This window comes from Gymnogyps californianus, chromosome 3 (genome assembly GCF_018139145.2).
Source record: "Gymnogyps californianus isolate 813 chromosome 3, ASM1813914v2, whole genome shotgun sequence".
In the NCBI taxonomy this organism is placed as follows: Eukaryota; Metazoa; Chordata; class Aves; order Accipitriformes; family Cathartidae; genus Gymnogyps; species Gymnogyps californianus.
Genome location: NC_059473.1, coordinates 61,118,899 through 61,263,077, shown reverse-complemented (window position 1 = coordinate 61,263,077; position 144,179 = coordinate 61,118,899). Strand labels below are relative to the sequence as shown.

The 144,179-nt window shown below is 38.8% G+C and overlaps 1 protein-coding gene across 1 annotated transcript; it reads left to right on the top strand.

Annotated features, from left to right (window-relative positions):
• Nucleotides 1–27,192: 27,192 nt before the first annotated feature.
• On the top strand, nt 27,193–142,616 carry ADGRG6 (adhesion G protein-coupled receptor G6). The gene is given in 26 exon segments (XM_050894553.1): nt 27,193–27,223; nt 33,261–33,361; nt 71,468–71,809; nt 76,531–76,941; nt 76,944–77,150; nt 83,138–83,206; nt 86,315–86,398; nt 93,578–93,663; nt 95,075–95,127; nt 95,208–95,261; nt 104,561–104,703; nt 105,418–105,532; nt 107,591–107,652; nt 109,151–109,358; nt 109,847–110,012; nt 113,264–113,404; nt 117,076–117,192; nt 118,301–118,346; nt 120,120–120,226; nt 123,029–123,156; nt 124,476–124,744; nt 126,308–126,422; nt 128,082–128,365; nt 132,261–132,362; nt 134,751–134,903; nt 139,556–142,616. Coding segments are annotated over 26 exon segments (3,744 nt in total). The 5' UTR covers nt 27,193–27,221; the 3' UTR covers nt 139,735–142,616.
• The last annotated feature ends 1,563 nt before the right edge of the window (nt 142,617–144,179 follow it).

The following is a 144,179-nucleotide window of genomic DNA, read 5'->3' as shown; positions in this document are numbered from 1 at the left end:
CATTTTTATATTGGACTTTGATTATTTACTCTATGAATGGGACTGGCACCAAAGCAAAATTAAAAAAATTTTAAAATCTAGCCTTTACTTTGATTCAGTGATGGATTTCTATTATAATGTTTAGAGTTTTAATTTTTATTTTAATTTAATAGTAAATTCTTACGAGTCTCATTCAACTAGTGGCCCTTCATCTATTAAGCATGTTTTCTATTTTCTATAGCACAAGCTCAATAAAACTGATAAATTTTAAGAAAAGTTGCTATTGAGGGGAACCAAAATCATAAAACGTTCAACAATCAAGTGCTTCTTACTTCACCTGATACAATTTATTAATCATAAAATTTATTAATGATAAAGTTCTAATATATTTTACTGTCTTCCCAAGGGAACTTGCCGTTGGTGTACAAAAGATTACATGAGTCCGTCTCCAGAAAAGAGGGCTCACCACTGTGCCTGTTCCTCGATCATCCATAAGGAACATACGTGTTGGAGGGGTTCTGACTTCCCCAGCTGATCTCTCTGCTTTTCTGCAAACATAGCTGGTGGTCAGAGTAAAAGCTATTGATAAATTTTTAAACAACAGTCCTGAAATGCACAATGAGAATGTGCTATTGCAAACAGTATTTTCAGCACAAATTCTGTTCTTCAGTGCTATGTTTCCTTAGGATCCCTCCTGGCATGATTGCTGCAGGGATGCTGCTGCAGGCATGAGAGAGGCAGTGGTTGGGGAAGAGACTGTCACATACCACTCAGACCGTTCCCTCTGTGTCTAACCAGACTTCTGGCTTTAATGGAACAAGTGCTGGAGCAAGAAACATTTGTGTTCTAATATGTATTTTGTAAAAATGCAGGACCTTTGATCCTGAAGTGTGCTAATGCAATAGTTTAGATATAAATGACGCCAGTGGCGAAGAAGGGAAACAAACTGGGAAGCAATGTATTCTGTCCAAGTAATTTGAGGGGGGGATATCTGGGTAAATTCTACTTTCCATAACCCGTCACAGGTTCTGTATCTTACAGAAGAAAATCTAAGCACTCAGCATTGTTAAGGGACTACACAGGAGACCCACAGCTGGTTCCACGCAGCACTCAAGTTATCCAAATGCTAGTAAGAGAAAATATATCATGCCTGGAATTCAACAAGTGTGGTTGTTCTAGAAAGTCTAAACCAACTGTTTCTTTTCATTAGTGCTCATACTTCCAGTTTCATACTCCAGTTCTGCCAGTGTTTGAGTTCTAGCTGTGCTTTCAGCCTGGCAATCACAACTCCTAAACTGAGAACAACTGAACAAGGTGTTATAAATTAAGGCTTGGTACTACCATGCACTGTGGAAATTATCACAATGAAAACCAGCCAAATGGTATGCAAACGAATAAATGAGTAATAGGAATGTTTGTATTGTCCAAGTGAAGTAAGGAATTTCTGAATATATCTTTTTAACTCTCCAGAGTGTCAATATTAAAATTGCATCTTTTTAACACACAAATTCTGGACAGATGCACAGAAATGTAATGTGAGAATTACCACAGGTAGTGTAACAGTTATTTTCAAACACACCAAATAAGCAGGAGTTTTAATTGCCCACCAGTTTCTCTCTTTCATGACTAAAGACTTCACTGGGGATAAGTAGCTATAGTGAAATACAAAGTGACATGTCATAAGATAGGACTGTATTAAACTTACTGCATGTACAAGAAAAGGATAAACTGTAAGGACATAGTGTGAATTCTTCTGCTGAAGGAACAGTATGGGGCTGCGTGGAATTTACTGTACATTTTTACCAATCAAGAATTAAAAGTTTCGTTTTTGTCACTGTTCCTATTTCCAGCTCTATTTTATATCCAAGTGGGCAGGGTTAATAATTTCATGTATGACCATATGATACAGTATAGAATAAAACTTTAGAATCATCATATCCCATTCTAAAATGCCCAGAGATGCAAAACCTTTGCATTTCATTGATACGTACTATTTAAAACTTCTCTGTTTTCAAAGTACCAGACAGATGCCAGTTCAGTTTAAATGAGCTATCTGCCCGGGTGGAGAGCTGTTCTAGGCAGCAACTTCCATATGCCCCGACAGTTCTCGGAACAAGGTGAGGAAGCTTCAGGTATGTGTGGTCTATGAGAACTATAGTTGTAAGCGTAGGAAATCTGGGGAAAGCGACATATTTATAAACTCTGGTATAGTTACTAATCCAACATTGTCCATTCCAAAGGCAGCCTCCTGGTTTGATACCAATATTCCTCATCTCAGTGATAGTTTTGATGACCCTGATAGCTTTCTGTAGATAAATTCTTTGCATAGTTGAAAACCAAGTGGTATTTTCTGACATCCCTCTTCAGTTGTTCTTTCACCAGAACTGTTGATGTCGTCTTGCATCATAATGTTGCGTAAGTGTGTGTGGAGTAAAATCAACGAAGTAAATGAGAACCTGATCCTTAAAGTATTTCTCTGTAGATGACTTGAAGTAGATGAATGGCTCTGTTGGTACACACAAGCACATTTCCCTGTTTAATATCTAATATAATAGCGCTACCATTTATGAAGAATGATTAGCTGAGTACCTGTCATGTGAATTTAAACCCTATTTCCTTGCTGCTTATCAGAAAGCTAGAGGCGATACGCCGTTTCTGGTGTTTTGTTCCCAGAGGAGACAGAAGTGCTATAGCTGCAGCAAATGTAAACCTGGCAGACACTGGAGACCAGGAGGGGGAAGGAAGTACGTTAAGTGCTTAAAGTTGGGTAGTGTAAATATCCTTTTCCCACTCCCCATGCCATTGAAATACCGAATATTTAGACCAACTGATAAAGCCAAAAGGGAGCTCTTTGTTTCCATGCGCAAAGCAAGGACCTATTTTTGAAGGCTGTTTAACTTCAGGTGAGGAGCGTTATTGCAGCAAACGTAGCTGTATCAAAGTTCTCTTAAATACTACTGACAGCAAAATTGTGGCAGCTTGGATTTCAGTGTTGCTGGTTATTCCTGCTGGCTTGAGGTTAGGAGTGCTAGTACAGCAGTTGAAGCTTGTGTCGGGGTGCTTTGCTGCCGTCAGTACTGTGGATGGTTGCAACAAGTGGCTTATTAAAATATTGGTCTCTGTACGTTACTGTTTAGGTAGTCAGATGATGCTTAGATCATTAAATTAGTCTGTTAAACAGGTTCCTCTGAACGGTGAAGTAACAGTGTCCTCAATTACTCCCTGGTCTGTCAAATGAAGCATTTTGGTGATGCCCTTTACTGGGGAAGAGCTTACTTTAGGAATATTATTTCTAATGCATTAAATCTGCATTTCCTACTAGTGCAGAAACGTTAGTCACTGATCATGCTCTATTTTTCCCCTCAGATCAAAATGCCTTTGAAGACCTTTTTTACTGCTATACAATAATTGTTCAATTTTGAAACTGACGTGAACTGAAACACCTTTGAAGCCATACCAAATCCAATTTAATTTGCACAAATGTTTTCTGTTTTTCGAAGGGTACATGCAAAAACCCTACTAACAAATCAGATGTAGAGAAGTATTTGGCATCAGCTATACTTCAGTAATATATCCCTTTAACAGGAATAGAATAGAATAGACTATTTCAGTTGGAAGGGACCTACAATGATCATCTAGTCCAATTGCTAATTTTCCAAATGGGAAAAGTGTTTACTTTTTATATTTAGATACTTTAAAAGTAAAGTTTTCACATTAATTGCCTACACTTCAGATAATGTACTTTTAAAAGAACTGTCTTGGAGAAAGAAGAGTCTTTATGACCTTTCATACTTTGATACCAATGCAGAACTTGAGCTAAAGAAGTAATTATAAGAAGTGTAATTTCGTTATCATATAGATACACTACAGCTAAATGCAATTTTCAAACACAATGCAGCCGAAATTCCACTCAAATTCACTGAAGCCAAGTGAGCCACTGTAGCAAAATTCGTGCAGCATATTCCCATGACAGGGTGCACTATGTTTTCCTCACTGACTTCGAGTTTGCATCTCTATATACAGGTGGAAAAGGTTATCCATCAAAGCTAACTTTGTCCTAGGGAGGTGAACTTCCCAAAACTACGTTTCTAATCTTCAGTTCCAGGTAATATGTTTCCCATCAGCTGTTAAGCTTAATTCAGAAACTTTGCTAAAGCTGTATCCAGTCTGCAGGCGGTACCTGAATACCTGTTAGATGTAGAAAGTAGTTGATTGTAGTGCAAAAGATTTTTTTTTAAGTGAGAAAAGATGAATTGTAATTATAATTTGAGTGTTACCTGAAAAAGTGAGGAAGACAGAGGATTTACCACAAAAAATCAAAGGAACTTCCTACATCTCTGCTAGGTGTTGTAGTTCTGAGCTGTACTTAGCTCACCTCCTGTTAAGGCTGCCTAAACACATGCTTTACTTTCCAGTGGAGCCTGACTTTCTTAGTTGCGCAGCGTTGCACTGTTAGCCTTTATTTACTGTGCTTTGAACTGAAGTTGAATTTAACTGGCTTTGTCTGGACTGCAGCCTGCTCTTTGTAACTAGTATATTAGTATTATTAGTTCTAGAGAAGATAAATCAGATGTCAATTTTCAAGGGACCTGTAAAAAGCAGTAAACACAAATGGTTTCATTAATGGCAGTGGTCTGACATGAAAGAATTGTAAACAGTAACTGGAAATAGTAGATTAGGCATGAAAAACAAGTCCTTCCTTAAAATTGACTATGCTGCTCCTTAAGTCCCTTCCTACTGTGGGACTGCCTGTTTGAATCTGTTTAATTAAATCTTGGTGCTGAGGGCCGTAACAATTACAACCTTGTTAATGACAGACAATAGCAAAGCTGTCTCTTTCAGTATCTTCACTTTATATACAGTTTCTCAGACTTTAATATTGGGAGGAACAGTGTATCTCTGCTGTCCTAGCTCTGGTTTTTATTGAAGAGTTGCTACATCAAACCCGGTAATTCTGTAGCTGATTTGGTAGCTAGTATTAGATATTTAGATACTATTTAGTAATACCTTTCAGTGACACCTTAGGGCTGGATCTGTATGATTTCTGTTTTGGCAGAACTATGTAGGGAGTTACATCAATAGTTTAGTCTTCCCTCCAGATGGATGTAAATTATTTCAGTATTAACAGGTCAGTGCTAGGGTATGATTGCACCAGTTGACTCAGCTGATGAAGTGCAACAATCTCTCTGTGCAAAGAAGGCCTATATCCTTTTTTATTTTTTTTTAGGGAGTGTTCTTTACCTCTGGAATTATCCTTATATTTGATCTCTCTATTTTTTTAATCAACTCTTAATGAATAATACTGTGTAGCGTTTTGAATTGGAAACCACCAAATTAATGAACAGGTATAGATTGATAGTTGCATCTAGCCAAAATAAATGTCTTTTACAACAAAGCCAAGTAGTGAATACAAAACAAGATGTGCACAGGGATCCTATGCATCCAGTGGAGTGCAATGAAATCAACAAAATAATTAAAGCATTGTGCTGTCCTCTATAAAATATTTTCCTAATGGAAGTCAGGTAGTACATGCCCATATGAAATAGAGATGCACCAGGCATTCTCAATAGTGGAAAAAACTGAAAATCACTTGCAAATTGGCGAGCAGTTTCAGTAAACAAATAAGGTCTAAAATAGTATAGCCAACTAGTGAGCACTACAGCCACCTGCAAGATCTTCCAAAGGAAATTCCAATTCTTAAAAAGAGTTCCAGCAGAAGGAGGGACAGCATGAGTCAAGATGAATTAATGAAAAGGAGTGCTGTGTTGTGCTCTCCCTGCTCCTTTCCAGCTGCTGTCAAAAACATGGTTATTTCTGCACATGCTAATTGTTAAGTTCCTTTCCTGTATCTTAAAATGTGCTCCACAAACTACTAAACCATATATAAAAATATTTTGGATTGGAAAACCTCAGCTTTGAAATTCTCATGTACAATGGGGAAAGGAACAGAGATGTCAGAAGCATTGACTTGGAGCAATTAGTAGCAAAAAAGTCAAGAAAACCTTCAAATGTGGACAGGAGAATGATAGCTACTTACAGGACAAAAGTTATATTTGGCATAGCATTTATTGAAAAATGAAATTCTGTCACCTTTAAGAACTTGTTACTTGAGTGGTGAAATGTACTTTATAAATTGTTTCATATGGCTCTGTAATGACTGTAAATGAAAAATGACCCATCACTTAGGGCCATTTTAGGGGAGAATTAAAAACTTAAATTCTAATTCTGAACACCAATGTGTTGGCAAAGAATATTTTTTTAATTTTATGAACAGAGGGGTAGATAGATTTTTTTGGAAAGGTGGCCTTTTCTAGCTGTGGACTGTAATGCAGCCAGAAAAACAAGCATTTGGTACCCCATTCACAAATGGAAATCTTAGCTTAACTGATGACTGTTCTATGTCAGATATAAATGCCAAGTGCCGCTACCAGTGATTCTCACCTTGACTTGCTCTGACAAGTTCAACATTCAGTACATATCAAGAAAAAAATCACGTTTATTCTGGCATATTCTCCCAGCATCTTTACACTTCAGTGGTAGTTACATTTCCTGCAGAGCAAACTATTTGTTTTAGAAGGTCATAGTCCTCAAAAAGGCCACAAAGACTAGTTTTATTGCAATATTCCAGTCGTTTCATTAGATGTATGTCTGTTCATGTGTCACATGCTGGTATAGCTAGCTGTGAAAGCTTAATCAAGCTGGCATGGATGACAACAGCAATGATCTAAGTAACAAGGATTTTTGGAATGTGTTAATAACACAAATGTGCACGTGTGGTCTATAAAGAGTTTGCATGTTGGTCCCACCGTCCTTCAGCTGGAACACTGACTATTCATAGGCTTCCGCTTTGCATAATGGAAACCAGAGGTATTTCTCAGATATATCATTAATTTATTTCCAATTAAAGAAAAGTTGGAGGGAGGTTTCTTGCTGATGTGGCTGGTAAAAGACAAGATAGAAATGTGCATCGATACAGCACTCAGATGTATTCTGTAGCTCCTACCAAGGCAAGGGTTGTGTTGCAGAGAGCATCCAAATAGAAGGCAGTATCTTATCTCGCAACAGAGAAAATAGGAGCATAATTTCCTACAGTGGCAGGACAAAGTCAAGTAAAATTTTCTGTTACCATGTGCTAATTTACTTGTCATTCTGACAAAATACAAAAGGACTTTGGAAGGAAGCTGCTACATCCAAAAGTTTTAGAAGTTCTCATGTGAATAAACTAGCCTGAAGTGATAGCCAAGAAAATGAATCTCAAGAGAAAGACACTACTAAAGGTTTAGCCTAGAAGGAAGGGTAACATAGACTTTCCTTCAAAAGCCATAGCTCTAATCTCTTAAACCTTATGGTGGAAGATTATATGCACATGGCTGTCATCCCATTACCTCTGAGAAGACCTGCAGAGAGTAAGGACAGTGTCACATTGTTTTCAGATCTCCTTGAAAAAAAATCATTCTAAACTGTTGGATCATACAGACGTGTGCGTATAAGAAAGGTGTTCTGATTTCCCAAGAGTGCTTAATGCTGTGTGTTTTCTTGAGGGGACTGTGGCTGGAAGGAAGAAAAGAAAGTAGCTTACCTTCTTGTCTTGTCAAGGCTGTCTCAGCCCAGAATACCCTGCAGAAGGAAATGAAGAATGCACCATTGCTAAAGGCAAGCAAGCTTAGCAAGGGAGAAGTTCACGACGCAAGAGTGAAAGACAGTGCAAACGACATACTGGGAGCACTATGAGGAAAGTAGGGACTAGGCAAATAATAAAAAGGAAGTAGTTTTCATAGACATCCAAGGGGAACAGTGCAGTGCTCAGTGCTGTGCAGAAAGCTGCTGGAAATGACTGAACTAAAAATCAGGCCTTAAGTAAAGGTCTTGCCATTCAAAGACAAGAGCAGGCCACAGAGAAAATCTCTTTTCAAAGGCTTTGATTTTTGTCTGATTTATCTAGCAGATCTAAAGACCTCTCTTTTGAGTCATTTGGTTCTAGTTTGTGTTCTGAGTATGCCAGTATAGGTAGAAGGTCTTGTTGGGGTGTTCAGTACACTCACTTCCAGGAAGAAGTGCAGGCAGATCTACCACAAAAGTTTGGGCTGTCTTGAGATCCCATCATAAAGTCCAACAGCCAAAATCTTAAAGGCCTTATGCAGCTTTCACTAAATGTGGCAGGATTGCCACATGCAGTTAAAAACCTACAACCAACATGTTACGAAGGCGCTTGGTAGAGAGAAAGATTAAACGATATGAGTTCCAACTGAAGGAGGAACTCAGATTCAGTATCAGAAGGAGAGGTAAGGTGAAGATTTAAGCCCTGTCACAGCCTCTGCCTGATGGCATTGCAGCAGCAGACATTAGCCAGGGAGGTGGATGAAATCCCATGGAGGATGGGATGGGATCTCACTTGGCATCTAGTGAGCTGGTGCTGTGCTAAGGCTAAAACAAGTCGGTATGATAACGAGAGGACAACTCAGGAAACCATTCAGATTCCTAAGAGCAGTGTGGGGAAAGGAGTCAGAATAGCCCAGTCTGGACTATGCATTACTTCTTTTAGGGAATAACCCTCCTGAAAGGCTGAGACTTCATTCACCATAAGCAATAAGCTTTGGGAGGGCAGAGGGGAAGGGAGATTGGACCAGGTGGAGAGAGCATTTGTGCCTTGAGTTCTGACACTGTGTAATGGGAAATTGAGACCAAAGGATGACTGCCAGAGCCATTGCGGAGATGGGTGTGTTATTGATTGTCTCCATAAACATATTGTTGGCTTATTGTTATACTTTCCAAAAATGAAAGCCAGATTCCTTCTCCTCTTCAGCTTTTCTTTGTTCAGATGCCAGTATCGTTCTTAAGAGAGAAAGGAAATACAGCAATTGTGTGGGGTCTGTTTCCATCCTTTGCTTGCTGTGATTGAATTAAGCTGTGGTCTATTCTCTTTTTTAGTAATTCTGTAAAGGAAAGAGTAGAAGTGGATGACAAACTAACAAATATTATAAATGGTCATGGCAACCATTACAAAAAGGTTTTCCTTCACTCATTTGATGGTCATTTGAGGAAAGTCTAGTCACTTTATTTCTATGTACACAGCATAAACCACTCTCGGCTACTGAAAGGATCTTCTGAAGAAATACTGGCAATCTTTTGACTATCAACTAAGCTGACGTGCAAAATGGGAAATCATTTTAGAATAGTTTTTTCTGGAGTAAAAGGAACTCTGTGACTCTAAGAACAAACTCTGTTGGAGTTTACCTCAGTCTCCCCTTGTAGCTGTGTAACATCGTACTCTAAGTTTTTCTTAAGTATGGTTGTGTGTATATCATAATAAGGGTGTACACATAAAACTTGTGAATCATTGGTTTACAGTCATTCTGATTAGATTAAGCCTAAAATGAGTGTTTGCACTGGGAAATTGCAGTTTCCTATCTTAAAGTTTATAACAGGATATGTCAAGAGTTATATATCAAGTTCTTTGGTATTGAATTTAATTATTCACTTCACATCTCACCATCTTATATTTGAAGTGCCATAGCAGTTAAAAATGCTTCTCATTATTTTGAGAAACAGCCAATAAACATGATATTGCCTGTTGCATAATAGGAATTTGGGTTTTTATATGTATTTATGTATGTCTATATAAATGTAACAGGCTTTTCATGAAAATAAGCCTCCGTTTACAGGGAGGAAGATTTTGCCTGTGTTGTCTCAGTATGTGAAACTCAACGTGTTTATCAATGACATGCACACAGTTAACAAAATCAGCAGTGAGTTAGCCCCTCCTGGAATTTCTATTTAATAGTGTTAGTTAAGGTCACAATTGTACCTGAAACTTTTTGAAAAACGCTTAGATTTATTTTGAAATAAGGAGGAGCATTCTTGCATGTGAGAAGTAGGTACAGCCTGCCATGACACAGTAATAACAGAGGCAGAGCCAGGATGAGAGGGAAGAAATTATTTGCAGTGGCTTATAAATACCAGAAGGGGTCTCCAAAACAGTTGCAGGCAAAACAGTGTCAAATTTCTTTTATTTATTGCTAGTTAACATAAACTTCTAATCATTGATTCAGAAAAAGAAAACATGAACAGTTAAACAAACACCAAGGGAAACACCTTTCCTCCCCCTTTCCTAGGCTCAACTTCAGCCAAATATCACTCCTCCGCTCTTCCTGGTCTCAACTCCCCTCATTCTTATCACCTGTTACACTGGGACTGTCCCAATACCTTTACAACAGGGCACTGCATGCGACTGGAGTTGGTGGGTAATGGTTACTTTCTGACACTCCTTGCTTACTCTTTTTCCTCCACTGCACTTCTTACTTGTTGTCCTCTGCCCCAGCGTGGGTCACGCACAGGCCACAGTCCTTCTGGGGTGTCCCTGCCCTGGCATGGGTCATCCATAGCCGAAGTCCCTCAAAGCCATAACTCCTTCATCGTTGAGCACCTCCTTCCAAGAGTGTGTCTCCAGCCACGTCCCAGACAATGTCCCCTTCTGCCTTCCTCCTCTGTTCCTCTTGCCCCTAGCAGCTACTGCTCTTTCTTAAATGTCTGAGCACAGGTACTAGGTGCTCCCCTGCAGTGGTGTGCAATAGGTTACCCACACAGGTTTCGGAGCCAGTGTGATGGGTTGCCCACGTGGGTTTCAGAGACAGCTGGCCCCAGCTGTAGCCACCACAGAGCAGCTCATGGCCTCCTCCTACACAGGTCCTCCCTGCTGCCACCTGTCCCCAAACCCTGCCAGTTATACCCAATACATTAGCCATGACAATTTTGAACATACCATACCTCCTCTATAGAGAAATAATATGAAATATCGTAATTGATAGGTCTGTAAGTTACAGGAGAATATATGATAGTTGACTGAATGATTCTAAAGAGTTGGTGAGATAAAAGGGAAAGGAGAACACGATGAATTTGCAGAGGAAGTATGGGACTCATCTCATTTGACATCGGTCAAGTTCGTTAGGCATCCACGGTAAGGTGATTGTCTTCACTCCTGTGGTCATTGCATCCTTCAGCAAGCAAGTTCTCCCATCTGATCATAGGTGTCCAAAAATGGCTCTTCTACATCTTTCTCCCCTAATGAATGAGGTAGCATAGATACCTACATTAGAGTATACACCTACCTTCTAGATAGCTTCATTTTTATCTGCTCAATGAATCCCACTCTATGTTTTCAGTTATCGGTTATAAAATGAATTATAAAATCCACACTGCTTCCACAGACCAAATATCCATTAGCGTTGTGAAAAAAATCTATAATTTAATGCTACAAAACTTTTCCCTTGGTGTTAGCTTATTTGTTTTTCTTCTCTGTTTCTGTTGAGAATAGCCACAGAGCTATTCTCAAAGTTTTACATACATGGATGTTTCCGTAATGGCTCAGACATCTTTCCCACTTCCACAGAGGTTAATTCAGTCTTCTCTAAGAACAGCCCACAGATTAGTTAAATTCTGCCAGTTACCTTTCTTTCATCTGGCTCATGCCAGCTTGCCTCGTTCATTTAACAGGTCTGCTTCCAGAGTCTGAGGATGCAGTGAGGCAGGCTGGGGTGGAGGGATTGTGAAGGGAAAGGGATGTAGGTAAAAGGCTGTGTTTTGGAAAAAAGATGGTACAGGAAATTATTTGCTTTATGAACGCAACAGGGAGGAAAGCAGACTGGGAAAAGGATTCAAGGTTGGTATCGTCTCGCATTACCCTGAGCACCACAAGGAACAGTGCTGAGGTTAGTTGGGATGTGATGGAGGCTGCAGGGCAGGGGTCTCCATGGCAGTGAGGGTCAGGAGAGGAGGGGCTTTTGTGAAGAGGTAGGCAGTATGTGGGTGGGAGGGAAGACCATACTGTAGGTACCAAAATTTTCCCAGGCAGCTGCTTTCTATTGTCAGAGTATCAACATCATGGGGAGCCAGTTCAGTATTTGTCAAGAAGAAGGTGATTTTGAAATTTTAGTGCATTATGGCTGTGAGAGGAATGACTAAAAGGCTGCATTTGCCATGGTTTAATCAGCTTGAAATACAAGCAGAAATACATGGATAAAGCATTAGATGAGGGAACGTTGATTTTTGGTTAGACAGTGTTACCCTCATTTGGATTCTGGATCTTAACTGTTGTCTTGGTGATTTCACTCACTGGGCTGTGCAAGACTTGTTTTTATTACATCAGTAATTTAAATGAGTAATTCTAGCATAAGCTAGAGCTAAAATAATAAACTAGAATATATTTACATCTATGTAGACACAAGTGAGTTCTTAGCTCCTTTTTAAGGTAATATTTTACTTAAGCAATACACATATTAGCAAGCTGATTGTTTTTCCATGTTATTTTCTGAATACAGCACTTTTTTCAGTGTGCATCTACGAGATCTCAGTTTCTTTCAGTCTCCATGCAAACAATAAATTAATTAGTTATTAGTTAACACACACATATATGTGTGTGTGTATGTAGGATATATATGAATGTATCTTGATCATGACACATGACATTTTCTCTGAAGAGGAAGTCTTTTGTACTAACTGCTCACACTGTCCTTTGTCCTTATGCAAAGCAAGTAGAAAAGGCATGGTGAGTTGCCAAGGAACTCTTACCTCAAGGGAAAATAAAACCAAAACCTCAGGCATTTGGATCTATTGTGCATTTAAAGTAAAAACTTATTCCATGCTAAAGAGAGCCAAGTCAGAGGACCTGCAATCTCATCAAGGCACATTCATATACCTGTTTCATCAACTAACAAAAGTAGAATATAAAATATTGCATCCAACTTGCCTGCAACAACTTTTGCATCATTAACTAAAATTGCACTGAATTAGGCCCCATGCTTTAACAATCTAATTGTCAAGATGGCTTTTTTAGGCATGTCATGGTAAGGCAACCCTAGTGTATCACTGTATTATTTTCCTGCTAAATTTGGGCTTGGGGGTGTGGTGAATGGGTTACAGTCAAGGGATTTTTTAGTTGTGCTTCCCAACTGCTTTTATGTGATTCCCACCAAAAAAAATGTTAGTGGGAAGCTTAACTTTGTATTTTCTAAAGAAGAAAGCCTCAAGGGCAACATTTTTTCAGAAGCTTAGACAAAAACGTGTAAATTGCACGTATTTGCACTGCTGACACTGGGAAAGATGAATGTACTTTCTGGCTCAGAAAAGGACAAATGCTTTCCCCTGTACTGGAAGCTCACAGTCTTTATGAACTTGCTTCCCTACAGAAGTCTTTGTTCAAACCTGGTGTTCTGGTAAAAGCTATTTATTTGTCATATCTTAAAAACACCAGTGTGCCACAATAAATTTAATACATTGCTCGCATTTGCTGATTTTGTCTGTATGTCTGCTTGAGCAGAAAGTGCTTGAAAACAAAAAAAGTGATTAATCCATTGATGATCTAAAGGAAACAATGTTTAACCACTTGCAGTGCCTAATATGACAATTTTAATACCTGTTCAGCCTATTCCATGAAAATAAATCAATGTATTTAATTCTGGTCTGGTATATAAATTATTTATTTTTCAAGTTGTTGTGTCCCATCCGTGTCGTGTGTGTCCTCCCCCCACCCCCCACCCCCCAATAATTTTTAAATCTAACGTAGTTCAGAAGGCATTAACACTTGACAAATTTACAAGCATGAAAACCAATGGAATTGGTTTATGGAATGGAACTTATAAACCAATGGAATTTATATTACTAAATATAAATTAGAATTTTTGCTATGTCCACACAAAATATATGTGTATATCCACACAAAATCAACTTTTAGAGGGATGTTTTGCTATAATCTCAATAAAAAGAGCATTCAGTAAAAGGGATATTTCTTGGCTCTTAATATTGCCAAATTCAATAAAAAGGGAAGTACTGTTATATCAAAAAGGATATCCCAATATTAATCCTCAGACTATTTCCAAACAAGCACGAAATAGATGCTGTCAAGGAATGGAATTCTCCAGTGACATTTAACCCGAAACCTTGTTTAGAAGAATTGTCCATGGGTTCTAACACCATTGACTGTTTTCCTGCACCATACCTTCCTATATTTTCGTCGTTGTCACTGTTAGGAGAGTAAAACTATTTAAAACAGATTGGTTTCTCATGAACATACTCACATTCTGTTGAAGATTTGAGAGCAAAAGAAAAATTGAGTCTTTTCTCCTGTTTCTTTCCTCCTGACCTTTTTTGGATGAGGTATAATTAGAGCTAAATAACAAAGGATAGAAAGTCTCGTCTCTTCCAGGAACGAAGCATTCTGAAATTCCGTTTCTCTTTCTGTGTTTATCTGGCAGAGCGCCAGATTCTGTAACCAGTATTTACCCTGTGCAGCTCCTTACTCACAGCTTAATCCAAAGCTTGTTGAAGTCAGTGGGAACCTTTCCCTTGACCTCAGGGGGAATCAGCTCTGCTTGTGTAGGCAGACCAGTTTCAAATTATTTCCACTGCTGATTACAGTGTAAGTACTGGTTGAAATCAGTAACCTGTCCTGAGATCCAACACTACAGCTAAGTTGATGATGTCTTAAGTTACTATTATACTCTTTCAGTTGTGCTTTAAGAAGCTTAAGTAGTAACAGCTGCCAGAAAACAACAGAAAAATGACTTTTTTCTTTTCTACTGAGAGTAAAGAAATGAAGAACAACTGTACAGCTTCTAAAGACCGTGTCATTAATAACTATCACTGGAGACATCATAATGATTCTTCTTGTCTTTTGAAATGTTTATGTCAATAATACAAGGTAATTTAGTCATTATAACTCAGGAAAAAAACTTAGTTTTTGTCTGGAGATTGTTTTTAATGGTAGAGGAAGTTCTTCTGATACAAGATAAAGGGACAAACTTTGGAGAGCAGTTTAATAGACGCTGTTCTTACTGACTTCAGTAGGAATTTGGGGTGTCTGGACCTTTCTGAATTTGAACTGGTTATTTATGGAAACTCTACAAAAAGTCAGATTTAAACCCTACTGACTATTGAACCAAGCAGCTTTGGGAGCCATTCCAGGCAGACTAGAGCAAATTCAGCTCCATTTTCCTCATTAGCTTAATGGATGTCTGCATCCAAGTTCGTAAAAAAAGGGATGGGAAATGGAGGAAGAATGTAATGATTCACGGCTTTTAATGATTTCTATTGTTCATCCTTATAATATTTAGTATAGTGGGCATTATCTCTACACATACATTCTCACATAATATGTGTGATACCTAAAAACAGTGCTCTGAAAAGTGTATTTCCAGTTAAATTGTTAAAATGTTTACAAAAATATTTGTTTGCAGTGTATGAACACCAGGTCCAAGTTTTTGCATCATCTTTTCCACACCGATTTCCTTTTGATCTAATAATTTTAATTTTAATAAACTTAATGCTTATTTCATATTTTTCAAGTTTTCCAATTTAATTTGTTGTTTTCCTTCTGTACCTCCTTCTACCTTCTTCCATTCTTTCCTCTTCTCACCACCATGACTTCTCTTGCCATTTTTTCACTCTGTAGCAGTATTTCCATTTATCTTCTCTCCATTATGTGGTCCTGTCTCTACCTCTTCAGCACCTCTTTGGTTTATCCATCCAGCCTTCTTCCACCAATCCATCTTCAACATTTCTACCATTTTCCCAGTGTCTTCCTTCTGAACTTCCCACCTGCTGAGATTCCCTGTATCTTCTTAATCACTCCACAGATGTCTGTCTTCTGCCACCTCATACGTTCATCCTTCTTCCTCACTAGCGGTTAGGGATTTACACTCCTTTGTTTGCATATGCCTTATTTCCTAAGATGATGTGTGAAATTCCAGTGCAGGGTGGATCCAGTTGCCTATTATTGAGCAAGGAGAAGGTGGAGGGGGAGTGCTACATGCCTGGGGGGCAGAGAGATGACTAGGGAGCCATTGTTGTGGTCTGTGGAAAAAGTGCTGTTTCCTTTTTCATCGTCCTCCAAAAACGCGTGAGGCAATAAGGGCAGAGAGGAGACGGGGAGGAAGCATGTTTCACAAGAGAAGAGAAAGGACAGTACCCATAAGAACAACCACTCTGAATATCTAAATGCAGCCTTTTATAGTAGGATCATTTAATGATACACGAAATAACTCTACTAATACGTTAATATTTCTAGCATACTACTTTAAATGCTCTAAGGTGGTTATTTGAAAGTAGGACTCTAGTGCTGCAGACTAACTTTTCATGGGAGGAGTTTGGGGTAGACATTGCTGCCTTCCCAGGTCATTCAGCTAACATGTCTTGTCCATAAGCTGAATGGTATATACCTACCATAAGAGAGAGGTCGGCCCTCACCACGGTTCCATTCGCTTCTCCGCTGAGACTTTAAATAAAGATCCCAAGGCAGATATTTAGAGTTATGATGTGATGATGGTAAAACCAAGTCATTGAGAACTGGACTCCAATAACTTGGGACATAAAAGAACCTGTATATTAGATCATTGCTTTAGGGACATATTTGAGCTGCTGAGTCATTAACTCTAACTGGTCCGCCAAATACTTCTAGTTTGATAAATTACTGACAACATTAATGTTGTGAAATTAATAAGCAGCACTAACATTTGACTGTCTGAATTTCCTTTTCTATTTGAAAAAATAAATAAGTATGTTCAGGATAGATTAGACAAAGGTTAGCTGCAGGAAGACGTTTCAACATCATAATGAAAATGGTGAACTTCAAAAGAATTACTGTATTTTTTTAATTAATCTTTGTGGGTTATCAAAAAAGATCATTAAACTAAGTTCAGATGTTTTCTTACAAGGGATTTATTTGGAATTTGTTCTTTAACCCTCTGCATTCTCATGATTGCCTGTTTCTAATGAAAATAAAATAGCAAAATAAGAAAATTAAATGGGAATGATAGTAAAACATCTTCAAACTTCAGGCATCTTGAATATTTAAGCTTGTATCTGTACTCACATTATTTGCAATGGTTTCTCTCTGTCACTGTTTATTGCAATAGATTTCAGAGATTAAGAGTGTATATAAGTAGTAATTAGTATTAATAAAGATAAGAGCAGATTTTGCTTATTTCTTTTACCTTAGAAGCACAATAATCCTAATATAAGACATAATGTAACGCTTAGAGCATGTAAGTAGTAGCAGCTCTCATGATTAGCTAGACCTTAAGGCTGAAATACGAAGCGAGCCACGGGAACACAGGAACAGTTACAATTCCTGTGTGCTGTGGGATCTGTCCTCTCCTCCTGTCTTGGTCCGCGGGCAAAGCTTGCTCCTCGCTTCAGTAAGTAATGGGTGATTTCTTCTCACCGGCTGGAATTTGCTGTGGGTAAGCCACGGGCTCTTGCTGCAGTCGTTTCACTGGGAAACGCTGGCCCGTGCCTTTTTAACCACAGCCCTGGGGAGAGGGCTGTGGTACAGGGGGGATTACGCTGCCGGCTATATCTGCACTTAAACTTCTCCTGGCAGCCAGGGGTACAGTCCGCAGGATTATTTTCTATATCCACATATAACGTAATGCTTAGGAAAGTAAAATAAACAGTCTCCGGGTCCGAGCAAAAGAGTACAGGAGACACCTCTACTGAGGGTAGGACTGGTCCATATTTCCCAAGCAGAAATGGAAAATAGTGCTTAAAAATTATGAAAAAGTTAGAGGTGGGTTTTTTCCTTTCTTTCTTTCTTTTTTTTAAGGAAGAGATTTTGACTGACTTTGTTCTCTAATACGGTTTGTTCTTTTTAAGATGTTTTGAAAATTTTAATACAATTCAGGGAAATGACTGAATATATCTAGGTAATACAAGCTTGGAGTTCGTGGTTTGGGGTTTTTTTCCACAAATATATATTAATCTCACTATTTTCAAAATACATGCAAAATATAGATTTTTAATACTTCAAAAGGTATGTCATAATTTTGCATTTAAGTAGGTCTTAATTTAGAGTTAAGTTGAATAACACTGAATTGAGAATCTTTAATTAAAACAATTTTACCATAAAATATTTGTAAGGGAGAGAGGTAAGGGGAGAAGGGACAGGGAAGGGAGAGGGTAGCAGGGCAGGAAGGAAGGAAGGAGGAAAGGAGGGTAGGAAAAATTTTATAATAGTAAGAATGAAACACCAAAGTTTCGCACAGGGTTAAATGAAAAATATTTTCTTTCTCCTTGTATAGTTTTCTGTGACTTGTGAAGCCCTGATTTCAAGTTAGGGAAGCAGATATTCCTTGTTTCTTTCCCCTTCCCCACAACATTTTCCAGGTCTTATTTATTCATCATGAAGAAGTACAACCTCAACTGTTTTTCTTATGCACTCTCTCTTAAATTAAGGAAAAAAGTATAGATATAACCATCCAACACATGCTCCATAGAAGTAACACTAAAAGATTAAGTGAATTCAATTCCTGAAGCTATGTTTTAGGATGTTTTACTATGTCTTATTCTAAAAAACTGAAGAAAATGCATACATTTTCACAAAGGATCTAAAAGATGTAAAAAAAATTAAGTGTGACTTGGGCTGTGACAAGTTATAAGCACATCCTACAAACATAGTCTTAATTACCCCTCACTAAATGGGAAATTCATGGGACTGCACATTCACATTGCAGTACAAGTAGGTGCCGTCTTGCTTCTACGATGAGAGTCACAGCAGTGTTTAGAAAAATATGAAATAAATTGAAAACATATGCATCTAGCTCAGCTTTCACAATGAATTAAGCATGTTCAGATGGTGGACTAGGTCTTCTATTACAATTCTGAATTAAAGCAGTCTAAAAAGCTTTGGTGTCTGTTTCTCCACTGCTGACTTCCTTCCCCTGTTCTGCAGCCGGTCTGTGGAAAGTCACCACTGATACGTCTCCTCATCCCCCGCAATCACAAAAAGATATTCCTGTTCTAGTAATCATTCTCTTAATGGGGCTGTACCTTTGCTTTTCAGGTTTTTTCGCTGCCTTCTTTTTTTTTTTTTAATTATATTCTGCCTGTGAAAGGAAAAGAGAAGATACAAAGAAGTAGTAGCCAGGAGATCTGCAGAGGTGTGGATTCCTAAATCATCTTCTGGAAAAGTCCAGGTTTGGGTGAGGCAAATACACATTAATCTAGTGATTCTGAACTCATTTTGGCTCATCTAGTGGTATTTCTTTGAGTAAATAAATTATAACCTGTTTCAGATAAGCTGTTTTCCCTCACAGCTTTTTATTCTTTAGTTGCAGGTCCTAACAAGGATGTTGTATCAGTGTCAGGTCAAGTTGGAGTAAAATACGGTGGCTTAATTGGAGGTTCTGGAGTTAGATGATCCAGTTTCAAGAGGAGTTGAGTGAGCTGGACATGGTTAGAAAGTAGCCACATAACAATATATATTGTGATATAACCTTTCATTTCTCACCACACCCTCCTCAAGGTCCCAGCTTTATTCGCTGCTGGGAGTCTGCACATATTCCTGCAAGAATCAGGATTATTTGTAGAATTTGAGATGCTTCTTCACTGTGCGCAATACCTGCAACCAGTGAGAAAGGGGGAACAACACATGGGAAAGCAGTTGAAGGCAGACAAAAACTGGTTTAAGGAAGCTATGAAGAACTGGTTCCTGCCACTGCCATAGAGTTTTTTAAATTCAAAAATTCATCATTAGCTGCTGTATTTCCACTTCCCTATTAGTTTTCACTATGAGGAAGCCTGAGCTCAGCAGGAATACATCTTAAAATATAGAAATGTTATAAATATAGCACAAAAATTACAATAGAAAATTATATCATAAGAATTTCAGGCTGGACACTTAATATGTGGGAACTTTTCTGTAATTTTGCCCTTAATCTCTCTGTGTGTCAGTTCCCTATTTGGAAAATAAGGATAAGTCCATGTATTTCCTCCAGGGTGCTGTGTTATCAAGCATTTGGATATTATGGTGAGGGCCATTTAAAATATACTTTGAAATTAAGTGCAGGTTTTGGATTTTTTTTCTCTGAGATCACACTCTTAATGGGAAGCACTTTTTTATTTTAATTAACTGTTCTTGTACGGGGTGGGGCCTGGTAGCCTGAAGCATGAGTTTAATCTGTACTCTGGATTCACACCAGAGTACATCCTATTTAGTTCAGCTTTTAAAGCGTTCCTGATCATTCAGTTTGGGGACCTGAAGGTTGCCAGACTAGATGTTACCTGTGTCACTCCATTATGTGCTTCAGGCTTAAGAAATGTGCATATTTCTTGCTTGTCGTGTGGAACGGATTAGTATATGCTCGTGTAATTCATAATGATGCATATGCACAGGAAATGGAATTTACGTTATAAAGGCAGGTCAAATTTTCACATAGTTTTGAACCAATATTTTTCTTTTTTGTATAATTTATTGAAAAGTGGAATTGCAAGACATTTTTCTCATACCTTCAAAACAATACTTTACAGTACTGGCTTAAAACATTGTTGTGTAAATCCCGTGGTTTCAGCCTGAATACAGTGAAAAGGTGTAGAAGAGTGGTTGATAGTTAGTTCATCTCAAACATGGCACTATCTCATTTTTTTCTATTAAAAAGTCAGAAAGGGTTTATACATCTGTACATTTACTGGTTTCACACTACTGCAACTCTCTGCTTTTTGAAAACTTTTATGATTTAATATTGCACTTGTGTTTAGCATCTAATTTCCATTCTGCATAAGAAGTATATTATTTTTTATGACATGGGAAAAAGCTAATTGATTATGATCAATGTGCAATTATTTCCGTTTCTATGCGATCCTGTGATTTTGTTACCACCTGTGTGGTTTTTACAAAGAATGATGAATGAACTTCATAATGTTCACTTTGGTTTCAGTTCTGATAAGCATCCAAATATTTGGATGCTTACTCAAAACTTATCCGAAGTTTCCTAAACTCTTGAGTCTGCAAAACTAGTCTGAACACTCAGACAGAGAAGGGCTTTCCTCATGAGGTTTCCAGTTGTTCCACTAGTGGAACCTGATGGAAATACCATGAGGTCAGCTTTTCTTCCAGTTGTTCCAAATCTTTAACATCTGGACAGAAACCGGAAGTGAGAAATCCTACCCAGAAGTTGTATTATAGGAAAAGTTGGGTTCTAAAAATAGGTGAAGAACGACTGGTTTTTTAACTCCTCTGAACTGGTTAATCCATGACTGAAAAAAATCAAGAATCCAGAATTAGAGATGAATCAGGTTAACTGGTACCAGAAACTATAGCCTACTCAGCTGAAACCTTTTGCTCCTTAGAATTTGGTTATTTGCGAAGTGACATATGCAGAGCAAAATTCAAATTTGGTGACATTTTAGAAGCTTTCAGGGATGAGTATTTACTCTCATTCCTGCCAAGTATTTATTCATTCATGAGAGGGTAGTACACAGATCCTTGTGGGAAAAGGTTATCTCAGTTTTGTACAAAAAATATCTGTGTTTCCTCCCAGTATTAATAATCTGAGGGAGACCCTAGCTATCAGTGTTACCTTCTTGAAATAGCTCTAATTTCAGAGTTAGTCTGTTGAGAAGGTGGGGGAGTTTAGCTGGTGTTGAACTTAGCATTGAAATGACTTGCAGCCACAGAGACACATTTTTAGACAAAAGAATTAGATAGCTTAATGCATTCTACCCTGTTGGTTGGTATCTAATAAGTTCAAAGTATACTTTGCAGAAATGAATGATCTCTTTGATGAAGCCCATATTTTCACTACCCGTGATCTTCTGTTTACTGTGCTTCTTCCCCGGTGCTTTGTATCACACCAAGAATGACTAGCTCTCCCTTCATATCCTCTGGTTCTACGAGCTCTTGCTTACCAGGTTTATCTTCCTGTTCAAATACCAGACACCAGCTCAGACCAGGCTGCTGATAATTGTTCATTGCTGAGATCAACATCATCCTACAAGTTCTTTATAGCAATAGAGTGCATCAAGTTCATTCATCTGAAGCTGGGAAAAAGTTCTGAGGTTCCTCTTCCCCTTGAGAGACATGAAAGTTCAGGAAGCCTTTACAAGTGGGCAAGCAAGGACCTCCAGCATCCTCCCAACCCCACAGATCAGAAATGTGTGCAAGAACACCAGTGGCAGCATGCTCCAGCAGGCTAAGGTTTAGGACCCCCGAGTGCTTGATCAAGAGTAAGGAGTTGAAATCGGCTCAAAAAAAACCACAGGGATTAAAAACCTGAAATGTTTTGTGAAAACCATTCAAATTAGTTTGCTGCCCAGTCTGTCTCTTGCTTTGCTTGAGGTCACAGACTCTACAGAATTTTATGGAGTGCAATGTGTGCAGGCACTGTATATGCCATGCTCTCAGCACTTCATCAAAGACATTTCATCTGGCACAAAGCACAGCATTTTAGCCGTTGGTAACCTCCCTGACAGGAAATATTTCATAACCTAAGTGTCATGCACATGAAAGCACACAGAGAAAGTACCAACGAGGCAAACATGAGTGTATGTTAGCCCCTGAACTTCTGCACATGCATTGTAAAAATATATTAGAGTTACAATTCACTTTATGCTTGTTTTCAGGAGACAAAAAATTAAATTCAAGAACATATATGTCAGTGCAATCATTTACAGGCAGTATCACCAATTACTGACTTTAGTCAATACGGTCCTTCCAATTCCCTTGCCTCCCAAGTCCCTGGAAGCCCAGGCTTGCTTGGTACTTCGTTAGGCATAGAAACTGCGTGCCGTTTCCCCCTAACTACTGGATCAGCAGCCTCTAAGAAACATTCACTCACCCAGCATTCAGCCATCCCTGCCCAGCACATACGTGAAACCATTGTGTTAAGGACCACAGTGAAAACTGACTTGCCACCTCTTCAGTCTCTTAGTAATGGGAACCAGCCCTGTCTGGATGGCATCTCAAATCTGAAGGGAAAACCTCTCTCTGGAAAAAAGAACTGAACAAAGAAAAAGACCTCCCTGATCCTGTTCTCACCTCATCTACACCTGAAACAGAAAGGTAAGGCTCTTAATCTCTCAAATAAGGGAAAATAAGGAAAGAGGATCTGTTCAGAGACCTTCTGGCAGACTCAGTAGAAAAGCCAGGAAGTTCAGGCAGATTGTCCTCTGGACTGTGAAAGATGGCTTCTGCTGTGACCCAGCTAGGGGCAAACAAGGCTGACCGGGGCTGGGAAATCTGGGAGCTGATTAGGTAGTCTTCAGAGAGATAGAAGACCCTCAAAAAGGAAGAGCTGCAAGACTGTAAAGATTACTCCATGTAAAACCATAGTGAATCAGAGTCCTTGTCTGCTATATCTCAACAGTCTGAAGTAATTTGAGAATTGCAAGTACTGGGAGCAGCAGTTCACATCAACTCTGCTGCTTCACCTTTTAGATCAAAGCCCAGACTTTGATCCTCAAGATCAGCTTCTGGGAGCTCACCTTTGAACTTTCAGACTCAGCTGGGGATATCTATCACGTTTTCTCCAAGATAGGAAAGTGACCAGGCAGAAAGCCAGGAATGGTTGTAAAGTGCAAAGCCAATTTCTTTTTTTGCCCTTGGACTTTTTGAGAATGCATATGATCTTGAATTTTCTTCATAATTCTATAGCATTGCACTATTTATTTTAAGCTTCCTTTTTATTGTTGTGTGTGAAGTGTTTTCTCTTTTGCACTGTTATGGCAATAAAGTTTCAGTATTTGCACTTCTTTGGAAACTAAACACAGGTTTTCCTAAATGTAATTGATATAATAAGGAGGAAAGTTTCAAAACAAAAGTTCGGAGAAAAATCATGTTTCTCAAACGTTAAAATGAAGTATCCAGACATAAAATATGATATTTCATATTATTATCTCATGAAACATTCTTTAACATTCTTACAAAATATTTTCAGAGGTCCATGCAATGTTGCACAAAACATAAGAAACCATCCTAACCGTAAGTTTAAAAAAATATATGAACAAAGCCATAAAAATCAGGGCCTATAAAATTCATACAAAATATTTCACTAATCATCTCAGGATATGAATGAAACACTCTGGAATATTAACAGAATATGCTACCCCTGTACCTAACAATATTCAGACACCGTTGCTTGTAGTATAATAAAAATAAGCGTAAAGTAACATTGCCACTACGGACACAGTAAGAAAAGAATAAAAAGATCCGCTAGCCTTTCTGTTGGTATCGCTCACTAGACGTCCATATAAAGAACCTTTCACTGGTTGATTATAGCACTGTTTCCCAGACTTTGGTAATTTTTTTCCTTTTACTCATATTGTGCAAACACAGCCTGCAATGTTAACCTGAGATGGGTGTTGTAAGGTAGCCTGCAGTCTCTCACTCTTGAGATGGAGACCTTAAAATCACTGTAATCTACACACAAAAACTCTCACTCTTGCGAAGCAGCAACACGACACGTATCAGCTAGCAGGCTTCTGCAGCTGTGATAGTAGTAGTAGATTAATTCTCTCAAAATTACAAAAGGGACGTTAATATCATTCATGTCCATATTGGTTTTGAAAGTAAATATTCCTTTTTTTCATTACATGTAAGCGGTGAATTCCCAGTGGCTTGAACCTTTCAGTATCATCCCATGTTAACATGGGTTAACATGTCATGATGATTAACCACATTACGGAAGTTAGTAAGAAATATCTGTCTGTTAAAGAGACCATTGCCCTTACAAAGCATTTGTTTCAACGATGATGTTAGGCCAAATAATTGATCCTAAAAATGTCTTTTTCAGAGAAGTAGCCCCTCTCCGACTACCCGCCCCATACCAAGTTGTTTCACTATTGATTAAAGGCAGATGTAGCCCAGTGAGCTGCTGCCTGATAGTGATGGGCATTTTCTCGTGAGCAGTTAGGCTGCTCTTTGCTGCTCTGCAGCTCTGAGACAGTCTCCAGCAACATGCCACTTCATCATCCAGAAAATCTGCACTGTACATTATCCCCACTGGACAGCACAAGCATTTCTCACCAGGCACTGTTCGGTTTGGGGATCCAGAAGCGGCAGTGCTCCTGCAGTGAAGGGGAAAGCAGATTGATGATTGAGAAAGTACATGACAGCAAATTGAGAACAGGAGAATTAACCAAGGAACAGCTCAACAAAAGCATGACAGAAGAAAAATCCCATGATTTCTTTTTTTCCTTTTTTTTTGCTTTACTCCCAGGTTCTGGAATTGCAGTCACCTCTAATGCCTTCCAAGTAGGGAAGGAAGATGTAAGTTTCCAACATAGCCAGCAGATATGCATTACATGTGTATCACTAATCTCCGCATGAACAGCAGATTGACTTCTTCCAGATGCTCTTGACTTACTGTGTACATCCCATACACAGTGGGTCCAATATGCCCAGGAGATATTGAGCTTAATCCTCAATTGATCTGCACGTGTACAGTGAGTCCAATGCTTTCTAGATGCACAAACTTTGCTGTGCGTGTGAGGTAAATGCAGTCTGCGTGTGTACAATAAACCCAGGCGGCGAGAACTTGTAGGTTTATTGCCCCAAGCACAAACTGACTGTACATAATAGAGTAAGTCTTATGTGCATTGATACATTGGACTCATTGCAAATGCAATATAAAGCTGATCTACGCAGACTTTATCCAGAAATAGAGCAGATTGCTACAGAAAGCAATAGGGCAGTTGACTACAAGTCTTGGAGGAAAGCTGCCCCTCCCTGTGCCTCCCACAGCCCCCCGGGGGGATCCTCCGTGCGACGCCAGACCCAGAAGCAGAGTGGAAAGCAGTGCAATACCTACTCAGAGTTCTTAACGTGGAGAAAAGGCCGACCGTGTGCAAAGTCGTTCGTGCTGCCTTCGAGTCGCAGTTGGCCACGTAGAGTTGGCTAACCCAGCCCCAGCGGTTCCCGCACCCGTGTTCAGTGCCAGGCAGTTACAATGAAAGGAAGCCTGCAGCTTATTGGTTTTAAAGATGGATAATAAAAAAATGACCAGAATGAGTGTATATTAATGTTCAGTATAAAGTTCATGAAAAATTTAGTGGTTTTCTTTATTTTTTTTAAATAGGAACTCTGTTTGCTTTTAACTGCTATTGCATGCTGATAACTTCACTGAATGATTCACTATGCCAAGTCATCTCTTCCCCCATCCCTCCTAATCCTGCCAGCTCAGATCCAAGGAGTACTGTGAAAATTTTGGACTTCTTTTGTGACCTTGTGTTTTGCTGTGTTTCCCTTTCTATCATTTCAATGTTTTCCTACCTAGCTGTAGTGCAGTACCACATTCTACAGATTTTAATTGAACAAAGCAATTCAGGATCATTGGCAAATGGTGCAAACTACCATCCTCCGAAAACGCTACCCAGGAGCGAGGTGTGGGCCAGCACTGTATGTGCGAGCAGCATACAGCCTTGTGTGCTTCAGAAAATGGGTCGGAGATGCGTCACCTCCACCTACCTATCTTCTATCCCAAGTGTAGCGCGTTGTGTGCATCAGAGAAAAATGGCACACTTCAAGTGCCTTGGGGTCTGTGTCAGGGACACAGCGGGGTGGTTTGATTCCCGGAGGCGTGCAGGCAGGCCTGCCTGTGCTCACCTCTGCTGCCTACGGTGCGGTGGGCGTACGGGGTGTGTCTGCCCCCAGGGACCTGCCGCCACTGGGGCGCTGCCAGGTGCTGCGCGCCCAGGAGGTTGTGACCACCAAGGGCAGTGTCCCTGGTATGGGATCTCCTCGGAGGTGGCCTGTGTCCTTTGGGGGTGGCTTTGGGCCTGTGGCTACCATCTCCCGGGGCGTGTAAATGTGCTTGGGGAGCGTGCACCCCGGGGCTAGCCCCTAACCAGTGGGCCGGAGCGCTGCGTGGCCGTGACTGCATGAAAAGTGGCGCGCGGTGCCGCCCGGGGAGCGCCCCTCCCGGGAGTCGCAGGCGGCGGGGTCCCGGTAGCCACCCCTCTCCCCAGAGCGGCGCGCCGGTCCCGTGGCGCGGGGCCCCGGAGGAGAGCGCGGGGCCCCCGGCGGCGGCGGCGGCGGCGGCGGCAGCGGCGGCGGCTCGGCGGGTCCCGTCCTGCCCCCCGCGCGGCGGGTGGGGCCGGGCCAGCCCGCGGGGCCGCGCCGGGGCCGCCGGAGCCGCCACCTGAGCCCCCGGCGCGGCGGGCGCGGAGATCGGCGGGCGGGGCGGCCCCTGCCCTCCGCGGGGGCGGCTTCCCTCGGCACCGAAGTTTCCCCGACTTGTGCCGAGAGAGGAAGGTCCCGGCGGGGGGGGGGGGCGGGTTGGCATCGCGGCGGAGGAGGAGCGGATCAGGCGCGGTCCCGGCCGCCGCGGGCGGCGTGTGCGGGGGCGGGCGTGGAAGAGAGGTGGGCGAGCAGCGATGACCTTTGCGAGGAGCCGGCGAGGGAGCGGGTCAGAGGCAGAGCGAGCGGCAGCGGGGGAGGATGGTTGCTGAGACCTGGAGGAGAGCCGCCCCGTAATGTCACCATGTAAGTCTCTTCTCCGGGCTCTGGGGCGAGGGCTGCGGCTTGGTGCCCGTGGCGCTCGGGGAGCGCGGATAAGCCCCGCGGACTCCTTCGTGGGGCAAGAAACCCCGGCCAGATAGGCAGGCTTCCCCCCCCGTCCCGTAGTAGGTGATGAGTAATGTCAGGTTTGAGCCGTGCAGATAGGTAGGGCTGAAGGAATGGGGAAACGAGGGACTTTCACGTCGGGAGCTCAGAGGGCAGGGCAGGCAGGGCTCTGCCCCGTCCGGGCTCCGGGTCCGCCGGCGGCTGCCCTGCAGGGTCCCGGGCGGCCGCTGCCTTTCTCAGAGCACTGTAATCCCGTCCTTAGGACTGCTCCGGTGAGTTTCCCCGTGCTTGAAGGCAAGTAGCGAAACCCTCGGCCCCGCCCGCTGCCCGCTGTGAACGCCGGTGCCCCGGCACACGCCCGGCCCGGCCTCTGGGCTCGGGGCCGCGGTCGCTCACGTCGAGGAGCCCCGTCCACCACAGGCACCGTTCCCAGCCCTCCAGGTGCGGTGCCAGCACAAGTCGGGAAGAAGGGAGCGGGAGGGCCGGGCGGGCTCCCCAAAACCTTCCCTGCCCCACCGCTCCTCCCTGCAGCGCACGGCGGAGGGGAGGCAGCGCGGGGCTCCGCCGCCGTCGGGGGGCGAGGGGCGGTCGGGGGCGCCGCGGGCGGGTCGGTGGCTCGCCCTCCCTCCCGTCCGTACGCACGCCGCCTGGCCTCGGGCGGGCCACTGCTGTGGCCTCTGGGCGCCTTCCCCGATATGCTTTGCCTTTACTGACGGGCTCTCACCGAAGGTAAGGCGAGGTACTAAGGTTTGGGATTAGGCGTTTCGCCGGTGCGTTCACAGGCAGGTGAGAGAGGGGACCTGTGGCTGGACCTAAGGGAATCAGTACGAGGGGAATAGGGTAGGGTTTTCTAACAGTGCATAGTGAAGTTAAGGCAGAAATGAGAAGGGGTTCCTAAAGACCTAGTGTTGCAGTGCCATAGAGTTGCAAACAGCCAGCAGATTAGTTGCCTGCAACCGGGAAAAGTTCATTTTGAAAGGAAAACCAAGGGACTAAGGCAGATCTGATACAGCTGGCACTGTTTAAATTAAAAGGCAGTGTCGGTTTTTTTTCATCTCTTTCGATGAGTGTGAGGGTGTTTTCAAGGTTGACTGTAAGAATAATTAGGAACAAGTAATGCGTAACAAAATGAAAGTTTTAAGTGGCACTGTGTAATTAATCTTTCAAGACATTCGTGTACTACAGTTTAAACTGTAAAGGGTTTCAAAATTAAAATCAACTCCTCTGTTAACCTGCAGGAACTAAACTGTGAGTTGTAATCACCTTTCACTTGTTGTAGTTCCACTTAAGAGTCATTAAGCTTAAAATCTTTTTGTTTATAACCTATATGAGAAAAAAATTGTGAAATTGATGTTATCTTTCTTTTAAATTTAAAGTGTCAGCAACATTTTTCCTTAATAGTTTTAGACATGTCAAAGACCAAAGCAAGTCATGTCAGTCTGCCTGAGGCAGAATTCACATCCTACTCCAGGGAACTTTGCTGAAGCTTTGAACAAGGAAGATGGTGTATTCAAATATGTATTGCATGTTTTGAGACCATACAGTATACAAATGAAACGCTCCATGATTATTCATAATTTGTGTATATTTTCTTGCAGAGCTGTGTACTCCCTAAAAGGTGATGATGTGTTAGCTGGCTGCTGGCATGTAGAGTAAAAGGTTTAGTAGTTAGATGTAGCAAGACTCCTACTAATTTAATCTTGAACTATGTCAAGTTACCATCCATTTATGGTTTAGATAAATTACATGTCTATTTTGCTCTTTGGAATGAATTGTGAATAAGCTCATTGTTTCCCTATGTTATAGGAAATGAAAGTAGCTGTGGACTGGACTGTATTGAATTGGTAGCTAGAGTGCATAGCTGGTCATGTCACACAGTGTCTACAATGGAATAATGCAAGTCCATAGAAAAATTAGTAGTTCTTCTATCAGACTCCATAGAAGGTCACTTTGTAATTTTTCTACTTTTTGCGGGGGGGGAAGGCGTTAAGAGGGATTGCTGTTGTGAGACTGTATCCAACTGTAATGGATGTACTCCTACCGTAGGTGTCCTAATAGTCCCCAAATATATTGGGTAAAATGTTGTTTTGGTTCTGTGTTTGACAATCTACAATGATTTGTTCAGAGCTGCTAGCGTGTTACTAGCTGGGGACAGAACAGGGCTTTTTCATTTAAATTGAAACAAAACAGAGAAGAAAACCCACTATGAACAGCGTTCAGCAATTTTAATGTACCCAGGGTTAAAGACTGAAATAATCTGTGTATGTTCTGAGATCTTTGTTATGGACTGCTTTGCTTACTTAAACTCTTGGTGTGTTTTAGTACATTGCTGTGCTGATATCCGCTCTCTGTGCTATTGATGAATATTAAATGACAGAACACATCCTTTTAATACTATTTAAAATAGAAACACAAGACCGAAGGGGTCCCTTGGGCCAGCAAGTCAGTGCTGTTGTAGCAGGGGACCATATCATCCTTTGATAAGCTATAAACTAGCCCAGAACTGTTTGCTAATTTTTCTGTTGAATTATTCATATGCTGTTTGGATTCAGTTCTAGATGTTAATTAACACTAATGATCAAGAAAATGAACCTTAAAATAAATATAAACATAGTGGGTATTAACAGGTGAATAATATCTGCAACTAAGTTGGGGTTTTTTAATGCCTGGGAAGTATTTACCAGTTGCTCTGGCTCCTTTTCGTAATTGTCTGCCAATTGGGATGTCACATTATAAAAATATCAGGGATGGATTTTGTTATGGAAGAACCCTTTTTGTTGGCAATGTGTTAGCTGACTTCCATCCCTGACAACTTCTTGTGTGAACAGGGGTGTTACGCATGTCACAGTGGAAGGCTGTGAGCAGTCAGGTTGCTGAATTTTGGCTTTTTGTCTATGCAAGATCTCAAGAATATGTAAATAACTGATTTCCTCACTCATTTATAGCACTCAGCTAGAGGTTAGGCTTTGTAACAAATCTTCAAAAGTCCTCTCCAAAAGAAACAGATCTGACTCATGGTGCCTGCATTTAGTGGAGTGTTTTGGTCTTCTGTGGTCATTCTTGTTTGAGTTTGATAAACCTTTCCCTCTTGTCAACTGAGATGATGTGGTGTAAAGAAAATTGTTCTGTCCTTCAGCGGTAGAGAATGTAAGTGGAGGAGACAGGTTTGCTATTTTTTATGTATTTATTTATTTTGGTGGAGAATTGTATATTTTTTTTAATAGCAGTTGTATAATTATCTAGCCTCTTTGGGGAAAAATCTTTATAGTTGCTCCTTTCTTAGTTGTTGTTTGCACTTATTTATGCTCTGCTCTGTTGTTGATTATCCATGTTCTTGAAATCTTTCTTGACTTGTGCTTTTTACAAGAGTGAGGATGAGGAAACAGGCTGTAAACTAAAGCCGTGGAGTACTGGCTTGTAAGCATTACCGCAATGCAAGTAAACATTAACAAATAGAAATTGGCCAAATTAAATAGCTCTCTCATACTAATGCGGAATCTCGGATTCTTTAAGAAAGGCACCAAAGGCAATGTGACTGGGTAGATTCACTCCAGACCTGGGCAGCAGAAACTTGTCATGTTATTTTCCTTGAGTGTCTCAAAAGTTGTGTCTTGGATTCTCCAGCTATTCAATGAGCAAAAACTTCAGCTGAGTTCACGGAGACATTAAAAGTGGTGATTGCTGTTAACAAACAGAAAAATGTATCAATACAATGAAAACCAACACAGATTTCTTCTGAATTAATAAATAATTATTTGTGACTGTCTCCTAGTCTGATAACTTTGTTGATTTGTTTTGAGCAAGCACAGGTAAACAAAAAACAGTAATGCAACCACTGCTACAGGTTTGCGTTGGTAGATTATGCAGCAGGCTGGCATGTATCTCATCAGGAGCTGCAAACTCTTTCTTCTGTAGAAACAGCAATATCCTTTTGTATCTCTAATATGTCATGCTGTTATCCTCAACATTTCCATTTCACCACTCTGTGAGTATATATGCATGCTGTATGCGTTTGCATGTGCATATAACTGTTTCCATGTCTTAAAAGGGCTTCTGTTCAAAGTAAATTTTCTAAATTGATATTGGGTATTGTGGATTTATGAATTATATACATTGAACAGTAACTGTTCCCAAACCTCAGCATTCTGTTGTCTGAGATTTTAATAGGGATTTTTGGGTCATTAAGTTGAAGGACAATAATTCTATTGTTTGATAATCTGGTTATTTTGTGTGTCTGGCTTCATCAAAGAGATTCTTGTATTTCAGAGCCCAGTGTTTTCTGTGCTTGTCTTCAACACTTGTTAAGTTTGACTTTACAATATCTCAGAAAAATAAATCAGCTTCAAATTCCTAATTTGATACAACTACCCATAAAGAACTGGACTTCTTTTGTAATCAGATACTTGTGCAATGTAATACTGCACTGAAGGGAAACCTGATTGCAGACGTCTGTTGAAGTGCCATTGACCTGGGCCCACTGGCATCTAGCCCACAGGAGTGGTTTGATGAACTACTACTTTTAAAACTGAAACATTAGTTGTTCCTTTACAATAGTTTATCTTGCTGCATTAAGTTTGGCTTGTCTACATTACAGAACTCCACTTTGGGAAGAAACAGAAGCTGATACTGGGAAAGGATTTACGTTTGCCCCCAGGTTTCACTGGCGGGTTCACAGCAATGTCTGTGGAGCAGAAGGAAGAACTATTTTCCCAAGTTTAAGAAAATTAATTTTTCTTGCCACTGAGTGTGAACTCTGTACTTTCTTTCACTTATCTCCTTCACATTTCTGTCCCGATAAATCATACTGGTGGCCATTCCAAATATCTTTCTTTTTTCTGTATTTAATATGCACTAACCTGGAAGACATTTGTCTTCATTGGTGTTTCTTCATGATTGTTCATTTGTGGTTCTTCTTCACATATGGTTGCTGGGAATAGACTTGTGAAATATTTTAGGGATTCTGTTAGAGATTTGCTCCCAGTATAAGTAGATAATGTGTTACTGAACAAAAGCCAGTTACCATTGCCAAATAGGACGGGAGGAGTTGGTCAAAATAATGCGTGTTGTGTTTCATTACTTGTTGCTTGCTTTTGCTTGTTGCTAACTTGTTGAATAAAATGAGACAGGAATGTAATGGAGCACCATTCATTTTGGATACATGGTTAAGAGTCTCACCAAATTTACTAAGTCTTTCTTGCTTCCTCTTCTGCCCCCTATGGAGGAAACATTTTGGTTTAGCCATTAAATGTCCTGTATGCTTCAAGGCAAAGGAAACTTTAACTTCAAGCTGTAACAGATAACTATTTTTATATAATGGCATTTGTTTTATTAAATAATAAAGATGTCCCTGACTTCACTGGCAGCACAGGTGAGCCCCTAGATTTTGGCAAGGAGAGTTTCAGGATTTTCATTAAAGTTGTCAGCAGAAAGTGTTGTAGCTATCAAAATATTAGCACTGAAAAATATGGAAAGGCTGGTTAAGGGCAGAGGCAAATTCTCACCTACTATCTTTATGTAGTTAATAACAAATATGTATATATTATATATATATATTTAAACAGCATAAATGTATTTGTGTATGTAAATTATGTAAATAGGTAAAGTAAAACTTTGCAATCTCCAAAAAAACCCTACACGTTAACTCTTTCAGACTGTAACCATGTGGGCTGCTTGTTTCTTTTACTGAAATACCACCCACACCTATCTGCTTAGAAGCCCAGTGCTGACCGGTCTTCTGCTTTGTTGTCTGCTAAGACCCAGACAACATCATTTCTGTCCCTTTTTAGCAAGCGTAGAGACTTCTGTCTCTGTTTAAGCGACACTAGGGCCCATCCATAATTTTCAAGTGCTACTTTATTTACTGCTAGTTACTAGTTTGATTAACAACAGTATTTTCTCATTTTCTTGGCTTGTTGTAAAGCTCCCTGAATTCTTGCTCGCTTTTTTTTTCCCACAGGATGTCTCATGTAAGTGCAATGTGGTGCTATCACTGGAAATGGAAACTGCAGCACTGTCTCTGCTTGTTTACCACATATATTATATGCATACAGCAAGCAGGTAAGTCAGCAAATTATCTTCTCACTTAAATAAATGGTCTAGAGGCCAAAGTTTTGATGACGAAGGATTATGCTTACATATGACTGAATTATGTACAATATAACATTTTGATGAAAGTGATGTGTTATAATTATTAGTTGTGATTTGATAGGTTGGGTATTTTCTGCTAATGCTGAATTTTCTTTTTGTTGTTTTTTATCAGTTTGCTGTTATTAATTTTTTTTTTCTTTGACTTTGTTCTTTGAATTCTTTCATTTTGCCCTTCCTTTGCTTTTACCTTGTTAATACCTACCACCCTTTTGAATTTCTTCTGGTTGTTGGAATACTGCGAGTAATCACGTAGTTCTTCCATTTTCCACAGTACTGTTAGCGCCAGTAACCCTTCACTGTAGTTCAAAGCTATAAAATAGCTGTAGTGTGCTTATTACTTTTAAATGCTTTTATGATTCAAATAATAGAAACATTCCTCAGCAAGCTATATGTACGTAAGAATCATATACTGTAAAGAACAATCAGTTTAAACTTAACATCATCTTGGTCTGTAGTGATGCTTGAGTACAGAGTAATGTAACACATTCTGACTTGTTTTCTTTAAACATATGAATGAGCGATTTCATTTACTAAATGTCTTTTCCTAACCACTAGAGTGCAAAATATTTTAGGAGCTCCAGCTGCTTTACTGGAAAAAAAACTCTGGAGTTTATTCTGGAGCATATGAAAATTTTGGAGCAGCTTGTAGTGCTCAGCTAATTCCATATCAGATGGGTAGTTTTGCTGTTGCAGACTTGCCATTGGAAAAAGGATGAGTTTATATATAGAAAGAGTTTCTAGTTTCTTTGATGTTGTTTTTTCTCTAAATAAAAAGTGCAGTTTGTTTTGTTTGTGGTTTTTTTTTTTTTAAACCTGCACTTTTTATTTAGAGAAAAAAACAATGCAGTAGCAGTTTCCAGCTTCATGTCACTTTAATAGGTGTTTTCCATTTCCATTGAATTGTGTAACCAGAAATGTACTTAGGACCGGACTCTAACCTGTGGCTCTGGCTGATGGCCTTTGTCTCCCTGTGTTCCTGGGCCATATGGGATCCTGGGCCATGCAGTTGCCATCCTCAGCATAAAGTACATCAGCAAAAACTGCTCTAATTTATGGCGGCTGTGGGCTGTTATCTGGTGACTAGAACATTAAGACCCGAAGACCATTAGTCTTTTCTAGTTTAGTTATTGAAAGTGCACGTGACACAGCAAGAGTGAGTCCCATGAGCCAGAAGGTCCTAGCCAGTATGCTGTGAGGAGAGAGAAAGCCGACTACAAGCTCACCTGTGCATTCAGCTAGTCGCGGCATACCACTGCCACCTATGCTGGTACTGAACGAGTAGATGGGTCAAAAGCCCTATGCCAAACTCCAAGATACACTTCTACAAAATCATGTATGCCCCTGGCTAACTGCTTCAGCAATAAAGTGGTTGGTGCCATTGGATTGGTAAAACCAGCCAAAGTGTTCTAGCTATTTTGGTCTCCTCTGTTATAGTTACTGTCTGTGCTCTTTTCTCAGGCACTGGTTTGGCATGTAGGAGACTCAGAACCAGGTCTCTGATGGAAATTAGAGCAGAGACCTGAACCTGAGTCTTTTACATCTCAAGTGTGTGCCCCTGGGGGCTTTTTCTTTCTTGCTTTGACTGGAAAAGATTTGAAATCTTCAAAACTGTCAATAAATGGAAAAGACCTTTCCCTGTCTGCCTGAATGATGAGTAGATAAATAAGGCACACTGGAAACAGCCAGGTTCAATAGACAAATGTTTGCTGTTCGACAGTGAAAGAGATCATAGATAGTCTGCTGTTAATACTTGACTGAAATGAAAATGGGACATTTACCTTTACAGCAACCTGTCATTTGGCAGTACTTGCCTGTAGACCCTCAGGGTTCATGTTTCTTTTTATGCTGATGTAAAAGCATAGGTTACACTGCAAAATGGAGTCTTTTCATCTGTTCTTTTTAATAGAGCAAGGCAGACAAGGTGGGAAACACTGCTGCTCCTGCATTTTTTATTTTGTGTTCTTAAAAGGGATTCGTCACTTTGGCTGTGGATTCATATGGTATCCATAATCTCTCTGGCAGCTTAAGCTTTACTGAAGTTACAGTAGAAATATCATAAAACCTGACATTCATCCAGCTTCACTAGTGAACTGTAAGCTCAGAAAGCTATTGGGGTTTATCAGGCTTTGCCCAGAGGAGGTTACATACAAGCGAGAGATTAAGATCATCAGGTACAGGTTTTCTGGATTATTTAAGGGGCTATTCATAAGGATAAAAGTATCAGTTATGCTATGACATGGAAAAAATGCAAAAGTAATAATTTTGTAGTTTAACTTGAGAAGAACTACAGGACTTGGCCTGCTTTCAGAAACAAAGCTTAGGAGAAGGATTACACAGCGGAAAACTTAGAACAGGAGCAGGATGGTCTGTGAAAAGAATGTTTAGCCACAAATTGATCAGTAACGTACTGACAAGCAGGTGCAGCAGTGGAAAGTAATCCCAAAATATAGGTCTGATACCTCAGAGGAATCAACAGATGGACTCTGACACTTAAAACAGACAGAAAGAAATTATAAAAATAAAAAATAAATTATAAAAATATAACATGTACTTTAGTTAAAATCTCAGCAGCCGTAACTGTTCTGCATACTGGCTTCAGGTCACGTGTTGTGACATGGGGAGAAGTTAGAGCAGCTCAGTAAGCAACTTGACAGGTTTCCATTCCTGTCTGGGGTAGATGCCCCTGATAGCCTTGACTGAGTCATTTAGCTGTGCCTCAGTTTCCCTGCCTATAAGGATGAGTGTAAGTCTTGCCTCCCTTGTAAACAGCTTGCCTGTCTTCCAGTGAAAGGACTGTATAGAAGCTGAGATGTTAGAATGGTGGTGTTTTAAACAGAATTAGTTAAATCTGCTTTCATCTGAGATTCAGACATTCCTAACTCTTCATTTGTATGTATGTTTCTTTGGTTTCAGAGAGCCCAGAAGAGAACAAAAAGAGTGAACAGAGTTCTGCAAAACATAACTAATGAGGGCAGACAGAAGGAACTGAGATTTTTTGGTCTAGAGTACGCAAAAGGGCGAATGCTTAAGAACTGAGAATATTTAGAGAGATAGCTGCAGCAGGAAGGGATAGACTGATCTTTCTGGGCAGTTGAAAGGGCAAAAAGAATGGGTTTAAATTACAGCAAGACGAATGAGGGGAGGAGATCTCATTGAAAGGTGTAGATAGCAGTGGAATAGATTGCCAAGGAAGACTGGGGAATCTCAGTCCTTGGGAATGTATAGTAATATTTGCCAGAAATGGTTTAAATCTATAGTCCTCTTTCCTTGGGGCTGAGAAGTACATTAGAAGATTTCCAAACTTCCCTAATTTCTATAGTGCTTCCGTAATCTGTGCTCTGTAGAATCTATTTTGGTTCAAATTCTGGGAAATGAGGAGATCCATTGGAAATTTCACTTCTCAGAATATGACAGTGCTTTTGCTGTGCCTACAAAATTGTATTGGTGTTTGTCCTGTTGCAAAGGCCTCATTTTTTATCTGACGTAAGGAAGCAGCAGTTCAGTATGGAAAGTAAAAATCGGTTGCTTCAGGTGTGTGTGACCTCACAAAAAGTGTTCAGTTTAGTCTCCCCTTGCTTTTTGGCTTTTCTGCTCTCATAGCAAAATGTCTAACGTTTCAATATTGTACTATCTCTTGATTTTGCCTGTGCTCTCTATGGTAACCCAGGAGCAGAACTGGAGTTTTTTCGGTGACCTTAAAAGCAGATTCCAGTTTGCATAATTACTTTCCCATCTAGTTTTCAAGCGTAGTGTTAGTACTGGACTTCCAGGGTTTTGAACACTTGCACATTTTGAGGAGATTGCAACATCCTCCTAAGAGTTTTTACATTCTTCTGTCATCAACAGATACACAATTACATAAGAGTCAATACGCGTTTTAAATTTTGACCACCATGCAACCATATTTAGTTTTATTCAAGATGTGGAAAATATTTATTTTAATAAAGCCATGAGTACATCTGCAATTCTTATTACACTATTTCTGCATTATGCCCCATACTGCTCTTATCACAGAATTACTATGACTGTACCTAATGCCAGAGTGAGCATTTGTCCTTTTGTTCCTCCATCAGTAAAGTACATTGGTATCTGTAGTCACGTTTCCGTGTCCTCAAAGGGCTTTAATCAATCCCCAGGAGCTCACCGAAGAGTAAGTTTCAATTCTACTGCAGTCCCTGAAATTGTAATTTCTTTTTTTTTTTTAGTGGTGATTCAAAGCAAAAATTTGTGCTGTTTTTAATTCATCAAGAAAAAGAGAGGTGAGAAAAAAGAATAAATCTGAAAGCATGTCCTTCACCCATATGGCTGATAATGGTTTCCAACATAGGATCAACTCTGTCTCTCATGCTCCTTAATTGGGCCTGTGTAGATAAAGGAGGGATTAAAGTCCTCCCTTGTTTATGGGAGAGTTTCAGACTGACCCTGCGGGCTCAGGAGCCTAATAAGAGATGGGAAGGGAGTATGGTGGGAAGTATTGCTCATGCCACCAGCGCTAGCAGCAAGACTTAGTCACATTGCCATCTGTGAAAATGGATTGGGTTTTATCTGGAACGGCCCAAGTCAGGAAGCGTGTTTTTTCACCACAGATCTGAAACTGCCTACCCCAGACAAGGGCCAAAGATCTGTCACCGAGCGAATGATGAAATGGTTGTCAGCACATTCCCTTATCTTCCTTTCTCTTACCATGTGCACAGCAAGAACCAAAGTGCCGAGACATTAACCCAGTCAGTCAGCACAATCCTGGCGTACGGCAGGGAGGCGGGGGATGATTTTATAATATTATTACTGGCGCTTTGTGAAACTTCTCCCGTGGCATCCCTGGGGTGGGAACGGGTGTGCATATATTGCTGAGCAGAGTAAACGTGACTTGAGAGTGCTGTCCCTGACTCAGGCGTGGAAATGCACGTTTCTGAAAATTATGGAAAAACTCAGAAAACCTAAAAAGTTTGAAAAAAGCATTCAGTCTGGCAATCTCTTTCCATGCACAGGCATACATACATCATGTGTCATTGAGAGATTAGTCAGAAGGAATCTGGGTATTTAATGAATAGCTCCAAAGTATTTTTATTCTTTCCCCTTTCTCTGTCAGTCTTCTTTTATATTTTAACGTAGCTTAAGCAAAACAAATCAAAAGCAATCCTTTATGTTCTGTTTAATATCTAAATTTCTGCTGGCTTGAGGCATGCGTTTAGAATTTCTGTTCATGTAAATCTTGCAGAGAAAAAGTTACTAGTTGGCTTTCTTGTATTTCCCTTAGCTGACAGTTTGTTAATGTAAAAGTAAATCACTGTTGGAATGAATTTGACAGGAAGCTGCCTCTCATTACCTCTGTTTACATTTTTAGCTATAATTTTTTGATGGTGCTGACAATTCTTTTCTCTAAAGTGTTTGGACCTCATTGCATTAACCATAACAATATTGCCTTAAAAGCATAGTGATTTTTTTTCCCTTCCTCTGATATGCACATGTAGCCAAACCCAAATGGAATATCGTGAAACATCACAGAAATTCAAAGCTGACTAGGACCTCATCTTACAGGGTCTCTGCACTCCTTTATTAGAAGATAGGCTAAATAATGTACCTTTCTCTAAAGAATATACCTTTAAAGAAAGAATATACCTTTCACTGGGGGTCCTATCTTTATGAACTGTAGATTTTAGAAACTACTTATAATTTATTTTTGCCTCATAAAAGCATAACCAAATGACAATTTGGCAGTTTGTCAATATTGTCTGTGACAACAGACAATAAAAGTATCTAGCTCAGTGGTATATCCAACAATAGCCCCGAAATGACTTGTGGCCAACTGGACTGTGCCTTACAAAAGGATGCCTCTGATAGAGGTTATGTAAAGAAATTCATTCTTTATGGTATTTGTCAGTTGCTTTCAATAAAGTGAATGAACATTTTAGAACAAAATGAGTTTCTGTCTCATTAAAAGACTGAAGTCTTTGCGAATGTCACTTTTTTCTCTTGTGGATTAGCAATGTGAGAAATGTTGCATCATGAAGTGAAGGTCTTAACTAGGAATAGAACAGTTTTCCAGATAAAAGTTCCTTACATATAAGTCTAGCAATCATGTGACATGCATTTTAGTATGTATTACAATTAATACAGAGTAATTAAAATGGTTGATTTCATATACCAGTGGACCTTTTAGAAGTGAGTGATTACCATTGTAAAGTCAGCACTTCTCAATTAATAAGAAAGCCTGATCTTGCAGATTTTGGATGCATATTGTTATGTCCATGATTGTTGTGCTAGAATATTGGATTTGCTTACTTAATGGGATTGCTTAAGTGACTTGCATAAGTTGTAACATGTAACGTTCACTAGATTAAGGCCTCAGTTATCACTGTCTGATAATTGAAATGTTAAAATTTGCGTTTTTATTACAACCACAGCACAGAGATGTCTGAGATAGATATCCTTAACCCATGTATTATGTATGGACAATACTAAAATGAAGAAAAACATATATGACTTTTATCTTACAAGAATTTGAAAAAAATGAAGTGAAGGAATTTTAGCTATGATTTAGTAAGGTACTAAGAAATAAGAAGGCCCACTCGGAAGATTACATTCCTTGTTAAGATTGTGTATAGAAATACCTCTGATTAAATAATTCACCTGTACTGTTTCAGAATTTCTTCCTCTCCTCATGGAAGAGGAAAATCTCTCTCCCATGAGAGGAAAATGAAGTATTTCAGCTACAGACTGTAAACATTTTCTACAGAGTTAACTAAAATATTAGGGTAATAATCATAAGTTACATCAGAGAAGTACATCCCTTACTGTGATACATTGAACCAAAACTACTTTTCCTGCCCTAAATATGATTATATAGGCACTCATATCAAGGGAAGGCAGGGCTTCCAGAAACACCTCTTGTTTTGTCTGGATTCAGTGCTCGCTGGTCTGCTCAGTTCCTGTAAATGACAGACTAAGCTCTAACTCTTGCTGCAGAACAGAAGAATTAAGTGCATAATTCATAGTTAAGAGTTCTGCTTATGTAGTCTGACCTCCAGGTATCATTCACACTAATTCATTTTATTTGCCTTCTCTTGAAGAATCAAGCCACTTTCCACTCTAAACCCAACTCCAGTCATAATTTTTTGGTACCACTATGAACTTGTACTCCTTTTTTCTCATCTTTCATGTTGTTGTTTTTACCCTATTGTCTGGGACAAGAGCAGCTTGAGCAGTATGTTGACTGTTTTCAATTTGTTAGCTGGAAACAATTTTGCTAATTGTCCTCAAGATTTCAGCCCCCAAACGTGCTCACCAATTCACATTCTCTGAATTTTCCCTTTGGTAATTTCTGAACATCTTTTCCATTATTTACTGGTTTGTCCAAATTCCAGCATAGCAAATAGTCACTTTTGACAAGAGAGGCCACCACGGTGGTAACTCAGATTGTTTAATACTCCAAAACTACAGCTATATCAATTAAGATGTAAGATACTTAATATTCTATAGAAGTGTCAGCATGGCATATTTTCAGGGAACGTATTTTTTTGAAAGTTCTTGTAGACTGAAAAAGTGTGTGTTGGAAAATATTTTGCTCTTTTAAAGAGTGACAGAAGGTTAGTTCCTGTTCTTGAAGCCACTTTTTTTCTGGATATCCCCAAAGTAGTCCAGCTGTCTTCAGTACATTGTAAAACAACTGCTTTTCTCAGGGATAAATATCTGCAAGAGTTAGCTCTTGCAGAACACAGGATCGTCACACAGCTAACCTAATTTTTGAAAGGATACAATGCAATCAGAGTTTTTCCAATTCCAGCTTTTTCCCCTCATGAATATGCTTCTTAATGGGTGTCAGACAGAAAACTTCAACTCCCTATCTTGAACAGAGTTTGTTTTGTTCAGATGCATGCTCTGGCTTCTCACAGCTCTTCTCATTAAGAGCTGTGCAGTGACAAATCCATACTATGAAGCTGAAGTCATTTTTTTATCAGAACTTGCTTTTTAGGTGGAGAAAAAGACCTCATGGTTGAAGTTATCACAGAGGCATTTGTAACAAGTCCCAGTCCTCAGTGATTTTTGTTTTGTGGTGTGAGGAGTGAGGGGAAGTGTGTTTTGTTTTGTTTTTTTCTCATTGTCTTGAATTTACAGGAAAGGCTTATAAGCAGGTTTAAATTTTAAATCTGTTACTGTTTTTTCTTCTAATTCTGTGTCTAAATATTTTCAATTCCAAAGTGTGTTAGTCGTATATCATACTGCACTTTACAGAAACTGGAAGTATACAGGGAATGTTGAAATCGCCTTGCCTGCTGCGTCATTAAACATACACAAAGGAACAGCGATATTGTGTCTTTTGTACTGAAATCTAAAATAACTAAGAGATTTCATGCTGGGAATGGGTGTCCACCTATCCAATATTTTGAATAACAAATCACCCAAATTGTGTTCAACTAGTCTTGGATTTTAACTTTGGTTTAGAGAATTGTTATATTTCAAGAAATCATATCTGTAGTATATATACAAAAATAAAAGGGTGAAATGCTGGTGTTGAACAGAGCCATCATTCATACATGAGTTAGAAGTTGTGGAGTGTTTAGAAAACAAAATATTGTTTGACTGATAAAAATATTTAAAGGAAGTGTAACTCTAAAAACAATGAGCCCCCCTCCCTTCCATGTGTAAGCCTGATACATCAAATGTGCTGTGTGGACCAGCTGCTCTGGTTACAGTTTATTATGTAACTAGTTTATAAAATGTAGAGTTTTTTCTTTGACCTGTCAGATTTTGGCAGTATATTGTTTCCATGATGTCTGGTATTTTGATCTTATTTTGAATTGGGTATGCTTCTGCTAAAATTTTGCCACTGGAACTGGCGAAGACATTGTATAGGAACAATACCACCAGTTGGGCCTTCCCTCTCTCTGTCTCTGTGTATGGGGAATTACTCTTCTGTTAAGTGATTATTTCACTGCATTAGGAATGAATTGCATTTAACCCTTCCGCGTTCTCAGAAGGGTCTCAGTGAAAGCCAAAATGGTAGAAGTAGCTTTGGTATAATAATAAATTTCTCTCTCTGGTGGCACATGGCAATCACCAGACAGTACTGAGGATTAAAAAGGCAAACATCTCTCTCTATATACACTCCCTCCCTCTAATAAAATCTGCGCATATTTTTCACATGAGGGTAATACCAAATGAGTGGTCTCTAAATCCCTTGCCAAACACTAGTAACATAGAAGTTACCTGCAAATAATATATATCTGGCTTAGTCAGTTGTCTCTAGTTTTGTGTGATTTTCTTCCCCCCATTGTCAGCAGTGTTGATGTGCACAATACAAGTATTCTCTTTTAGGCAACTCCTGTAGTTACTGACTCCTTTGACTACTACCCTCAACAAAAGTATCTGAAGTTGTTCTATATTGTTTATAGCATATCAGAATTGAGTGATTGGCAATTTAATTATATAATCAATGGCTGAACTCAAGATCTTAGGAAAAAAATTGCCTATTTTCTTGTGCTTGGCTGCATAAATCTTTTCTCAATAGCACATCATAGCAATGGAATGTATCAGATGCCAGAAATGTAACTGAGAAGAGTCCAGTTTTTAAAGCTATTGTTTTCAAAACATTTATCTTGCTTTATCATCTTAATCAGTTTTCTAATGTAACAAATATTCTGAATTTGAAGGAGAAAATCACAATGTTAATTTAAAAATTTCACCATATTTTCCTATTTCTAAAAAGAATTAATTTTCTTAAATAAAAAGATATTTTTCCAAGAAAGTAAAGAAAAATAACTCTTACTAATAACATGATTTAAAAAATAATAAAATTAATTCATGGCAAGCATGCTATTTGCTTTTTTATGCTTAGGAATGGTGAAACTGAGACAGATCTGCTTTAACCTTGAAATAGTTTTGCACAGCTTTTGGAATAAGATATAGGAAACTCTTCAGTAAATGTTCAGCTATATATAGTCTAGTGGTTCCTCCATTTTAACTGGATTGCATAACATTGATTTTATTTGGTCTCACCAAAGTCAGTGCAAGTTTTACTGCTCCCTTGAATAAGAGGCGAGATGCATCACTGTTGAGCACTTTGGAAAATCACCCCCCAAATGTCCAAACAGAAACTATTTGGAAGTTGATGGCTTGACCAAACAATGTTGCTGTGTCAGAGGAAGCCAAAGTTCTGCCCCATGCCTGTAAAAGATTTAACTTGCATGGTGCTGCAGCATTGCTGGTCAGTGCTCAGAAAGGAAAAAGGCTTAAAGAACGAAAGAAGAGTTGCTGTGTACACTTGGCAGTGATTATATGTTGTAACTTGTGGTTTTTGTCTGCAGATTACTGTGATCTCACCCAGTAACGCTTGAAATGGAAGAGGGTTTTGTATTCTGCTTTTTGTCTGTGTAATCCCCGTGTCATGTGAATCCTGACTTGGTACTTAAGAATTGACTTGAGCTGCAGCAAAAAACTCACATGCACAAACTCTCCTGGAAGGACTGATACTGAAAGACTTTTTCTTCCAGCACTGTTCATGCTTTATGCAGGACACGGTACCATTTGCAGGGGTTCGGAGCACTCCCAATTCCCAGAGATTCAGTGGGAAATGAGCATTCTCAGCACTCCCAAAACCTGAGCCGAGGAGAAGACAGCATTTTTGCTGTATCACCCTCTTTTCAGCTAGGTTTACTGCATCCCGTTGGGGATTGTTCAGTAACTGGCAGAGCCAGTTAAAATATCATAAGAATCCAGACATCCACTCTTGTTTCTACCTACCCATCCATCCATCATCTGCCTGGTTTTTAATCCTAACACACAGAGGAAAGCTTTCTTTTTCCTGTTTAAATGGATTGCTTTTGATTATAGTGGCTGTTGTGGTTTGACACCAGCCAGCAACTAAGCACCACGCAGCCACTCACCCCTCCTTCCCCCCCCCCCTGCCCCCCCGCAATGGGATGGGGAGGAGGATTGGGGGAAAAAAAGTAAGACTTGTGGGTTGAGATAAGGACAGTTTAATTCTAAAGTAAAATAATAGATAATACTAACTAAGAATAATAGTAATGGAAAGGAATATAACAAAAAAAGAAGGGGGAGGGGGAAGGAAAAAACCAGTGATGCACAATGCAGTTGCTCACCACCCACTGACCGATGCCTGAGCAGTGATCCGCCCCTCCCGGCCAGCTCCCCCCTGTTTATATACTGAGTATGACGTTCTATGGTATGGAATATCCCCTTGGCTAGTTCAGGTCAGCTGCCCCGGCTATGCTCCCTCCCAGCTTCTTGCACACCTGCTTGCTGGCAGAGCATGGGAAACTGGAAAATCCTTAACTTAGGATAAGCACTACTTAGCAATAGCTAAGACATCAGCGTGTTATCAACATTATTCTCATACAAAATCCAAAACACAGCACTGTACCAGCTACTACAAAGAAAATTAACTCTGTCCCAGCTGAAACCAGGACAGTGGCATGAAAGATTTTTTGAGCTTTCCTCATATTTTACTGTAGTGTGTGTATTTCTAGTGAGAGGACAGCTCAGCCTGGCCAGAGTTTTTATCTTTAGGGTGACGTCTGCAATGCTTATCTTAATCAGCTACTGTGTTTATTCACTGGAAATATGTGAGAATCTGAAGAAACATCTATTAGCAGGAATCAAGCCAAACTACCAAAAAAAAAAAAAAAAAAGTAGAATCTGGTCTTTTAGCAATTCATAGTATTTCACATTAGATTTCTATTAGCTTTCCTTTGCAGAATTCATTGTGAGGAATGATACAATGACAGCAGAATGGAAAATAATCTTGCGTATTTTAAAAACAAAAAAAGGTCTTAAACTAGAATCTGGTCATCAAAACATGAACGTTATGAGTCACAAACATAAATTACTTAATAGCAGTTGGTGAAAATTAAAGGAAGTATTTTTTTTTTCTTGCCGAGAAGCTCTTCTGTGGTACTTGCAATTTGTTCTTCATAGTTTGTTGTAATTTAATTGTCATCGTGTTTGTTGTTCAGTTTTTTTATATTGGCCCTCACAATAGTTCTCATAAACAGTCCCCATTAGTCCTTTTATATCATTCTTCATAAAACTTATGGTGTTGGAGTGTAAACTTAGAAGTATGTATACAAATACTGACAGTAACAAATATCATGTTAATCAAATGCTATGCAAGTAGACTTTGTATGGCCAAAGTAGTCTATAAATTCAAGAACCAGTTACCTGAAATGCAAGGAGATAATCTGCACCATTAGATACCATTGTTGGGCTATACTTAGCAATTTGTCAACAATTATGAAAAACACTGAAGACCAGTATGCCCAGTCTAAACACTGATCTAGTGAATATGTTCCCATATGGACCTTTCTTGGGGTTATGGTGTATATTACACATACAGAGTTTTCAGTAACATTAACAATTCGCCTGCTATGTTTTTAAAGTTATAATGCAACTCCATGAGGGTTGTCCCCTTAAAGTTATAATATAAATGTTAAATAGTAGTAATGGTGGTATTTTATTATTTTTCTCCGTGTAGCATGATCTTTCATCAGTAAACTAATACTAGTTAGCATCATCATATCTCACTGGGGAGATATCGTCTGGATGTAGGATCGGCCATTACCCTGTGCTTGTGTACTGCCATAAATAAAGTTACTTGACTTGTTCTTTGGCACTACTTTAAGAATACAATTAATATAAATTTTATGTGATTAAAATGATGGATAAAAATGTCTATAAAACATTACATGTTTATGATGCAACTTAAGCTTTAATACAGGAAAATGTTGAGCTAAACTGTTGCAACAGTTTAAGGACAAATATCCATACAGAAACACATTACTGTGTATATTTGGATTGTGCATGTGGATCTCCTGTACTGTCTGTGAGTGCTGACAGATTTATAAGTCTAGCCCAATAGCACAGAGCCTTTGTCCACACTTTAAGTAAATTATGTCCTTGAGTATGGGCTGCTTTGGTCATGGAAAAATACATATGGATGAGACTTGAATGAATAATATTTTTCGTTGTGAGCACCTTTTTATCAGCAGCAATATGAGAGGTTTAAGTGAATATCCAGGCTCCCAATTACATATGGATATTGCCATTTCACTGCAATTTATCTTTTCTAATTATGACACAGTACATTTATTTCTGAAATTTCACATGTTATTAAATCTCTTACTTGTCTGGTACTGCTTTAAAGGAACACAACCCTTCATTCCTACCAATTCTGACAGAGAGTAAGATATTTACGGTTTTTTTACTTTGTAAGCATTTCCTGTCTTATGTGGAGGTAAGGAAAAGATGGGGATTCAGCTGGTGAACTGAAACAGAGCATGATAATCCAGAATCAGCACTTGCTACTTTGGTTGAAATGTCAGAGACCTGTGTGGTGGAAATAAAGGCATAAACCAGTGGGGTAGGTTTCCTTTGATGGTCACACAATGGTGGTTTTCAAAGTTTGACTTATTTAAAATAACAGAAGAAAGCTTTAGGAAGAAAATATTATAAAGAAAATACTAAGGCTGGAAAACTGGCAATTCAATAATTTGGAAATAACAGAATTGAAGAATTCAGGTTGCCTATGGAATTTTCCATTTTCATATCCACCGTGATGCAGGTTTTAATTACAAAGTCACCTGCTTTTTGTCATTGGCCTCCAGCTTTGTACAGAGCAGACGTGCTATGAGGCTGAAAACAAACATGGTTTTTAAGGCCTTTGCTTAATGTGTGGCCAGAGGTAGAATATGTACACTAAACAAGGCATTGGATTACAAGAAGATCTTATGGCTAGGGTGGCTGAAGGCTGTGCTAGAAAACTGAACACTGTCTCTGACTCTTGTCTGCTAGGGGTGGCTGAGCAAATTAATTTCATGGCTGTCTTTAATGTGTCTCATTTTCTGTGCCTAATTTAAATCTATAGAGTGATTTGCATCTATAATTGCAGTTTAAGTGAATAGGAACTGTGTTTGACTATATTAACCTCTGTATGATGCTGCAAATCATGAATAAGTTAGGTCTTGTGTGTTTGAAATTAGACACCTAACGTCAGAGGATTCTTCCGATCTTGATATTCCCCAACTACCCTTCTATAAATTGAATTTAAGAATACTTCTTCCCTCACAGTCATATTGTAAGGTTTTAATTAATAACTGTTGGAGAAACGTTCAGATGTTATGCTAATGAACACCACAGGAGAGCTCACGAGGAAATCGGTGATTCTGTCTCAGGGGAGGACTGGAATTGCCGCAAGGCTGAGGGTCACACATCGAAGAACGGAGGTAAAGCAGGATACTGAAAAGTTGCTTATTTCATGGGATTTGTCCTTCCTGTGCACTGAATGAGGTCCTGTAAAAACAGTAGTGTGTGATTATGTAATTGAAATTTTTTTTCAATTATCTATGCACAAAGGCCAAAGGAAGGTTAACTCTGGCATTTCCTAACTTCAGTAGTCCTTGATTGTGCAGTCCTAATGGTGTTTGCATGTTTCTGGGAGGTGTTTATAATGTTGGGGTATGTGTGTGTGTATGCAGATAAAGATACAATTAGTGCTAGAGATGCTTACTTAGAATTTTAATTTAACCCATATGCAGAGCAGAACGTCTTGTTAACAAAATGTTACTTACTTATTTTTCTTGTTTCATTCATTCTCACTTAATCAGGATGTTCTCCAGCATATTTTTGAGACAGTTTAAGGAAGCTGAGATTGACAGTGATTGGAGTAATCAAGCCACTTCACTGTGAAGCAACTTGCTTAGGAGTAGAATAACTTTCCTTTTAATTTAATTATTTATTGTGGCCTTTCAGTGACCCAGCAGTTAGAACAATAGTAACCTGGTTCTATATGACCTATGTAATACCAGAACATAGTATTTCATAAAGAAAAAGAAAAAAGGAAGAGAGAGGTATTCTGTTGTTGTACTTCCCACATGCTACTATCACTTGTAGGATATTTTTTTTTCACCTTCAATTGAAATATATCCTTTTCTCCATCTTCTCCAATATTCTTTCCAGAGCTATACTGTGCATGGGGGGTTTGGTTTTGGGGTTTTTTTGTGGGTTTTGTTGTTTTTTTTTTTTTAAGACACTGTAATTCTTAATTTATTGATGATTGATTTGTGTCATCCTGTTGGAAAAAGAAACAAAATACTTTGCATTCGGAACAGAGGATTCAATGTTACACTTAGCAAAAGAGAGGCAAGAAAATATCTATCTAGAGAAGAGATGTTAAGGCTTCTACTTCTGCAGTGTTAGTTTCTAGAGGAGCACTTGGGGAATGTTGGAGTCTGGATGAGTAGGTCCTGTGTGGACTGAGGTTTGAATGAAGGCTGCATTTTGCTAGGAAGTGGTGTTCTCTGAAACACATAAAATCTTTCTGTGTATCTGAAGTAATGGCAAGGTGCCCAGAGCTTTGTGGAAAGATGGCTACTTCTTCAGCAATAAATAAAATAAGTAAGTAAATAAATATATTTAGGCAAGGGTAGGATACCTTTGATGTGAAGATCATCTGCTAGATGAAAGACTGCAACTGGCATGCAGTGCCAAGCATCCCCCTGCTTCCTTAGCACCTTTGGTGCCAACATCCTCAAAAAGAACAAGGATTATAATCCTTAAGACATCAGACTTGAAAAAGGATTTCCTTTAGAGCTAAGGTTGTTTTTCTTACCCTCCAGACATGTAGCTAGTGGTAGGACAAATGAGTCTTCCAGAAATTAAAAAATGTTTAATAACTGTGGCAGTTTTCAGATTACAAGTCATCAAATAATTTAGTTTTCCTGTAACCATGGACAAGGTCCTGATGCCCATCTGCCCTTGGAACAGAAGTAGGTCTGTTACTGATTTAAGCCAGGGGTCCAAGCAGCCCAGTGTTCATAGATGGGCACCTGGCATAGAAGAGTTAAAACAAGGCCTACATACATGATGCTTCCCCTCAAAACTCTCCCGGTCTTCAACTGTTTCTATTTTGGGAATGAAAATCTCACTGAGGCTGGTGTGGCTTGCCTGTTCAGTAGTCTGCAATGGATTTCTGCCAACTAGGTGCCCACTCTTCCTTTGAACTCACACATCCACACTTGTCCTCAGGCAGGGAATGCCACGTGTCCACTTCCCGCTGCATGAAGAACCACCTTGTTCTCCTTACTTTGAACCTGGCTTGTATAACAAGGGGCCACCAAGTGAAGACAGTGAGCAGATACTCCCTCTCTCCCTCTCTCCCTTTTCCCTGTCGCCCACAGACCTTTTGTCAGACCTCCATTACATCATCTCTTTCCCAGCTTGAAGAGTACTTGACTACTCCCTTGCTTGCCCTGACCATCCCTACCCAGGACCCCCACCCAGGCATCCTGTGGCTCAAGGGCTTCATTTAAGCCCAGGCTGGGACACCCACACGTGCCCTTGCCTGTCAGCTAGCTGGGAGCAGCAGGAGCTGGGTGGCCCATGATGGGGGAGGAGCCGGGAGCCGGGGCAATCCCAGCGCAGACAGGGCCCTCACTGACTGGGTGCAGTCCCACCATGTCTGAGCCAGGTTAGCAGACAGGGTGAGGCAATGAACCAGGTCCAGGGTCCATCCAGGGAGTTGGGTCAGGAGCAGCCAGAGACAAGGCCAGAGACAGATACACCGACAGCATATGTCCAGCAAGAACTGAAAGCCAATTAAGGGCTTTTAGTGCACTCAGGGCACTGTCACACTTAATCTACATTGAATTTTGTCATTTTATTGCCTAGTCACTCTGTCTTAGACTAATTTTTCAGTTCTTTACAGTTTGTCTTCAAGGTATCTACTATCTGGAGTAGCTTTCTGTATTCAGCAAACTTTGTCTGTACTCTTCTAATGCTTTTCCAGATACTTTCTGGATATGTTAAGTAACATGGATCCCAGCAAAGACCCCTGTGGAACTCTGCTGGTGTCTTTCTTGCCTTTTTACAGCTTCACATTTGCTCCTACGCCCTACCTCTTAACCAGTTATTTATCCATGCCAGAACCTTCCTTATTATGTAATGGCTGCTTAGTTTCCTTTAAAGCCTTTGGCAAAAGTCTTTGCCAGAAACTTTCTGGATATCCAAGTGAACTATGTCAACTGGGTCACATTTACCCACATAGCATGACTGAACCCTGCAGAAAACTCAGAGGTTTGTAAGACAAAGCGTCACTTTCCAGAAGTGATGTTGACTCTCCCAAATAGATTTTATTTATCAGGTGTCCACTAATTCTAGCATTTCTTATACCACAGATCCCTTGTGGTAGCCAAGGCACTGGTCTGCTCAGTGAGAAAAATAAAATTGGAGTAAACCAGTTTTACCTGACTGCCAGTTACTGGCAACCTTTATAGGTGTTAACGTTACTAGCAAATCTTCAGGATGTATGACTTGTAATTACACTGCTGTTCCAGTGCTCTAGACTAAGACTGCATCTTGCAGAAACGGGCTTGAAAATAATAGGATGTGTCTGATCATGTTGACAAGCAGTGGAAAGGACTGAGCAGTACTTCTAGTACTTTATTAAAATGTAATGAAAGGTTTGAGCAGCTCACTTGAGTGGTAGTTCCTCATTATAATTTTGTCCTAGAGCCACTCTTGCAGCTCACAACTGTGAACGTTAGCAGAAGAACCTTTTCAGTTGCAGTGAATAGCTAGACCACAGTTTGACCATCTTGAGGAAGGAATCAAATGTCTGTTTTTCATATAATGCTCCCTCAGACTGTGAAGGGGAGAAAAGAACCATCATTGGAAAAAGAAAGCATGAATTTCTGCTTTCTTCTGAAATGCAGAAGAGACGGGAATAAACTAAAATGCAGAAGGAACTGAGAGAGTCTGCACAGTGGAGATCTGGTAGTCAAGGGACTAACAGTCCTACCTCTCCCTAAAAGGGCAGAGCACTTCTGCATATCCTCGTATCGACTCAGACAAGGTCACATAAATAGAATAGATCATTTCTTATTGATAGGCAGTTCAGAGATCAGCTAGTTCAGAGATCAGAGGTTTTTATATCTTTCTGTTTGAAAGACCATGCAGAAGTCGTTTCGAAGTGGAAGATAACACTGTTGTGCTAGTTTTGGGTTTTTTAGTAAACCCAAATGCTGAAAAACTTCTGATACTATTACTTCCTGGAAAGTAATTGTTTTCTCAGAACAGGAAGGCTTGTAACTTGTAAATGAAATAGCAAGGTTTGCATTTGCAGGGAATAACAAAATTGGTTTAAAACAGATTAAGTATAAGACAAAATAGTGTGAACAAGAATACCCAAATTATTTAATGTATTTGAACTAGTAGGCTTTTAAATTCTTTTTGGGCTATCAGCATTACAACTGGAACAGTAGCTTTTCATACATTCCACTTTACAAAATAATAGATATATATAAAGATAGTGGGCATGATTCATAGCTAGAACTTCTTAGAATTCTTTTAAAATTAATGACGTTACTGGTGTGCAAGGGTAGTCTCACGGGCAAGAAGTCAGTAGAAGTATGTCTCTCTATACCTGCCTAGTATCTTGTCTAGAATGTTTTTTCCACATTTCTGTTCTAAAGTTATATTTTCCCCCTTTAAGTGCCAAAAAGGAGGAAAATCATGTACTTCTGATTATTGCAATACATTTCTAGTATAACTGTTTTCCACAGTATCTTGGTCATCTACAATGTTTACCATCACTTTGACTTCCTGAGGTTAAGAAATTTTTACACTGGAACTACTGTTTCCTTATTGTCACTGTCATTTGCCATGAAATAATACATGTTTCACATTGCACCTGTGCTAAGAGTCACGGATTACAACCAGAATGAGGTGATTTCACATTATAGCTCCTGCTTTGGCTTTTGAAATGAAACTGGCCTTTGGTTAGTCTTGGAGACACAGTCCTGGGAGGAGGACCAGCTTCAGGCAGAGCAGAGAGTTGCTTTGAGCAGAAGTCTGCTATAGGCAAGAGCAGCTGTAGTCCAGCTACATACAGCCCAAGGTGGCCTTGCTGCCATTAAGGAAGGGATGTGAATGTGTGGCTTGTGCTGGAGGAGGTGGGATCACCTCTGCAAGCAGCAGCAGTGACACCTCATACTGATAAAAGCAGTAGGTGTTGCAAGGTTGGCTTTCCAGACCTCTCGTGACAACTCTTCATCACACCTGTATCGCTTAACCCACTCTGTCCCCTATACTGTGCTGGAGCTGCTTCATCACAGCCCTTTCTCCACAGACAGGCAAAATAAGATCATTCTTACTCTACTGAGAAGATTTGAATGTAAGCATGGTGGTGTTTATTTTTGTTGATTTGTCCTGTTTGGAAAGTTGGTATGATCAGCTGTTTTAGGCTACAGTATTCATATTTTTGTCTCTGTTATCATTTTGCATTTGTTTTGTCGGTAGGGTCAGCCTCAGAGGTAGCACTTGTGAACAGCCAAGAAGTTTGGAAAGGTGCAATTGTCTGTCTAGTCATAAATGAAAGAAGACGCTTCTGGCAAATGTTTGCAAGTTATACCTAGTGATCAATCTAGGAGTTGCCTGATTACTTACAAACAACCCTCTGCCATTTCCATAACTAAAAGCTGCTTAAAGTTGCTGCTGGCACTTCATTTTAGTTAAGTTTAGAGTTCAGGCTGGAGCAGATTTACCAGATGAGCCAAAAAAGTGTTTAGCCTGCCACCATTACTACCATGTAGTGCAGCATGTGATTCAGTACTGGAAGATGTGGCCGTTTAGATCAGGATTACATCAACCTTTTGTTTCCATGACATTGCATAGATATGAGTGGGTACCTGAACAGGTCTGTTCAGCATTGTAGGCATTCCTCATCTGGAAGGAAGGCATTTTGCCCAACTGTGTGCTAGGCAGACCATCAAGCCATTTTCATAACTGATCCAGACCCAACTAAAGAAAATATGCAAGTAGTTACCATCTGAGCTATTGTAAGCATTTTCCTTCTTGTAGTTGTTGCAGCCTGATCATAATGACTCAGTTATCACATGCTATAAAACGCATTAATTGTTCTTAGCACTATATACTGTCAGAGCTTGTTTTGGCTGTTCTGGCTGAGTAGTCTTGAGACTGAATACAGGAGGGGATGGGAAGTGCCTGGATGGAGAAACCACTGCAGTCATGAAAGTCACAGGAGAGCTGTCTAGCACACCTGAAGACTTTTCGGACTACAGATGGATCTCCAGCACTCTGTCTCACTGCAGAGTTTACTGCACAGTAACACTTAAGAAAACTACAAAGAGGAAAGAAAATATCAGAATTCCTGGAAAGCTGTTTGGATGAGGAATGGAGTTGTTATTAAATCAGACTGGGGTTTTTTTTCCTCCAAATATACTCTTTTTGTTGAAACTGAAAAGTATATCAATTTTGAAGAAAAGTGACAGGATAAAAATTCTAGCTGAAATGTTTTGATGATGGAGAAAAAATACTGTTTTGAAAATTCAAAGCAAAATTTTGAGTCATTGTTTTGAATTAGCTTCAATATTTTAAAAAGTTTTTCTAAAATTTTAAAAGGCAATAATACTGAAATGTTTTGATTATTTTGAAGTGACTTATTTGATATTATTTTGCAGAATATTTTTTTGAAGGAGATATCTTAATTTTTCCTTTTTTGGAAATAAGATTTCCTGTCTAGTTATTCCTATGCTACTTCCTGTCAGGAGGTCAGGTTAGCAGCTATGATGTTTTTAATCTTCCAGTTACTTTTTTGCTACCTCAAATTAGCACGTCGGGATCGGCTGACCAGGTATTAGGTTCATATTAGATTTAATACCTGCAGGTATTAAAAGATTTCTCGACTTTTCTGTGCATCCTGAGGGAGAGCTATACTGAAGCTATCCTCAACGATACTGAAGACTTCCCTGTTGGTTTGCACACACAGCTCAGTAACTTTCACTGAAAAACTTGCAACGATTGGTGCTAGTGGCAGCCATACAGCTACTAAAATAGATTTAGTAAGTTTAATTTCATAAGAACTAGGAGATCTGGAATAGCCCGTCTCTTTTAAGTAAGTAGGTACAATACTTCTTTAACTCTTGGGCAGCAGCTGTTTTGCAGACCTTGGCACTAGGGTCAACTGGAGTAATTAGAATAAGAAGGAATACTTTCCCTAACTAAGGAGCTGTTTATATTGACAGTATCTTAATTGAGCTACTAGCTGAGAGTCCTTGATAGAAAAATCTAGAAGAAAGAAAACATGAAGTCACTAAGTTTTATTGACTGATCTCTTGACCAAGTGGATCTGTCATAAACCAAAATAAAACTCAGATGATCTGCCTAAAAATTCTGCCATTCCTGCCACGGGAGTCTGCCATAGTTCTAGGCTTAGTCACTGACTTGTGTTGAAGAAATAATGCTGTCAGAGGACTGTAGCAAGGTAGATTTAGGTCGACATGACAGCATGCAGAATAGAATGACTACTTGGTTATGCAGGTAGGTAGTGTGAAAGGAATTGTTTAATTTTTCTTATCCATTGCAATTAGACACTGTTTTCAGGGTGAAATGCAAGACTTCCTTTATTTCCTGTTTACACAGACTCTATCCTCTTTACTCTGTGCTTCTTAATGATGGTTTTGGACTCTTTCTCCTTGTTCCTCAGTGCTCTGACAGCCTGTACAGCTTAGTTCTCCCACAGCCGTGGTTTTGGACTAATTTCTGCAGAGCTGTTATGAAATCGTTCATGACTCATTCTTCTCTTGCTTTCATGAGTGAAATATGCCCACTAAAAAAATCTCACCGTGGCATGGCAAGGAACACTTACCAACTTATTAAGTATGCTGAGCTGTGTTTTAGCAGGTCTATATAGCAGGTTCCAACCTATACGTTGCAGAATTAATATGCCTCTTCCTAATTCCTACCCATAGGGTGGCCTGATGGATGTTTTGGAATATCCTTGCTCTCAGGATACAGTATATCATATTCAGAAGGAGATACTATTAGGAGAAAGGGAGAGTCAGATATAGCCCTCACTGTTTTTTCACCAGGCTTTGTCTGCCTTTTTCTGTTCCACCCTTGTGTAAGTACAATGATATGATCATTTAGCAAGCAAAGTGGTGTTATGGTGTGCCTTACCTTATTTTCTGTGTCTGTAGCTTTCCTGTCATGACTCTGTGTTACAGCTAGGACTCACCAAACAACAGTTAGTTCTATGTTTTTAGGCCACTTCTTGCCTTTTCTGGCACTACCTCTATGAAGGTAACATATTGCCCAGATTAGGCCTTGCATTTATGTTTTTCTTTCCCTCCGGAAATGTTCTGTGATCTGCTTCATTATCTTATGGTTTTTATTACTTTCTGCGTTCAGATAGATGTTGAACTTTGTGTGGTAAGATAGTAAAGTAGGTCATTTGTTTCTGTTTCAGAAACTGTACATGACCAGCCCTCAGATCACCCTCTGAGGTTCCCTTATTGTCAACTACAGTTTTTCATGTTTGATGAAAAAACTATAGGGTTGGATCCAAATCCCACTGCAAACAGTGAGAACATTTCTTTGAGTTAAAATTTTGAGTTTTGGATGAAGCCTAAAACTGGATGGTCTGGCCAAGGACCATGAAAGGAGAAAAGCTTCTAGTAAGCATATAATCTCAAGCTAAAATAAAGAGAATTAAATATAATTTATGTATATTATTTGTTTAATATGTTTAAACATAACTACTTCTTCAAAACTTGAAATTTATTACCCTGAATTCCTGTTTTTAAGTGTTTATCTGGACTTCCGGTAAAATATGTAGAACATCTGGGTGGACAACAGTGAATAGAGTTCACCTAACTTTGTACTTGACAGGATGATAGGATGCAGATGTGGGAGAGAAGACACTATTCCCACCAGTCTCCTCAGACTGCTTTTGAACACTTTACTGATATGCTTCATTAGCCCCTGAAGTGAATTTTCAATGCAGGGAAATGTTCATTGAGATAAGTCCTAAAAGAGCTGAGATAAGTCATCAATGAGTTCATACATGAACGCAAGTTTACAGTTTGCAGTTTAATAGTTTACACAGCATATGTGAAGAAGTTAGGTGAAAAAAAAAAAAAGAACCTCAAGAACCATGCTTTATTCCACTTATTGTATGAGGTAGGTTTAAATACCTTGCTGCTCTACTTAGTGCATTGTGAAGGGTCATACTGGTGTCATAATGGCATGTGCCATAGCAATTGGCATATGCTTTATATTTTGCTGCTTTTTTATTAATTGTCACACATGGCAAATTGCATTTCTGTTAATCATTCTGTGCCATAACACTGAGATATTTTTCTCGACTTCTCCCTCCAAACTTTGCAGTTAACTCAGCATAATCGCAAACCTGTAGTCATGGGTAAAAATATACTGACTTTTAACTGGTTCCTTCTAACTCTTGTTATTGACTGTTGCTGCAAAGTAAATCTACATTCAGGAGGCAAAATCCCCTCCCTTTTTTTGAGAAGTATGCTTATACTCTCCATGCTGGTATGTTTATGGGCTTGCACCATTGCTTGTTCAAATGCTACCTCAAAAGTTACAGTATCACAAACTTTAGGATTTTGAGTATTTGCAGAATCAGAGTAATTGTGATTAAAAACTATAATAAAAGGTAAGTAATGTTAAAGCAGTGGGAATTGTAAGCACTCTTGGAACTTCAGAGTCAGGTGTTCAATATTAGAGTTTGATTAGTGTCTCTTCTATATGTGCTCTTTTTATGAAGCCCATTTTATTTTAGATGTCAGTCAGGCTCCATCACTGGAAGGCCCAGGACTTAGTATCTTGAAGGATTCAGTCTTTGAGGCTTTGAAAATTTCAACAATAGTAAACTTGCAGTCAAACTGGGGTTTCATTCTCAGAGGGGTCCAGATATTCTGTCTAGATATTCAATACTGATGGCAGATCTTAAACAGTTAACTTCCGTATTGTTATTAGTTCATATTTCAGGTGCAAAGACAGAGAAAATTGATAAATGGACTCCAGCTCTAAATAAGAAGATATCTTTTTCACTGTGGCTTTGAAATAGGCTTTCCTTGAGAACAGTTGAAATGTAGTTACAGATGGTGTTGGAAACAGTGTTAAGGAGGAGAGCACCGCGGTCACTGGTGTTCTCTGAGCATGGGTTTTGCTAGAAACATTAGCTGAAAAATTACAAGGTGAGGATGTTAAGTTTTGAGATGATGACACATGTTGGCTTGCTTGAACTTCAAAGCTTTGTTGAATACAAAACAACTGCAGAGCTTAATATTTCAGGAAAATATTTCAAAAAATAACCTCAGACAGAAGGAATGTGGGAGCAACCCGGGGCTTGGCTGTCATTAATTAAATAGTTGAGGCAATTAATGCAGTACAATGTGTTAAAGGTCAAGTAAAGGTACAATACTTGGTTGTAAATGTTAGTGTATAGTCATTATTAAGAAAGAACAGTTTGTCCATTTAGTTTTATAGAAGGGTGATGCCATAAAGTTCTGTCTCGTACTCACTTCCGTCTCATTTCAAGGAACACTGTGCACCTGTCATTATACTTCCTAATCTTTTAAAACCTCCTTAAACTGTGTCTCCAGAGCTAACAAAATACCTTTTTCCTGTCTGCTTTATATGTAAATAACAGATTCATGAAAGAGGTTTCCTTTGGTTGATTGGCTTGGTTTGGTTTCAGAAATTACGGAGCAAGTCAATTGTAAAACTCTGCAGTTTCTGTTAAGTGGCAAGTGGTTTAGATCTTGTTTCCAAATAATGCTGATGACTGCAGAACCATCACAGAAAATAAGTTCCTTCACATGAAGCAAGTTCTGCTAAGACTAAGAAAGCATTCTTACTCTTATAATAAGCTGAATAACTTGCTGATTTTGATTTGGGGAAGCAAGAAGTTGTAAGTCTATTTTCAGAATTCCTCTCTCAATGAAGAACGGATTTCTCCTGGTATCTGAGATTGAAGCTGTCCAGTATTGCATAATTAAATGCTATACATGTTTTGAACACAGAGGCCAGTTCAGCTTTGTAGCAGACATGTTAAAAAACATCACATCAATATCTGGAAACCTGCGCATTAAGATGTAGAGTAGACAAATACTAAAAACAAGACATAAAGCATTTTGAAACCTAACAGAGAGGTTTGCAAGCCAAACTTAATCAAACTTATCATAGTTTCCTTGCTAAAGAGAGAATATTTTTAGTTTTTATGTGTTAAGCGGTCATAGTTGACAAAAAAGACACAGTTAGATCAGTTATTTATTTCTGATTTAATCATTGTGAATTTGTTTTCTTGCTTTCACTAAAGAAGCAAGATGCCAAAAGAGAAGTGGGGCACACACTGTCCATCCTCAAGGAGTTAAATACATGTAGTTTGATCGGAATCAAATTCCTAACTTTGAAGTCCATTCATCCGTGGAATATTTTTCTCTCACTGGTAGAAAAAGCTGATAGAGTTGGAAAAAGCAGTGGAATGTGTAGGGAGACTTCTTAATTGATTGCAGTGGGAGTTCAGTGGCTAGAGCAGTTGGAGAACTGGATGGAGGTTAGAAAAATAAATCACATAGCCCAGACTGACAAAAATAAAGGGTTCAGGTGTAGTCACACAAAGATCAGTCATTGTAAGCTTAATGGAAGCAGTAAGGAGACACTTGACTCTTTAATACAAGACTTTGCTGTCTACATTCATAATGTTTTCTTTTCTACTGTTTACATTCATAATGTTTTCTTTTCTACTGTTATGTAAAGGAGAAATACACCAACAAAGCAGGGGTGGAAATTAGTAATACAGCAGTGAAGGAATTACTGTTTTGAGCTAGGTATGCCATTCCCTTCCATCTTTACATCTGATAGAAACACCACGATAAGAAAGCAGTTCTAGATGCTGTGTCACTGAAATTCAAAATTATAATGAATGGCTTGTTTGAGAATATGGAGCAAAAAACAGCATTAGAGATGTCAGAGTAACACTGAATGTCAAAAATGTACACACTTCCCCCCCGCAATACATATTAGTTCGCCGTATTGTACATAGCATTATTCTGTTCTTAGCAATGCAAACTATTAAGAAGTAATTTCTGATCTCACTTTTACTTGTGTAGCTTAACTGTTTCCAGCAAGTCCCTAAATGAAGTATGAGGGGTGAAAGCTTCAATTAGCAAAGAGGCTCTAACCCCTTTCCAGTCTCCTGACCCCTCCATTAATTGTGTACAAGAAAATACCTGGTATCATTATTCAGAACATCTTTTCAGTTTGCTCTGGGCAGAACTGATTGAATAATAAGTGTTAACACTGAATATGTTATTGTCTTTGGAAGGTGAACGCATGACTAATTTTCTATGATGGGGTAGAAGACAGTATTTCTGTGTGTAATAGAAAAACTCTTTATTATTTTGTGATGTTAAAAAATCACAAGTATTTTGACTTAGATTGCTCCTTCTTGCAGATCAGATGAGACAGATATATTATTGACAGCATCTATTTTTTAATAGCTTACTGAAAGGACACAGAAAATACTGAAGTACTAAAATATAAGTAGCCCAAATCATATTGAAATAGATACTTTGAAAACTAGTAGAAAGGACAGGCAATAAAACCCTAAAAGAGATTCAAAGGCTCTGTATGAAATCGGTTTTGAGTCGGTGTTTCCCAGTATGTCTAGAATGCCTTGTTATTGTATTATAATAGTGAATTCCAGGGTAAAGTAATTGTGCATAATTTCTGTGTCTTGTTAAACACCAGCAAACCATAGTTTCAACCTCTGCTGCAAGAGATCCACGTCATTAATAGCAGATTTTCTGGGATAGCTAAAAATTTCTAAAAAAAACTTCTAGATCCAAGATTTGGCCTATAAACACACAAAGCTTGAAAAATATCACTGACTGACTAGCTGTACAGTAACCCCCCTACCTTGTGTTTTCTAGAGGCCTTCATAAGAGTTAAGAATGATGCTTATTCAGAATACTGATAGTAGCAGCCAGAAAAGGCATTCCAACATTGCAGCCTGGGAAAGAAAACTCTGCAATTGAACTGTCCTCTTATAAGCAATAAAAGATGTTGAATGCATCATGGGTCAAATGGAAACTGCTTTGGATATTGGGTGTGTGTTGGATTTGTAGGGTAAAGCATGCAGTGAAGAGGCAGTATTTTCTACTTTCACTGCACAAAATATTCTGTTACCCAGAAATTTCATCCTAACAATTTCTTTAGTCTGTGTCCAATGTATATGTAGAGGAAATGTATTTCTTGTATGCATCTGTATGACTGAGTTTTACTAAGAACATGACCTGTACCCAGATACAACATTATTTTAATCAGTATCTGTGTGGTTTGGTGGGATCTCAAATTCGTACAAACCACACCTCACTAAAAGATTGTCAGCTGTTTTCCCACTCATTTTTTGAACAGCTTCCCAGGCAAGCATGACGCTTGCTTGCACGAATGATACCCAAGAAATTATTTAGCCATACAGCTCTTCAGCTTGTAGCCTGGTATAGTTGTGTTGAAGCTAACTGTGCTCATGGATTTACTCCAGCTGAGGATGTGATCCTCTTTGTAACAATGCAGCAACTGAACAGCTAGGAGCCAGCAGCCAGAACTTCTTGCTGGAGTGGACAAAAATACGACATTCTTGATGACTATTCCTCTTGTAAATCTCAGCATGATTTGTGATGGAGCGTGATATGTAGATCTCAGTTTGAAACCATTATGTTACATGCAGCAACCTCACAAAAAAACTCACCTATTCCCACCCTATCCCTTCTCTAACATAATCTTCTCATTACTGACATGTGTGTTAGCTTATGTGCTTGTTGTACTAGCCTGTATACTTACTAGTTAATGCTTTTTTGACCAGCATATCTAAACTGAACTGTCAATGCCACTCTTTGTCCCAAACTTCTGCTACTTTGTGGAAAAAAAAAGCCAACTCGGGCCAAAACTAGCGAGTCAATTCTGTTATTTTTATAAGATTATCACAGGAATGCCAATGAAAATATTCTTAAGTTACAATGGGTGTAACACAGGATTTTCACATTACCCCCTCCCTCTGGGGGAAATCCATAACTTTGTCTACAGTGTGAACTCTACTCATGTGGGTCAGGGCAGATTTACCCAGTCAGTGTGTTTGTTTCCACTTCCATTTTCATTGGCACAAAACCAAATAACTAAGGGGAAACAGGCAGTGCAGGGCCCCCACCCTGGCTCTGAACGTATTTTCTTCTATTGTAGCTGGTTCCCTCAATTTCCCAGATCAATCAAAACCTGCTGGAGTCACTGCTGTGATAAAGTTGGTTGCTGTCAGGAGGTAGGATATTTGTGCTAGAGCGATCAAGAGGGGTCAGAGCTTTTAGTGGCAATGATAACCCAATAGAAATAAATACCTACTGAATTCCAGCATAAAATGGGGCCTGGGAGCGGTATGGAATATCTGGAAACACACTGAATTTCTAATGGTTTCTGTATTGTGCTAGCCTCCCACTCGGAGAGAGAGAAGAGCATCAGCTCTGATCTTCCCAGGGCTATCATAACATTTTGGAGATCAGGCATATAACAAATGCTGATAATGTCAATACTTGGATGACTCCGTTTGAGGACTGGTTAAGATGCTAGTCTTGAGAAGTCAAGAGGTCAGTTCCCTGAAATGTCCTGTCCAAAGTCTCAACAGCCTGTGTGTGAATGGTGCACCCTAAATCAGTGTAAAGTTCCAGTCCATCTATGTCGCTTAACGAAAAGGATTAAGAATCATGCTGTGGTTTATACATTTATTTATGAGAAAATAACAAAATCTCTCTCAGCGGAGGACCATGTTATACAGTTGTGTCATGAGGAAATGCAGATCAGCTTCTGCTGTCTTGGTTTTAGGGAAGAGTCTGCTACTGGGTTTAGTAGTAGCTGGTTGCTGCCTGCGTTCATGGTAAATGCTTCCTGAGTCAGTAGTTTACTGTTCTCACTTCTGCTTTTCTAATCTTAACCTCAGATTTGAAAATTAAGCTTTGCTCTTCCTGATTGTTTTGGTACATTATTACTGTTACTGACCTCAAGTGTATCCTGAAAGATAATTTTGATTGTCATGTTAGAAACAGGATGTACTATCACCTGTTTCTCCCGCATTTACGTGTGGTGTTTGAACCACCAAAACTAGCGAGAACTGCTCTATTGGCTCCTACGTAAGATACACAAGATACGGCCTCGTGCTCTGCCTCGCATGGCTGCTTTCGCTTTACCACACATGCACTGGCCACTTCTATTCCAGTGAATGAGACGTGCCCAGGGCTGTTCTCTGCCTTGGAGGCCAGCTCGTGCCACGTCCCAAATGCACGCAGTTATAAAAACTAGGGTAGCTGTATTCAGGTTGCATACTGGGAATGGTCCCCGGCCTGTGCTGGCTGCTGAGCCGTGCCCAGGAAGGGTTTGGGTAAGAGCTGGCTGGGCTGGCCCGAGCAGTGCCAGGGTCAGCCTCACGCTGCGGCCATACGGGCAGTCGAGTCCCGGAGCCTGGGATCGTGCCTGCCATCAAGGTGGAGCTATTAATACTGTTCCTGATCAGTTGATTGAGATTATTTTCAAGCATAAGCCATGATGTTTACGATTCCTTACAGTTATGTCTCTTCTTATCAATTATTATATATCTGGAGGGATTCAGAGGTCTTATTAGATACTTGGAAAAACGTCTTTTGGCTTTCTGAATTTTATGTTCCCTGCTTTGATACTTTTCAGGTCAGAGTTCCACAGGCTGACATTGTAACCTAAGAGAAAATATTGTCTTTTATCAGTTTTCAATTTGCCACATATAATTTCATTAATGAAGTGCCTTGTTCTTGTCTTACAAAAGAGAGAAAATAACCAGTTCTAACTCCATGTGATGAAAAATTTAATTTGTTAATAATCTGATAAGCAATAAGGGTTAGACCAACAGGAAGCAGGAACAATAAGTGACTTCACAGACAACAGTCACACTTTCATATATGTCTCTATATTAGCCTGTGAGGAGACTTTTTTCTACCATTTCATTATTCTTAGGTGCACCAACCGGTTCAGCCATTTAAAGCATATGCTGCAGGACATAATGCATCAGCGAAAGAAGATGCGAGGCAAGCTGATATGACTGGCCAGGGCATAGTACTCTCTTTGTCTCCTGGCTTCAGTGGCCAAAACCCAATTGTTGAATTATTTTGTGAGAGCACAATCTTGTCTTTCATTGAATTATAAAAGGCTCTGCCAGGGTTATGTGCTATTTCCAGTCAGGAATATGGAGGCTTTAAATTCTTGCTGGGTACAAGGAGTACTATGCAGATGATGCAATGGGAATGATGCAGAATGAGAGTCTGGACTGAGTTTTTAATAGTGCTTAAAATAGTGTTATGTTACAAATCAACAAAAAAAAATCACATTTGCAAACTAAGAATAACACAGAGATGAAAGATTCTTCCTAATTACATCTACTATACTAATGCTGTGCCAAATGCATTTGATTATGTGTTGCAGCTTTAAATATGATAAAGTTTCACTCATATAAAGCTTACAAGATTTTTATTTTCTGAATTATGCTGGTTATCTTACTGATGAGTCTATGCAGGTGGTTTCACATAAAAACTGGTAATGTTTATCCTGTTGGGGGTTCTATATATTCTACACCTATTAATATAAACAAGTATTTTAGGAAAGTTTTAGAGAATTATTTAAATTGCACTGGGTTTCATTTTTTGATGACCTGCACTACACTGCCAGGTATTTTAGTGACCAGCAGTTTAACTGTTCAGTGTTTGGAGAAATTTAAAACCCCCCCAGAAGTGAGCTGAAATATATTTCTCCACACACAAGTTGTCCAGCGTGAAAGCCTGCTACTGATGCCTTTGCAGGGCTGGAAGTTAATGTAACGTCCTACTAACAAAGGGTGATGGGATGGGTTTGAACCCTACCCAGAGGAATAATGCTTCTGTTTTTAAGTGGGGAGGGCAGGGAATAAGAGACTTTGACATGGTGACATTTTTAGAAAGTTCATCACTGAATTAGAATTAAACCTTGCCTTTCCTGGTCTTTAGGCAGAAAGTAATTTGGGAAGGAAATTCAAAGATTGGAAGGAACTATTTCTGTGACAGTTGGAAGATCAACCTCTTGCTTCCCCCAAATTCAGCCAGCATCTTGGGAATCTAGAATATGCCCAGTGGGTTGGCAAGGAAAGGAAGGAAGAGCGTGGATTGCTGTGTGGACGTTAGGCCATGTGTAAAATGCTTCATATTAATTACTTAATCATGTGGTAACCAGCTTTTCATATGCAACCTGGGTGTCTGAGAGTGGATCTCTCTCCCTGAATGGGTGTTTGCATATGTTGGTCCAGTTATTACTCCTTTCCTTAAAAGGAAAAAAAAATGATCAGAACTAGAGAGGATAGCACAGCCTTCCCCACTGCTCGGGTCCGTGCAATGCCTCCGCTGTTGTTTTCATACGGCAGCAGTTATGGAGTCATGCCTTCCCGTTCTGCCTTGAGGGGGCTGCAAGGCTGAAGACGGGACTGTAAAGCTTCAAATACAAGACTCAAAGGCATCATTGTGCAGGAAAGGACTTGAAGCAGTTGCTGAATTTTAAGTTCATGCTTAAATCCAAATCATATCTGTGAGATTTTAGGATTTGCTCAAGATTTTTGTGAATTTAGGGCTGTGCACACTGTAGAAATGCTGAAGCAGAAATGGTTCCATATTATCATTACAGATCAGGGGACGTTTACATTTATAGACAATCACAGTCACATTTCCAACCAGTAGACCTCAGCCCTGTAACTTCGTATGTGCAGGGACAAACTTTTATACGCATCAGGATGAGAGTCTTACTTCCCTTCTATTTATTGCAGAGATAATCCTTTTTTGTTGTTTTTGTCCTTTATTTTAGTCCCTTTTTTTTTTTTTAAATCTGGATGTTTAAATAGTTAGAATTAGGATTGTCTGTTTAATTTGAGGATTACAATGCATGCTAACTTAAATTATATGTTGTGTATAGTAATTTTTATCAGGGCCAGCATACTGTAGCAAAATAAGGATCTTTTTGGGAGATCAAACAGCTTCTACAATTTGGAAAGTAAATAAAGAAGCAAAAATAAACGTGCCACACCTCCTCATTTGCACTTTCTCAGACAGAACTCGATCAAATTGTGGGTTGTGCAGAGAGCAGACAACATGGTTTGGTGTGCAGAGGCTCCAGAATAGTGCTATGCTTCATGTTTTGCATAAAAATTTGTATAGGTCTTATAACTAACTTATGAGTAAGCAGAGCATTACTTTATGTCCAGAGTGAATGACATGACACTTCTTTGCAATTAATATATTCACATTTTGCATATAGGGATTTCTGTAGATTTGCAGATCCCCTTTACGTCCAAAATGATTTTCTTTTTAAAGCGAAGATAAGCTACTGTTGAAGCCTTTGCCATGTGATAGCTGTTCTGGGTTTAATGTTTGTGTCTCGTTGGAATAACACGGGTTTGTTTGTTCTGTAGCTATTCCAGCCCACCCACATCTTGGTGGTTTGGCCCTTCCTCTTGCTTGTCTGCAGGTGTGCCCATTGCTGACCTCATTCACCCATCTATTTGGAGTCATAAATACATTTAACCTAATGTTTGGCCATATCTCTGTTATGGCACCCTTGAAACAGGAAAAAAAACCCCAACAATTAATTGCTTATTATAAAGCAAGACTTTTTCTTGCCTAATGTCCATCCAAATAGGTGTTTTTTCATGCTGTCACAGTAAACGATTGTAAGGTTTCAGTTCTATTTTGGGCTTTGCCACACACTTGCAAGTGCCTGCTGATGTCACCTCCCTGTGCTTCTCTCTTACTTAGTTCAAAGTGACCACCCTTGTAAGTGCTACCTTTTCAAATGTATGTAAAGTGCTTAAAGGTTCTCAGATGTCTACATGAAAGCAAATTGTAATTAATTCTGTACTGCTTTTTTTTGTCTAAAGTGCTAGGTACCGTAGCTAAGATTTTCTGTGGTTTAGGATTGGCCTAATTCTGACAGGCAGGGAGGTTTTTATTGTTCACTTGAATAAGACTAGAGTTAACATAAACTGTTTTGTTTTGTTTTCTGAAAATTCAATCCCAGAGCTACATAGATTTATTTCAGGATATTTTCATATGAAAGTTGTGTCCTCTACAGGGAGAAGTGGAGTTAATTTTCATGCCAAAATTAAATCCAGCAACGTTCTCTTACTTTTATTGAGGGAGCCTTTTAATGGATTTTAAAAAAATACCAGTAGTGTTAATTCAACCCACAGTGGCTATCACTGGTATCCCGTGCCACTGCCTACGTATATGTAGTCATTTACACGTCTGTCAGGTGGAAAATGCTGTACAGAAGGCTAGCTGCATGCTACAGCTGGAAAAAGAAAAACCCAATGCAAGGTGTAACATAGTGTGAAAACAAACTGGATAATGCACGAATTGCAAGTGCAGACATTTTTCCCCAGAGACACTGTTTTCTTTTGACCTAACCTTGATTAAGTCTTTAGGGCTGAAATAGGCAGTGTCCCAAGCTGGATTGCTTGTGCTCTTTTAAAAAAATTCTTGGCCAAACAAAATTTGTTGTCCAGCATTTCTCCAAGGTTGGGTAAGTGCAGAAATGAAAGCAGGTGGAGAGGTAGAAGTCAAAACTCATGCCTGAGAAAGAAGTGCAGAGTATAATAGGGCAAAAGATGAGGTTTGGGGGGAAAATGATGACAATGGAGAGAAGTAGAGAAGTGTGAGGAGCTAGAGGAAAATATGAATATTAGCACAGATTCTGGAGGCAAGTGCTGGAATGTGTTAGTCATGTAAGAAGAAATCAAAAAAAGAGAAGTACGAACATATGGGATGAGGTTATATACAGAATGTTTCCTTCCTAAATCTGCAGTTTAGCATGGTAGCTCTGGGTCTGACTGTGGCTTCAGCTGCCCACAAATGGCTTGTGAAAGTTACTTTCAAATTGTGTATCTCAGTACCTATAGGTGTCTTCTTGAGTTTAAATGGTGGAATTGTGTGCTGGGGCTCTAAAGAGACAAAATCAGTAGACAGGACAAGCTGGGCGATTAATTTTGTTTCATAGGATATGAGGTTTGCGTGTGCGTGTATCTGTTTATATGGTGCAATCTTTAATGAGTCACATACTGTTTCCCTTAGCCCCTTAATTTTAGGACAGTCTTCAGATGACTCAGCACGGTATAGGAAAGACTAGTATAGGGTACTTTCCTCTTCATAGAAATTAAAAGGTATATATGTGAAATAGGCAGGAGACTCATAGAAGAGAGGGATGGTCTCATGGTTAGGAAAATTGGCAGCCATGAGAACGGGCTTCTATCCCTGCCTTTACCGATAAGTTCCTATTAAAGATGGCCAAATTGCTTTGACCAAAATTTTCCATTGGCCACTAAGTACTCATTTTTGGATTTTCTACAGTGGGCCAGATTGGCAGACTGCTCTCCCAGCTGCAGTTTAAAGTCATTGATAGTGTGCTTTGGACATATAAAAGCCTGTACAAATGCTAAGTAGTTAAGGAAAATCAGTACTCTGATTTCTTAGATTAGGAACCCAAAATGCATGGAAACTTTTGCCATTTTTGCCCATTATCTCCATGCCTAACTTTGTCCTTATAAAATGGGCATGATAGGAGGGAAAAAGCCATTTCCCCTATAGTCAATTCCCCTTCTGAAGTCAATTAACATTTGTGAATCGCTTAGATAACTTTGGTAAAAGCTCTAACATACTCCAGAGGAATTTATTAATTTTCCTTTTTAGTATAGTGTTGAAGTGTCATATTAAATACTTAATTATTCTTTTATTATAGGAAGTATGAGTCCTGCAGAAAAAAAAAGTGATTGTGAAATTAAAACCATACTCCAAGGTATTCTCACGATGGAGACATGAATTGCCCAGTGAAACTTTCGGTTTAGGAAATGTTGAAATTTAAGTGTTTGATTTCACTATATAGGGAGGGTGTTCATTTTGGTTTGGGGAAGAAAAAAGGGGGAGCAAAGATGAAGGCTTTTATTGGCTAAAATATATTTAGAGAGTGAATTTCCTGTGGTCTAGGGTGATAAAAAATACTTGACAGGCAGATTCTGCCTATGTGGGGTTCCTGACCAAGAATATCATACCTAAATTTGTTCCCATTAAAATCAATAAAATATCTCAGATTGCTTGTAGAAATGTTTGTGGTGTGTATTGCAACAAGTATTCAGTATCCACAGTTCAGAACTGCTTTGGGCCAATGGGATTGCAAAACATCCGTCAGCTTTGGCTGACAGCCTAAGGTTGCCACAGCAATTTTTCTCTTTAATGAGTAAAATAGGTAGTGTTTATAGAAAAATAACTGTCTCATGAGAAGCTGTGCAATAAGTTCCATTCAAAACCATTCTGTTTATATATAGTTTTGTTGTTTGTTTTCTTTTCTTTTTACCTACTACTGTGGACATTTGCATGAAAACAGGATATTTCTCCTTCAAATTGCAGGCATGGACAGAATAGCTACTATGCCAAAATGGAGCCAACCCACTTCAAAAAAGTAAACTATTTTGCTCACCAAATCTGTTTCTTCTGTGTATGTAAAGTTTTGAGCACTTATTTTCCTACCTAAATTTAGGGGCTGGTTTTTTGCGTTAGTTCTGTAAAACCAACAAAACAATATGGATATAATAAAATGAGAATATGTTAGTGAAAAGATTCAATGAGGAAAAAAACCAATAACATAAATAACATTTATGTTTTAGTATTTACAGTGACAGACAGCAGGGATAAAAGTATTTTTGTTACATGTGCTGACAGGTTTTTTTACACAGCTTAGAAACAATGATAAATACTCAAGAGAGTGATAAATAGAAGAGCTGAGTCCTGTTTTGGCTGATGGTGGTCAATAGAATTAATAAAGGCAGGCTTCTCTTAAGAAAGTCTGTGTTCTTTCTGATGGACAAATCTGACTTTTCCAGTCTCAGGTTGCATGTAATATTCTAGCAATTTGAGAGATACACTTTTACTGACAAGTGGCATATTTTTTCTGCTTCAGCAATGTTTTATAATGCCCTTAAGACTTACTTTAGGGGTCCAAGGCTGAATGAGTGTACATTAACACTCATGTTCCTGTATGTATTTACATCACTTCACAGCATAGTCCCTGGCTTCAGGTCCATCTGGGTGCACAGGGAAAGCTCTCAATTGCCCAGATAGCTCTTGAGTCATTTATTTCTCTGGCAGGAATGAGTAGCAGAGTGGGTGCAACGTGCTGCCAAATCCTCAGCCCCTGTAGCTCCCATCCTAGCAATAATGAAGGCAGGAGTGTGCATGACTGAGCCTTCCAGCTGGAGGCAGCTCCAGCCAGAGCCGTCTTACAGCTGCTCTGCCCTGTAGAGGCTCACTCACCCTGGACTCCTGGACTAGGAGACCACAGTGGCTTGTGGCTTAGAGCATGCTTTTCCTGTTCCTCCTCCTCTCAATCTAGGGTGGTTCTCTGAAAACTGATACCTATCTGTGCAAAATCCACTGGACAAAGCCGTCGGTCTGTTTGTACCACTGCAGGATTTAGAGTCACCATACTAATAAGTAAATATTCCCTCTCTGGTTAATAAATGGAACAGCAGGGTTTCAGGGCAGGTGAGCATAGTCCTCTGACTATAAAGATTTGCAGAGAAATTAAGAGTGGAGAGGCTCCTGTTTGTACTACACAGATCAAGTTTTCCAATGTCATGAGCGCCACTTCTTCCCAAAGCTACCTGCACATCTTTCAGACAATCTTTTTTTCTCATTTGAACAAATAAGTATCCCACTGATCTTGTCTAATGTAACCAGCCTGTATTTGGCTCTGAGAGCCCAATTAATTAATAGTCTCTTTACCTCTTTGGGGCCGTACGGATTCATGATTTGCAAATAAAAATTATAAAAACTATACAATACACCTCACAATTCTCCCTGCAGATGCCATGCCACTTCACAGAGTCAGGGTCCATTTGCTTAGGCCAAACACCATTTGAATGTGACTGAACAGTATCAGGACCTAAGCGGTAGGAAGAAACATCAAGGGCTCTTTGGAGAAGTTTGTTGCATTTATTCCTATTTTATAGCTGCTCCATATGCAGTTTACACTTGACAACTTTTTTGGTTGCTTTTAGCTTGGGCAGCTAATAATGCATGTTCACATTGTTCTATTTTTTTCATATTTGTAGTACTTGACGCAGGATTGTGGCCTAATGAAATGTTTGCAAAGTAATTCAGCATAAGTGTGCCGGTTAGTTTCTTTGGTTATCTATTGGCGATATTCAGTTCCCACCTAGTTTGTTCAGTGCTGCTTTGGCAAACTGTTACAGATTTTAGCAGCAGGCAGTTCACAGTAATTATATCATATAATACACTAAGTAAATATATGATAAATGAGCAAATGTAAACCAAACAAGAAACGCAACCCTGGGGACTAACTGGGCCTGAAATTCCCGTGGATAAGCACAGCAGGTGAGCAAAGGAGTATGAAGAATAGGATTAAAATGTCTTAGAGCCTGACTGCCACAAATATGTCAATGGAGCTGAGTCAGCATGGGAAGAGTGCAGTAATTTGCTGTTGATTCAAAAGCCAGTAGCTCACTGCTACCCTTCTGGGTGATGTGGAGAGCATTTGCCAGAAATGCTGATGACTAACCTTCGAGAGCTCTGCCGAGCTGCTGCTTCTGCCGCTCTTCAACCCATCTCTTGTGCTGCTGCGTTCCAGGGACATTCCACTGGAAACAATAGCATGGCACAGAACTGCTGGAATAGCCACCAGTCAGCATCAGACCAGCAGCCAAAAAATGTAAATGATACCAGTCATCTTTTTAGAAGTTGTAGTTTAAGAATTCGTTTGCCTTTCTGAATTCAAAAATGTTGCTTTCGCTTTGCCTTTGTCAGGTCAATATACATAGCAGATATATGTTGTGTGCACAAATTAATATTTAGCAGTATAATTTATATTTCTTTTGTGTAGGATTTCTTATATAAAATATTCTTCTGCTGTACTATTCCTCCAGCATTTTGCCCACTAGAAACCAGGCCTTTTTCTGCCTTTCTTCCTCCCATCTCTGTTTATGTTTTTCTGTATAGAAATACATTTAGTTATTGTGTTGATGATTACTTTCCTGTTAAGTTATCTCTCTTCCTGACCTCCGGCTTTCTCTGTTTTTATTGCCAGCTCACGGATGCTACGACTGTAGGATCGTGCTAACTGACCCCTCTGGAGTTTTCACTTCTCCGTGCTTCCCCAGTGATTATCCCAACAGCCAAGCATGCAAGTGGATCATCCGAGCACCTCATGGATTCATCATACAGTTAACATTTATCGATTTTGACATTGAAGAAGCTCCGGGCTGCATTTATGATTCACTGACATTAGACAATGGAGAAAGCCCAATGAACCTTTGTGGCATCACTGCCAAAGGATTATCCTATAACTCTACCGGAAATGAAATGATCGTGTCATTTAAAAGCGACTTCAGTATCCAAAAGAAAGGTTTTAATGCCAGCTATGTACGAAGTAAGTAAACCTAAAGCATTTCATCCCTCTTATAGACGTTAGAAGGAAATGTCCTATAAGGATTAGAATGACGCTTCCCGAAGGAATCAAGTCCCCCAAGAGAAGGGAAAGGATGGGGAGGCTGCAGAGTAAAACTACAGAGTTCTCTTGTATGTTTTTTTTAATGAATTTATTTTTCTTTGGATGAAAATAAATTATTTTGTTCTGGGACATGACATCAAGTGTGTTAGAAAAACTTTTCACATGCAAAGATTTTAGGCCTAACAGTGCCTCCCCCTGCAGATTTATGCTGGAGGGTTTGAAAGCAGGACACCTGTCCTTCAGGTCAGCGTACCTGCAGAGGGACACAGAAACCTAAAGGAGAGCATGAGGGGGAACTTAGCTGAGCCAGAAACAAGACCAGCCGGACCTCTGGCCCAGTGAAACACCCAACAGTGGGGAGCAGTTTGTGCAGAAGGCAGAACTTCTCAAGGGTTCTTCCAGCCTCTAGAACAAACTCCCAGGGATGAACTGGCATTGCAAAATGGCTACCTTTCATTCCAGTTCCTTGACCTTTCTTTCCCTTCCTTAAATATGTAGCAATGCTTAGATTTTAAAAAGCCTAACAACTGCAAAAAAAAGACACTCATGCTTTTTCCCCTAGAAGATAAGGGTACAGATAACATGTGGTTGATGTTTGTTTTGTTGTTTAAAGCATGAATTAGAAGTTGCTCTCACATGACAGTAAAGGGCAGTGAGGTAACGGAGGGCATTAGGACGGTCACTTACAGGCCCCATATGCTACTCACCATTCATTCCACTTCAAGGTTATAGTTTACAGTTGCATGCTCTCAGTAGGCTTTCTTTTTGTAGAAGTCACACACCTTAGACTGAATGCTAGTATTGCATTGAGCGTTTATATTATTGTAGCACACTTATGTTCTGTTGGTTGGCTGGCTGCTGTAGAAACGCAGAGCAGGGAGGTCTGCAGTTATCTCTTCAATCACAAGCACACCTTGCTCATGATTTTTAATATTTATTACACATCTCATATATTTTAAAATAATTAAGATAGTAACCCCCAGGAATCATAAGACAAAAGTAGTCCTGATTATGCCAGCAAAATTTGCGTGCAGTTCTGAAAAGAAAAAAGGTAGCATCGTATCAGAGGAGCTAGAAATACTTCTTTCTACTGAGGTCCTTTCATGCTGACAAAATGAATGTAGTAATAATTCTAGGAGCACCTGTTCTCTTCTGAAAGTGGAAGCAAATTTTCTGAAAGGTTTCTCTATTTGAAAATAGCAGTTCTTGCTGTATTGTAAGAAGTTGTAAAATCAAGTGGATCATAAAAAATTATATACAATCAGATTATGCAAAAGGATATATTTCTTTATTCCTCTTTAATATTTTAATGTTTAAGTATGACTATAAGGGATAAGATGACTTACAATTGGAATTGAAAGATACAATGTTGCTCTCAGATGTGTTCAATGAGGAGGAGAGGAAAGGTCCACAGACATAGTCAGAGAACCATTTGTGTGTATATACCTATAGGTAATATATTTTTGCTTTCATAAAAATACTACCTCTACGCCAAATTGAATAGTACCTTATGTTCATGGATAGCACCATTAAAGTTAAATAGTCTTGGAAGATATCCTTTCATTTTGAATAAGAAGAGTAAGTGTGAGTAAAGGTATCAGTGACCTTCACTGGTGACATATTTTAATGTTTCACATACATATTAGTTAAAAAACTCTATGTTAAGGCTTGCTGTTAAGCATCTAGACTAAGGCTGCTGAGTTTTGTTTCATTACTCCAAATCTGTAACTCTCACCTGCCATCTTGATTTTGACCATGGATGCCAGGAGAGCTGGCTGCATGCATCTAGGGCAAATTATAACTATATTCTGCTTATTGCCCACAGTGGTGCAATTACATTGGGTTCAGAAGATAGTTACAAAGATCATGACAATGTTTAATCTGGCAAAGGATATAGAAAAGGGGCTTGGTGAAGGGATGATAATGTACTGCTTTCCTTTCAAGGTATAAAGGTACGTAGACAATAGCACATCAACGCACACACACACTTGCAGACCTCATTAAAGTTGATGCATTTCTTCCAACATCAGTGAAAGGGCAGATGAAAGCAGTGAAGCTAGGAGCAGCAGAAGCCACCACTCAAGCACTGAACCATGCTGAAAAGTCCATCAACTGGCAGGAAAGCAGTTTTCCCTGCAAGGGATTGTAAAATACAATCTAGGGACTCCTGGCTTGCTTATGTGTAAAGGGGTGTATGAGATGTAAGACAAAGAGCTGCAAGAAAGCTAGGGGCTCTAAAAAGCAGCAGGCTTTGTGTCATCCCAGTGCTCCCGTAAAAGCAGATGTGGATCTCAGAACAGTGAGTTGCCTGTTGCTGGTTGCTCCTGCTGCATCTGGGCTGCCAAGACTTTTGTACATTCTTCATGAGTAATTAGCAATGTGTCCAAAAAACCCCCTGTGCATTGTAATCCAGTTATCTTCCTAACAGAAACAATTTAACATCATTCTGAAAGTAGTCTAAGCACTTGGATGAATATTCCAAGAATATATGTATATTCTTCCTCAGAGAATAACCAGTTTCTCCAATACTAACATCTGAAACTCATCAGTATGATGACTGGCTGTGCAACAGTAATCAGGAAAGATCTGTGCTTAATGTTGATGGCAGGATTCTGTTTTCTCCACATGGACAAAATACTTGTCAGTTTTGTCCTTTCACTGTGCGGGGAAGGTGCCAGTAGTTAAATCTGTCAGATGAGTACAGTGAAGTTGAGTAGACTTGTTCAGTACCAGAGTAATGTCCTCCCTGTTTGTTTCTCTTCCTATACCGTTTAAATGTGACCAGGTAGTCCATAACTCTCCTGACCACCCTAACACAGGCTGGACAGTGCTCATATGAATGAGTTTTCTTCTTTTTCAAGTCTCGAATCCTTATACTTCTTCTGGAACACTTTCCATGTTACGTAAAGAAGCTTACAGTATAATTAACCCATGAAAAAAATGCCCCTGTTTTCAATGGAGAGTTGAACACATTTTCTATCTATAAAATTGTTACAACATACTTTTGCCCTTGGGAAGAAAAAAAATCTATGAAGTAAATCCAGTAACTATAAAAGCCCAGTATTTTTCTCTCTTCCCTCCCATTCGCCAGTTGCTGGGTTGGCGGATAATGTGCAATACTTTATGTTATTTTACTGTATAATATATTGGTCAAATTATGTCCTTGTGTGTATCCAAATATGGTAGTTTGGAGCTCAGAGTCTTTGCAAGCAGCTGGCAAAGGGAAATTGCAATACTACAGACTACACAAAATACTTATACCCCATATATCTGTCTCTTTTCCTGAGTGTGACATGACAGTCACCCTTCCTTCACATGTCTTACCCTCTCACATTGAAAGGTTTTTATTTCATTCTGAGAAGGGAACAGGGGTAGTAATTAATGTATGTGTTGTGGCATCGCTTAAAAATCCCAGGGGAGGCTAGGGATTAACTACTGTGGCAGTTATTCTTCAGGTCTAGCAAAAACCAGTTTCACTTCCAGCATATACACTGCGAAAATGTGTAAAAGAGGTAGCAGGCGTTTGCTGGAGATGTGGTCTGCCACAGAACTGTGGAGCCAGAAGTAAAACTGAGGGCTGCTGCGATCTGGTCTTGTTGACCTTGATGCCTTTGCATGACTGATAACCTGAAACTTCATTCTGTGGAGAAATTTACTAGAACAATTTTGCTGCCATAAATGTGCCAATAAAACTGTGCATATTGACGCATTATTTTGAAAAATAGTGTTCTCCAAAGTAGAGCGAACAGAATTGTCATTAATATACTCATGGAGAAAAAGCATATGTTGTGTGATGCTGTTTTTCACATTCGGTGACTGCCATTTCACCAGTGCAAATGAGAATACTTAATAATGATTAGAGACAGAGTAATTCTGCCCATGCCTAAATACCCTTACTGCAGTGCATATTTGCAAGAGGACTAGCCATTTCTAGATGCTTGTGCAAAATCCAAAACTGCTGACCCAAATATTGGCAAATAGTGAACAGCTTGGATATAAATATTCATGAACACACGATTGCAGTATTCAACCAGAAGGCTGCTGGGGACAAAATGAGAAGATGCCTAATGCTTTGCAGAAACCCATTAGCCGAATTCAGGAACAAAAGGCTTCAGTTTGCCAAGGAGTGTAGTGGGGGCTTTCTTCTATGGCGATATTTATAAGAAGCAAGACTTGAACTTCATTGGTGTAATGCAGTCATGCAGACAAGTAATTAAAATAATACATCTTGAAAGCAAGTCATACTGTGTTTTTCAAATAACTGGTTTGTTCCATTGCCTAATGCATCCTTACTAGATGAATGAGTAGTAATTTTTATAAAGTGAGCTGAGGCAGAGTTGGAAGTTAGTAGGTAATATGTCCTAATATTGCTTTTAATGCAACTTGAGGGGTTGTTAACTGTGTGTAGCGCAGCATTCTCCATGCCTTTGAAAAGGAACTCTGCATATTTTCAGCTGAGTGCACTCCCAAGCCAAATTCCCCTTCGTGTGTGCTATTGGTATGTTACAGTGATAAAAAACCACCTGATGAATGTTTGATTTAATGAATGTTACTTTAACCCTGCTGCCAGTCTGCCTTTATTTCTATATGATGAATTTTTTTTGTTTTTTGGTAATTTATTTATCTGCTCTTGGTTCTAGTCGCTGTGTCTCTGAGGAATCAGAAAGTCATCATTCCCCAGGTTCCCGACGTCGATGCTGTGTCCGTGGCAGAGACTGTCTCAGTGCCAGAGCTTAGACAGTTTACACTGTGCTTTGAAGCAACCAAGGGCAGCAGCGATGACAACGACGACTGGAAGGTTTTCTCCTACACCGATGAGTCGTCGACAGAATTCTTCAGCTTCGGGAAGACCACAAAAGGCCATTTTCTGTCCGTCTCAGGCACGCAGTGCATCCTCGAGAATGCATTGCCCCGAAATGCAGAGTTTTTCATGGGAACCTTTCAACAGCTCTGTGTTGTAGGGGATACCTTGTCGGGCAGTATAGGTATATATGCCAAAAGCACCTATCATATAGTGTACTGTCCGGGTATCCTGCGCAAAGTTATCCCTGGAAAGGGAGGCTGGTGCTGGGCTCTAACAGCAATGAAGTGAGCTCTCTAAATGGGGACATTTACAACTTCCGCCTCTGGAATTTCACCATGAATGCGCAAACACTGGCCAACCTCAGCTGTGATGTGAAAGGAAACATTGTAGACTGGGAAAATGAATTCTGGAGTATTCCAACTTCAGCACTGAAAGCAGAAAACAATTTGAGTTGTGGTGAGTACGCCTTGCCAAATCTTTTTTGCTTATTTTCCTCCCACACTTCTACATTGTGCTGAACATATCATATACCAGCATGGAAAAAAAAAGAGTTCCTGTGAAAGAAAAACAGCTAGGTCTTACCTTTCTTAGACTTCAGCTCAATTCTTACCATATACAGAGGCTTTGAAAGGGTATAGACTTGATTCCCTAAAGGAAAAGAAAAAGCCCCCTAAGTATACTGAGTTGCTGCTTGAAATGATCTGCAGATCAAAGTTTTTCCTGAACAGTTTGTTTATTGGCCTTCTACTCATACAAAGGGGGGATAACAAGCAAGTACGAGCTAGCCTCAAGTGAGATTACAGTGGTCTCTGGAGAAAAAGATGTGTGTTAACTAACCATTTAGTAAGTGGTTTTGTACCTGCCCTTTGGCCCTTTGATTAGCCAGAAGGAGCACTTGCTAGCCGTGTGCTGTGTGTGCAGAGCCAGCAAAAGCAGTGACAAAGCAACAATGCATATGAGACAGAAGAGTACGAGGAAAGATTAAATTAGAGGAGGCAGACAGGAAGGAAGAGTTTTAGATCAAAATCATGGGGTTTTATCTTCCAGATGATATATTATCAGTCCTCCTTTTAATTGGTAATTACTGAAGGTCTTTCTTCCTGTAGATTACTCCAGAAGATAAATTTCAATACGTTGTCCAACCGATTCTCATTTCATGGCTCAGACACTTGATTCTCATAAGTGTCCAGGTGTAATTTTTGTATATGTATATGTTATTACAGCTGGTTGACAATTTTCTGCTGGAACATTTTTTTCCAGATAAAAAAAGTCAAAACTGAAAAATCTTTGTCACTTTGGACCAGTTTGTTTTTTTTTTTAAAAGAATATTTTGGTTAGTAACAACTTTAGAGATATTTGGATAATTATAAAATGCATGGGGGAAGATCTGAATCGTGGCCAGCAGTAGCCTATACAGGCACATATGATGCTTGTGAAAATCAACTGCTATCAAACTCCATGTCCACAGAGTTTGAGCCCTCCTATTTTAGCAAATACACATTCGTTAAAAAAAACCCAAAAAAGTCAAAGTAAACAGTTACAAATATTGATTCATTCTGAACCACGTGGGGTCTCTTCATATTTAATGTTGTTCTCTCCAATTTGCCTTCTTACTCCTCTGACACCTTACTACTTATTAGTTTAAACATAGTTTAAATAGTGTCAATATAAGCGTCTCCTGACAGAGCACCTGTCAGCGCTCTGAGAATCCTTAGCTTAAAACAGAAGCTGGCATCATTAAGGCATGCTAGTTTCTGTATCTAATAGCTCATGAGGGATTAAGGTGGCTAAAAAAACCTTCTTGCTTGCTTTAGTTTACTCAAACCAAAACGTGAGGTACTCATTCACAGCTAGACTCACTGGGACAGCTCTCAGCATGCCTCTGCTAAAAAAATTTAAGCAACACCTGTGTAAAAACACAAGCAACTAGATACCTTCACCCCTCTACCAGAACAAAGAAGAGGCTGATCTAAACATTGACCGTGACTGATGAAGGTGTTCTGGACAAAAAAGTTGTGGCTTTTCCATCAGTACAAACTGATCTGACAGAAAATAACTTACCAGAAAATCTTACTCCTCTTACGCTGTTATACCATGAAGACTACCACAACACTTTTACTAAACAACCTACCAAGACCTCTGTAAATGTTGTGGTCTCATTTAATTTTGACTGGAGTATGGTTCTTTTCCTTCTTTCTGTTAAAGACTGTACAGTCCTGTGACAGAAATGTAGTATCACAGCTGTGGTCATAGAAACAATACCCTTATTTTCATTCCACAGCTTTATTCCTTGGAATGTCATTGTTCAGTGGTTTTCTTACAGCAGAACATTATTTTAGAAGACGTAGCATCAAGACGTAGATTAGCATTCGTATGTTAGGCCCAGGTGTATATGCAAGCCACTTCAAACATATCTATATATAAGCATTGTTATTTCCTCTAACTAAGCCTATGAGAAAACTAACTCACTAGTCAGTCTTTTTCTTTCAAAGATGTTAAATCATGCCCTATGATGCAGGCTTTCCTGAACCAGAGTATTTCCTAAAAGAAAATACTGGGTGCAGTGCCATTTCAAAAATGGTTACTAATCCCAGAGATGGAATTGTTAGAATTTTCTTCCCTTCATCTTCTTGAATAAAAGCCTTCATTGTAAAACCGGCCTTCAACAGGAGAGTTGATGAGTCAGGCTATCAGCCATGAATAAACCACTGACAGTGGGGAGATGACTCTGATTAGGCTTCATTTAGCAGCAATGGAAGGATTTATACAGAAAAGGCATTTTCGCACAGCTCCAATAATGCTTCCCCAGGAAGCGGCATGTAACTTAAAAAAAACCAAAAACCAAACCAATCATTTAGCAGTGATCTCAACATATCTGTGCCTGAACAGTGCTTACATTTTTCAAGGGGTATTATTTTCATGGTTTTTCAGACAAAGCTTTTACAAGTAGATTTATGGAGCTAAAAACATTAGCAAATTGTTCCAGATAATCTTTTCATAGTTTTACCTTCTCCTAGTTTATTCCTTAGACTAATGTTTTCACAGCTGTGCAATCATGGTAGGGTGTTTCTGTAAGACTTGAGGGAATTCTGTTTTTATTGCCATACCTTCACATGGCTTGCATTTAAAGGTATATGTACGCAGCCTGGGTATCCAGACTAATTTTAAAACCAGTAGCCTAGGTAATGACAGCAGTGTAACAACATCAGTTCAGAGCTCAGTGCAGGCAAACTGAAGAGCATTTAATCAACTTCTAGTACTGATTTTGGAGCCTGCACTGGCTACACCTATAGCAGGATATGATCTACTCAGTTTAAGGGTAACGTGGCCGCACGTCTGTCCATGCCTGCAATTGCATTTGCTTCATGTACACTTTGTATGAGTCCTTCATTCCCAAAGGCTGGAGGAATTCTTAATTTCGCTGTCAGATTTAACTCGGTGGGATCTGTCTGCCTTAGGCAGCTGAATGATGTTTCAGGCTGAGCTAATTGCCCTCAGTGCTGTTTATGAATAGTGGAATGAAAAAGGCTGTTCAAAGGTCAGTGCATCTCATACTGGAGAAGATGTCTCAGTGAAGTCAGAAGTTTTTTGCTGTAGGAGTGCCTGTTCCTCTCCACTGACTATAAAGAAAGTCTAGCGTGACGAGCAGATACGGATGTCTGAGTTTTAGACACTTGAAGTGAGTGAGATATATCACACAAAGTGTCCGTAATACAGGTCCATATCTGCTGTTCACATTACTGACCATGCCACTTGGCTTCATAAAGCAGCTTATGCCAAGTATCTGTTTGCATCCAAATCATTGTATTTTTTTTAATGGACACTAGGGAAAGTCTAGTCTGGCCAGAATTCAACCCAATTAAAACTTAAAAAAGCTTATTGAATATATTCACTGAAAATATTCCTCTTCAAAGTATACAGTTGTGGTGGGTTGACCCTGGCTGGATGGCAGGTACCCACCAAAGCCACTCTATCACTCCCCTCATCAACTGGATGGGGGAGAGAAAATATAACAAAAGGCTCGTGGGTCGAGATGAAGACAGGGAGATCACTCAGCAATTACCGTCACAGGCAAAGCAGACTCGACTTGGGGAAATTAGTTTAATTTATTACCAATCAAATCAGAGTAGGATAGTGAGAAATAAAACCAAATCTTAAAAACTCCTTTCCCCCACCCCTCCCTTCTTCCTGGGCTTAACTTTACTCCTGATTTTCTCCACCTCCTCCCCCCGAGCGGCGCAGGGGGATGCGGAATGGGGGTTGTGGTCAGTTCATCACACATTGTTTCTGCCGCTCCTTCCTGCTCAGGGGGAGGACGCCTCACACTCTTCCCTGCTCCAGCTTGGGGTCCCTCCCATGGGAGACAGTCCTTCATGAACTTCTCCAACGTGAGTCCTTCCCACAGGCTGCAGTTCTTCATGAACTGCTCCAGCATGGGTCCCTTCCATGGGGTGCAGTCCTTCAGGAACAGACTGCTCCAGCGTGGGTCCCCCACGGGGTCACAAGTCCTGCCAGCAAACCTGCTCCAGCGTGGGCTCCTCTCTCCATGGGTCCACAGGTCCTGCCAGGAGCCTGCTCCAGCATGGGCTTCCCACAGGGTCACAGCCTCCTTCGGGCATCCACCTGCTCCGGTGTGGGGTCCTCCACAGGCTGCAGGTGGATATCTGCTCCACCATGGACCTCCATGGGCTGCAGGGGGACAGCCTGCCTCACCATGGTCTTCACCACGGGCTGCAGGGGAATCTCTGCTCTGGCGCCTGGAGCACCTCCTCCCCCTCCTTCTTCACTGACCTTGGTGTCTGCAGAGTTGTTTCTCTCACATCTTCTCACTCCTCCCTCCAGCTGCAATTGCTGCTGCCCCGTAACTTTTTTTCCCCTTTCTTAAATACATTATCACAGAGGCGCTACCACCATCGCTGATGGGCTCGTCCTTGGCCAGCGGCAGGTCCGACTTGGAGCCGGCTGGCATTGACTTTATCGACATAGAGGAAGCTTCTGGCATCTTCTCACAGAAGCCACCCCTGTAGCCCCCCTGCTACCAAAACCTTGCCACGCAAACCCAATACAACAGTCTTCTGACTTAAGTGTTTTGTGAAGTTGGATTGGATTTGTTTTAGTTTCACCAAATAAAATCATGATCTTTTTTTAAATATTAAGGTACACAGATTTCCCAAGCCAACTTTCAGGTGATCTTTCCGTGATACAGAATCAAGAGAAGACAACTTACAGCAGGTTTTGATATTGACTGTTTAATATTAGCAAATATATTTTGGGGTAAAAAAAATCTCACGCAGGAGGTAGTACGTTCACTTAGAACATTCTTCCTGGAGTTCATAGGAAGTGTACCAAGGAGTGAATTTGCCTATATCTCTTAATCCATTTAAAAAAAAATAAAAATGCTGAGCTTTAGTATTTATTGAGGATCACATGTTTTAAATTCTGCCCGATTTTTGTCGGCAATACATGTAATGGTATCTGTGGTGTGACACAATTTCTGTGTCGAGGCCCCATGCTTCAGCTGTTCTTGCATCACAGGAAATACTTTCCTAGCTATCTTTACGAGCTGATGGGTGGTGGCTCTTTAATTTTATGGAAGGATACAATGTTTCATGAGAGAACCTCATTGAGTCAACATGATTCTGAAGTGGTAAAGCAAAAGCCAAAAGGGCAACACTCCCCGTAGGTTCAGATTATGCCATGCTCTATGGCCCCATTATTTTCAACACAGTGTGCAAAAGCAGCTGTATCTGCAACTGAACTGCTGGGATACACAGAGTGTAATTAATGCAGTTTCACCAATTCTTTTTCTGTAGCCATTCTTACGTGCCCTGTTTTTGCCTCCAGATCATCAAAGTGTGTGCATGTTGTTATGAATAATTCAGCAGAGATACAGACTTATAACATTATCTGCTTATAAATCATGCATACCAGAATATTAATCACGCCCACGCCCTGGGCAGAGGAACAAGTTTAATCACCTTTTATCTGATTGGTGTCTGTCACAGGCAGAGTACTCAGAAGCGTGTGGTGGGTAACCTGTGCTACAGCAGCGGAGCGTGGTTGCTTCTCCAAGGCACGCATTATTACTCATGAAGATTGCATAAATCCTATGGCCATACTGACCCCTTCACTTAAAGCGGTTTCACAGAGTACATGCAAGCTGCATTCATTTAATGCGATGTTACTCAGCAAAAGCAAAGAAAACCGGGGGAGGATACATAAGTGACTGTAACTTGCAAGTTGGCGGGGTTTTCATGGATCCCTCAGCCACAACAGAAAACAAAAACATACAAGTCTTAAAGGCAAGTGGTGGTATCAGTTTTGCCACTGAGAGAAATTAGGAAGAGGACTGTGTGACTGCAAGATATAATATATTTTGAGATATGACAGTTTTATGTCCAGTAGCCAAACCTTTCTAATTATTTTACTTTCTTTTTCTAAAGGCTCATACCTAATTCCCTCTTCTGCAATTGAACCAACCAGTTGTGCAAACCTGGGAAGCCTTTGCCAAGGTAAGAAGCCCAGGTCATTTTCACAGTTTCATCTTTGGGAAATCTTTATTTTCCTTGGGTTTTTTATTCCATTTCTTTTTTATTATTGTTTCTAAAAGGGTGAACTGCAATAAAAAATAGTAAGGAAAGGAATTCTTTAGTCTCATTAAGTGTGTGGGTGTCCTGTACGTACAATATGTGGAAAAAATGTGATCATTCCCTTGATAATACATTTTCCAAATAGTCTCCATTATATCAAAACTGAATTAATCAACTGCTTTCGTTTCATTCTCCATCTCTTTTCCTCCTGCACGTTTTGACAGTAAAATATTAACCAGGATAAGAAGTGGGTACATCTGTAAATAAAAAATGAGCAGATGTAAATAAAGGAACTGACTATTATTCATTTTTTTCCAATAAGCTATTTTGAGGCTAGATACTTTGAGATTAGCGGGTAAAAATTTAACATCAAACTGCAAAATCCAGCAGCTATTAGTTAATGAAGCACTTGTTACAGCACTTAGTGATGGTTTGATAGTGTAAAAATCACCACATTAAGAATTCATTAGGTGTCTTTTAAAGGTCAGCTCAGTGGAATGCAAGGAATAGGTGAACCCTAAAGATTTCCATGCCATGTGAATTGTTGGACATGCAAGGACAGTTAATTCCTTCTGTGCTGCTTAGAGGCTGAAGTTCTATAAAAATGTTCTACGTGAGCAACATCAGCCCATTTCCACAATACCTTCATGAACACAGACCTGCTCATGGGGTGGCATGCTATGTTAAACTTTAATCACAGCAGCAGCTGCACCAAAAATAGCGTCTAGCTCTGTAACCCTTTTCAGGCTGAATGGTGGAAGGAGACAGGAGAGAATAAAATATAAAAGGGGAGGAGGAAGTCTCAGAACTCTTTCAAAACCGACATTTACAAGTAAATCAGATTTAGCTCAAAAATAAAAAGGAAAATGCACTCTGCTTGGGAAGCCAGTAAGAGATCTATGTCAGTCTTCAGTGTACTTCTCCCACATTTTCCTGAGGTAAATTTCGTTCAGGTTCTGGGAGCATATTGTACTGGTCTCCACAGGGAAAGTGAAATGCCAGTTATGTCTGTAATCAGATTTCAAACAGTAATTTTCAGGCATCATATTCACAAAGCACAATATGATCTAAATACTACTACTCAAATACCTTAAGTAAATGTGACAGCAACAGTTACTCAGTGTTAGTCCTTTTATATGTAAAGGGTAATACAGCCACCATGTAAAGAACTTCGTGTATTCTCTTGGAAGAACTCTGAGCATCTTCCTCTATCAAAATGGCATGGTGTGAAAGGAGAGAGAATACCTTTCATTAGGGCAGATCATATGGCTGCAGAAATGGACACACTTTCAGCGAAACAAGCCTGCTTTTCTAAAAGCCTCATCCTTTTTTCCAGCTTTATTAACTTGTCTAGTAGAAGTTAAAAGATGCTACCTTTCAAACTTGCCTCTCTTAACTTCTTAGACCATCACATCTTCAATAAAGACTATGAGTACTTTCACGGAGGCAATATGCACTCCTTCTCTGAAAAGTGTTTGGTAAAGTGTCACTGGTGTTCTGTGTTTGTCACTTTGGAAGTGGCAGATCAGATTTACCCTGTTCATCATCATCATCATTATTGTCATAATAATGAAAATCATAAAAAGATGTCTGTCTGTCTATTTCTGTCAGCACTGCAGACTTATTTTAAACTCAGAGGCCAATTTGGATTCCTTTTTTGTTTGTTTGTTGTGTGTTGTGCAATAGCACCAGTAACAAAGTTTGTGGAGGCCAGATTATGTCAGCTACAGTCTGATGAAAGAGCCATTTTCTCCATTATGCTTAGCAAATATTTTCATTCATTGGAAGATGCCTCCTTTAACAGAATTGGCTGGAAGATACAATCAGTAAGAAGCCTTATAACTTTTTTCTCAGACAATACAGCCCTGAAGTTTCATGGAAGAAGAGCTTTTTTGTATGATAGGGTGTCACTTTATGTACTCACTTTCCTAGTTAGAACCTGTTTGCTGCAGTGTCCAACTCTTCCTTCTCTTTCCCTAAGTTTCTTGTTTCGCTGAAACCTGAACATGAACCTGCTCCCTAAGCTGAGACCTGAGTCTATGACTTTCAGACTCAAAAGGTTAGCTAAAACAACCTCACAAAAAATCAAAAGTTCAATTTCTTGCCTAAAATATGATTGCTTAACCTTTCCGGGTTGGTTCTTGGTCAAAATCTGCAAAAGCCGTGTAACACTGTGAGATTATACTGCACCAACCTTCAGATTTTAAAAAGAGTTTTCAGGAAAAAAGAAATCTGTCAGTGAGTGGATTTGCGTTCCCTGGGAGTTACTAGATAAAATCAAATTATTTTCCAAACTATTATTTGAAAATTTAGTGGCATGATATTTGAATTCCTCTAGCATGTATACCCTCCCAGTCGGCTGTGGGGAAATTTGCAGTTTTGGCTCCTCACTCTGATTTTGAAAAGTGTGCTACCTGGTTCTCCTGGGAAACATTTGCCAAGGTTGTGTGGGGTGACTCCTGTTAGTGTCAGTGGGAACAGTACAGCTGAGATCCTACATGAAGCTTTCAAAATGTATATTCCACTTCAATTATTCCAAGTTTGATTTCAGTTCTCTTCATTGTATGGAGTTCAATGGAGTTAATTGGATCCTTACATGGGCATTTTAGTTTCACATTTGTTTGTCATCTTCAGTCCCTGAGTAGGGAGTTATTCTTTTCACAAGCAACATTATAAGTGCATGCATCTTAGAACTTATAAGATCTATTTTCTGGTCTTTGCACAGCTGTTTGGATCTGAAGCTCTCATAAGAGGATTTTGAGTTTATGAAAGCAGTACAGGACTGATCTTGCAAACCTTACACTGACAAAACTCCCACTGAAGTCAGTGAAAGTGAAGATTGCAGGATTGGGACCTCCGTTCATATCCATTCATCACTTTGTGCAGAAAAAATAATGTGTTTATTTAACATTTATGGCATTGTGTGTAGATGGTTTCATTTTACATTGTCATGCATTGTTCCCATTTTGTCTTACCTTATTAACATTCATATTTCATTCAAGTTCACCTCTTTCTCATCTTTATTACCAGCTACTGTAAATGCTACTACTCCTACACCACCCACTGTCACCACTAACATGCCCGATACTAATAGAAACGATAAGCCAAACAATGGTAAGAAATCCTGTGTTACATTTTTCCTTGTACTGTGTTCTAGCGCAAATTTATTGTATTTTAAGGTGTGTTTTTCATACTATCATAATGTCGAGGGTCATGTCTCAGTTCTGATCTCATTTACACTGAAATAAATCAGGAGTAACTTCACCGGACCATGTAAGAATGGTGTAAATGAGAACAGAACCAAACTCAGTGTTTATTTGTATCATGTTTACCTGGCTCTTGTACGAAAGGGACTCACTTTGTGTCACCCGTTGTATTTACCCATGCAAAGAACGAGGGAAGGGAGAGTGATTTTTAAAAAGGGTCCGAAAAGAACCATGCTATTGAAATGTTTTAAGGCTGCAGATTATGAGGCGTTGTGTAGCTCATGCTTGTGCAGCCAGGGTGGTAGTATGCTGGGATTGTCTGTTCCTCACTAGTCAGGCGCAGGAGCCAAGTGGAATCATTCCTATGGAGCAAAGCCACTTCCACTGAGTCAACAGGAATCTTTCCACTGACTTCAAGAAGAGCTGGATCAGACTTTACTAGGGAAAATGTTGACAGTATCAGATATCGTTTACTTTTCATTTAGAAAGATTAAGGGAAAAAATAAGGTAGTAAATGAGCCTATTATTAGCACAGGAAAAAAGCAGGGATTTCTTTTGAGGTTTTCTCAAATTCTATGATATCACTGTCTCCTGGAGACTGAGCATCATTTTGTGAGGCACTGCTAAAATATTTATTAGTTTGTTAAAGATAGTTGTTAAACATTATTTACAACACAGAGATAGATTTCTGCAATTTTCATCTGAGGCTTAAAGATATTTTTTGTAAAGATTTATTTTTTCAGTGTGCTCCACAGAAATAAATTAGAATTTGGGAGTTTTTTGTGGTTTGTTTGTTGTTCCACACACACACACACACACACACACCCCAAATGCATCAGTTGTTACTGTAGGATTTAAAATTCTTGAAGTATTTTTTCTCTTGGCAGATCATTTCTTGTACATTGGCAGTCGGGCAGTACAGTAGACAATGTGAAAGAATTTATCTGAATTCAGCCTGTTTGGATTTACTAAGCTGTAGAAGTAAGAAGAAAATATTGGAAATTTCTTCCAAATTGTGCTTTTTTCTTTTTGTGGAGCCACTCACTCTATGTTCACTGTGAGCAGTTAACTCTGATTTTTTTAACTGCAGAAGGAACTGAATGCCTTATTAATGTTAGTATGAATAAAAACTGGACAATTAAGTTCTTTCTTTGGCTTTGAAACTCCCAAGAGAAAGTAGAAAGACTAAGAAAAATAAGCCAAATTCATTTACAGTAGAAGCAAATTAAACTTTCACTCAGCTAACTGGCGTCATTTTCCACTCTTAGTAAGTTGATTTTTAGACCAAGAGCAGACAGCCAAGAACAGACAGTTAAGTTGCATATATTTTCTTTAATCCGTTAACTATGTGGCTTACTACACACAGACCTGCAGGAATTCAGACTTCCTGCTACTGTTATCTTCAGAATGAAGAGAAATTCACCTGAATCCTCCCATTCACGACCACAGAGGCAGCGAGAGTCTAAGATAGAAGGGGTCAAAAACATAGGAATTATCTCAACCCCAATTATTTGGCCAGTGAAACAAAGGCCTCTCCGTTTCAGTAAAAACTCAGCAGATGAGAACCCAGAGAGAAAAAACACGTACAGCTTGTTTCTTCCAACTGTGTCCACATCAGCTGCTTCTGAGGAGACCAGCAACGATACCTTGGCTGCTTTTACAGAAAAAATCGACCTAGATAATACTGTGATGAATCAGTTACCAAATGAAAATATTTTGAATGATTCTAGAAGTTCATTTCATGGCACTTCTGATGCAGCAGATGTTGTTACAGAGCCTTCTGTGAATGCAGCAGTTCCTCTTCTTCAAAGCAAAAGTCCTAATGTAGAGCTAGCACGGACTTTGGCAGATGGGCTAGATCATTCTGACTCTGAATCAGCGTTCTGCTCTCCCGTTAGCAGCAGCAGCACTGCTTACGAACACAAAAAAGAAACTGTGTGGATTTTGTCCTCCGACAGCACAACCAATTTCATGCATATAAGCAACGTCTTGGAGCCTGTGAGTTGGTGGAGTGAGACTGTATTTCATGAACACAGACGTCATTCTCTTTCTAGCTTATCTGTATCATTTACAGAGGAGAAATCATCATTCCAAAAAAGTAGGCTAGATTTGCTAGACTTCGCACCTGAAAATTTTTACCTGGAAATGATAGAAGGCAATGCTGATAGGAAGACTTTTTCTGTGTTAACAGCAAACAGTGAATTTCAGTTTAGAAAATCTATGCACATTAAGGAAAGTCACTCAAGAGGCATTACAAATTTAACCCCTGTGGAGACTCCACATGCAAACCCAACAACTTTTTTTCAAAACATGAAAAAAACTTACACAAAATTTATGCCTGACGTGCAACTGACAAATTCAGTCCTAGGATACAGTAGAGAACTACTAACATTTTCAGCACTTCTCGTAGGAACAGGCTGGACAAGCTCAGCATTTAATTATGTTGTAACAACCCTGCCTGTGCATCAACAATCGTTGACTGACATATATTTGGAAAGTGACAGCATATTTATATCTAATAGTAATTACTGGCCTCATTATTTAAAACATTCAGTATATTTTCAAACGCCAAGTGAGACCCTCAGAAATGGAATACTGGAGAACAATTTAGATGCATTTCGTGATAGTAATGAAAATGAAGAGTCAGCTTTTTCCATATTAGAGCCAGAGAACATGAATAGAGTTGGCAGCTCCTGGGACTCAGGTTACTTGGATTTTCCAACAAAATATGTAGATATTTCCCCTTCTTTAATAGCAAGTTTCTGGACTGTTTCCTATCATTTGAAAGAAGCATCTCAAGTGTTTTCTGGGGAGCCATCAGAAAATTGGTGGCTCTTATTTAATAAACTGCTTTCTTCCCCAACAGAGAGATTGCCATCCATTAGTTCACTGGCTAAGTCTGACAGTATCTCTGAACAAACATCTGCCATTAGATTATTAGGTCACAAGGCTGAAGAAATGAACTTCTCTAGTCATGCATCAGCTTTGGAAACACAAATCTTTAGTTCATTTATTCCAGGCCTTTCAAAGAGAATTTCAGAAAGTAATGGCAGGACAGTATCACAGTTGCAGTCAACAATGAACTTTGCAAACCTAACTGTGTCTTCCAACAGTGAATTTTATTTTGATTTTTCTTTCCCTTCCCTGGAAGCACCTTTGAGTCAACCCTCTGTATGGGTACAGGTAAGTCCCTTTGATAAGGTACTTGAAAACTCCACAGAAAAATTAATGATATTTGGTAGTTTGCACATGCAAATTGGAACTGACATAGTAACTAATCAAACCAATATGACCTTCCTAAACAATAGGCAGCAGCTTGTTTCCGTCCTTCCAACACATTCAGGAACCCAGCCTTCATGTTCAAGGGATAGCCAAGCTGCTTTCTTGATCAATACACCAGTTAAGAGTGCGGTAAACAGTACAAGAACACATGGATCACCGCAGTCTCAAAGTCTTTCAGCGAATGATGCTGTAACAAATACTATTGATAAAGCAAGAAGTAAAGTTCAAATAGATGCAGGTGTTTTTTTAAAAAACTTCAGTTCGATGAGTTCTGACTTCCTTCCGATGACATTGTCTTTGGAATTAAGGCATCTTCTTCATTCAGACTCAAAATTCAGAGTCAGTGTACCTCCTAACAGCTACTCCACACCTCCACTTCCACAAAGTTTTCAGAACCATCTTGATACAATTTCCCCAAGCCTGATCCCTCAGTGGGATGTAGCAGAGTTAAGCTTGCCAACAACAGTAATACCGAGAAGTCATCTAACTGTTTTAGGACAAAACTCCGTTGAAAATCAAGGGGACAGTCTGAGATACTCTCTATGGGCCGTAGAAGAAGAAATTACTGGTGATAATGAAGACATAAGGAATTCTGCTGTTCTGACATCAACAAACATATTGAGGCTTTCCGAATGGGATTTGGAAGGGGAAGTGTATGGATCATTTAGCGAGCACAGAGAAGGAATGTCTTCTCTGAACGTTGTTAGTACTCATGCCTTGGATTTTGAAAATGCTGATTATGGACATTCTGCAAATCTCTCTTCTGTTTTGGAGTCATCAAGAACTGCAATAAGGAATGATGCGATACCTTTGCCATCTTCATACAGTGGAGTTGTTATTCAGCACAAAGAGACCATCGTGAAGGGCACTCTGATGACACCCGCAGCAGCAATCCATCACTCTTTCATGCAGTCCCAAATGCCAGTTTCTTCTGTAACGTACCATCAGTCATCAGTTTCGGCACATGTTCATTCCTTGGCCAATTTACCATCTGGGACAAGCCAAAATACCACTCCTTACCCACCACTGAATCAATTTACTAGCTCTCCTGCAGTCTTTTTATCTTGTTTATGTTACTCCTTCACTGAGCTGGGCTGCCTGTGTCGACCTGAGGTCAACTACAGTATGTCAAGCCGTTAAGTGAGATGTAGAAAAAAAACAGATCATCTTATCTATTAGATAGTCAGTTAGTAGACTGAACATAGAAGTAGCTGGCTTTCACCCTTTAGATATAGATCCATTTAGCATATGGCAAGATTTTGGAATAGTAATTTAATTACAGTAGAAGGGAATTTGTAACATCTTAGTGATAGTAAATGTCATTAACGTGTGATTTCTAATTTTTGTGTACTTCTCTAAGACAGCTCTCATGAGACTGTGAGGATAATATATTGGGTTGCCATGTATTTTATATATTTTTATGCCATTTTATTGTTTGAGATTGTATGAAAGTTTTTCACTTACAGTATTCATGTATTTTTGAGGATTTAACTTTCAAAAAGCAAAGATTTTCCAAAAGAAACTTTTGGATAATTTGCCTAACAGAATTAAAAAAAAAAAAATCCTGGTATTTCATTGGTCATTATATTTTTGTAGGTGGTGGTGGGTGTGGGGAGAATTGTTTTTCCAGGTTCTTTTTTCCTCTTTTTTCAAATTATCTTTGGCTACTTTTCATCAATTTTCTGCCCATAAAAATATTTTTTTTTTATTCAGCATTTTGAGGTGGGATTTCCACTGTTTAATTTGGAGAGTGAGAAATCATTTTTAGTTTTCACTATCTGCCACTGCAGTCTCCTGAGAGTGTTTAAAAATGTAGATTAGTTCTTTGTTCTTGTTCTTCTTTTGCCTCATTAAAACATGCTTTGGTTCACCATCTGGTGGAGATCTTGAAGCTGTTGACTAGTTTGTAGTTACTATGTTTGATTTTAAAAATACTTTGCATATTCCTATATTAAGGTGATTTTGTCCATATACATAATTATATAAATAAGGTTATAATTATATATATGATTATATACGAATGTGTGAGAATACATATAATGCACGCTTTCTGTATGTGTGTATCTGTATAGCACATATAAAAGGTACATTACACATACAAAATTGAATATATGTATATACAGAGATATATACATATAAATGAGATCCAGGTCTTGCAAGTGTTTTCAACTTGCCCAAAGTCCAATTTTCTACTTCCAAAGACTTATTTCTTTCTCTTTTTTATTTGAAACTATCACAGTAATAATAACAAACTAAAATTTATTTTCAGATTAAACTGCACACCAAATTTGTGTGTCTGCTGAGTTAAGGGAGGAAAAAAAGACAATAAATCAAAAAGCAAGCAAGTTCATTCTACTCATATCTAAAATTTAATCATAGCTTACCAAAGAAGGTAACTGGTAAACCATCTTCCTGCAAGAAATCCATTCTTTTTTTATCGCAGAGGAATTTTCATACTAATCTCAGTGATCACATGGTCAGTTCCATAATGAAAAGAAAGAACAATACTCAGGTCAGCTCATGAATAGGATAGTAACCAATATGCACAATTAAAATGGAAAATACTGACTTCAAATTTTTTTCCAGATACTTTTATTTCAAGCTCTTGTAAAATGTTTATCTATGAAGCTGTAAAATGATGAAATCTGCTCCACCTAGAATAAAAGGTCTTTTATTTAGATTCAGAAAGATAGAGCAGTTCTTTTACAGTCAAGAGACAGAAAGGGATTTCTGTATCATTGTTGTCATGTCCTGTTCTGTCCTATGTAATGTCTCTGTAAGATTTACATAAGATTTATATAAATACATGTATCTGTGATCAAGACCCACAACTTCATTTGGTAACAGCCCTGAACCAAGGAATGCCACATGTACACATACATGCAAGTGAATTGATCCAGAAGCTCTTAAACCTCCCCCACATCCTGGGAAATTTTATCCAACTAGAGCGTACAGAATTTTTAGTAGCTTAATGAAAAAAATTTGACTTGTGAAAAGTATAGACTTTTTACACAGAACATAACTATGAGATGATTTGATGTTATTTATTAGATGTGAAATCTTGTAATGCTGCCTACCAACTCATGAGCTTAAAGAGAATTTATATTTACCCAGTGCCATTTCAAAACAATTTTACTGAATATAAAATTGCTCCAAGCCAAGAGTTACACATTTTATGACTGAAAGATGGTTTGTTCAGCTGCCGGTTTTGTAAAGCTAATGTTGGTTCTTCTACTATCTGGCCATCGCCAGGCCTGAGAGCAAAGGCTGTGGAAACAAGAGCTGGATATCCGTTCTCCCACCTAATTCTGTCCTCAGTTATCTTGTTACTTTCAATTAATGAGCCTTATCTGCTCTCACAAAGTTTTAAGTCTAATCTGCAGTGGTTGAATTCTGGATTATGACAATATGACTGAGAGCAGAATTTATCTGTGTTACAGACTTCAGTAATTATATTTTAAATTCATGACACTTCCACAATCTTGCTTTTACACACCACGTTAAAGGCATATGCAAAATACTATCTATATGTACATTGTTTGTGAGTTTCCATGTCACATTTCAAGTTTCTCTAAAAATATAGAGGGGGGGGGAATTCTTGTCTAATTCGACAGGACTAGTGAGAATGGGCCCAAGACTGCAGGGCTTGTTCACTCCAAACTTGTATAATGCCAACAAGAGCTCGAGGTGTCTTTGTATCTGGGGTTCAGCCCAATCTTTGTATTCATCATGAAACTAAAGTCTCATTATTAAAAAGGTAAATTTGCTCAGTTTCTAACATTATAATGCTGCTTTCAATGCACAGGTGGGCTATTCTACAGGATATCTATAACAGTCTCTAGTTCCAACTCCAACGCAGTGTCGAAAGTACGTGATGTGGTTGCAGAATGGGTAAGTTAAGTTTTCTTTCTTGTGTGATTATATGTGATTTCCTGTGTGATATGTTCATATATTACATATATGAATCTGCCCCATTGATGTTATCAATCTGAAAAGGAAAAAAAAGAGAGAATACCAAATAAATTCTTAAATTAATATGTGTTCTCTGAAGATCTTTCTGTTATTGATTTGCACAGTAATGAACTGAGGTCTAGCTGGGGCTATTAGGCACTAGGGATAAAATTTTGAAATGTGTCCACTGTACTAGCCAGCTTCTTAAGAAATGTAGATACTAGCTGAGATTTTGGAAAGCATGGAGAAATCAGAATTGTCCACTGAAAGAGGTAGGTGTCTAAGTTCCAACATCACTATACAGAGCAAAATTTTTCTCCCCAAATACTAATGTGGTTTTGAATTTATAATGTGATAGAAATAATAAAAAACCAGGAAGTGTTCATTTGTGTGAGGCAACACACTTTTCCAATTTACCCTAATATTCTCCACTTTAGAAGTCTTCTGCCATAGGTCAGTTGTTGGAGTTTCTAGTAGCCCCTGGTTTTTCAGCCCATTTTAGCAGACATAACCTCCTTTCTGGGCCCTCTGGGTAGAGGATTCTTGAAGTTCTTGCCTCTGAAAGTTCCTCCTGTCAGAATACAGATATTCTCTGTCTTTTCTGACAGTTTACGTAGTGGCACTCACACAATCTGTAAGTAGTCTTTATACCAACTACTTACATGAAAGTATGATGTCATAAATATATGGCAATTATTCTTTATTTTTCTTTTAATAAACCTGGAGGCTTTCAGCTTTCAGAAGCTAAGGAAACCACCTATAGTCATCTACAAACCAGAAATGCAGCCATCCACACCTGCCAAGGTTGTTCTCTTAGCAGCAGTAGCCGGGCGAAGTATGTAGGTGCCTGAGCCAAAGAATCCAGAAAGGTGTCACTTGGTCCTAGCAGAGTATGCAAAAGTGTCTCCCAGGGGAAAACTGAGCAGCCATTGCCCACTCAGAATACAAAAGTCTGAAAAAAAGATCATTGTAAGGTTGTAGACTTTTAGGTGAAAATGGACCCCGTAGTTTTGTCAATAAGTCTTTTCTAATCGAAGTGTTTCTGAGAATTTAAGGTGAGGAAGAGATGGAGAAAAGGAAAAGTTCAGCATCCTATGCGCTCACCTATTTGCTGTGTCATGACCTTATAGAGATTTCCTTCTGTCAGTAAAAAAGCCCACATCTCTCACTACCAGTTGTACATCTAATATAACAATTACCTCACTGAAACAGGAGAGTATTCTCTTTGGTTTGAAAAACTGAAGGGGATTTCTCAAGGGGGAGAAAGGTGAAATTCTAACTCTGTCTTAAGCAACAAAGAGCCCCATTAACATCTCACCATTCATGTGATCAATGTCTTCCTGTTTTTCAGCTAAACCGTACTTTCCAGAACTGGAACTACACTGTGTATGTGGTCAATATCAGGTAAATGAAGGGGGAAGATGTTTATGCTACATTCCTTTTGAGAATTAGCCCACCCTAATTAATTCTTTTTTCTCTTACAGCATCCACCCTGGCTCCATAAAAGAGGGAGTAAGAGAAAAAAGAAGTATTAAAAGGTAACATTTTTAAAGACATTTTCTTGATAGAGGTAACGGCTGCTATTACAAGTGGCTTTACAACAGGCTTTATTGTCTATTATTGGATTCATTGTCTATTATTGGGCATATGCTGCCAGTCTGTAAATATATGACTGCTGGCGAGCTGAGTGCTCTGGATGTGCTCAGAAACCTAATACTGGTTATTGTGTTTGTTTTGGTTTAAACCTACCGAGCTTTAAACCTTAACAGATCATTTTTTCAGAGCTCAGGTTTCATCTGTCACAAAACTGAATAGACATATCATATATACGTGGTATGGCACACCCAGCTTTCTTTAGCAACAAGCTTTGGTACACTGGTATCTATCCACTGTCACTGCATTTATTCTCTTGAACCAGAGCCTTTTGAGTTAACAGACATCTTACTAGATGCAAAACACTGAAAAATCCTGCTAGAATTGAAAGCCAAACTAGTGTGAGTTAAACTATTTACCATATGCTCTCATTTCCTGACTTCTGCTGGGCTCAGAGGCACTGGAGTTGGGATGGCCTCAAAGGCAGCCAAAGAAAGTTAGATGGGTCACACCCCCTGAAAATTGGGCCTCGGGGGATTTCTTTGAAAGCAGCAGGCTGATTTCTGAGGGATATAGGGGGAGGGAGTGAATCTTAGGACCAAATTAAGGAGAGGAAACCAAAACATAATTAGTCTTGTGAGGAAGGGGCAACAAGTGGGTATGGAATATATCTGTTCACAGTTTAGGCAAAAGTCCCGCAGGAAAGGACTTTAACTGCTGACTCTTGAGAACTGCCACGATAACAGCTGGGCTTTTTAATATCAGAGATAGCCCAGTATTTCTAATTTACCATCAGGAAGTAGTTACTGATGCTTCCAGTTTTTTACAGTTTACCTAGACGTGAAAAGATTTGTAAAAGGTACTATCTCCTTCCCACACACCCACAGCAGAAAGACAGCTTTTATTGGCAAAACCATTTAACTGGTATAGTATAAGCCCAGTCTCTGAATGGGCTATTTTGCTGCTTGACCTACATTTACAGTAGGGTGTAGTGATGTGGGCGGGATTTTTTTTCACACTTCTAAATGATATGGTTATGCCAGCAAAACCTTTTAAGTGGAGACCGTGCCTTAGGTCTTACCAACAATCCAAGACTGCTGAGGAGTGTAAAGCTTTCCCCATCCTTATTCCTGCATCTTTTACGAGGCTAGCAGCCCAGCTTGTCAGCCTCTGTTCTCCCCTAGACTGCACACCTGATTTCTTGTCATCTCACCTTCCCACCATCCTGTCCTCTGGATTTTGTTTCTTCTTCCTGGTCTATAAAAAAAAGAAGGTGAAGAGGGAGAAATTATTCTAGTAATTCCCTTTCCCTTTCCCTTACTTTTCCCTCCCTTTTTGACGTGTGGTGAATATGGCACTGAATTACTTCTAATAATGTATCACTGTTATGGGGAAGTAACCCCATTCCTATTTACTTTGCTCATCATATGTAATTTCAGAGGCAATAGATTACATGTTCATAATATGTCATAGAGTTTTTCAAGGGAGGCCTGGTCTAATGAGAAACTAGTCTTCTCATGGGCTTTAGTGCACTTTGTGTCAAGGCCAAATGGCATTTTGTCATCATTCTGAATAATTTATTATAAGTGCTAATCATGTCACACAAAATGTTACTGTTCTCCAAATAATCAGGATTGTTATGCTGTGCATGTTTTCTTAGAAAAGAAAAAAAAAGAGAAGTCAAGATTCTGCCCACCCTAGCAACGCAGTTGGGGCAACACGGGGATAATTGAAAATTTAATTGTGCTACATGATATGTGACTAGCAAAAATTACACTTTTTGCACATTGTATATGCACATATACATATATAGAAATATATATACACAGGATTTTTTGCTGTTTTTTCATGTATTTTTCATGTCTTGCATATATTTTCATGCATCATTTACCTCTTACAGGAGAAACATTTGGGAAAAGTTGGTGTTCTCCCAGCTTTAGGTCTTCTGAGTATATGTCTATCGTTGTACATTGCTTCCCTTCCGAAACAAAAGAAGGATCAGCTTCCCTGTAGTCTTCAGTGTTGCAGTGGGTTTAGTCACCAAGTTTCCAGTTCTTTGAGGTTCATGCAGCTGTTTCTAGATTTTGCACGGAAGAAATCTGTTGAATTTCTGAAGATCCAGAAAGCAACCTTTTTTTCCTACTACTTCCTGATCATTGCTTTCAAGATACTTTGTTAGGTTTTCCACTTTCTTGGATTTGTCCTGGGTAGGATTCTAAGGAAATCCTACAAGACACCAGAGTAACATTTGAGGGTATAAAAAATTAGCAGGTTACAGGTTGGAAGTTTTTAATCCCTGATGGAAGTAATGTTAATTTCTCACTACTCAGATGATCCCCTGAAATGTTATGGCTGAGTTCTTGTACATAACTTGCTCACAGTGCGATTTCATACAGTTTCTATTAATTAAATGTTCCTATAAATTATTTCTGTGAATAGTTGTCCAAAGATTTTCTTATTTCTCCGTCTTGGATAGTCAAGAGTAAGTCTGTTGCAGTTTTAGACATTCCACTATTTCCCTTAGTTTTGAAGTATTTCTTATTCCATTTACCTTCATGTTCATCTGAACAGAATTTCACTCCACAGTTAAAATTTAAGACCTAACCCATAAGTATCATGGCCTTAACTTTATCTTTTACTGAAGTGAACATATTAGTCTAACTCACTAAACCTTATCTCTCTCTTAGTTTTCCATAAAATCATGGCCTTCTTATTTCTAAGGTACTATCATAATTCTTTAAATTGCTCTTTGAGAAGTTTTCCCTCTCTTTACATGAATTCATATTCTTACCATTCAGATCACATCTTTTTTCCTTACCTTTTGGATTAGTATTTTATACAACAGTTAAAAAAACCCCAAACAACAAAGCAACTTTTCCCAACCTTTTCTATGCATTTTGCTTTGCTTCAACCCTTATTTACCACACTGCTACCTTATCAAGGAACTTCTATTATCAGTCTCCCCACCTAGTCTTCTTGCAAGTGAAAGAGGAAGAATTGTTAGAGAGAATGATTCAGAGAAGAAATAGAAGCTGGAAGTAGGAGGTAGGAAGCTGGCTTTTTTTGGCACGTTAAAAATAGATGTTTTCCAAATAAATATTTTAAACTGTACTGCATTCTGGAGAAGAGCAAAACAAAACAAAAATATGGAAGTGGATTGTTATTCTTTCATTGCTGTGTTCTATGAGCTGCAGAAATCCAAAGTACACTGTGCTTATTATGCGTTTACGTACATGGTGATGAGAGACAAACAGAGTGCCAAGTCCAAAAGTACATATTATTATCAGCACCTTTAATACTGTGAGATCTCTGGATGACAGCAGTATATCCAGCTAATACTTTGGTAGATTATTAACTACTTTAATAGACAGAATTTTATCACAGCTATACTTGACGTTGTGTCTGTGTTTAATTTTTTCCTCTGGTCATACTGTTTCCATCTCTTAATGAGAGGGCAGCTGTTCAAAATAAAGTAGGCAGGAGTTCAGAATGGGCTATGGACATAGCTGTTTCTTTGTCCACCATTATTTTGCACAAACCTTTGAAAGTGAAGCCGATTTGTGGATTTTATGCAGATAAATTATGTGTTTGTTTCTTTCATTAATGCTTTGCCTTTTATGACTCTGCAGCTTTGTCAAAACTTTCTATGACTGCCGCTGCTGCTTTTCTCAGAAGGGTCCTACTGATCCTAGGTCTTGTCAGATGACTGTATAGGGCTGCCTCAGTAGGAGAATTGGTCTTTATTAAGCAGCTCAGCTCCTCTGCTTCTCCTTTCTCCTTTTATTTTGCAAGCAATTTTGAGAATTCAGGCCCCAATTCATTTATAACCTTTTCTCCACTTAACGTACAAATAAGATTATGCTTGCTCCAACTTCCACTACTTGATTGTCATAATTTTGGCCTATTTCCTGTGTTCAATTGCTTCTACTATGTGAAACAACATTAATGTTAGTACTGTTAAACAACTCATCCAAATTAAAAACCACAATGGTAGCAATCTGTGTAAAGACCACTAAACTTAACAGAAATCCCTTCTCTTAGGAATGAAAATAGAGAGGAAATCAGGAAGTTAGAGCTGCCCATGCCTAGGCCTGCTTTTTTGAAGTCCACGGGAGTTTTGCCACTGGTGTCAGTGAGACAGATTCAGGCTCCTGCATGCTGTGTTCTTGGGTGCTGTGTTGCTTAATGGAAAGTTTAATGCACTTGGATAAAACTTAAGCTAATTAGATTGTGTAATAGTTTTAGACAGGAGTTAGCAACATCAGAGCAGTGTAATTTTGCTTTTATAGTCCTAAGTATCTTTACCAAGTAAAGTATTAGGCTTTTGCATTCTTTGTAGATTACTTCAAATTATTTGTTATGAAATAATAATGCTATTCTTGTTATAAATGAACACATCTGTGATGCCTATTCCTATTTTAAAAATTTTCCTGGTTTCTACTGGTGAGGTTTTAGGAACAACTTGGACGTGGCGCACCTCTACTCCCCCCAACTTCAACTTCAGTGTTACTGAAGGCAGTAAGGGACAGCCTTGGCCAGTGCTGCAGCAACATTTTAAAATGCCACATAATGTGTACATTATGTGTAATATTTCTGTTTGAAAAACTGACCAACAAAAAGCCAAGCAGAAATCCACAGGTTTCTCCACAGTGCCCTGCTGGCATCTTGTGTCCATGACCTGTAAAGAAAGCCTTCATCACAGACGGAGCAATTTGGGAATTCCTCCCGAGTGACTGAAGGATGATCCCTTCTTAGTCTCCTGCTGAAGCTGCCTGCTCTTGATCCAGCTTCCAATGACTTCCTTTGTCTTTCCACTGACTTTAACTGGATTTAGTGTAGGCCTGACATTGGTAGATGCCATTTTTAGGAAAGTAATGTATTGGGGAATGGGAGTTTTCTTTGTTGTTTTGGAATATAGTTCAAGCGTAACCAAAAACTCATTTCTGTGAAGACCAGCTGTTGAAATGTGAGGGATTCCAGCCTTTTCTGTTTTGCCTTTCTGCTACATTCTCTAATAACGAATAGTCTTCATACCAAACCATCATATATTATAAGTGCTTTCTGTTGAAAAGCTGTAGTTGTTTGTGTTCCCACACCAGATTTGCAAGAAGGAGCAAGGCCTGGAGACACAAGGACAGGCACAGAGGCGTGACCATGCTGCTCACAGCACTGTTCTGATACAATGGCCATTAACTTAAAAGGAGGGCTTAGGATGCTTTTATTTTTAGTAGTCCAAAAAGTAGCTGCAATTTTCACTTTTGTGTCCTGAAGTCTCAGATTTTATATTTTTTCTGTAACATCACCTTCTGCTGAAAAAGGAACCTCTTCATCCTTGGCATTACTTTGAATGTCTGTTATGCCCAGTCCTATTTTTTTGCTCTCTGTTCTGAACATTTTAATGGTATCACAGTCAAAATCACCTCAAGTAAAAGTTTATCCACAACTCAGATGCTTTTGTGGAATGCTTTTAACGTCCCTCTACTTTCATATTTCTTTCTGTCTCATTCTGTGTGTTTTCTCACATTTTGTATGCTGTTTGTATTACATCTTCACTGAGTGACTTATGCAATAGTCAGCTCTTCTTTTGTCTGTCCAGTTAATGTGAAGATGTTAGTAGTGTTTACAGGTGACTATGTGGGCCTACCTGTGCTGCCAGTCTTGAGTTACAGCTACCCATTACTGCTTATCTTCAAAGACAACATAACAGCAAGATTGGTAAAGAATTTAACGCTGACATCTTAAAACTTTTTAAAATATGCCAGGGTAGTTAGGAATGAAATTTCCAGTGACTTTTAGTGGAAATTTAGATTCCCTGAGTACTTAGGTGCTTTAAAAATGATTCTTTATATACTTTAAATCAAGTAACATTAATTATGAAAGAAATTAATAGTGATTTGTTAAACAGTTTGACAATGACAATAATTCAGTATTAGTTCAGCCTGTCTAGTACAACGGAAACGAGAGAAATATGCATTGCTAATTATCAACCACATATCTTCAGGTATGAGACAGTCTGTGCTGCACGGTTCGCATGGTTTGTTAATCCTTCCTTCAGGCTCCTTGCATCGCGTAGCAGTGAGACCACAGCCCATGTGTAGGCACACTGTCCTGGAATAGCTCTGAGTCACGCTGCCAGAGAAGAAAGCCGGCTTTGTGGTATGTGCCATGGCAGCGCAGGCGCCTCCACCGCCTCCTGTGCCTCTGATGAGGATGCAGCTTCGTAAACTCCTCTCTCTGAGCCAGCTTAGCTCAACGGACCAGGACAAAGTGGGACGGACACCGGTCTTCCCCTGCTTTCCCAGCTGTCACCATTTCAGTCAAAGAGAAGAGAGCCTTAAATACTTATCCCCATTGTGTTTAGCTACATCACAGTCCATTCTTTTATATTGACAGCAGTAATACTAGCAGTACAGGTTACTGTAAGTGATGTGTAATTTGTAATTGATTACTGCTGTGAGAATCTATCTGCTTTTATATGGCACACAATAAAAGATGTAAGGTTGGGTGTAGCAAATGCGGTGACACCAGCAGAGCATGGCAGTGTTGCCATTTATTTGAGTGTAGGCCTACTGTTTCCCAAATCGAGAATTTTGTTCTTCACCATTAAAATGTTTTCTTTCTGGGATCTGAGTGTGACAAAAGTGGAAGGAAGCACTCAGCTTCATATTGCGTCAGCTGTCAAGTTAAAAGGTATTTATTTACTTTGGGAAGCTAGCATGAGTCATTCTGAAAAGTTTATAGAAATTGTTTTCATCATAATATGGAACAGGCTCTTATTACACAGTATACATGACTTGTGCTCTAAGAGTTTCTCAGAAAACAAATAACAAAGCGGTTTAACAGATTATTTTTATCAGTGCTTCATAATCAATACTTTTCTCTATAATTGTTCAAGATAACTGTAATCAGTTCTACCTCATCTATCATTATCCCTTCTGTTTTGTTGCCATTATCCCTCCGCACAGTTATGGGTACTACATATCATTTTGGTTATTTGGGAGTCCTGCAATAGGCAGCATAGCAGTAGCGGTGACTGTTCACTTATGACTTCTGTTTTGCAGCCAAAGTGTTGAGGTAGGGAGTGGCATCAGTATATTAAGTTTTCCTCTTCTGAAGTAAAGGGAATAGATGAGTGAAGCCAGCATCTTTTAGGAAAGATGGTTAAGTGCCAGGAGACTCTGGGGCTGAAGTACTGGAGGGCTGAAGGAATTGGCAATCCTGTAGGCAATTTCCATGCTTCTGCTAAAAATAAATGCCATAATAAACTTGTGCCTCGTAATATATCCGAGGTATACAGCAAAAGCCTGCTAATGCACATCCATCCACTGAGGCTATTGCCATACGTTAAACACTCCACAGAGACCAAAGGAATGTTAGGAGGAACTCAGTATCTCTGCGAGCAGGGCAGGAGCAACCTGGCCAGGGATAGCTGGAATTTCTCTGCTCAAATATATCCATTGGGGAAAAACCAAGCCAAGCCAGCAGGTAGTCACGTTTTTATCTTCTTCTCCAGCAACATGTTACCAGTAACACAGCAGATATGGCAAGAAAAAAGAAAAGTGTACTGGTGTTCAACAAAAAAAAATGACAAAAAAACCCACCAACCAGGGACTGTGTATATTTATTTACTTATTTCTTTACATCTGCAGCAGTGAAATGTGTATTTAGTTCACATTCGTGATTTCTGTAAAGTTTGGGCTTTTCTTTTCTTGCTTTTTTCCTAGACTGAGAGGTTGTTTTCTAATGCCAGCTCTTTTAATGCCATTTCACTAATGAGCGTACTTCAGAATTATTGGTTGGAGTTATTCAGTTTTCAGAACGATGTCTGACAAAAAGAGGGTTAAATCTGCCATCTAAGAGCAACATCTGTACACTAAGCTGTAGTTTTATACTGTACCAGAGCAGGCACCTCTGGAAAGTGCAACTCTGAGTTGTCATCATGGAAATGTCCTTCTGGAAGATTTTTGGAAATGAAGTCCTGGTCTGTCTAGGAAGGGGTACCTGAAAACCCTACTAGCCCTCTCCCATACAGCACCCCTACAGAATTTTTCTCCCACTCTTCTTCAAGTAGACCGCAAGACCCTTTAGCTCACTGCTGCTTTCTTGCACTGGGGGCCACCAGTGAAAGCAGCTCTGTTCGGTGTGTGCCCTGCTCACTGTATGTGTGCTGGCAGTGCTGCCACTTCCCAGGCTGCCAGGAACTGCTCAAACATCACGAAGGTCTGTCTTTATTCAGGCTGCTGGGTATCCAAGGGCAAGGCTAAGATGAAGACAGCCCAAAGCAGGCTTGCTTTTTCCTTTTTTCCACATTTTGGCTCCCATGGAGATCCAATGTTCCATGCTTCAGTGGCGTCACCTCCTACTAGCCAGAGCCAAGCAATGCTCTTGGGTACCGACATATTCTGTTCTCCAACATGTGTTTTCTGTGTCCCAGGAGGAAATTTTTGAGCCTTCCACTCTGGGCTTCTTTCCTGTGTCTTGCTAGAACTGCTTTTCTGTTCATTATTTCCCTTCCAGAAAAGCTATGTTTTTGGACAAGGGTGGGGACTGTTTTATTTCTCTCACAGGAAAGAGACTTGAGCACTTTGAACTACTTCTTATGCCCAAGAAAGTAGCAGTGGGCTACAGTACAAGACAGCTATTACGGCTCAAACTTGAATTACTCATCTGAGCAACTAGACTTTCCTAATTAGGACTAAAAGTTTCAAAAGTGTGTCAGGGTGTTTTTCACTCCATCAAAATTTAAACATTTAAATGTTAGGCATCTGTTCTTCGTTAATCTTCTAGTCTTCCTCTGTAGTCAGTGGAGAGAGAGAGAGACCCTCTGGAGGATGACTTGTCCCATCCTGACAAGTTTTGTAAGGTGGGATGAATCAGCTCTTAAGTTCCTAAGCCATCAGCAACCAGATTTTTAAATTTAATTAGGGCCCACTTAGAACTCACAACTCACAACTTTATGCTTTTGTCTTTTAATATCTTTTAAAATAATCCAAGTCTTCTGAAAACATTTCTTAGCTCTTTTGATGAGATGCTTCTTTAATGGTAACTAGAGGATGAAATTTGCCAACTGTACTTTCTTGTTGTGGCCCTATATATGCAAAAATAATAATTTACAGATAATGAGCAACATTGTCTTGGTGACACTGTTCCATACTCAGAAAACCAGAGTTTGTCAGATATTTTTATTTCCACGCATTTGGCCTCTGCTGTTCTGACTCAAACACTCGGATAATTTTCCTTGCAGTTTTGGGGTTTTGGCTCTTCTGGTTTATAATGCTACTAACAACATCAATTTAGAAGAGGAAGACATCCGACAGAAGCTCATAAATAATAATGGGACCATGGAAGGAGGATATAAGCTTCATAGTGTGGATGTTGATCCAGTAGGTAAGTAGTTTTCAGCTTTGTTACACAACAGATTTTGTTTGCTTGTCCATAAATAAGCATCATCTGTGTTAAAATAATCACACATTTCCAAACATGTGTGACTGTTTCAGGTTTTAAATTGTCCCTTTAAGCCTCACTATTCCACTAATCTCAGAGAGCTGTGCTCAAGATATCTCTTTTAACACAAACACAGTTGTCCAGATTGCTTTAGTCAGTGTTTTGCTGTCTGATTCAAAGAGGCTGGGACAGTTCCTGACAGCTCCTCTGGTAGTTTGAGGATAAAGAAGTATGATTTACAGCCAGAGCTATAATGAGACATTTTGGACCTCCAAGGCCCCTCGTGCCCACTCCTCAACCCTGTTGTTTGTGCTCCTGCCAGCTGCTGCCCTTAGTCAATCTCGTTTTAGCTCTCATCTTTTCCCATTCAACTTCTTCCAGTCAGAGATTGCCCTTCCCTTGGGAAGGAGGAGGTGAGGGCTGGTGGAGAGCAAGTGGATGCAGCATGCGTGTTCAATCCTTTCCCTTGAGCAGCAGCAGTATATGTTGTCCCCTGTTGTGCACCCCTCCATTGCCACTACTCTATAGATAACAACCAAGCATTTCATTTGAAGACAGCTTTGTGCTGTAGACTGGTTGATGAGCTGAGGACAAGAAATGGAAGATGATTAGATGAAGAAATTTACCATTAACACTGATATACTTTTATTTTCACAGAAAAATGTTTAGCTGAAGAAAACCCTCCAAACTATTTTTGGCCAGATACCAGACCAACTGTGACCAACTTCACATTATGCCATGGGAGCTCAGTTCAGACTGCATCAAGAACCTGGTAGGTGTTCAAATATCTGAGAAGCTGAGAACTTCAAATGCAACTTTCTGGTTATATAATTAAACTGCATCCTCCATAATGGCTGCCATTGGCTGGTATTGTATTTCAGGAAGATGATTTCTATACTGTGAGAGATTATGTGTGTGCAATAAGAGTATGTACTTCATTGGTAAGGAAAAAAGGCTCATCTACCACTTCTGTAGGGCATGTTGAGGCCCACAATTAATACATGTTCAAAGTGACTATAAAAATAGCACCTTCTTACAGAATGAAACTGCTTTCTTCAAGTCATGATGTTTATGTTACCGAAACCAAAGTTTCACGTTTGCTACCACTCCGCTACTACTATCTGACTTGTATAAGAAATTCTCAACAAAATTCTATGAAGATGAGATATGTATTTGGTTTAATCCAGAACCTCTCATCTCGTTAAGGGAAAGTAAAAGAAATTCTGTGAAACAAGCATTTTGCCAGTAGTTAGTCATAATTGAAGGTGGGGATAATCTTATGCTTAAAGATTTGAACTTTTGTTTTTAAGGTTTAGGATAAATTTTCCCTACTGTAGGCTTTCTTTGTGAACATCTACAAAAGATTTAGGCGCTGTATCTCTATTTCCCATTTGTGAAGTGGGAATATTATTACTTCCTTTGATATATTACCAAAACAATATGGCTTTGATCTCCTTTGAGTGCCTTGAACATGGCTATGATGATGCAATATTAATTAATTTCTTCGGTATTTAGGATGATCACCGTTAAATGCAATACAGTAGTCTTATCCGCCCACATTGCATCTGGAACATGTTCTGAGAAGACGAGGTCTTTTACTTTTTGAAAACAATATGGCAACATGGATATGAATCAGCTTTGAGGTTCTGTGCCAAACAGGAAAGCAACCAGCATTATATTTAACTAAGTCACTTCCTCAGCCTCTTAATCTTGTACAAGAACTGCTGGATTCTGATTGACCAACTTTTGTTGTAGAGCGAGTAGTGCAGAAGTCAAACTGTTTTTATGTCAGAGCCTCAGAATCATTAAAAATTAAGGCTTCTGGCCTTTGCTGCCCCGGTATTACTTATCTTTATTGTTCATTTGTGGTCTACACAATACCATTGATTGTCCATGTACAGCGCTTCTCATAAAAAAAAATTACTGTGTTCTGCATTGTGCTATACTTTCCTTGCCCCTGCCTCCACTAGCTTTTGCCAATATGGAGCACAGGTGGGATGTGTTTTGAGAGAAGAGGAAGCTCTTCTAGTGGTCTCTTCTAGTCCTGTGCATCTCACAGTAGAGGTTACCTGTTAGTGTGCTGTTATAATGAAGGTGGTCAACTGAGGAATAACTTTATTCTATCATGTGCTGAGTGAAAGGATAACTTTTTCCCATTGTCCATCCTGCCTTTGCCATGCTATGATAACATGATTGTCTTTAAAGAAAACTGAGGAAAAAGTGTGTTTAATTTTGGAGCCATATTTGGGTATTTTGCTATGGTAAGGCTTTTTAAAAAAGCATTTTGAAAAAAAAAAATCTTTATATCTGCCCCTCACTCTGGACCTGGATCACTCTGGACCTGGACCTGATCTGACCTGCCCTAGTTTTCATGGGTGGCATAAGTTTATAACTCCACATAGCTCCTGTGCATATTCTTATGAGAGGTATTACAGCTTGCTATTGACTTGATCAAAGCTGTTTATATCAAAGGAAAATTATAGAAGCAGCATCTGATTAGGCCATAATAGGGGCATAATAGTTTGTGTCAACACTTGGGTCTTTCCTGAAATACAAGGCCAGAATTTCCACTGATGCAGTTTATCAAATCAGTATAGGAATCAGCTGGGAATTTGTCCAAAAGATCTAGGGTTTCTCTCAGCACTGTCACTTAACTAATCACATATTTCCACTGTCAAGCATACATATTTCATTTCATTAGGGGCCATGTTGCTAGGAAAATTGTGAATTGAGAAGAGTGGACCACTGTGACACCTACAAAAGAATTATGAAACATTTACATAATTTTGTCATTGTATTTCATGTGAATTTTGTCATTTTTCCTCTTTAGCTATTTGGGTCTGCAGAATTATACATCATATTGGGGCCAGCCTGATCTTAGAAATTGCACAGGTGGGTGTATTGATGTTGGTCTTTGGCTAAAGGAATAGTTTTGTAGACTTTGGTTACTGCTTACTATAAGGAAGTTACATTAAGGAAGAATATCTTCCTCCTTTATGCTAAGTTGTTTAAAATCTTTCTAAAAAATCAGTGCAAAGTCAATATTTAAATTCTGGGGAAGTGCACCAAGTTGAATTCAGCCCACCCATTAAAAGCTCTGGATACCAATTAATGAAATAAATCAAACTCTTCAGGTAATTTAAGCTAGAATAGAGGCAGGTGGTAGCTTGCCTCAATTTTATATTCAGATTCAGACAAATTTTTAAATGTTTCCAATGCCTGTAGGTGCCAGTGGAAAGACTCCCACTTTCTTCACTGGGCTTACGATCAGACATTTTCACATTTATTCTCAGTTTGCAAAATACCCCTTGATGTCATTCTGGCCTTAAAGGAGTAATAAAATAAATAGACAACAACTTTATAGCCCCTTTTTTCAGTGCCAGAGCTAGTGAAGAGAATGATACTCTCGTAAGTAATTCAGAGCACCTACAGTAAGCTCCTGTTCTGAATTGCTTTCTTGGAGAAGCCTCTTTTTCTTTCTCCACTGATAGAGGGGTCCTAGGGAGCCTGGCTACCTAACTTAGTTGATTGAGTACTTGCAGTCAGGCTATATGAAAACATCATTTCATGTAAAATGAACATTCTACAGTAAATGTAGCAAAAGCTGTGTTATAAAACACAACATTAAAAAGCCACAGCCAGTTGCAGACTAAAGAAGGCTGATCTGCTTTCAAAATCTTACTTGCAAATTCCAATAAATCTCAAATATTTAGATACTGTAAAATGTTAGTGTTTACGTTAGTTTTCTGTCCAGGTGGCATCAAACTTACAGTTTAACATGTGATTTACGCTAATGTTTTGCCATTGGCCACACTATCAAACTTTTCTTACCAGGAAGATTCTTCTCATGAAATTTGCATGTGTGTTGTGCTTGCCAACCCTCTGAGTAAGAGTACAATCCTCTGAAAGAACTGAAACATTTGCAGTGGGGTCAGACTTTCTCCCCAAAGCTTAAAAGAGTGAACACTTTGTCAGTAATAGTGACTTTGCGTGCATTTGTTTCACTTCAAGAATGAAAATGTTTTTCCCAGTGAAAAAGAAAGGATAGCATAAGGAGAAAAAAGAGAGAAAATATGCTTTTTATTCCTTACTTCCCCTTTTTTTCTTTCAGTCAGCCCTTTCAATAGTAGTTCTGGTTTACAAACTCAAATCAAATTAAGGAAAAGAAAGACATAGCCAACGAGGACAGTATATAATAATCAGCAGGTTCTATATACTTTTTCATAAAATTATAAATTTGATAAAATGATAAAATCCTGTGTTCATTACAAGTACCACAGAACATGCTCTAGCTTTCAACAATGAGGATAAAAATTTGTATTTCTGAATTACTTCAGGACTGATATGCATTATTTTCTCTTTTTACTTCATTTTATGTGTACACTTACAGAAAATGCAGCTGATATAGCCAATCAGCTTCTGAATCTCACTGGTGAAGGGCAGCAGCTAACCTCAGACAAAGTAAATGATGTTGTGCAGAAGCTGAAAAAAATTGTGAACGATGAAGAAATTGATGAATCTCTGGGTTCTACCGTGGTGACAATTTTTTCCAATATTCTAACCAGTTCAGACAGTGTATTGGCAGCATCATCTTCAGAGTAAGTATTTCTGCATTTGAGACAAGCTTTTGAGAGCAACCTGCAAGGTTGGAAGGATTCATCCTTCCAAATATAGACAAACAATTGCAGTACAAAAATGAAACTTTTCTGATTTCCATCAAAAAGAATTTTACAAATTAGATATACAAATATTTCTTCTTGTACTAAAATTAATGTACATGACAAAGATAAAGTATTTGGATGTAAAAGAAGTCTCCTGATACATGACACGGCATAGATCTAAGTATTGTTGGGAAATTATTTCAGGACCAGTGATACGTTGTCAGATAGTTTCTGTTAACCAAAAGCTTTTGTTTTCAACAGAGATGCATAAATTTACAGCCTGACAGTTTCCTTGTGAATACACAGATGGGTGATAGAAACATAGTCAATAATAAGAGGATCATCTTAACCATGGAAAGCATACAGAGCATAGTAATTTTTTTTTCTGTATTCAGTTTTTAGAATAATTTTATTTCTGTTTTTAGAGCTCTAAAAACTATTGATGCCTTGGCTTTAAAGATCCAGTTCACTGGACCATCCATGAGTATTTCAACACGAAACCTCGCACTTGGAGTGTCTTCTATAAACTCAACTTCATTCAAAGGTGGTTCTTTCAGTGTCAGTCCACAGAATAATGCATCTGATTTCCAGGTACAGAACAAGCAGTTGTATTTGAACGTGAAATGTGCCTGTTGTTCCAAGCGTGTTTACTGTGGTTCCTATAAAACCACTTACAACTCCCAATTCTCCCCCTACTTTCTATTTCCTTTTTCCTGCAATCATCCAAACAGATTAATGTCGTGTTTCCTTGAGTGACAGGAAACCCAGATAAACTCACATGTTCCATACGGATAAAAAGTAATTTGCTTACAAATCCAGAACAGACTTTATCCTTTTTAGTTTTTTTTTTTACTAGTGAAAAGGGAAAATAATCTTCAACAGTCTGCTGTATTACCCATTGTACACTAGCTAACAACTCCATTGATGCATTTCAGCTTTAGAATAAGACATCTAAATGTAGGTATCTACATGTAGATTTCTGCAGATACAATAGGTCTTCAACCTTCCAGTATAGTTTAAACACCTACTGCTAACAGAGACCTAAGGCTGATCCAGTTGTCCACACGTAGGTTGATAGGCTTGTGCCATTTGGGATGTCCAAGGCGGTTCAAGACATTCATGTGGAGCTTGACCAGCCTAGACGTGAAATATAAAGGAAAGAAACACAGATCACTCAAAATGCAGAATGGTCTCCAGTGCTACAGTATCTAGACAGGCTGCTATAGTTAAGATATTTATCATCACCTCAAAAATCTGTTTTCATCTTTTTTTCACAAATAGAAAAGCTCAGACATCTAAAAGCTATGAAATAACATTTGAGATGCACATGAGCACCTATTGGGATTTTCCAAAGGTTCAGTAGCAATGAAGTGTTGAGACTTTTTAAATTTCACAATATGCCTGTCTGCATCTTATGGCACCTAAATGCTTTTAAAAATGTAGTGCAATGTATTTTTTTCACAGTTATATGAGAAGTCTATGACAGAGGTAATGTAATCTCAGTTTTCTGGGAGTCTGACCATTCAAATACAGTGACCCTTACTTGGAGAAACACAGAGAGAAGATTAAACAGAAAAATAAAAAAAATCTACTATCATTTGGGCCAGAGGAACCAAAAAATTAAAACAAAACATGGCATTATGAAAACGGTTGAATACTAATCACTAGAGTATAAGCATCTTATGGAACCAAATTAATTCCCGCTGCAAATTGGCAAGACAGCAATCCTAATAAATGTCTGATCATTTTATAAAGTACTATGTAGTGTAAAAATAAAAAACAGTAATGAAGACAGTGCTAGAAAAAGTAGTAGTAATATAATGGGCTGCAGGCCTTTTACATGCTGTGTATATAGACTTTGGATCAAAACTCAAATGCTGGTTTAAATAGGTACAAATGGATTTAATGTAATTGAGTTTTCACATATTTAGAGACATTTTGGCTAAAATTTCTTTGAATCAATTTTATTAAAAATTTTTGATGATTGTAAATCTACTTCTGTTTAGCTGTCTTATTAATGAAGCTCAATAGCTGATTGTTCTTTGATTGTTATCAAAGGAACGTTTCTCCTCCAGATTTCATCCTGTATTTATGGAAAGAGGAAAGGAAAAATTCTGAAGCCAGGTTTGAGATGTTTGCATGTATAATAAGAATTACCATCTGTGGCTTGAGGACATCCAGGAATTTTCTTGCCCTGGAATCATTTATTACAGCACTGTCTAAATAATCATAAAATCCAAACTCCATCAAATTATTTATAATGTTCCTATTGGAACATGAGTTTGTTCTCAGACTTTCACATTTCCAACAGCTGATTGAGAATTCTTAGCATCCTTCCTACCAGAAAAGTCTGCAGCAGCTGTGGTCGCTGTTTATATTTTCCATGCCTGTCAGGAAAGATACTTGCTATCCCTGCTGGAGGGTGATTCTCTTGTGAAAGCCCAGGTTTTTCACCAGTGATGTGATGATCTATCCCAGGCTCATCAGGGAACATTAAACTCTTCAAGCTGTATGTCAGAATGTTTCCAGATTTTATTTCGTATTTTTTTCTTAAAGTAGATATCAAGCAAATGTATCCATGGCAATTTGGAAAGATTCTATTTCAGTCCCCTGTGTCTTTATGTTTCTTGCCAAACCTTTGACTAAGTTAGCTTTTGGTGATTCATATTATTAAATTGTTCCTGTAATATATCCATACTTCTTTATAGAAGGCTCTTCCACCCTATTTGCAGACAATACCTAATGGGACATCTTTATCACACACACACACACACACACTTTCTGTTTAATGTGGCAGAATTATCCTTTGAAAACCTTTTATTCAACTGCATTTAGCCCTGTCAGGAGATGTCTATGAACCACTTCTTACTAATTTCCAAGGGTGCCTGTTACTCACAGTAAATTGGTGAAAATTTAGAAGTTAAATAAATCTATCAGTAGCTTATGGCTTTTAACTTTCTATTAGCTAATGGTGCTTTTAGAATCATACGACTGATCATGAGAGGCATAAATACATGACCAAGTTGCCTCTGGAGAAGTCAGGAGTGTGAGTTTCCTTATCTCACAGTAAAATTCTTAAACGCTTTTACTATAGAGCCACTGTGAGATGGCTTGCTCCCCTTCCTTTGATGAGTAGGGTGGCATACCTTGAGTATGCCATGGTGGGAGAGCATGCAGTCATAGAATTGCTGCCTGGTAGCTAATGAAATGCAGGCTTGCATCCTCATTTATTTCCTGCTCACTTGTTACACCCCTGTGCCACAGAGGGCTTTCAGCTCTCTGACACGTTGCCGGTATAGATTAAGCTTATATTGATGGCAGAAAGTGTCTTTTTTGTGCTACATAGCACGATAAATATAGAGAGGTGACACTAATCATTATTCTAAAATCTCCCTTCTGTAACAGAGGAACTGGAAAAGCTCGTAAGAGGATTAATTCAGAAGTGCAGATCAAGCCAAATAATACAACTCAAGAAAGAAGGATTCAGAGCATATTTTTCAGTTCTCAACATTGTTTAGTATGAGGAAAAGTATCTTGAAGGTTACTGAAAATTATTATGACTGCCATTATTGCCATCTCATTATTTCCAAATCATTATAGCAGTGGAGGACTTTGTTTTATCTAATACCTTTTTGTAGCAGAAGGCTGATCTCATGCTGGAAGGGTGGGAAAACCTCCTAAGCCTTTTTTTTCTTTATTTATTGCATCAACAGGTCATATTAGTGTTGATTGGTTCTAGTCCAATGTTTAGATATCTTTGTGTAAGGGTTTGAACCCAGTTGTGGACAATGGATGGTTTGATTTTTGTTTGAACATGTTCTTCTATCATTTTTATTTAACAGATAGATTTTGACAAGGATCAGACAAATGCCTTCGCTTCTGTTGTTCTGCCACCAAGTTTACTGAAGAATTTAAGTCAAGAGGAGTTTGAAATTGTATCCAGGGCTCAATTTACTTTCTTCAATAAAAATGGTCTTTTTCAGGTAAACTTTAATGTGTTTGAAGTCATTTCAGTTAGGATAAGTCAAAGCCAGCTGCTAGAAGTTTCCTGTAGTGTAATCATTTCACAGCATCTCATGAGTTACAGGAATGAGAAGGTGATAGCAGATGTAGGCACTAGAGACAGTCTTTATGTTCAGAGCGACAAAATAGTTGAAGTGCCCAAGTTGAATTAAAGTCAGTGATTTGACTGCAAATTCCTGTCACATGTGAGATAAACTTTTTCTCAGGGTAATCTATGGAAAACTGTAGCCCAGCTGCTTATAATCAGAGTAAAGTAGCAAGGCCTCTTAAAGGGCATAACTTCTGTTAAAATGCATTAATATAGGTCCTTGATGTTCAGTGGAGCCGGGTTCTTTTCTAACAGAAGGGAATTTGGCCTATAACGCTGCCAAGTACTTTCTTTCTCCTTTCCTTAGAAGAGTTGGTTGGCACTCATATCCAGCTGACTACTTATATTCAGTTGGAAACTCTGGGCTGATGGTCATCAGCCAGAGAACTTTTGTTTCTATACATACTATTCTTCTTTTCATATATGTGTTCTCATAAGCACACTGTATTTTAATATGGAATAAGGATAACAATACTTGTACCTGAAAACTAAAGGGACTCAGGTAGATGTGAGTTTTTCTCCTTTGGGTCCCATTACATGGTAATTATAAATAGTTCCTGCATGGTAGATGCCAGAAAAATTAGGAAGAGTTTGCAGCTTGGAAAAAACAGCCAACAACACACCTATTTTGAAAAAAAAATTAGTTAATTAAGAAGGAAATATTGTTTCATAGTGAACTGTAGACTGAGCCTCAGAAGACTTGAGTTTGTTTTCCCATTAGTATTTCAAGTGACCTTTGGCTCTTGTGCATCCGCAGAACTCTGTAGTATTGTATTGTCCCTATATTATCGTTTTTATTGGCAGTGTATCCAGATTCTTCAGATAATCTAGGCAAGAAAATACCCATGACCCTCAGTTGCCTTCTGAAATACACCCCAAAGTATCTTTAACTATTTAAAATAGTATTCATTTTAAGCCTGCTTTTGAGAAAAACAGGATGGATATATTTAATAAAGCAGAAGAATACAGATGTAGGCTTGTCATAATGGCATAAAAACATATAAAGTCAGAATGTGTCCTTTAATGGTGCTAGAATGTGTTTCTAAGGGATACTTAATAAGTCAATGAAAAGCAAAAACCAGGAAAATTTGCATCTAAATTTGCAACTAAAATTCCTTCCATTTTTTTGTATGTTTTACAAACTATTCATGGATGACATTTTCAACATAATTAATTAAAAATGTGTAAAACTCACATTTTAGTAAGTGTAAAAATAAAGTAAGGCTAAAAATAAAGCCTAAAAATAAATTGATCCACTTGCCATCTCAAACCCAATAACTTTATCCATTAGTATAAAGGTATTTCATAAATATATTTATTCCAATTGCAATTAAAAAAAATCTTAATGCTATTAGCTGTATTTCTTACAAGCATTCAACATAACAGTGAAATAGCATACTTCACAGCACTGGAGGTTGTTTTTTTATTGCAACTGAGAGAATGGTAGTAAGTTTTATCTCATCATTCATTAAAATCTGATGGTTACATTACTTAGAAGACTATATTAAAAATTGGTGTAAGCTATTCAGGGTGAGATTCATTTCACCAACTTCAGGTGTGTTCAATGTACATACCTATGCCTGAACTGTTGTCCATAAGTTGCCTTCAAAGCCAGTGAATGGAAAAGAATGGGCACCATTGAGGAGTGATACATCTCATCCTAGTGCAGGACTAGGCGCCAGTTCCCCAGACAAAGGAGCGTAGTGCGATTTGAGACACCCCAAGGTAAAAAGGTACTGCTGGCCGACAGATGTGACAATGAACCTGTAAGAGATGTGAGATCTTCTGCAGTAGCAGCTGGAGACTGGGCAGGATACCTTAAAGCCTCTAAAATGGACACTTATTTTTAGGCAACCCATATTCGACCTAGATGTATAGAATAGGTAAGATGGATTATGCCCTGGATGTGCCAGTTTCCTTTCATTCACTATGTTACGAAACACTAGAGTGGTTACATGTCTAAAGTGAGGTTGGAGGGATCATCCTCATGAGTTCTGAGGCCATGAAAATAATGTGCAAATATGATAAATACGTGAATTGTAATGATTGTCTAGACTAGACCAGATTTATGTCATTGACACTAGCCTCAGCATTGCTTTACTTTGTCCCTCTGTATATTTTGTTGGCTAAAAGCTTACCCCTAACTTTAGCTGAGCACAGCCTTATTGCTAAATAAGCAGTTATCTGTATTTTACTTTAATGCACAAATTATTTCTATTCCTTTCTAAGGACAAGTAAGAATATATTAAATTGCCTTCCCTAAAGAGACCATCTGATATTTATTTCTAGTTTTTGTTATCTGCTAGAGACAGAACCCACTGAAACCCATAGAAATCTGTCCAAAGGCTTTCATAGACTTTGTCAGATGTTGAAATTTAGGTGGTAGCCAAGAGGTTTTCTCTTGTTTGAATGCTCAAGGACTGTCTAGAAAACTGCATTTTCATTCCTCTGCAATTTTTAAGTTTTTAGGAAATCATGTCACAAAGCTCCAGTATAATCTGAAATACTGTGTTTGAAAACTCTTGGATATGGTTTGTAAGAAATGAAATATTCTTCTCAGGATAATGTGCACTTAATAACTGAGGCTATTCTGTCTCTCATGAGTGGTGGGATCTCATGAGCCCGGTGCTGAGCTGATACCTGACATCTTGTCAGGCTAACAGAACCCCTAGACTGAAGGAATCAGGGGGGTTCAGGAGTTTGGCAGCTGAGATTTTTGGAGGGAAAGTGAGTGGCAATAGACTTCATTTGACCTAAGATCTGCCGCAGGCAGTGACCAAGCTTCCCAGCTTCCCTTAAGGCCAACTAGGCATGTAACTATGCAGGTTTCAATGGAAGCTCATCAAAAGAAAATAGTATTTCCAAAGCACTTCAATTTTAATAAATCATCAGTTTCCAAGTAAAACTCATTTGGAAAATTCTCAACCTGGTACTTTTTCACTGCAGGTTAGAACGGTATTTGCTCAGTAATAATGTCAGTCTTCTATTTAAATTCCCATCAAATAAGACCTTGTAGAAAATATTACCTCCTACAGTATGTAACATTGCTTTGAATCTGTTTACTACTTCTTAGTCATTCATTGTAAGATGGAGGATGATTTAGCAACTATACACGGAAAACAGGTTATTCTCCAAAAACTTTGCATCTACTAAAAAGGATAGCGTCGACAATAAGATAAAGCTAGTTCATTCTTGTTTAGGGAAATGAGCTAATCATATCATGGGTTGTTATCTGCTACATTGTTTGAGTTGTAATTTTGTTGGCATCAGACATAATGATTAAAAGGGGAATTTATGCCTTCTAACCTCTCTCTATAATTGTGCCTATATATGTTTATGACTATACGGAAAATAGGGAAACTTCCATGAGGCAAACCCATAATTTGATTTTATAACCATAATGTTCTTATATTGCATGAGCAAAACTGTAGAAATGCTGACAACTTATTTATTCTGGCACGCTGCAAAAATGAAACTGTGTACTCTGGCTTTTATGTTATGTGCTGTGTAAGCATTTATTATATTTTTCTGTATCTTTCAAAGGATGCGGAAAATCCTGCCAATTTGACCAGTTTTGTGGTGGCATGCAGTATTGGAAACGTAACCATTCAGGATCTTCAGGATTATGTGAAGGTTACAATTAAGCATACCAAAATTCAGGTAAAACAAGACTGATTATTCAGAGGAACAGGAATGCAGATTATATATAGTAAAGGCTAAGCATATAGCCTGATTGATTTGGATGGATTTTGAGTAAGAACATAACTAAATGGAAATAAAAACTCTAGAACAAAAGCAAGTAAGCAAAAAGTAAAAATGAATAACCTCTCCCATCCTCACACATTCCTACTCCATTCATGAGCTAACATTTATCTGAAAGACTATTGACTCTGCCACTCGGAGGCAATTTCTGTGCCAATAACTGTAAGCAAAACCTCTGTTCATGACCATGTTCGTGACCAGGGACACTATTTATTACACTGGAACTTTAGAATGACTTAAATTCTTTGATCAAACATAAATTGCTTTGTTAATAGTTCCCCAAGTTATTCTGTTGTTATGTGGTTTTCAGCAAAGGAAGAATGGACAGAACCACATTGTTAAAAGATGACTACAGTTAATTTAGGGAAATACCAACCAAATGCAACCTTTTGGCACATACTGTTTCAGTTAAAAAACATGTGAACTTGACTCTGTTGTCAGACATGTTGTTGGTAGCTACTCCAAAAGAGACAATAGCACTAGAGAAGGTAAGAAAGAAGATGTTAAAATGCAATACCTAAGTAAATTGTTTATGTCATGAGAACTTGTAGTTTTCACAGTTCGATTAACTTTGTCTTGCATTTCATTATAATGATTATTTTAAGGTCAGGCAAAGCAACCTCCACTTACGTTCAGCAGGCTTTTGCACATTTTCAAGGCCAGTTTCATAGAGGATTCACTGAGAAGTCCTAAAGAAGTGAACAGCAAAAAGTATTTAGACTCTATAAAGACATCATACTCATGGATAACTTCAGTGAGATGATAAAACTTCATTATTCTGAGGATGTGGAAAAGGAACAGTGCTCTAGATTTTATAATCTGGGCAGATCTGTCTTTCTGGCAGCATAAATTCTAATCTGACACTAGACAAAATTTCAGAAATCCAAATGATATTTGTTCTTCTGCTCATTAAATGAGAAGATATGTAGTAAAACATCTGTTGTAAATGTTGATGAGATTTATGTCTGAAGAGGTATACAAAGTCTACTTTTGCATTTGTTCTTAGGAAGACCCTAAGCCTACCTGTGTCTTCTGGGATATGAACAAAAATGGTAAGTTTAAAAATACTGTGATTTCTTTTATGTGGGGAATAAAGGTGTCTCAGTTTTAAAATCGGTCACAGTCTTGGCCATTTTGCTTCTTAATCCTTGCAGAATTAGATGAAGTCTTTAGACTGTATAATTTCTTCTGGTTAGTACAGTTGCTTGTAACAGCAGTTATTAAATATTCTTTTTAAAAGTTTTTTAATGTAAATTTATTTAATATTTTAAATTTGTAAATTAAGTTTCTCTTCTGTATCTGATAGCAGTTATTCACTGATCTGTCTGTATGTGCAAATTAAATAGTAATGCTACTTAGACACATGAATGGTTCCTAGCCATACTTTTAACTGGTCATTTTTAAAATGTCAGGTTATTTAATTGTGAGATTGTGCCTGTTACAAATCTTAAGCTGGTTTTTCTTCCGTGGAAAGTTAGAAACTACATTACACAAACTTCATCCACCTTGTAAATGGATGACAAGTCAGCATGACGAGGTCCTCTGCAGAGACGCACATTAACAGGCAGTATTTTAGCCCATTCTTCATTGCTACTGCCTAACCTGTATGTGATGTTACACTCAGGCTCTTCATCCTTTGCACAGTCATTCTCTGGGATGACTTTCCAGATCCTTCTATTTTAGAAATCACTACTGAGATGTTACTCTTCCTTACGATGAAACAGATAGAGCAGAGAAGTAACTGTCCTTAGCAGTAGGATTTCGGATGGAGGGGTTTAGTACAGAGAGTCTTGCAAGAAATAAAATTTACCATCCAAAGTTGTGCTTGAAAGCAGGAAATTCAGACAGAAGAACTGAGGAGAATGCAGAAGGATAAAAATGAGGAGAAAAAAAAAAAAGAATCTAGTTAGGAAGCTAAACTTAAGAAGCACATTAAAGGAGAAACACACAGGGAGGAAACTATTCTCAGTGGCTGCTTGAGTAGGGGAGAGTTTTAAGTGGTTTTGGAATATCTTCACAGTCTTTTGAGAGATTCTGTCTTGAATTTGAGGTAAAGTTATAGGGCCAGTCAGATAATTTGCTGGATTTTGCCTGGAGATGTGCAAAAATGTCTTTAAGAGTTCAGAGAATATGAACTATTTCACAAAATTAGTTCATATTTTAGCAGGGAAAAATGAAAGAAGAAGTAATCAGAAATACAAATTTTACTTTTTAACATTTAATTTTTAAAAATAAAATCTTTCTACTTGTTTTTAAGGATGGCCTTTTCAGGTGGGGCGAGTAGGGGATAGTTTACGTCATGTTTTTTCTTAAGGCCACAAAGGATCATTGGGATTATCCACTCTGACCTTCTGCATTACACGCTGCAGAGAGGAAGGGCGGGACCCTCTGCTCCTGAGCCATAAATGCTTTCATGTGCCTGGGGATATATGAGTGGGAGGGAGGCAGGTGCAGACATCACATCAGTGTGGTAAAAGGGAGTTCTAAAACTGTCTTACTGTTGGGTGAAACTAAGGTGTGACTTAATGTGTGATCCACATAGTAGGTCTTATTCAAGCTTCATTAAACAAAAAGCTCCCTACCTTTATTATAGATCTCCACCTATTGCTTCTGCTCAGTAGTCCATTACTGGGGCACTCATCTAGTGTGATTCGCTGCAGAAAGTGGGAAATCTGACACTTGCTTCTCTCCTGATTGTTTTTAATGTTCACTCATTCAATTTGAGAAAGCACTTCTGCATTTGCACAAGATGAAGGGAGAAATCTGTTAAAAGAGAGGGTGACATGAGTTTGTGGAAAGTAGTTTCTCCTGTTTCATTTCCACAGGTGGCAATGGTGGCTGGAACCCTGCGGGCTGCCAAGTGGACGCAGAGTCCAATGAAAACGAGACGGTTTGCTTATGCAACCACCTCACGCACTTCGGGGTCCTAATGGTAGGCAAACTCACTGTTCACTAAGTTATCTTTCCTAGGAACTGCAATGCGGTTTTTGCCTTGGGTCAAGACAACTCTCATTTTTGTTACTTGTGTTATTCCTCTTGCACATGATTCCTTTTAATAATAATACATCATTTTCCCCCTTATTGTCATAAAGTTATCTTTTCATAACACAATAGCTAGTGATAAGGATTCAGGAATGAGATAATGAATAAAGTTAGTAATGAAAGTATATTATTATTATTATTATGTTCTCTACAAGTGGCTAAATATTATGAAATAAGAAGTAAAATATGCCCATAAAAGTATTCTAAATTTTGAAAATATTGTGCCACAAAAGACCTGGGATTGAGACTTCTGAGCAATACCAAAATACAAATAGCATATTATAACATCCAACTTCAAAGCCGGGACATGGCTGGGTGAAAAAGAAAGTCAGGGACTGTAAAATCAAGGCCCAGTACTAACACTTCCACTAGCGAAACAGAAAAAATTGATCTTAATGAGTCCTAAGGTGCAGGCGGTCCCTGTCATTTGCCTTAACAATATAATCTGACAAAAATGACCTGCAGCTGGGACAGGAGGGTGTAACAAGAGGGAAGTGAATGAGAAACAAGTCTAGGTAGATTTGAAATTTCAAGATCAGGAAAGTGGGAAGTTGTTTGCAGAAAAAAGAAGTAGGAGAAAAAGTTGAGGTGCTGTTTTCAGAACAAAAAAAGAGAGACTCTTCTTGTCAGGGAAAACAGTCAGTGAAAGAAAATGTCCTACAGTCAGGAAACTGCTAATGAGGATGAAAAGTGAAGAGAGCACAATAATTCCCTTTCATCCTGAGATTCAAGAGGCTAAATTGTCCCTTGCAAATTTAGGTTGCAAATCTGACAAGATTTATATTTATCTAATGTCAAAAAGTATAAAGCAATACCTTCTTTCGTGAAATGTGTAAACCTATATTTGCTGTTTTCTTATAAATGGCTTTAATCAGCTTTGGGGATGCCTTTGAGTGTACCAGCCTTGTCTTGGAAAAAGTCTGCCCACTGAGGGCTGGTACAAAACGTGTAACTTGTATTCTATCAGAGCCTTAAGCAAAGTCTCCAGACTGGGTGGCTGAGATAGATAGAGCATAGCCTATCAAGGAGATGAAAGAGGGAGCCATATAGAGCACTTCAGCCTCAGTAGCATAATGCCACTAGCATTCAGGTGCCTCCAGCAATTTGCACGTGTGAAGTGTTTTTAAAAGAAAAAAATCCCAACATGAAAAAAATGGAATACTGCTATCTTTTCTTAACATTTGGTGATTTTTTACACTCAGTAATGGGCTGAAACATTTCTTTCCATCTGAAATTAACATTCTTTGGCCTCTAAAACATACCTGCGGAAAAGATGTTTGCTCCGGATCACAGCAGTGCTCCTAGTGGAAGTATTTGGTTTTTGATTTAACTTGTTGCAGTGACACATAGGACTTAACTGCACAAGGGAGCTACATGCACTGACTTTTTCAGCTTTGGCCTTGCAGACCCTTCTTAATAGAGCTGCTCTCTTCACGCCATGCTCAGATGCAGATATGAAAAAGCCACAAGCTTTTTGTCTTTTTGCAAGCTAAACTGCGGTCTTGTTTCACTTTTCATCCTCAAAGGGAGAAAAAAAGGGCTTTCTTTAGGATATATTCAATGAGTCCCTTCTCTTCCCCGAACGCTTTTGTGGCAGTAGGAAATAAGGCAGAAGTTCTTTGAATTTGGGCTGTGTTCCAATAGATTTTTACACAGTTTTGACCCTTCTAATTGCTTTTCCATTTTAATAATCTTTTCTGACTTTAATTTAGATACTAAATTATTTTCAAATAACACTCTCCTTATATATATAAACTGTCATATAAGGTTGGGACAGAGTGTAAAAAAACTCCTCCTTCCTTTTCCTATGAAGAATGGCAAGTTTTGTAGCATTTTATTCGTTTCTTTTTGCTAGTTAGTTTTGCTAGGGACAACAGTGACACTGTAGAATGGACACCATTATGTCTTAGTATTCGCTCACATCTACTCCACAGTGATATAGATCCAAACATTCTCATTTTTTCGTGTCCTTAAAAAAGGAAATAACACTGGCATTTATTCTCAGACAGTACTATGTGGCAATTACAGTTGGACAGAAAACTGGAAAAAAAATCCTCAGAATGTTCCTGCTTCATTTCCAGTTTTTTTTTTTAAGATGTTGTCTTTGTCATTATTTTTCTGACCAATTCTATTTATAACTGTAGTTTGCATGTCAAAACAGACCATAAAACCAAAAAGCAATATCTTGCCCTTGGTTTCACCCGTAGATGAGTAGCTACATTGACTCTTATGAACTTTTAATAACAAGAAGTGATGTCAGAAACTCCCCAGAATGTTGCACATTTCAGTATGAATACTTTTAAATTACGTTTTCCTAAATCTTACATCTTCTTAAAAAGAGTTGTCTATAAGCAACAGAACTAAAAAGTTTGAAAAGGGGAGATTTTTCCAGAGAAGGATATTTGAATTCCTGATATTGAATTATAAGGATCAGTATCAGGCTCTGTCTATCTGCTGATCCCAGCAGTTATAATACTTAAAGCACAATGTTTTGAAGAGCTATGGGAAGGAAGTGAGAGGAGTAATGACTACGGACTAAGTATACTCAGTAAACATGAACCCTAATGTCAGGGTTATAGCGGTATCGCCAAAGTGCTTTTGAGTTTTACTTGACTAATTACCAAGAAAGAGTGTTGTGCTCATGGAAGAGGTGTTTGCTATAACTGATGTCTCTTCCTCCTCTCTCATGTAGGACCTTCAGAGAACTGTTACACAATTAGACCCACAGAATACCAAGATCCTCACCTTTATCACTTACATAGGCTGTGGGATATCTGCTATATTTTCAGCTGCAACTCTTCTGACATATATTGCATTTGAGTAAGTATTAGTTCTGTGAAAAACATCACAGAGGAAGTACCTGTATGTGATGAATAAAATAAATTAGTTATATGGTGAGTGTGGTTTATTTGTCTAGGAAGAGAAATCTATGTTTAAAAAAAAAAAAACCTGCAAGATCATGGTCATAATATTGTAAGTGGAAATTTTTTTCAAGGGGTCATAAGTTCAGACTCTTTCCTCCTGTTTCCAATGTGTTGTGCTGCTCAGGCCTGGGAATAAGGCTAATGTGTTTCAAAATTTTCTCTTTTGGGAGTACAGTATCCTCTAGATTCTGAACAGCTATGTATTATTTTAAAATCTGCAACCAGGCTTTTTGTAAAACCAAAACAAAACTTGCCTGTGTAAGCATAATAAGTCCTAAGTATAAAAAGAGAAATTTCCCACTAGAACAATTACATTCTAGAGCCCTTCAGAAAGAAGTGGGAGGAGAAATAAAATGAAGATAAATTGTGAAGCGTTACAACTATTTCAAGCAGTCCTACTGAAACGTGAAAGTGACTCAAGGGAATGCAAAAGTTTTGAAGTGATACAGTTCTGTGAACAGTGAAAAGAGAAGATGAAGTCATGTCAACACAAGGGAACCATTCTGCCTGTAACAGGACAGGACAGAGTAGCTGCTAAAGAAGGATAGTTTGCTGGGGGGGGGCGCAGAAAAGGGGGGTTTTGAGTTCTAAATGTCTCCAATGATTGCTTTCCTATTGCATTACCTATGCTATAGTGTTCTGGTCCGAGATGGCAGAAGTTGTTGGCTTGCCCCTCAGTTCATACATTTCAAAGCATATCAGTTAAAACAGAAAATTGACTTGATCTTCAGTCTTCTTAAGATCCTATTAAAAAAAAAAAACAAAAAAACAACAAACGCAAAGAGAAACAACATGTACTGGACAATATATTCCAAAAATTAAGCAAAGATTTACACATAAAATGATCAGAGATGAGCTTTTGGTCAGCTGTATTTTCTTTTCATTTTCTTCGGTTTTCATTTAAAGTACAAAACATGTTGTAAAATATTTGATTTGAAAGGTTTTTCGTAGCAAATCAGTTGCTAAAACATTGTGGCAGTTCATTAGCTCATCAAGGACCCAAAGAAGTGGTAGCTTTCCCCACCACATACAGCAGAAGCCCTCAGTGATATCACACAGAAGTACACATCACTATGCCTTATTGCCACAAAAGCTTACAGCTAGGAGGAGATCCCTGTGCTTTTATTTACTGTGTAAACTGGTAAACCCAGCTGCTGTAAGTGGCTTGGGTGATTGAAGCCAATTAATCATATGCACCTGTATTTCTCTCATTAGGAAGTTGCGAAGAGATTATCCATCCAAAATCCTGATGAATTTGAGCACAGCCCTGCTCTTTCTTAACCTGATCTTCTTGCTTGATGGTTGGATTGCATCGTTTGATATAGATGGCCTCTGCATAGCTGTAGCTGCACTTTTGCACTTTTTTCTTCTGGTCACCTTTACATGGATGGGACTAGAAGCCGTTCATATGTACATTGCTCTAGTGAAAGTGTTCAACACATACATACGGCGATACATACTGAAGTTTTGCATCATTGGCTGGGGTGAGTTCAGTAGATGCAATATTTACATAGCATGTATTTTGAAATGATGCTATATAAAAGCTCTCTATCACAAATGCAGCGCAGAATCAAAATCAGTGTGGCATTTCCTTCCCCCCACCCTGTGGCAGTGCCGGCGTGCAGCCAGCCCTCTCTGTCGCCGAGTTCCCCTGTATAATTCTGTGCAAATACACCATAACTGGCACTCTCCGCCTGGAGCAGCTCACAGCCTGAGGAGGAGCGGAGAGACCAGACAAACTGGTCTTACTTTCCAGAGAGGCCAGAATGGGAGAGGGGAAATGTTAGTGTCATATCAGAAATGGAGAACCGTGGCACACAATGAGTTCAGAAACTCTTGCAGGTACTACAAAGCCTACGGGGATCTTTGCATTGACTTTCAAAAAACTTTCAATCCACCTTAAAGTTTCTTGCCAACAAGTACAAAGCCTGTGGCAGAATCAGAAACAACCAAGATTTCCTGAGCTTCAGCACAGTGTTTCAACCACAGAGAGATCCTGCCTGCCCTAAGCAGTGTACACAGTAGGACTGAAATGGAAAATGTAATACTGAAAAATAACCGCGAGGCTCAGGCAGCAAGGCTTTTATTCTTAATTTTTTTTCTATATCAGGAATCTGTGCCTTCTGCCTGAATGCACATATTGTGTTTGAAATAATACAACACAATACAAAACCATTAACCTCATGGCTAGAGCACTGACCTCAGTCCAGCTGATAATTGATGTCTTTCCATTGGCAACTAGCATCCTCTTTGGCAACCTCAGCAGAGGACAAGGACTGAGTGGTCGGAAAAGCAAATTAACCTCTTCCCCTTTGAGTCTGTTTTGTCATAGCAAGGATAAGACATGTAAATAAGGCATGTCAGGAAACGTATATTTCTTTTGTGTGAGCTGTACCTCTGCACAGAGTTCTCTTCCGCATAGTTGTCTGTTTTCCCAAAATACTCCCTTTACCTTATCATTAAAAAATATAGTTTGCTTCTTTTTGGGGGGGACACATTTAAGTAAAGGATATGTAATGCTGTAGAAAAAGAGAAGACATTTACAGTTGAGAGAAGCAGTGAAGAAATTACAGGTTCAAGTTAATGTTCCTCAGTTCCCCAGCCTAATCAAGTGACATTAGCATCTCTGAAAAAAAATCCCTCAAAAAAATCCCAATACCATCCCTCCATTAGATCTTATTTTTGTAATAGTTTGTTAATCTTCTTCTCACTGTATTATGAGAGCCTGTGTGCAATTGCAAATTAAACTTTGGGTAATTAAGGGAGATTACTTTTCATATTGCATACTAAAATAACATTTTCTACCTTACAGAATATTATGACGCTTATTCATTAATGCCCATTAAGTGCTTTGAAAGTTTTATACATTTGTACTGTTTGAAAAATTGTTTCCTTCTACTTCTCTATGCAGTTTTCTGACATAGAACTACCTTGGGATACTCTGTACTAAAGCAATAGAAATGGAGACATCAATAAGTCAACTTTGCATGGTAATTTTAAAGGTTTAGGAGATTTGAAAGCAAGCTGCAAGTTTTCTTGTGTTACAGGTTTACCAGCTCTGGTGATAGCAATTGTTTTAGCAAGTGCTAATACAAATGCAAGTCATGTTTACGGCAAAGAGTTATACGGCAAAGATGCTAATGGGCAAGGAGGAGACGACTTGTGAGTATTTCTTTTAATCTTTTACAATTTAGCATTTACAGTCTGCAAAAAAAATCAGCATCGGTCAGATTGCTTTGGAAAAGTCAGAGGTGCATTAAACAAGCAAAGTGGGCAAAATAGTCTTCTAAATTATTTGAATCTGAAGTGTGAAGAAGGCTATAAGAAAAATTGGAGGGAAATCTGCATTACCCAATGCCAGGTACAAACACTCCTCTGGCAAAAGAATAATTCATAAGCTTTGTCATGAAAATAAAATAAAAATGCCTGTTTGGTTTATCTTAAATGAAAGCTATATCTTCTAGTTAAGAGCAAAGAATGAAGTAGTATAAAAATAGTCTCCTTTGTAAATAAACCAGCCTTTTGTCAATGTAGTTCAATAGCTTTCTGTGTTCATGTCCAGATAATAATCTCCAAATGCCAAAATTTTTATATGACTGTTACCTCATTTTCTGTTCCTTGCTTGGCAAAGCTTCATCATGATAAATAAAAATGTCATTCTGTATTTTTATTATAGTATCATGCTAAACATTCCGGCCATTTGCTGCTAGAGCAATAAGCTAGATCTCTCACATGGCTGACTGTCAAATGGCTACCTCAAAGGACTACCCGTCCTGCTTCTTCTCCAGAGATGTATGAGTTCTCCTTTAGCTCAAGTGGCAGAAACTTGAGATTTTAACACTGAAGATCCAAGTTTGCCCATGCTGTTACTAAAGCGTCCTATGCTTCTGTCGTGGTTTAACCCCAGCCGGCAGCTAAGCACCACGCAGCCGCTCTGTCACTGCCCCCCCACCCCTGGGATGGGGGAGAGAATCAGGGAAAAAAAAACTCGTGAGTTGAGATAAAGACAGTTTAATAGGACAGAAAGGAATGAAAAACAATGATAATAATAATAATATGACAATAGCAATACTAAAAGAATTAAACTATACAAAGCAAGTGGTGCACAATGCAATTGCTCACCACTCGTTGACCGATGCCCAGTTAGTTCCCGAGCCGCGATCCCCCCTCCCAGTTAACTCCCACCAGTTTATATACTGGGCATGATGTCATATGGTATGGAATAGCTCTTTGGCCAATTTGGGTCAGCTGTCCTGATGGTGTCCCCTCCCAGCTTCTTGTGCCCCTCCAACCTTCTTGCTGGCTGGGCATAAGAAGCTGAGAAATCCTTGACTTAGTATAAACACTACTTAGCAACAACTAAAAACATCATTGTGTTATCAACATTGTTTTCCTACTAAATCCAACACACAGCACTATACCAGCTAGTAGGAAGAAAATTAACTCTGTCCTAGCCGAAACCAGGACAGCTTCACACAGATGAAAGTGGTGAAGCTACTCATACTGAGTCTAAACTTTCCATGATGGGATTGCAGTTCCCACAGCTGGTATCTGAGATCAGATTTCCTTTTTAATTAGTTTTAACTAAAATGTGGCACAACCCTCAGATTTCTGACATGATAATACTGTGGACCATAGTCACTTAAGATGCCACTGGGCTTCATCCTATTTAGAAACAGAAAATGGGCAAAGGTTTCATTTTAAAGTATAGCTCTGCATCAGTGGTATTAGACATAGACTGATTTTCCTTGTAGTTGTATATGTAATTGGCGGATAGTTTGCATTATCTGAAAATGATCATATTTTTGTATTTTTTTACAGCTGCTGGATCAAGAATGAAGTTGTCTTTTATGTGACTTGTGCTGGCTACTTTGGAATCATGTTTCTGATGAACGTTGCCATGTTTGTTGTGGTGATGGTGCAGATCTGTGGGAGGAATGGAAAAAGAACTAATCGGAGCCTGAAGGAAGAGATCCTGAGGAACCTCCGTAGTGTGGTCAGCCTGACCTTCCTCCTGGGCATGACATGGGGCTTTGCCTTTTTTGCCTGGGGTCCCTTAACTCTTCCTTTCCTGTATCTCTTCTCAATTTTCAATTCATTGCAAGGTAAGCTGAATTTCTGTTCTGTGAACAAACAATATTTGGGCTGTTACTGTTCTGGGACATATTATGTCCAGTGATTTGACTAGGGAACGCAGATCCAAGCTCTCTAGGTTTTTCCTTGATACTAAACCATCATTAGTTTCCCCTTATGTGGAATAATGATACCAACTACACATGGGTTGAATATCTTAGTTAAATTAATTAATGTTTCAAGGTCTTTTCCATAAAATGCACTGTATTATGAATAGTGCTATTCCTAGCTAACAGTCTGCAGTGATCTCTGTTGAGATAGATGCTGTATGACCTTCAACATTTCCTTTCACTGATTATAACAAATATAGGAAGCCTCTTCCCTTAATTTATTCCTGTAGGGAATCTGTAAAGCTCATAACTATTTTATTAAGGCATGAGCAGCTCATAAAACAAAATTCAGTCCTGTTTCAGTGTGGAGAGATAGCACAGAGATATGAGATATTCTTTGGTTCTTTAAGGAAAATCCAGCGACTGTTATAGTCAGCTTATTTTTGTTTCCTTTACTGAAGTTCTGAATATTTTACTTTTCCAATGTAGTTCATCTTCTGAAAAAATGCTGCAAATTGTAATCAAATGGTTATAAATTACAGAATTATATAGCTGACATTTAGAAGAATTTCAGCTCAGAGCTGAAATTTGCCTATGTACCAAATGACATAAGAATCTCCACCTCCGCTTGCCCTACCCACTAATAAAGAACAACTAAAAACATACCAAAAAGAAAAACCCAAGAAGGTCATTGGAAGGGCATGTGTTATACCGCACACATATTGATTTAAAAAATAATTTTGCCTGAAAAAAAACCATAACAAAAACAAACCCAAGAATGTCATTGGAGAAGCATGTGTTATGCCACACAAATATTGAGATAAAAAATAAATTTTCCCAGGGTCAGCAAAATATCTTCCCTTTATGGAAAAAGTACTTAATGTTACGCTGGGTGGATTTTATCTGTTGCAGTTGAGATGTATTTACTGCACTGAAAGATTTATTGAGCTTTCGTGGAAGAAGAATAATGTTGTGGGTTTTGGTTTGGTTCAGTTTCAACCTAAAATGCTAGGCAAAATGGCAAAAATTGTTTGGATGTGGTGTTCTTACTAAAGACTTTCTTTCCAAAGGACTGATTCTGATACTCCCCTAGCAGCATAATGAAGTATTTGCTGCAGTGTGTCTGTGTCAGAAATTCAGAAGGGCCTAGAGAGATTAGAAGTATGGGAAGAACATGAAAAAAGATTAAAACTCTGAAAAGCATGCCAAGGATCAAATTGAACAAGTTCTCTGTAACCAGAATTTCCAGTGCAATCAATTAAGCTTGTATGTGCAGAGTGCACACAAGGTTGACCACTGCTTAAGTCTCTGTGGGGTAATAGCACTGTTCAATGGAAAACGAATACTTGGAAGGCAGTTAAGTCAGAAGATGAAACTGAAAAACCTGAGGAGTAAATGCAAAAAGAAGAGTGATGAGCTTTTCATGGATTGTGGTAGCAGTGATGTCACAGTATATGCTCAGGCATGTCATATCAAGCACAGGAAGATAACAATCCCATATCTGAAAATGCTTATTGCTGTGTCAGAAAGAGCTAGGCAAAGCTAAAGAAACAAGGAAGAGGATGTTTAAAATCACATATAACTGGTGCAGTGCACGTGTAGCAGTAAGGGGATGGAATGGAGCAAAGAAAAAATGAGGATTTGTATCAGGAAGCATTTCCTAGCAGCAAAAAGCAGTTCAGTATGGCAAGTCTTTCATCAGTATTAGCGTGAGCTTAATTATCGAGGCCTCAGTATGTTTATTCTCTCTCTCAAGTTTTTGAAAACTGCACAAGTATTTTAAGCTATACCAGCAGCCTCCATCAACAGTTTTCTGTGCACTGGCAGTGAAAAAGTAAATTGCAGCAACTACTGGTGTTACTGTACTTTGCTATTTCATCTACGTAGGAAATGATTTTTCTCTTTGACGCTCAGAGTAAAAAATCTGGGAACATCTCTTTTTTGGCTGCTCATTTTATATATATGCCTGGGCAAGCCAAATACTTTCAAGTCAGAGCCAAGCTAGAGCCAAGCCTAGGGTCTGATTTGGCTCTGGGAAACAAAACCAAAGCTGTATTACTAAAGCACATTGTAAACTTAATGAATAATGAAATACAGAGAAAAAAATTTCAGAGACCAAGCCCAGACAGGGCAAAGGCAAAGTACTTAATGCAATACATTCGTTTTGTATTACTATAGACATACACATTTTCTTTTTTAACCATTCAGAATGTTCCAAACGTTCACCACAATTTAATTAAGCATCAATTCAGTAAGTTTGTAGCTGTGCAGAAGTCCTAAGAGGCACTTCGGGCCACAAACAACCGCATATCTCTAAGCCTGTAAGAGCTGCTAGTGATTGCATTGGAATTACTCTGTGCTTAAAACAAATCACACAGAGAATTATTTTACTAAACACAAACACAGTAACCATAATGCAACAGAGCTTGCATATGGGATGCATTAAGGTATGTTTACCTTTCTTAAATTGTGCTTTTTCTTTTTTTTCCTCATCAGCTCTTGAAAAATTTTGCAAAAAATGTGTTTCATGACACAACCTTTACCTAAAGTTAACTGATCCCAGTGGTCTCAGCCTGGCCTGATGGCTACAAGCAAATACAAGTCCAGTTCAATGACATGCATTCATGCAAAATTAGACCTCAGCACTTTGGAAGAGAGAGGATAATTTTATGCTCCAGAGCATTTTTTTCCAAGCTATACCCTGCCATTGTGCTCTACTAGCTGAAACATAGTAGGCATTAGTATACGGAACTATTCATGATGATCATAAAGGAACAATTTTAGAGGATGGCACTTAACCACATTTGCCCACATTATGCAGCATTTATTCATGTTTAAGATATAATCGTGAGGGATTTGGCAGTAACATTTTGCCATCAGGTGTTCAGCCCTCAGGTTGGCTTTCTCCCAGAGAATAAGAGTAAAACAAGAACAGGCCAAGCTGGAGAACGACGGAAGATTCCACAGCCAGTGCCTGCCTGGGAAGAGCCAGGAGCGTATGAGATTTCCAGCTTCTATATTTAGCTCCAAAATATCTCTGTAGAATGATGAAATCATACCATACGCCCAGTTAAGACCTTCTTTACCACATGGTAGATGCTTATCTTCTGTCTTGAAAATAACGATTATACAATTGCATGAGAAAAAAGAACTCTACAAAAACATTCTTAAACACATTTATTGTGATTGCATGCACAAACCAGGTAATTTTCTTCAGAAGTAAGTAGCTGGACACCTAATTAGTACTTGTGAACATATTCTTACCATTTTCATAATCATTTCAAGTACGTGCATGTGATGCACATAAATCCAAGTGTGCTTTTTCAGGGCACTCTTTAGTGCCAATTACAAGACTTCTGGTTTCAAAAGAACACAGCCCACAGTTCTGTGGATATGGAACAGGAGGAGATAAAATATCTCCTTGCTAATACAATAGTGTCTGTATTTACTTTGCAATCTGGCTCTTGCAGTCATGTTGGGTGCAAAATATTAATTTGATTCAAAGACAAAACCTTTTAATTATTTTCCTTTAAGCCAAAAAAAATAATTAAAAGATCCATACTGAGCTGGATCTAAATGAACAGTGTCAACAAAAAGGGTCCTGTTCTCTCTTCTGATATCCTAGACACTTACATAGCAGCTAGAGGATGGGAAAGCTTTAATTTCTTTCCATACCTCTTAAATGAGCCATAGATGACAATAACAAAATTTAAGGTTATTTTCCTTTGCTTGTACTTCATAATCTTTTGTTAGCAGACTTTAGTTAATCTGTTTATCTATTTATGCTTCATTTTCTGTTTATTTGCTTTTGTCACAGGTTTGTTTATATTTGTATTCCATTGTGCTATGAAAGAAAATGTGCAGAAACAATGGAGGAGACATCTCTGTTGTGGCAGATTCCGACTGGCAGATAATTCAGGTAAAAGCAATTCACAGCTCCTCTCCTTAGGTGCTGCAGTAGTCCATAAAAGTCCAGGTGAACAGCTTGCTATGTTATTTTTTAATATAATACAATGTAAGCCAGAGATTGTGGAAAAATATATTAATCATAGGCTGTCACTTCACTACTAACAATTGCCAAGGGACTTTTCAGATATCACTTCATAAAAATTCTCAAGTCTTCTCTTTCAGTTTTCCACTGAAGGCAGCTGGTAAATTTTGTAGTGCTATAAGCATGGTTTTGGAAAGCCCTTTGGACCCTGAAAAAAAAAAAATTAAATAAAGATCCAGAGATTCAAACTCTGTCATTCAAAAGCCGATCTTATTCCTTTTCTCCTACATTACAATATGTTGACCGAATTGTGAGGACTGTTAGGTTGACGTAAGAGCAATTCTTAAAAGGCAGACAGAAATACTCTGACTTCTTTTGCTTTTATCCTTGCCTTTTCGAACTGTCCTGTCCTTCACCATATAATTCAGAGAGACCATTTGAGACTGAAAAACATAGGAAATTCCTTTAGCAGAAGCCCGATTAGGTTCCAGAATTGAAGTTCATCTTTATCTGCAACTCTCAGCAACTCTCAGAGAGAAAGGGGAGCAGTTGGTTTGGACACTTAAAAGTGCGACACTTGGGACACTGCTTTTACAGTCTCCTGCACCTTTGGCCATCTCAGATGGCATTAGACTCTTGTGTTTAGGCAACTGGATCTTGCTTTTCTGTGTGGTGTGATGATTTTGGACCATATAATTCTTGCTCATGTGGTTCTTGCTCAATGACCAGGGTTGAAATCTACAGTTGATGTAAGGTGGCATAAGCTCATTGCCTAGTAAGGTAAGGCAGTCTATCCTGGATAATAACAGTGCTCCAAATACCCTTGTGTCCTTTCTCTCTTGGCATCCAAGGTTTGTTTCAAGGTTTTAATTAACTGCTTTGCCATCAAGACTTTTGCTTTGTCTTGCTCTGTTTTGTTTAGGGAGTGCGTTCTCGTTGTACACTATAAAACATTTATGCTTTCACTTTGTAGTAAGAAAACCTGATTCGTGATTTCAAAGAGTTAATACAAATTAGGAAAAGCAGAGTCATTCTGATCAGGCATCCAGATTGTTTCATGTGTTCAGTTTCCGTGTGGTTCATGCTGTAACTCCTGAACTGGAAAACACAGATGGATCAAATTATTTCCAGATTTTTATGCTGCTGTTGGGCAGCTTGTGGGTATGATAGAAATAAAAACCTGAAAGATTTGAGTACTTCAGTGGTATAGTTAATGTGCTGTCATTACGCCTAGCATTAACCAGTCCATCCCCACTGGCTGGTTTTATTCTCCATGAACCTGACACGGTTTTCAGGCAGAACAGTGAAATATAAGCCAAATGTGAGCTTGCATACCTATCTGATTAAAGCGTACTTTAGGGCATGCTATGATAAAGCAAAGAAACAAACAAACCAAAGCCTTGCAACACTGCCATAGCTAGACCAGAGAAATAGTAACCTATACCCTATAGCAATGATTTAGGATAAAATATTTGTCTTGATCAAGGCTAAAGTGGCCCATGTGTCTTTGGTTTGGACTTCTCTTCCATTTTGTGAATTTCGTGGCAATACAGTGAATAACAGCAGCAAGACTAAAGTGTGAAACTACCTGTACCTACCTGCAAGTATATGATACAAAAGTAGTTAGATGCGTTTATTCTACTGGTATTGGGACACTTGTGATGAGTTTTTCAGTGTCAGTTTTCCTCAATAAGTTTATTGGTATTAGTTCTTTAATTTAATTTTGGAAGCTGTTCCAGTATAAGAGCCTATCATGTTAATGGTTCAGACAAAACTCTTCAAATGTGAACTAGTGAATAACGATTGTTATTCATTGTTATTAATAGTGCACCAATGTGCTAAATCCTATAACAATAAGTGCAAATCCGCTAGTATGTAGTTTCTGCCTCAGCAGATCAAGCCCTCAAACGATAAGACCACTGTAAATGCTCCTATCCATCCCTTTCCTATCTATCCCTTTGGTTTTCTCTCTTCAGGTCATGAAACTTCGGCATCTGTACACTGCTACAGAGCTTCACTGCTCCCCTGCATCCTGGAAAGCTGGGTCTTACTTACAGTTCTGCCATCCAGCCAAATAATTGTTAGAGTGTTAGAGCCACCAATTTTAACTACTGTAGTAAGCAGCAAAGTAAATCAAGTTGGAATAATTCATGTATTTCTTAAGAACCAAAGAGGCTACCTAACAGGAAAAGGATAGGCTGTTTGTTATAAGCAACGTTAAGAAATGCATCTGATACTTGAAATGTTCATAATTAACTAAATAGGCATTTAGTACCTATGGTAATTATTTATGTAAAACTTTTCAATCATTTTTAGATTGGAGCAAAACAGCAACCAATATTATAAAGAAGAGTTCTGATAATCTTGGGAAATCCTTATCCTCTAGTTCCATCGGCTCCAATTCAACCTACTTAACTGCCAAATCAAAATCTACAACGAATACATATTGCAAACGAAACAGCCATACAGGTGAGTTCTTGCACTGTAACAGTGCATCTGTGAATATGTAGTTTCATGTTAAAGGTGCAGGAGGGATTTCTACCCAAAGGTTAATGTGAGAAAATTTCACCAATTTGTATAGTTTCAGTATTTTTAAAATATATGTTACTGTTTAATGAGAATCTTAACCTAATATACAATACATCCAATATGTAGTTCTCATCTCGGTATGTTCCCATACTAAACAAAGTAGGCATGACGAAAGCAAATCTTGCTTTTTCTATATCACTTTCACCTTTTTGGCTAAAAGAAGGTAAGTCTTATTATCCCATTGCAAACACAGGGTAGCCAAAGCACAGAGAGATGACGTTCATCACCCAAGGTAACGTGAAAGCTAGCGGCACAGCTGGAAATAGGAATCAAGTCTTCTGAGTCCAAGTCCACAGCTGATTCACTTGGTCAAACTCCTTCCATTTAACTGTAACACATTTATGGGTAAAGTGACAAATGGAGGCTACTTGGAAATGGATACTGTGTTCCCAGAGTATGCATTGTCTTTCCCTTCTGCAAATAGCATGCCATATCTACTACTTATTTATTTAGATGTCAATGGTATATGTAACAAAAGGCATCATCTGTATTCCACTCATGCTGCAAAAATGTGCTCATTTTAAGTACACTTTAAAGGAGCAAAGAAAGAGAGGAACCAGAATGATTTGCAAGTCTGCTTATGTCTGAGAGAATATTTCAGAAAATCACTTAAATAGTTCAGATTTTTTTTTACTGGGTTTTTGTGAAGTCGTGGTTTTGTCCTGTGTAAAGTCACATAACATTATCACAGAATCCTCTTCTAAAACATAGTGGAAATAAAATCTGTGCACATATTTAACCCAAAGATGTGTTTACTTGCTTTAAAATATTTGTTAGAAGTAATGTTTAGATATGAAATATATGATTTTACTGGAAGGAAAGTTACATTGTTTCTTAAGTATAAATTATTTTCAGAAGTCCCCAATGTCTCATTTATGATGGTACAGTCTCCTTTCTTGATATGTGGCATAGTTTCCAGGAAATACTTTCCTTTTTTTATTGATGATCATTACCTGGTTCAGTTAGGCACACAATTTTTGTCTAGAAATCCACTTTTTACATATTTTCTCACTAACCAATATTCAGTGCATCCATTAGCATGAGGGGCTGTGCATCAGGTGTTTTAAGAGTGTAAATCTTTTTTGGTTATCGAGAAAGTACATGAAGTACATTTGCTTTGAATACAGTAAAAATGAGCGGTGCCATAGAAATTCCCCAGTGTACCTGAGCTTGCTCTCAGGACTGCCATTCACAGCTGTGCTGGGACCACACAGCTGGTGCCTGCCTCACCAGGGTGCCTGTCCCTGCTGCCATCTCAGGTTTGATGTGCCATGCACCCAGCTGCCCTGAGCAAGCTGTCTTGAGCTCTCTCTCCTGTGAAGGGACGCTTCTGTCAGCAGTCTTCCACGAACAGTGTCTATAATGTCCACCGATCACAGTGCTACTATTAATTTAATAGTAGAGGAGGAGAGCATCGTGCCCTTTCCGCTGCAGAGCATTCTCCATTCTGCAGATAGAGAATTCCCATTTGTACTCGTGGCAGATCAACCTTTAGAACCTTGGTATTGGGATTAATGATAAAAATATGCTTAAATGTTTTGTTGGACTCAGGGCTTTTTATCAGTCTGACAATTAGAGAGACTTAGTGCTGGAGTTTTTGCAATGTGTTCTTGAAGCAAAACAATAAAACAGTTCCAGATAAGAAATAAGTTAAAAGAAACTTGCAGTTAGGAACATGCTCATGTACTTTCTTCAAAAGTGGTGAGCTTAATCCCATGCATAAATTATTTCCTAAAAGGGATGGCAGTTGGTAATGTAATCATAGTTGGTAATGTGATGGTTTATTGGACATTAAGGGAATACCACAGTTTTCTCTATATTTTTAAAATTTTAATACATTTTGCTTTGACCTCTGAAAATACACATTTTATTGCGATACTCTAAAGGAATTTTTGCTAACATTAGGTTTCTAAATATGGACATATCTCCTCACGTGTTAAAATAATAGAAAATAACATTAAGATTCTGATTTTTAATACAGCTAAACTTCTCAGTTTGATGTCTTAGCTAAGTTGCAGGCAAATAATGTAATAGCTACATGTCTTGGCAACTCTTGTTGATATGGTTATAATGTGCTCCCTGGAATTGACACAAGCATTCATGTGTTTGTGGTATAGATAATGTCTTCTAAGGCCCTTTCCTCATCAGTGGTGGAGCATTACAGGTAAAGTGAGAATTGCTTTTGTTGAATGCATGGTTTGAACAGGGTGGAGGGATGCCACTTGCATGATGTCCTCATTGACACAAAGGACTTTGCTAATCAGAAGCGCTGCTTGTTTCTCACTATTCCATCTTGTGCCATTGATGCTGAATCAAAGGATAAGTGTGCTTCAAACTCTGGGTGTCTGCACTCTGCATGGGGCATGAAGCATTTGGAAGGTACCATTTTAGAAAACAGACCATGTCCTGACATTAATGCCTGTGTACAGTAGTCTGGGGAAAGGAGAATAAGTTGAAACACCCATACACAACACATATATTAAAGAGCAAAAACAATCTGATTGAGTCCTAGAAAATTTTTTAGTATTTTTAAAAGTTATTACAGGAATTTTAAGATACTGTATTTCTATTTGGTCTATGGCCATTATGGAATTAGTCTTCTAGCCATTGTTTTTTCATATCCAGTCACACCCAAAACAACTCTGAATGACAAACTATATATGCCTGAAAGCCGTGCTGTGAACTGCTGGTTGAATGCAGGATGCACCGATTGGGACCGAATATTGGGTGGACCCTACGGGGTGGATGAAAGAAATCACTTCAGCATCTTGTGGCCCTGCTGTCTACGAGTCTGAAACAAACTTGTTGTAGATAGTACTTAAATACCATATGTAACACTTCCGTGAATTAGAAGTTAAGATTATTTCTGCAGAGAATTCGGTGGTACAACTCCCATTTACTTCAGTGATACAGGATTTTAACCATGTACTTAGGTGTGAAGCCTGTTGAGCTAAAAAAAAAAAGAGGGCCCTGCTGGTTTCAAAGGCCTTTCATAATTCCTGTGCATACAAATTTCATGAGGAAATGGCTGGTATTTAACAATGTAATGATGCCTTGTGAAAAAAAGTGTACATATTTGCAAGGAATTTCGAAAACTTTCCCTAAAGACTGAGAATTAACTTTTCATCTTTGTAATAAGATATTCAATATGTAGAAAAACTTCAAAATGTAGTACCATTGGCTAGTAAATACATACATTTGAAAGGCACACAGTACTCAGCAGTTTGCTGTTGGACATGGAGTTATTTGCTGCAATTAATGGACATTCTTGCGTGCTTTGAAGAAATCATCCTGATATGCCTGAACATGCCTGTTTCTTTTTTCATGAGTGAAACTGTTTTGATTTCTCAGTCTGCAATCCATTTCTCCTTTGCAACACTTTATACTCTTTTATGGCTTCATATCATGACTTCTGCACGGGCGGGTTACTTTTCCGTTTATTTTTAGTTAATTTATAAGAAAAAAGTTTTGTATGAAATCATAGTTTAAGTAATATGCTAGATCCTCAAATGATCCTTTACCAAGAAATTGTTGAAGGTGATTTCACCAAGGTCTTGTAAACAGCTATCAAAAATGTCCCTTGTAGAAAGCATTGCTTCACAGGATACTCCATCTTATTGTCGGCTTGCTATGGTCCAAACATTGCCTGGGTTAAGAGAATTAATTCCGGCTTTATTCACTACAGTGGAAGAGATAAGAAAGCTCATTAGAACAATGTACTTGAGAGAATGAGATACAGGCTCTCTCCTTCTCATTGCTCACTACGTGAGCTCTACCTACTGACCGTTCTCCGAACAGCAATAGTGTTAGCCGCTGAAGCAGAGTTTCCCACCCCGGCTGGGAATTGCCTTGCTCCTTTTTCTCTTCAGCTCCACCCTTGGCTCATAGCACGTGAACTCTGAAGGGATGCGAGTTTTCTGCATCTTTTCCTCCCCACAGTTGTTCAGTCAGTACCCTCCGCATTATGGAAAAAACAAAGTGACACTAGGCAAGCAAAAAATTTCGGCCAGTTTTGGCTCTGGTTATCTGCTTTAAGATGCAAGTCATCTTCTACTAAATTCTGCACAGAGTACGTTATTTCTGTGCATAGCTTAAAACCTCCACTGTTGAAATAATTAAATCCGTTCACTGTCATTTTCCACTACTTTATTATGTGGAGATGTTATTTACCAGATGTTATGGAGGTCACCCCTATTCCAGTGCTATTGAAATGTTTTTAGTTTGTAAGATTCAAAGCATCAACAGTAAATTAATATATTAAAAGGTTGTAGGAGTCAGTTACACTTTAGGCAAAAGAATAGTGGATAATTTCAGGAGAGACCTGAGAGGTCTGCCCACAAAACCAGGCATCTCAAAAGAATTTAGAAGAAGCAATGCCAAGCCAAAAAGTTGTTTGCTGGCTTTTAGGGCAGTAATTTCATTCAGCAGTAGTGGCAATTGAAGGCATATCTTTGTGGGAGTGACACACCTCTTAAACTGTGAGTTTGCTTAAGAAGCCCTAACCTCTTGTTGTTGCTTTTTCCTCTTCCTAGAGAATGTTTTTCTTGACAAGCCATCTTCAAAATTTGCCCAAGAGGATGGAGAACAGACATCAATCATCCCTGTCCACCAGGTTATTGACAAGGTCAAGGGATACTGCAATCCTCACTCTGACAACTTCTATAAAAATATCATCATGTCTGACACATTTAGTCACAGCACAAAGTTCTAACTGGGCTTCTGAATCTTTTTAAGCCAAAGGAAGACAAAAAGTCTGCCTGGAATTGAGAATACTGGATGTTGTAGAATGTGACCTGTTTAGTTATTTTTTCCCAGTTTATAATGTTCTCCTGTTAACAGCTTCTACTTGAGGACTGATTTCTCTACCATTTTACTGTTGTGGAAAAAGACAATTTTCCACCATGGTATTGAGCTGTTTTTCAATGTGTGCCAGCCAACATGATGCCTGGACAGCTAATTGTAATCCTATGTAAATATTTTTTGAGACTGAAGAGCCACAAGCCTAACTAAATTATATAGTCCAAACAGAAGCAAGTCTTGACTCCTGGAGAAAATAGCAGACATGTCACGCAGTACAGGCAAGCTTATTGAACAGTTTACTGATGGTCTTTTTCTTTTGAAAAATATGGATTTCCCCTACGACACTTGTTAGATTCTTGCTTCTCGACTGTCTAGTGCTGTCTGTTCTTTATTCGTGAGTAGAACCCTAACAACAGTGTTCAAGGGTTATTTTAAACCATTTTTGACTAAAAAGACCTAATCATGCAAATCTTGCTTACCAAAACAGTATGTGCTGTAAATTCAGGCTATTTTGTATCCATGTACATAGAAACACACTTATTACATAGATGTGCTGGCTGAGAAGGGCATGCAGGTTGCTAGTAACCCTTGCAAATTTTAAGCCCATTGATATGTATGGAAACACAGTCCTACGTATCATTTGCATCTGTGCAGAATAAGTACACAGGTAAATCCAAAGTCTAAACAAAGTCACGTTTCAACATTTATTGATTGGTATGTATGAAACGCGGCATCTCCCATCACAATTCTATGTTTAATGTTCTTTTTCACTAAACAAAGTAGAAGACATTCAACTATATATAGATGTATAAATATATACCTAGATCTCTCTCCACACATATTTTTATAATAATGCACACAGTAAATATGACAGAGGAAACCAGAATGTGTACCACAGACAATCTTAGAACAATGAACGGTGCTAAAACTTTTTAAGTATTTAACTACAAGATGAATACTTTGTAAACCCAGTCTCTGTACTTCAGATATACTGCATGTATAGATAACTCCATCAGATGGCATTGCAACATTAGAATAACCTGGAATACATTTACCAGTAATAAATAAATAACGTCTTTCTGGGCACATAACGTTATCAGTATCAGTATCCCTCTCCTGCCCCCCCGTTGGTTGACTTAATTGAGGTTGTTGGAGGCACAGAGTTTAAACAGTGTCCAGGCAACATTAGGGAATTTCGCATTGCTATCCTGTGTGCATAACGACACGGAGTTGTGTGTGTGTGCAGAGAACAGACAAGAGCATAGAATGCTTACTTGTTTTAATCTCTATAAATGTGTGACACATCAGCATGTGGCCATGACTGCCAAAAGTGCATCTTTCCTCACGAAGCATGTATCGTCCTATGACAGGTTTTATAAAAATTATAACTGCACGTGTCGCTGAAGGCATGGGCCAAAACATCGAAGGTATTTTCAAATACTGTTTTCAGAGGAGAATGTCTCCTAATGGAAATTTTCATTTTAAAAAAGGCGCTTTTTTAAACCAAAATATTTTTAGCCAAATATTTAATTAATTGTATTTAGAAGGTGACCAGGAAGTTGCGCTGAGATTTTTCAGTTGCCGAGCAGGTGGATGTTCAGTGATTAGGGATGTGGATTTGTGCCTTTCTTTGCTCTTTGCACGCGCTTTTGCGTGCAGAGATCATTTAATGCTGTGACTGCACAAATGGCGTATTTTCCCTGGCTGCAAGCACCTGGTGGAAGGAGGATGTCCTGACGGTATTCTGTCCAGAAACACTGCTGTCGCTACACGGACCTTAACGAAACCTCAGTCTCGTAACTGCAAATACTTACGTGGTGGTATGAATGAAAGTCAACCCGATTCACTTAAAATGTAATTATTAACAGGGATGAGTGTTGTCAGATATCTTTGATAAGGAAAATAATTTAGGGAGAGATTATGTACAAGCATTTACTGAACTTATATTTTATCATCCCACTTGCTTAACTACTGTAGATAATAGTGTTCACATAGCAGCTTACTGTGAGATTTCTACCTGATTAAGGCGTTCAGAAATCAAGAGAAGGAAAACCAAACATTCCTGAAAAAATGAGGAATCAATAAAACATAATAGATTAGTAAAATATAAATAAAAAGCAAACACAGTATCCTGACTGAAGCTGAGCTGTAACCTAACTATCAGTTTAATGTACAGCTACCTATATTTTTGCTGAATTAAGATTTTTTTCTTTTTTTTACTACCATGTAGTAATCTTAAACTGTCTGTGTCAGTTACATGCTCTTGAATGCTCTCAACTCTACAATGTAAAGCTTCTACTTTGTAGTTGACATGCTGTAACCTCCCTTGTATATATTTATTTATTTGTGAGGTTAAATATGTCAAATATATTTAGCTTTATAATGACTGTTCTTGTTACTTTAAAACTAAGCTTCTGCTTCATCATAGAAGAAGAGAGAAAGAATAATTTTATATATGTTTTTTTCCAAACATCTTGTGAAACAATTTACTGTAGTTCTATCTTTTACAAGTATGAGGAAACATGTCAGTGTAATTTGTAATACTAGTCAGTGGAATATAGTGTAACAGGTTTGAAGATGGACTAAAGTGGAAAGAAACATTTTCAAGTAAACAGTCTTGATGTTAGTGTTCCAAATAATTAAAGTCTTTTAATAGTGAATGGTTGATTTTATTTTTTTTTTAGTGTTTAATGGCAAAAATTACTCAGTGGAATTCTGGAAAATAATCTTGTGTTTATTAAGTATGTGAGACAGGTACATGCCTAGCCAAAATGTTGGAAATAAATGTGCAAGACTAACTCTGTCTCATCAGAGGAATGCATTTTGCAGAATATGCTTTTCCGTTTCGTGATTTACTCAGTGCCACATCCCGTGAATGATCTGAAAGTTATGCAAGTTCATTTATTTATGGTAGCAGTCATGTCATAGAAATGAAAGGAAAATCAAGGCAACGGGCAATATGCTGGGATGATCTTTTAGAAGTAATACAAATGAATAATCCAAAACTCAGGAGTTATTTCTATTCATATGTTTCTTTCCAGCTGAATGTAGTCCCTCATTATCAATAACTTGATTCAACTTGTAATCATACTTTTACTGATCACTATTGAGATATTTTAGTCAGCCAATCACTTCATTAACACACAGTAATATATAAACATTGAATGTAACACACTAATGGCCTACCTTTAAATGTTTACCTTTAAAGAACAGGGAAACCTGCTGAAATGTGTCAGATCGGCTCCCCTGTATTTAAGTCTCGTCACAGAAAATGCACAGAATACGAAGATTTAGTGGTAATATTTTTTAGAAAGCAATCAAAAAAACCCCATGTGATAAGTGGCATTTATTAATGAGGATGCTGGGTGTGCCTGTGGACGGTCTGTCCATGTGTGTCTGTGGACAGTGAACACTACCCTCGAGCTTTATGCCTTGAACAGTGTGGGAGGACCCTCTGAGGGAAGGAGTCCAGTTTTTTTTTCCAAGTAGGATCTTGGCAGATGCCAAACTTGTACGGAGTGATTTGCAGCGTTTGGGGGTGGATTTATTTTTCTCCTCGTTTCATCACTTTTTAAATATCAAGAACAATTTTATTTTAATCCTCTACTGTTAACAGCTTCCTACTGTAACCCATTGAGTTACATAAAATGCCACTTCATTTTATTACTTTTGAAAGGCTGATCTATAATCAGACACATCTATGTAACCACAGGGACAGCTACCGAGTTACAGGGCAGCAGTGTGTCATTCATGGAGCCATTATAAAAAGTTGTTATGCATTTATTATATATAAAGACGTAAAACCATATATGGGTCAGCAAATTAGGCAAAGGGCTTAGAAGTTCATGTCAGGGAAACCAGTCATGCAAACCAGTCTGTGGAGCAGCCGTTTCATGCCCAGTGCTCCAGCTGCTGCTATGCTAAGGAGGCTTTCCCCTTCACCCTCGCTTAGCCCGTCTTTGGTTACTCGGTCCATTTAATTTTCAGATCTCCTGGCCCCATCGTGGCACTCCCATCCTCAGGACAGTCATTTGCTGCAGTGCTAGGAAAGGGAAAGGAGAAAGACAGAAGAGAAAGGGAAACTGAAAGGGAAAGAAGGGGAAGGGAAAGGCTAGCTGGCAAGGCCTGCTGCATCTTCTTACACTTTCTACATGATTTCTTGCCCCTTCCCCAGGATACGTCACCCTGTCCAGCGATGGAGGCAGGCCATTGGAGTAGGTGAAACACACCACCATGGCTGTTTGTGCACCTTAATTTGTGCAATTAAAACTAATATTTTTGACCCTCCAGCTTTATGCTGAAGATCTACCATGGTTCTTCAAGGCAGCAACTCCAGTATTTCCATGCTTGGAGACT